The sequence below is a fragment of the Zalophus californianus genome, chromosome 7 (assembly GCF_009762305.2).
Source record: "Zalophus californianus isolate mZalCal1 chromosome 7, mZalCal1.pri.v2, whole genome shotgun sequence".
NCBI lineage: Eukaryota > Metazoa > Chordata > Mammalia > Carnivora > Otariidae > Zalophus > Zalophus californianus.
In genome coordinates, this window is record NC_045601.1 from 22381637 (window position 1) to 22512227 (window position 130591).

Consider the following 130591-nt stretch of genomic DNA (forward strand, 5'->3'; position numbering starts at 1 on the left):
TCACCGCATTCGGCTGCTGCTTTTCTAATGCATTTACCCCGGTTCACGGTATAAATATTTCATCTAATCCCTTTGTATATTTTTAGTGCTTATTATCCCTTTCTCTAAGTTCCCCAGGGCAAACTTATCTATCAGTGCAGTAGGCACAGTGCCCAGGGCCCACAATACTTGTCAAGGCCCATAAAAATGTTTTAATATCTTCCACAATTTGAAAGAGAGAAAAACACCCCCAAAACAAAAAACACAACAAACTTACAATTCAAAGAAAATGCTTACATATACAAATATAAATGAACTATATTTTATTTTAGATATATTTCACATATATGCCTTTTATATATGCTTTATACATGCATTAAACATATTATAAAATATATCAAATATATTTGCCTTTCTACCGACAAAGCGATTATATCCATCCATATATATATATGTTTATGGAGGACGAAGGATCCCATGAAGGCACCAGGCCAGGGAAGTCAGAGCCCAGCCTGCTGCTCTGCCTGAGTCTTCCCGTTTCAGGAAACAGAAAGGAGAACCGAAATACCAGGGCAGTGTGTGTCACAAGCGGCGGGCACCATCTGGATGGCTGATGGCGAGGACAGGCGGCTCATTGCGAAGGGACATCCCAGCAGCAGGTGCCCCCGCTATTCTGGCTCTATCCTCCCAGAAGAAAGGTGCTCCACCAGACCGGGCTGTAGAGAGGGTCTGGCTCCCCTTCCTCACCAGCCCCCACCCCCGGCCGCTGGGTCTTCCGCTCGCCTGCCTGTCCTCCCGCAGATCGGGCGCACCTGCTCTCCCCTCCCCCCTGGAGGTCAGGACCCTCCACCTCCTCCTCCCGGGGACAGCGCGGAGCTCCCTCCTCGCGCTGGGTCTTCAGCGTTTCATTGTCATCCCTCCACCTCTCTCCTCCCCCTGCCATCTCTTCACTCCTTGCTCTTGCAAAGTGTCTGCTTTGCTTGGCATTGTGGTTTCTTTTTGATTCCAAATTTCAGGCCCTCTTTGTTTCTCTTGCTACCTTTCTATTTTCTTTTTATTAGCTCCATGGTCTTGTGTTAAGTTCACTCTCTCTCTTTTTTCATTTCTTTTTGGGTGTATAGTTGACACACGGCGTTATATTAGTTTCAGGTGTACAACGGAGTGATTTGACAGGTTTGTACATCATGCTGTGTTCATGGCCGGTGTACTTACGTCACTATTACAATATTGTTAACTGTATTCCTTATGCTGTGCTTTTTATTCCGGGACTTGCTCATTCCATAACTGGAAGCCTGCAGCTCCCGCAGCTCTTCACCCATTTTGCCCATCCCCCCACCCCTTTCCTCTCTGGCAGCCATCAGTTCCTTCTCTGTATTTCTAGGTCTGATTCTGCTTTTGGTTTATTCTTTTTATTCTTTTTCCACTTATGAGTGGAACCATATGGTATTTGTCTTTCTCAGTCTAACTTATTTCACTTAGCTTAATACCCCCTAGGTCTGCCTATGTTCTCTCAAGTGGCAAAATGGCATAATCTCATTCTTTTTTATGGCTGTGTAATATTCCACTATATAAATAGTCCACTCTTGATGGACACTTAGGTTGCTTCCCTACCTTGGCTGTTATAAATAACACTGCAATAAACATGGGGTGCATATTTCTTTTTGAGTTGGCATTTCTGTTTTCTTTGGGTAAATACCCTAGAGTGGACTTATTGGATCATATATGGTACTTCTATTTTTAATTTTTTGAGGAATCTCCTTATGTCTCCTTTCTCTCTCTTGCCCAGCCCCTTTTCAGTCTTCTCTTAGTTCTTTCTTTTTCTTTTTCCAAGCTTTCTCTCTCTCTCTCTTTTTAATGAGTGCATGAGGCGGGAGGGGGGGGGGCAAGAGGCAGAGGGAGAGGAAGAGAATCTCCAGCATATCATGACCCTGAGATCATGACCTGAGCCAAAATCAAGACTCAGTCACTTAACCAACTGAGCCACCCAGGTGCCCCTTAAACTCTCTTTAAAAAAAAAAAAAAAATGTTGTCACTTTTCTATTTTTTGCTTCCTCTTCCTCTGAGGACCTGGCCTTTCTCCCCCCACTCACCACCCCCCCAACTGCTAACCAGGGCTGTGGAATCTCCACCCTCTGCTCTGACCAGCAGAGCCCTGCGGACCTTAGCTGCCTCAGCCATGGGGACTCCTGGCAAGGAGACTGGATGTGTGACACAGACCTCTTCTCCCAGAATTGGGCCTTCATGCAACAGGAAATTAGATCATTCATTATTCAATGAAGACATTGGGAAGGAGAGGTATCGGAGGCCAATGTGTTGTATACTCTGAGGTTTAGCTCTGCATCAGCATCATAAAATCACTTGGTGCTACCCACTGTTGTGTAGAGAAAATGTAGCTTCTCTGTTTTGTTTATATTTGACCTGCTTGCTTTTGCAGACCAGCATATCTTTCCTCTCTCCCATATACACACCAGTTCTTTGGTGGGCAGAATACATTGTTCAATTTGGACGAAATGTTGGAAAAACCCTATAAAGTAAGCAGCCTCTTTAGCAAATGTTTAGGCTTCCTTTGGGTTAAAGTGCCTGGAGTCTCAGATGCTTCCCTCTCCCCTGCTTCTCCTTTAGGTGGCAAGGGGTTGGGGGCAGGGAGGCTTAGGTGTTATCCTTCAGGTGCTGGTAAAAATCATGGTACCTCTGCTTCTTCTGATCCCAGTGGATCAACACTTGTCCTGTTGGTGTTCCCAGATGAAGCCTGAAGCTGCTATAATTCATGATCTGGTCTCTGTTGGACCCACCTCTGTTTTCACTGGCAAGCTAGAGTCCTCTGAGCTATGGCTTCAAACCCCACATCCTTGGTATAGAGGCCCAGCCATAGGGATCCACTCAAGCCAGACTTCCTGTTAAGTTCTCAGCTACTTCTGGGTCCTGTTTGTATCACTCAAGTATCAAGGTCACCCAGGAAAGTTAAAAAGCAGCCTCTGCCCCTGTTTAACAACATGGCTCCACCTAGTTAAACTTGCCTGTCAGCCTAAGACACCCCCTCTAGAGGCCTAAGTGGGAAGCAGGATAGAAATGCCCACCTGGGTGGCTCAGTAAGTTGAGCATCCATCTCTTGATTTCAACTCAGGTCATGATCTCAGCGTTGTGGGATCGACCTGGGTCGGGCTCTGTGCTGAGCACAGAACCTGCTTGGGATTCTCTCTTTCTCTCTCCCTCTGCCCCTCCCCTTCATTCATGTGCATGTGCTCTATCTCTCGAAAGAAAGAAAGAAAGAAAGAAAGAAAGAAAGAAAGAAAGAAAGAAAGAAAGAAAGAAAGAAAGAAAGAAAGAAAGAAAGAAAGAAAGAAAGAAAGAAAGAAAAAGGCCCCTTCCCTTAGCTTCTCCCTTATTTATCTAACACATATAATAATACTAATCTACAATTAGATGAGGCTTAACACATGTTTTGCATGATTTAATTCTCACAACAACCCTATAAGGAAGATGTATTATTATCAAGTACATCTAAGAGGTGTGAGGCACAGAGAGGTTGAATGACTCACCCAGGATCACATGGCTCTGTGGTAAGGGGTGGAGCCAGTATGGGAGTCCTGCTGGCCTGACTGCAGAATCTGTGCTCTTCACTCTGGCCTGTGCGGCTGTCCTGCCTCTTCTGAACCCCTCGGTCTCCTCCCTTCATTCCTCCTTATTCTACTCCCTGTGCCCAAACCAGAGAAAGGCAAGATTTTATTTCCCCATGTCTTATTCTCTCTATCATAAAGCTGGTTTATTTACCATATAAAGAATGGAGTGGGGGGCGCCTGGGTGGCTCAGTTGGTTAAGCGACTGCCTTTGGCTCAGGTCATGATCCTGGAGTCCTAGGATCGAGTCCCACATCGGGCTCCCTGCTCAGCAGGGAGTCTGCTTCTCCCTCTGACCTTCCCCCCTCTCATGTACTCTCTCTCTCTCATTCTCTCTCTCAAATAAATAAACAAAATCTTTAAAAAAAAAAAAAAGAATGGAGTGGGTTCAGTTTGTTTGGATTACTTTTCTTCTGCATTTCCAGAGAAAGACTATGTTGATGTTAGCTGTGAGGCAAAAGTTTCACTTCTTCCATTTTTCTCTTTGGAAGTGCCCGTTGCAGGGGGTGGGGGGAGGAAGCCAACCTCAAAGTAGGTTAGTAAATGCTTTATTCATTTTCTTACTGAGGATGATAGCTGGGGAGAGACTCTTGCTGATTGCTCTGAAGAACAGCTCTGAAGTCTGCTTGCAGGGGATTATATGCAAAAGGGGAAGGATCTACATGCTTGCAGACAGTTCTCCAGGAGTATAATTGCACATCACAAGATATAATTGGTTGGGTTGTAAACATTTAGGTTACTGATTTCCACACAGACATGTGAATGACTCCTAGATCATCTTAAGGAGTTATGTTTCTATCATATCTGATTGTTCAAAAATATTGCCTTGCGTGCCTCCACTTAGCTGGTTTTCCGGTTCTTGTTTTTGGTTTCTCCTAAAGTCACTTGAGAGGGTCAACAGGAGGCTGAACTCAGCCACCTAGAGCAATTTTAGGGCAAGAGGACTTCTGGGAACTGCTGAGACTGGTTGGTGGCAGTCCCCCAAATCCCACATGGAGATCCAGCCTGTGTCCTGTGAGCCTTACTCAGATGAGAGATCAGCAGAACGACAACCGCCCCCCCCCTCCCCCGCTCCCCGGCAGCAACAAGAAAGTTGGTCAGGGCTGGCGTCGTCCTGCCTTCTCCCGCCTGGGAGATCAGGGGCAGTGAGCACTGGAAGCGCCGTGTGGACCTGCAGTTGCCCACCATGTGGTTGCTGGCTCTGGTCGTGGCTCCATAGTGAGGGACATCTCCTGCTATAGGGACAAAGACTTTGTCCTTCTACTTGGTCTGGCATCCCAAGGTGAACTCAGACAAACAGGATGCGATCAGGGCTCTTTGACAGTGTTCCCCACTGAGACCCAAGGCTCCCCAGAATGCCTTACAAATGAGCCACGTGGACCTGGAGAATCTATCATCTCAGTTATCTGGACACTCAATCAAAACCTTTAAATACATAGTTTAAGGCTGTTAAAGATAAAAAATTGGGGGAGGGGGAAGAAAGAGAGGGGGTAAACTAGGGTTTACCTAAGAGACTCTTAACTGTAGAGAATAAACTGAGGGTTGATGGAGGGAGCTGGGTGGGGGATGGGCTAAATGGGTGATGGGTACTAGGAGGGCACTGGTTGTGATGAGCACTGGGTGCTGTATGTAACTGATGAATCACTAAATTCTACTCCTGAAACCAGTATGACACTACATGTTAACTAGCTAGAATTTAAGTAAAAACTTGAAACAAACAAGCAAAAAGAACAAAAATTCATCTGAGTAAATTTGAAGATCTAAATTGACTTTATTCAATGATTCATGAATTGGGCAGCATCTCATCTAGCCCGAAACTCTGAGGAGTTGTACCAAATGGAAGGTTGCTATGGAAAAGATAGTGGGGCAAGGCAGTTATTAGCAAAAGAAAAGAAAGGATGGTTTCAGGCAAGGTCATCTTCTCTTACAGGTAGTGGCAGGGGATCTCATTACACAGATGACCTCGCTAGCGCTGATCAGAAAATTCCAGACTGATTGTGGTTTAAAATTTCACTCCTGGGAGAGGCAGCAACTGCAGTTAAGTTAGATATTAAGTCTTGGTGGAGCTTAACATAAATGACTCCATTTTGGATCTGTTTCTTTCTAACAAGCCCTGGTGCAGGTAGATTCTACTTAGCAGTAGCTTTCATTGCAAAAGGCTGTAGCTTTGTAAAGCATTATCTTGTAAGAGGTGAAGTGCAATCTCCTCCATGCAGGTCTCTCCTTAAGTGATCATGTTCTAAAATATTTCATGGATTTCACTCTTCAGTTATTTAACAAGTATCGTTTGAGTAGAATCTCTTCTCCCTTGTAGAGATAAATCTATTTCTTATTTATTCCAAATCTTGGATCAGTGGTTCCCTACCTGGTATCCTAGGATTCTTATGTGTCCTTGAGGGCAATAAGAAAGGCCTTTCATCCATTTTCAGTATTTCCAACAGAAATTGTTCTTTCATGATAAGGTTGTACTTGCTAACTAAAAAAATTTATTTGCCTTTAAGTGAAATAATATATGACCCAAGTGACATTTATGCAGACCAGAAGATCTCATTAGCTTTCTTTAACTGAAAAAATGGAAATATCAATAATTTATTACATGGTAGAAGAAATTTGTTTGGAAGATGGAAACTTTCAAAATGCGGGGTTCAATGGGCAGATGATGTCTAATGAGAAAACGAACAGAACCCCACTGCTGCATTGTCACCACAGCTATGTCTACTGTCCCTTTGTTACTGATCAATCGGTCATAGCCACTAACTCAGCATAGGAATGGGGAAGCCCTGGCCCACTGCCTGGGGGGCCTGCTTCTCCACTGAGGAATCCTGAGAGGGCTGGACAAATCGAAAGCATAGCTCTGGGCTGGGATTGTCAACACTGTTGCAGACTCAGATACACTCAACACGAGAGAAGCCGCTAACTCAAGAGATGAGGGTTTGGAAAAGAGAAAGGGAGAAATTTGTTTCGGGTGCTGGCAGCCATAGCAGGCACAAGACTTAACAACTGACCTCTCCACCGACAAGAGGGACACCTAGAGTCTTCTAAGAAGAGGCTGGGGGGTACATGCAAGAGAGCAGGCAGAGAGCTCAGTGATCACGGGTGGGGCTCGGCATCTGTTCAGTCCATGATCACAGGCAGGGGGAATGTGTGGGGTATAGTCTTTGAGACATTCCATTGCTATTAGGGCTTTTCTGGTTTGGTGGTTGGAAAATGTCTTCTTCAATGCCTCATGCAAGTGCAATGAGAAATAAGCACAATGGGTTTCAGTTAGAGAAAGAGTTAAGCTGGGTTAACTGTTGGGGTCTAGAGTTGTGCAAGAGGGCTTGCTGACACCTTCGAGAGTTCAAAACTGTTGGCAAGGAAAAAATTTCCTTTAGCCTTTGGAGCTTCTTCTGGCTGGTTTAAAAGAATTAAACTGACAGGAGATACGTTAATTGGAGAAAATCTAATTTAATTTTGTATGTATACAGGAACCCCACATACGTGAGAGATTCAAGGACAGAAGGGTAAAATGAGGCATATCGCACCCTAAAGCTAAGGAATGGGATGGGGCGCTGGGGATTCAAAGTCCCAGGCCTCTAGAGGTCCCTCCTGTGAAACACGTTAAAATTTGAGCTGGGACGTTGTTTCATCTCACTGAACCAGTCTGTTAGTCCTGACAATAGTTTAGTTTAATCAAACTCATTTCAGGTGTATTCTCAAAGTTAAGCCTATGGTTCAAATAATCAGATATTAAATAAAAGGCATCTCTATGGAAACAAAAGAAACACAAGGGCTAATGACTATGTCAAGTGTTAAACCAGTTTCTGAGTTCTGAGGGTAGCCAGCTGAGGAGACTTTTAAATGTCAGATTCAAGCTTCTTCAGATAGAGTGAAGGCAGGTAATGGCAATCCGACAGACCCTCCTGGTTTATAGTTCAAATGTCTCTGATGTTCTCTGAGTGGCCCGCTGAGCAACAGGAATGAAGATGGTCTATTCGTGAGCTACTGTGGCAATTTCTCTGAAGCTTATATCAAGTTGTTTGTATTTAGTTAGTAGGGCAGTTTTAGTTCTCAAATGATTCCAAGTCAGAAAGGTGGGAGAAAGGGCGCCTGGGTGGCTCAGTTGGTTAAGCGACTGCCTTCGGCTCAGGTCATGATCCTGGAGTCCCGGGATCGAGTCCCACATCCGGCTCCCTGCTCAGCAGGGAGTCTGCTTCTCCCTCTGACCCTCCCCCCTTCATGTGCTCTTTCTCTCTCTCTCTCTCATTCTCTCTCAAATAAATAAATAAAATCTTTAAAAAAAAAAAGAAAGGTGGGAGAAAAATAAAAATGTCAGTTTGGAGAATTGTAGCCAGGTATTGGAGGAGACTAAAAGAAATTGAGATCTAGTCCAGTTTATAATAAATAGTATTAAAATATAATATCTACAAGCATGTGTTATTGAAACATATTTTTTCTTTATAATCACTCTCATTTTTACCAAAAATTAACACGAATTTGTTTGCAAAATAAGTTTAGTTAAAAAAAAAAGCACTTGGCCTGATTATTTACATAAGAGCAGCAAGAATAATGGTTGACCATATAGACTCTTTAAAACCTGCTTTGCTGGAACTTTTCATTAGATCGCTAGATTGAACTGTTAACAGTCTCTTGAGACCAGAAGCCAAGCCAAACACTTGCTATCAGACTTTGTCTGCAATACCTATGAATTTGAGTGAATTCCTTTCTTATTAAGTTCCCCCTAATATCATGAGATTCTTGCACCTGTCAGGAAGTGATCTTCTTTACTCACCTGGCAAGCCTGCTGGGAATTCTGTAAGCAAAGTATCAGGCTGATACTTCCAAGAGGCTTTATTGGCTTCATAAAGTCAATGTTAGTTACCTAAAGCTGTCTGATCACATCTGAGTCTATGCATGTCTCTCTCAAATATGACATTCCAGCCAAAGCCTTGGTAATACAACCAAGGCTTCTAATTGTGTACTGTCATAAGGAGAACAGATTCTTATTGGACTTAAGTAAATAAATATTTTGTCACAAAAATATAAGAATATTCACTAAGATTTTCTGAATTTTGGAGGGTTCGGGTAGGGAGAAAAGATAAATGTTTCAATCTGTCCACAAAAGTATATTTTATCAAATTGCTGTAAGTCAGTTAGTTTAAGAGGAAAAGTTTTCTTAAATCTGTAAAAAAACAAAACACTTTAAAAAATTTCAATAATGTTACAAATAAGAAGTCATAAAAAGTATAGTTATCTTCCTCAATAGATTCAGTCCCCTCCATGTTACTAATTCTTGTTCTGGTTGAATCCAGTTTTTCTTCTAGTTCTGGAAATTTTTACCTGGTTCAGTTTTATGATCTAAGATCAAAGGTTACCAGAACCCTGTTTTTTGTTTGTTTGTTTGTTTTTGTTTTTTCATGAGTCTTATTGAAGATGAAGCACATTTCAGGAAACTTGCATAAAAGCGTTTGAATAAAAGTATAATCATCTGTAAATGATAAACGACTTAAAAATGGCCATGGTTAAAGATCTGGTTAAGAGTTCATTACAATGCAGTTGCCATGGAAATTTGGTTATTTTGTGACATACAACACTTCGAGATAATGACATATGAGGACATCAGATTTCTGTGTGTTTCATATAATTTTTACAAACTTATTTTAATAACGTATCTACACAAATATTATGAAAGAGTTTAATATCACTTATTTGACAATGTTTCCCATGTAATTTAACATACCAAATAAGCTTATTAGCGTAATTTCTCATAAAAAAATTTTTTTAGAATATTCCAGGGACTCACTGGAACGTTTCAGCTTGATTGTGGTCAACAGACTTCGTTTTAGAATTTGATTTTGGGACATATGTAAAAAAAAGATCAAAAGGTTTCAACATTTGATTAAATAGGATTATGGATCATTATGAAACAATAATTATCTATTTAACCAAAGTGACAAGGAAAGGTTTCAAAGGTAAATGCAGAAGGTCTGCATTAGCTATGAACAAAATTTAGTTTCTTTAATATAAGACTCAGTTTTCTTAAGAAATCAAAGAGCTGATAAATATAGGAAATTATTTTGGCAAACATAGAATCATTGTTTTTAGGCAGACAACTTAAAAGGTAAAGAAAAACTTTTGTTTATAATTTCTTATGAAGAGCAGGTCAATGGTTCTACAGAAATTTGTACTTTTAACAAAGAGAAAACAAAAACTTTGCACCAGCGTACTTTTGATATTAAAACTCATTTACTCATTTAAGTTATCCTAGTCTTAGCAAGTACTGAGCACACATAAAATTTCTTTCCAAGGATTTTTTCTCCATAAACTTTCTACAACTTTTTTTTTACACATTTAGATTTTGTCCTAAATTTTCCCTCTTTAAAAAACCAGTCTTACTTTAGTACAAAACTATTTTTTTCCCTTAACAAATATATATTTTTATTCATTATACTTTTTCTTACCAAAAACATGTATCTTACTTTTCTCACATACAGAGTTGTCTCCCTTAGTATTTCTAGGAGTCTTAATTATATTTATTAGAATTCTTAATGCTCAGCAACCTTAATTGCTAGTGAAAACTAAATAATAAATAATTGTGAACCCTGTTACACCAGAATTCTTTAGATTAGCAAATTTATTAATATATTTCATAATTTTTAGAAATGTGTTGTTTTTATAGTACAGTCTTCCTTTCTTCCTTTCTTTTTTTAAGTAGGTTCCACTCCCAGCGTGGAGCCCATTGAGGGACTCGAACTCACCACCCTGAGATCAAGACCTGAGCTGAGATTAAGAGTCAGATGCTCAACTGACTGAGACACTAAGGCATCCCAGTTGTACAGTCTTTCAATAAAGCATAAAACATGTTTGTTTACTAATAGACCCAAAATTGTCTTTAATTTCTTTATAAGACAAGAGTAGATAAACATATATTCATTATTTTATCTTATTTACATCTATTTTAATTAATTTGCTCTTAACAATTATGCTTAGACCACACACAAAACTTCATGAGGCATTAGACAAAGTCAACCATTATTCTGGTTTATTTTTGACAAATTTTGTAACAGATACCATGAACTTATGTGACTTTTAGAAAACACAAGCAGAATAAAAGTTTTACATTCAATGCTGATAACGCTAAAGACACATCTATTTTAATTAAACCAACAACCTTATATTAGGTTTAATACCAAATATTTTTCCAGATCATGTGAACTTGAAAAACATTTGGGTTAGTTTCTATCTTTCTGAGTTTTCGAATGCCCAATCCTTACAAGTGTGTGCCTTCAAACCAACTAAATAAAGCTCTTTTACAAATTAATTTTAGCAATACCATTGAGAAGTAGAGAAAATCTTTCACATTTATAACATACATGGATACACACATACAATATACACAGACAAGATGTAAACAAAATCTTAATTTTGTTTCTATTAATATTTGTGGAGAGGATATTACAGGCCCAATTTTTAAATACCTTTCTCTATTTTTTCCCCTCTTCAGTCTCAGGAGACTGTGGACTGTGTTTACATTTCAAAGATGTGATAAGATTTATAATTTCAAGGGACAGAGAAAGAATGTAAAATTTTTTTCTAGAGTTTCAGGGTGATTGCTATTTAAAGTTTACTTTTCTTTCTTTTTCTTAAATAGAGAACAATTTTGTTCCAATATCCTGATCTTTTACAATACCCACAGACATCTTGAGAGGAATAGGCAAGGTTTGGAGACTGGTAAAGATAGGTGGGCTTTAACTTGTTTCTAGAGTTGTATTCCTGGTTTTGTAGAGGTTTGTAAGAAAAAGACAGTTATTCCTAATTCCCTAAAGACCTGGATTACAGCTCAAATATCAAGGAATTGACTCATCTTTTTAACTAAATTTGCTTCTTTATATCAGGGAGAATTTTAACTAAAATGGGAACCAAAAGATTTATACCTTTATAAAATCTGTATAAAGAATTTTTAACAAAAGCCTTTTTCCTGGGTACACAATTTAACCTCGGCTTCAATTAGCTCCTGAATATTGGCCTTTTGCAGACGATTTCTAGGAGGGCCTAGAGAAATTTTGGTCATCTATTTCCTCAGTCAAGGGAAGATTGTGAATATAGTCAAATAATCTTCCTAATTTCTTTCTAAATTCGGTAGGATCTTTTGAAAATAGAAGTAAAATGGCTGTATTATTTAAAAGATCTGCTGCTGTCCAGGGACATAAAATTTTTTGCAGTGTTGGTGGGGTTGGTGGGGGGTTGTTCTAGGACAAACCTGCAAGGAACATTGTATAGGAATGTCTAACGCAGGCCAAAGGTAGAGGCAAAGCAAGCTTATTGCCAGTCTTGGATGCTTTGGTTAAATTTGTTTTCTGGCTTTCAGCATTTACATGAGTAATCTATATACTTAGAACCTAGAGATTAGGCTGGAGTAATCTCTGTAAATCTTGTAGGAAAGGGAAGTTAAAACAGGCAGATGAGGCTGGATTTTTTTTTTAAAGATATTTATTTATTTATTTATTTATTTATTTATTTATTTATTTATTTATTTGAGAGAGTATAAGTGGGGGGGGCAGAGGGACAAGCAAGACTCCCCACTGTGCAGGAAGCCTGACGTGGGGCTCGATCCCAGGACCCTGAGATCATGGCCTGAGCTGAAGTCAGACGCTTAACCAACTGAGCCATTCAGGTGCCCCAGGCTGGATTTTAAGAAGAGGAATTAACATTGGATGTAGACTCTTATTTTTGATTCCTAAGTTCTATGCTTTTATCTTGTCAAGGAAGTCCCTAAGGCTAGCTGTTATACTAATAAGACAATTGAGGGCTCTTTAGGGGGAAAAAAAAAAAAAAATATATATATATATATATATATGGGCACCTGGATGGCTCAGTTAGTTAGGTGTCTAACTCTTGATTTTGGCTCAGGTCATGATCTCAGGGTGATGAGATCAAGCCTGTGTCAGTCTCCACGTTTGTCATGGAACCTACTTAAGATTCTCTCTCTCCCTCTTCCTCTACCTCCCCACTCTGGCTTCCATGCTCAAAAAAAAAAAAAATATATATATATATATATTTAAATAAAGCCAATTTAAATGATCGACCATCCAGCCATTGGCAAATAGGATCTATTAATAGTGACTCAAACCAGTAAGCCTTCTAATGGCTTAACCAAAGACACAAGAAATATCCAGAAGGGCACAGATGATGTAGCCTTCATGATCCAAAAGTTTACTCCCAAAATTAGTCTTAGAAAGCAAAGGCCTTGGTTGCATAGGGCAGTAAGGATGGTGTAAGTGAAAATGGTGTCTCTCACCTCCCATGAAAATGTGAGATGACCCACTAATCTGTGACAACACACAAATGCTTCTGGAATGAGACTTTCCAGCACTACCAAGCAACACAAGTTGAGACAACACAGGTTCCTAGGGGCTAAAACCTCTCATGACGAACATTCCTGAGAATTGGCATAGCCAGACAGAGACAGAGACAGAGATACTTGGATCCCCAGTCTATTCGACTGGCCACCAAAGTGCACCCGGTAAGTGCATCTCTTCCCAGGTGGTGGAGGCCAAAGAGAAGATTCTTGTCACAAAGCCAAGCTCTCAGGACACAGAACAAGACTAACAGACAACTCTAACAGCTTTATCTAAGCCCTGGGTCTCTTGGAACCAAACTAAAACCTAGGAGAGATACGCCATGTGGTTGGGGAATGGGTGTTGCTTTACAATGTACCTCATTGCATGGAAGTTTTCTTGAAGTTGGCAGTTGACCAAGTGTGACCAACTTATCCTACCATGGGAGTCTTCTTGAGGTGGTGTGTACTCTAACAGCTTTTAAGTGTTCAGCCCGTGCCCATGAATTTTGCGGCTTTAACTTCCAAGATGTCCCTTAGCAGCAGATGACAAGCAACATTAAAGACACAGACAAAGGAAGACAAAGACCTTCTCTGGGAGGAAGTGGACCAGTAACCGAACAATACTCTAACTAAAGTTAACCAAAGAGTCGCCAGACCCAAGCGACTATTTGCACAAATATTTTCTCCTGCTGATCTCAATTTACAAAGAGAAAAGGACTCTCATAGCTCTTTCTCCACTGGATTTGCAGACAGAGATCCTGGGAGGCTGACACGGTGAGCGATCTCACCTTCGGCTGGCTGTGTCAGACATCCCAGGACCTCTCCGCTGCAGCAGTACTGGGGCGAGCTACAGAGCTCTGTCCCGTGAGTTTAAGTGTCCTGCTGACTAGGCCAACTGTCAGGAAGCAGGAGTTCCTGTCCCCTCAAGGTCTGTCTAGCTGGACTCAGAATCAAATGGACATGAGACAGATTAACAGGAGGAAACAGAATTTAATAGTGCACAGATGGAGAATCCACACAGACATGGAAGTTCCAAAGACAGTCAGGCAAAATGAGGAGTATGTGTCATTCTGAACTAAGGAGGAGGGAGCAGGGGTCTGGGACTTTAGAGGAAAGGAATGCTGTTCGCAGGGCAGTCAGAAGAGCAGATGTTTGCCCTGCCATACAGATGGGTCACTCAGATAAAATTTATCTCAGCTAATAACGCTTATTCTGGGAAAGACCTCCAGTTATGTAGTTTAGGGAGGGGCAAAAGTTTCTCTTGAGCCTGTAGGATCTCTATTGCCTTCAGCTCAGAATAATCTTCATGCCAAAGTGGCCCATCTTGGGGAAGCCTGCCCTCTGCCCCAGGAGTAATAAAAATGATCACCCCACTTTATCATGAACTGAGGCTACTGCAATTGGTTGTGCATGCTCAGCAGATTCCCCGAGCCCTCCTGTCCAGGAGACCCTCACCCTGGGAAGACTGGGGCCCTTATGGTGGAGCTGTGATCCTGGGGAGCCATTCACACTGCATCAAGCAGGTAATTGCCATTTTACCTGGGTGCTGCTCCCATGTCTTTGCAGAGATGGGACAGTTAGTGTCATTTCCTTCTTCGTTCTTTCATAAAGCTCAATAATTAGAACCCCAGTTCACTGAAGGACTTGAACAAATATGCTTTAAGTGCTGTTCCATGCCAGGCTCTGCTTTAAATTCAGGATCTACAGAAATGGTTGCCATCCCTGACCTCAGGAAGCTCACAACCTCAGGGGAAATAAGATCTGTGTCCTCCTAACTACAAAACGATCAATGGAATCCTATATTCGTGGTTGGAACAAGATGTTAATTGGAACAGTTAGTGGGGAGTAAAACATTTGGGAGGGAAGGTGGTGACAGAAAGCTGGGAGGAGGGGACATGTGAACTGGCCAATTAATGGCTGAGAGGGGTTTTGCAGGAGCAGAAGGGATTCTGGTTTTACTCTAAAAGACTTTAGGAAGGGGAGAGGGGAGCTTCTGAAGTTGTCCCTTGATCAATTCTTCCAAGTTTCTGGCTACTTTCCCCATGCCTGCAGGTTTCTTAAACATTCATGCCACTGGTCTTCACCTTAGATCACTATGTTTTCTAGAAACATTTTTAGAAAATGCAGTGATTCTCAAAGTTTGGTGACCAGGACCCACAACATCAGCATCATCTAGGACTCCGTTAGAAATGAAAATTCTGGGCCCCCAACCTGAATTGGAAACTGTTGGGATTTCACCTGACACAGACTCCAGGTTGACCGCCGCGGTTCTAACACACCCAGAAACTTGGTGGGCGAGCGGTGGTGGAGGTGGATAGAGGCCGAGAATGATCTGGGTTGTTCTGGTGCGCTGGACCCGCAAGGGACTGGATGACTGGCTCGAGGTTTCTCCCGCCTTGGCCTCTGGGTCCAGGGCTCCACCCAGCCCGGTGGGTCACATTGCACTCCCCCGCAGTTTCTTTCTTTCTTTTTTTTTTTTCTTTTTAAAGATTTTATTTATTTATTTGACACACAAGAGAGAGTTAGCGAGAGCCGGAACACAAGCAGGGGGAGTGGGAGAGGGAGAAGGAGGCTTCCTGCTGAGCAGGGAGCCCGATGCGGGGCTCGATCTCAGGACCCCGGGATCATGACCTGAGCCGAAGGCAGAAGCTTTACGGCTGAGCCACCCAGGCGCCCCTCCCCGGCAGTTTCTAAAGGTCGTGCTGCTCCAGCGAATATGCGCTCCCACAGGTCCCTGAACTTGACTCTTTCTTCCACACGAGGCGGACAGACCGGGAGCTCTACGCTAAGCACCCTCAGCGCGGGCCGGGACCACTACCGGCCTCGCTGGTTTTGCAGCGCTCCGGGGATCCCTGGGCTGGAGCGCCCGGGACAGCAGCGGGGGAGAGCTCCTTTGTCCCGACAGCGCGGTCAGGTGACAGCGTCGAGCTTACTCATCGGGAGACGCGGAAGGACGCGCGCAGGGACCGAGAGCGGCGCGCGGACATGCGGCCCCAGGCGCTCCCGGCGCTCGGGCTGGCGCTCCCGCTGCTGCTCCTGCCGCTGCCGCCGCCCGCACCCTGCACCGCCCCCCCCGCGCCGCGCTTCGACGCCACCTGGGAGTCCCTGGACGCCCGCCCGCTGCCGGCCTGGTTCGACCAGGCCAAGTTCGGCATCTTCATCCACTGGGGGGTGTTCTCCGTGCCCAGTTTCGGAAGCGAATGGTTCTGGTGAGCGCGTCCCCCTCCATGGCACCGACTCCGCTTCCCCCGCCCCGGGCCTGCCGCCACCGCCCAGCCCACGGTCGCGGCGGCTTTGTTGGGCCCCTGGTAGCTTCGCCTCCCGCGGTTTCAGCGGCGTTCAGCGCTTCCGGGTGTTAAGTGCGTAAGTCACGGCGTAGGTGCTTGGATGAGCATTGCATTTCTCTTCCGTGGGACTGCAAGCGTTGGCGGGCGCTTCGGGCAGCCCTGGCTTCTCAGCTCCTCGGTGGTTGCATGTTCAAGCTGGAGTTACCACACTGTAACCACCGAGTGACTTAAGGCGGCAGAGATGAATCCAGTTGTGTGGGGGTCGTCCGAGGAACCGCGAGGCTTGGGCCTAAACCGTTGTCCATCGCTGTTCTGCCCTAAATTATGGTTAAGACATAAGTTAAGAGTATGTGAAACTTACGTTCATTTGGACATGCATTGGCTCTTTAATGTTAAAATGTTAACCATGTGTGGCTCTGGGAATTAAAAAGTTCTAGAGGGGAGCCTGGGTGGCCTCTGACCCTTGATCTCAGCGGGGGCCTTGATCTCAGGTGCTGAGTTCAAGCCCCTGTTGGGCTCTGCGCTGGGCGGGGAGCTTACTTAAAAAAAAAAAGTTCTAGAATGTTACCTTAAGACTCCCTAATTATATGAAAAGTGCTGCACAAAAAATTGCTCTTGAGACTTTATTGAGATCTATATAAAAATGTTCATGTAATCTGTTACAACTTTGAATTGTTTCACCTACCTTTTTGGGATTAAATACTTCAGGTATTAAGTTCTTCAAGATAGAAATGTTACCAAATGTATATATATAATGTGCACACAAATATAATGTATTCCTGTGTAAAATAAAATAAAGGAATATTTAACTCTTTTATACTATATACATAATATGCATCAAATTTAATATCTACAATATATAGTAGATACAATAGAGTATAAACTATATATATTATATTAACATTACATGGTATATATTGTACCACTTTCTACAAATACATTGACTTTCTGTAAACAGTAACCATTTTTATTAAGTTAGGCCAACTGATGTAAAAGAATGTGTAAGCTATGGGGCACTATTCATACACTCTTTTGAAATCAACTTATAAAACAAGGGACTCTTTTTTCCCCATACTGTCTATTACCAGACATATTTACTTCAGGATGTTATAAATCTTCGTTTGCAAGTTTTGTGCTGTAAGGCATTTTGAGTATATTTTTGAAATGTTTCAGATTAGCCAGGTACATAAACTAACGGATTTTCTTCCCCTAATGTTAAGATGTAATAAATTATACATTATCATTTTGTTCAACCAGGAATATTAGGTAAATATACATTTGGTGCTAGAAGAGGATTTGATGTTAATTGAGACTATTGCTATGCCAAAAATACCTAGTTTTGAGTTACATTATTCTTGGCAATGGTTAACTTTTCATTTTCTACAAATAAACAACAGGGTTGTTTGTTTTGACCTAGAAGAATAAAGATACTGATCATATAAAACTAGAATATATTTCTGATGGTCTGGAGGTGCATTAACCCTGTAGAAGATTTTTTTTTAAAAGATTCTATTTATGTATTTATTTGTGCTGAGTGTGGAGCCCTACACAGGGCTGAGATCATGACCCAATCAACCCTGAGAACATGACCCAAGTCAAAATCAAAAGCTGGACACCCAACCGACTGAGCTACCTAGGCATCCCAACCCTGTAGAAGATTCTTTAATTATCTATGGTCTCCCTCTGTGTCTCCTCTGAACCTCTGCTCCCCACCCCAATTTAACTCAGAACAGTCAGCAGTAGACATGAGTATATCTGATTGTCCTTAATAGCAATTCAAACCCAGATATAAATGATGGGTTCTTAATAGTAAGTGCCTCTTTTCATCTCTATTAGTATAGAATTTGAAAAGTAACTCTAGACTATAATAGAGAATGTAGCTTCAAATTAAACTGTGTTGGGAGAAAAAGAAATCCCTCATCCTTGTTCAACCTTCTGACTGTCCCAGTTTTCTTTTGTAGTTCAGTTTGTTTATTTATTCATTTTAAGATTTTATTTATTTATTTGACAGAGGGAGAGCACAAGCAGGGGAAGCAGCAGGCAGAGGGAGAGGGAGAAGCAGGCTCCCCGCCAAGCAAGGAGCCTGATGTGGGGCTCGATCCCCCGCACCCTAGGATCGTGACCTGAGCTGAAGGCAGATGCTTAACAACTGAGCCACCCAGGCGCCCCTGTAGTTCAGTTTAAAAAAGGCAAAAATGCATCATGGATCAGTTAGGATACTTTCACTTCAAGGTACAGAAAACCTAAGTAAATGATGTAATAATAAGGGTTTGTTACTCAACCTAAGAAATGTAGAGACAGTTTTCTCACTGATGAAATCAAAGAACTAGCCTATTTCTGTCATCCTCAGCCTGTTGACGTGTCCCTTCATGGTCACACGATGGCAGCCAGGCATTGCTTCACACAACCTTGTCCAAAGGCAGGAAGGCCTTGCTCAGAATGAATGCACAAGTAATCCTTAAAGGCTGAGTCAATATATGAAAATAACAGTATCATTTTAATTTTACTGTTGCCAACTACCCCATTTGTTCTTTGCTAGTGAGTATAAAAGATGCATGTTGTTTTGGGCATGTGATCTTCCTTTTGAAGACTAAAGATACATACTACATATTGTGATTTAAAAAGGAAGAACTAAGAGCACATAGGTAGCTGGGTTGTCTAGAACGTTCAGAGGGGTAGATGGAGAACGAGGAAAGTTTCCATTAAGCTTTCTCTGAGGCAAAGTCAAACTAATGGGGAAGTGAGAAAGAATTTGGGTAATATTTGAGTAAGGGGGAATCAGTAAGGGGAGCTGGGGCAATTATTTCAAATGTTTATGTATATGCCGTTTATGTGTTGTGTGTCTTCCTCCCTTAGGTGGTATTGGCAAGAGAAAAAGATACCGACGTATGTGGAATTTATGAAAAATAATTACCCTCCTAATTTCAAATATGAAGATTTTGGACCACTATTTACAGCAAAGCTTTTTAATGCGAGCCACTGGACAGATATTTTCCAGGCTTCTGGTGCCAAATACATTGTCTTAACTTCCAAACATCATGAAGGTAAGTGAGTGCAACATTTGCAAACACTGACAATAGTTATGAAATGTAAAGTAGTTCTTTTGGAAGAAGAAACTAAACCACATGAAATTAGTTTTCTCTTAGGAGCACCAGTTAGTGGCTACTGACATTTGCCTGTAATTTAGGGACCACATATTCCATCTAAAAATGAAAAAAAAAATGAAAAATGATCACATTTTGTTATGTGCATATTTAACAATATTTCCAAGATTTCATTTGAAGCTATTTGAAGTGAGATGTGGGTTGCAGCTCCAAGTTTATAATTAGAATTGCCCTCTTTTCTTTTCTTTCCTTTTTTTTTTTTAGGTTTTATTTATTCACCTATTTGAGGGAGAGAGAAAGAGAGAGAGAGCGTGCGCTCACAAGCTTGAGTGGGGGGCGGGGCAGAAACAGAGACTCTGAAGCACACTCTGTGCCCAGCCCTGAGATCATGACCTGAGCTGAAACCAGGGGTCTGATGCTTAACCGACTGAGCCCCCCAGGCGCCTGCCCTCTTTGCTTTCATTGTACTTCTGTACTACATTCTGGGGAAGGCTCCATCACCATGGGGATTATGCTGCTGTAGTCTTGTGTCATTATCCACACACCTTGCTGCACTTTTGGCCAACTCTTAGATAGCCCAGTTTGCTAGTAATGAAAGCGACACAGATCACCTAGAAGGACAAAGATGATGGGACTGTAAGGGGGCCCACAAATGTCAGAGGTGGTGGAAGCGTATCTAAAAGGAAATATGGTGGTTGTATTCGTCAAGGTTCTCCAGAGAAGCAGAACCAAGTGGAAGTATGATATATAAAGAGATTTATTATAAAACACTGGGTCATGCAGTTACGGAGCTGAGAAATCCAGACCCAGGAGAGCTGGCTGTACAGTTCCAGTCTGAGGCCAATGGCCTGAGAACCAGGAGTGTGGATGATGATTTAGGTTCTTGTCCAAGTCTGAGTCCAAAGGCAGCAGGTGTGAGCTCAGACAGGCAGAGTTCTTACTCAGCCTTTTATTCTGTTTAGGTCTTTAACAGATTGACTGAGGCACACCCACACTGGAGAGAGCTATCTGCTTTACTCAGTCTACCTATTTAAATGTTAATCTCTTTCTCCGCGCATCGAATCCCCGTGGGAATGCAAGCTGGTGCAGCCACTCTGGAAAACAGTATGGAGGTTCCTCAAAAAGTTGAAAATAGAGCTACCATACGATCCAGCAATTGCACTGCTGGGTACTTACCACAAAGATACAAATGTAGGCATCCGAAGGGGTACGTGCACCCCAATGTTTATAGCAGCAATGTCCACAATAGCCAAACTGTGGAAAGAGCCAAGATGTCCATCGACAGATGAATGGATAAAGAAGATGTGGTGTATATATATACAATGGAATATTATGCAGCCATCAAAAGGAATGAGATCTTGCCATTTGCAATGACATGGATGGAACTGGAGGGTATTATGCTGAGTGAAATAAGTCAATCAGAGAAAGACATGTATCATATGATCTCACTGATATGAGGAATTCTTAATCTCAGGAAACAAACTGAGGGTTGCTGGAGTAGTGGGTGGGAGGGATGGTGTGGCTGGGTGATGGCCATTGGGGAGCGTATATGCTATGGTGAGCACAGTGAATTGTGTAAGACTGTTGAATCACAGACCTGTACCTCTGAAACAAATAATACATTGTATGTTAAAAAAAAAAAAGAAGAAGATAGGAGGAGGGGAAGAATGAAGGGGGGAAATCGGAGGGGGAGATGAACCATGAGAGACTATGGACTCTGAGAAACAAACTGAGGGTTCTAGAGGGGAGGGGGTGGGGGATGGGTTAGCCTGGTGATGGGTATTAAAGAGGGCACGTTCTGCATGGAGCACTGGGTGTTATATGCAAACAATGAATCATGGAACACTACATCAAAAACTAATGATGTAACGTATGGTGATTAACATAATAATAAAAAAATAAATGTTAATCTCATGCAGAAATACCCCTATGGACACACCCAGAGTAATATTTAATCAAATACCTGAGCACCCTGTGGCCCAGTGAAGTTGACACACAAAATTATCCATCACAGGGGTCCTACATTAATAGGATAGTTTCCACCCATTACTGTTCTAGTATCCAGAAGATCAAGGAAGCATCAACAAATTGTTTACTGTCCCAACCACATGATAATTCATTCGACAGTTTCCTTTGCATGACCATCTTTGCCTGGTATAAGAAATTTTGCCTCAGTGCTTTCTCCAGAGGTGGGGAGGGGAATAGGAGGGAAGAATCAAAACCAAAAATCTGTAATTATCTTAGAATACTTTTCCCTTTGGCTACATTCTAGTGGCTTAATGACTTTCTCCTATAGATGTTTCTCCGACTGAGGTAGATATTTAGAAAGTGTATTTGCTTGAACATGTTGATTTCCTGATGTCTAGGAACTCTTTAAGCTGTATGGCACAAAGTATTACATAGTGAGCTTATTTAAAATCAAAATAACTTTTAATCATACAGTGAGGAGAGATAATGAAGCCCACATTTGTAAACTTTATAGGACTCATGTTTTCATTGCTTTATGGAAAAAAGCCCACTGAGCTTGGTAGGCAGGAAGATCTCTCTGTGAGCTTTTATGGTGGTGATGAAGACCCATGTGGTTTTTGTACTGTCTGGCAATAGAGCCTGTCAACTTGAAACATTTTTAAAAAAATACTTTTCCTTATTTTTAAATAATCTCTACAACGGAATATGGGGCTCAAACCCACAACCTTGAGATCAAGAGTTGCACGCTCTACTGACTAAGCCAGCTAGATACCCCCAACTTGAAACATTTTGAATAGGACTTTAAATATTGACACAGCTTTGAAGCTTACCACAAACGCCTTTGGAACAAGAGTGAGCTGTTTTAAACGCTTCTTGAAAATGAATCTGAAGACCGTGTCCATCTTAGACTTGTCCTAATTCACAAGAGTAAATACAGAGTGCCTTATGTATGTCTATTCTCAAAGATTTGTTTAGATTTCAGTGGGATAGTAACAATGTACTTACATTCCTAGGCACTAACTAAAATTTTTGAGGCTTTTATATTATTTCAGTTTATATAGCATTTCTATTATTTTTACATAGAACAATCTAAATGCAAATCCCTTTTAAAATATGAATTATTTCAAAGTGCTTATTTAATGGCAGACAGATTGATTATTTTTCTTACCCATTTAATTGGTAGATAATTTCAGGTATTTTAAAGAGCAACATCTATGTTTATGACTTTAGAGAAGGATGAGATTACAAATGGTGGGAATATTTTAAAGTACAGAACTACTGGGGAAGAATATCTATTCCCCTTCTGGTGATAAAGGATGAACGATGAAGCTAAAGATGTACTATTAGATACAGATCACCAGTGTTCTAAGACTCACACTACATAAAATCATCCCCAACCGGGGAACATACTTTAATCTTTGGCTTAGGAGACAAGTAAGATTCTTGCAGGAGTGCATTTCAGGATCTTCATTATAAGTAGTAGCAGTGTTTAGTATGGTAGATGTGGAAGATGTCCCCATGTTAGCTGTGATCTGTGTTGATTGTTGATTTTGTGTTAGACCCTCTGCTAACAGTTGGGCTGAGGATACAGCAGGGAATCCTGCAGGCATGATGCTATCTCTCAAGGAGCTTCTATTCTAAGAGGAAAAATACAGGAGATAGATCAGACTACACAGACCTTAAGGGGGTACCCAGAAAGTTACTAAAAAAAACCCCTTGGTTCCACCTTGTTGAAATTCTTGTTTGTTGCTCGTATAAAAGTAGAATACGTGCTATGAAAAAACATGCCATAAAACCATTGTTGTAGAAGTTTTTATATGTCACATGTACTATCTCGTTTGTTTTGGCATTTATAGAGGTGGAGATTTGCTAAAACAAATTCATATTCTTACAAAGACTCAATATAATTGTGCAGGCTTTACCCTGTGGGGCTCAAAGTATTCATGGAACTGGAATGCTGTAGATGAGGGGCCGAAGAGGGACCTCGTCAAGGAACTTGAGGTTGCCATTAGGAACAGGACTGACCTGCGATTTGGACTGTACCATTCCCTTTTTGAATGGTTTCATCCACTCTTCCTTGAGGATAAGTCCAGGTCATTCCAACAGCAACAGTTTCCAGTTTCTAAGACGCTGCCGGAACTCTATGAGTTAGTGAACAAGTATCAGCCGGAGATCCTGTGGTCGGATGGTGACGGACATGCCCCTGATAACTACTGGAACAGCACAGGCTTCTTAGCCTGGCTGTATAACAAAAGGTGTGTATGCTATTAGATTGCTGTCATGACCCTAAATGTTCCTCATACATGTATAATGTTTGCTTTGTGAAATATTCCCTTTTAGACTCATCTGTGGTGTGGGGTAGGAGGAAATCATTGTTAAATAATGCCCATTAGATATATCAGTTTTTACTCAGAGTAATCAATAAGCAAAGAGTTACAAATCAGGAGTCAAATACAACTCAATAGTCTGATTTTGAAATCACTAAAATCATTAAAAATTTGGAATCACTAAAAAAAGATAAAATCACAGAATCAAGAACTTTGAAGACATTAATTTTGTGGGTCCCCCTTTTCATCTCCTATTCTGAGACAATTCCTCACTGTTTGTGATTATGTGCTTTTCAATTCCTCCGGTTCCTTCTTTTTATCTTCTGACCCTTTGATAATCTTTGCTGCTCGGTCACTGTCACCCTTGTCTGCCCCCTCCTTTCCTTCATCAGCATTCTTAACACTTCCTGTTCTTTACATGTAGCTTTCTAGCATGTTCCAGACTGCCCCATTAGAACAGGGAGTTCTGGCTGACTTCCTCTATTAGGCTTAAACCATGTGGACCAAATTTTATTTGTAACTAGAAAATACTCGATATTGTGTTCTGAAGTCAGAGAGTGTTCTACGTGTGTTCCCTGGACACACTTGGGGTGTGCATAAGAATATTCTGGAGAGCTCTTGGCTACTTAAAGCAACAGTTTCTCCAGGTACTTCTTCCAAGACGAAAGACTGGGAAGATCCACTTCAGTTTGTAAAGCAAACCGTCTCTTCTAAGTGGGGAGGTGCAGGAGCTTCACACCTGCTCCGATGATAATGTTGTGGGGTCTGTTTCATGTCACTGTAAATTCCACGATGGCGACAGTCCACTTGTCGAAGATTTTTCAACATCAGGCACAACTGTAAGAGGATGGCTAGAATATATGTATGAGAGTATTCAGTCATAGGTGAGAAGAATGTTTTGAGTGTAAATTCAATTCTGGCTATTATAATATGTGGGAGAAGGAGCTTCAAATAATAGTGTGCTAGTCTTATAAGTGCTCTATGTGCTGGTTCCTGGGCTAGGTATTTTACATAAATTATTTCTGTTCTAATAACAGATGAGGAAATTGATTCTTCAGGAGTTAGGTCACTTACTCTGGGTAGGGAGCTTGGAAAGCGACAGCCAGGATTGCAACCAACCCAGGTCTATTGGACTTCAAAACCATGGGCTTTGCATTATGTTATGCTATGATGATTTTTCAGGAGTGGATTTCAGTTAGACCTCTTTTCCGTGACATTTCCTTTTATGTAAAATATTTTATGTTTTATTTAAAAAATTCTATTTCAGCCCAGTTCGGGACACAGTTGTGACCAATGACCGGTGGGGCTATGGTACCATCTGTAAGCATGGCGGCTATTACACCTGCAGTGATCGGTACAACCCAGGACATCTTTTGCCTCATAAATGGGAGAATTGCATGACAATAGACAAGTTTTCCTGGGGCTACAGGAGAGATGCTGGAATTAATGATTATCTTACAATCGAAGAACTAGTGAAGGTACAGTAAAATGTCTGGTGACTGTTAAGGTAATATTCTTAATTGTGTGGGTGTGTGAGAATTCTTTTTTTGTAGTTTGTATAGCTCAATGGCCTGTATTTTATTATTATTCTATTTTCTGTGTTCTTCTGGATGGTGATTACATGCAGGTGTAAGCACACGGATAACAACATAGTATTAACACATTCACAATGGAATTGTTTCATCTACTTAAGAACTTTATTTATTCTTAACTTTTTAGCAACTTGTAGAAACAGTTTCATGTGGAGGGAATCTTTTGATGAATATTGGGCCCACACATGATGGCACCATTTCTGTAATTTTTGAGGAGCGATTGAGGCAAATGGGGACCTGGCTAAAAGTCAATGGAGAAGCCATTTATGAAACCCACCCTTGGAGGTCCCAGAGTGATGATGTTACCCCAAATGTGTGGTAAGTTCTTCCTGTTACCAAGGACTGTTTGATGGAGGAAGGCATCTAAAATTTCTCAGCAGTTTAAAGAGAAAAGTAGGATAAAAAAGGAAATTGGATGCATGCCTATTTAGACAAAGCACTTTCCAAACCTTAGAAGTCAGCATGTTTTTGAACACTTACTGTTTATCAAATCGAGCTTAAATCATCTGTAGAAACTTCCTAATGGTGGGCAAATTTTAGTGAAAAATAGCTCTACTGGCCATTTAGAAAAATGAAAGATGTTGAGGGGTTAATCTAAAAGGAAGACTTCTGTTTAGTCATTTAATTGTAATTTTTGCAGATGCTCTATCTTAATGAAATTAGCAAGAAAGAGGTGTCAAAGGGCAGAAAAAATATTGGAAATCAGCCCAAATAACGCATTATTTTAACTGAGAAAAAACTTACAATTTGTTCATATTATTCTAATAAATCTAAACCTACAGTTTCTTTAAAATTATTTTAACTTGCTAATTTTTCTTTTAACTAGAATCTTCTTTAAAAGTCTTGCTTCAGGCTTATGTCTGAACTTCCATGTGCCAATGAGTATCTGAACTACACTGCAAATTTGATGGTTTCTGATGTGGGGTCTTAAAATATATAAATAAGAGTAGTATCAGTGAAGCTCTAAAAATTCACCTTTTGTTGTCACCAGGTGAATATAGCCTGATCAAATATAAATCAAAGATTAGACTAAATGTTCTTCTTTGATCCTATTTGACTTATGACTTAAAACTAATTGTCAGCTCACTGAAGAAAATAAAGTAAAACAATATAGACAGAAGCAACTAATTGTAGAATTTTAGAATGTCTGGGAGAAGCCATAGTGAGAACTCAGTACCAATCCTTCATTTTACAGAGACTAGTTTAAATCTGGTTTTGGAATTTGTGTCTGGGCATATATTTGACTACAAGGGGGTCTGATCACGATTTCACAAGTATTAACCATTATTCCATTAAATTTTATTTCAATAAATAAAAATAAAAGCCAAAATATTTAACAAGGCTGAAGCTCCTTGTCTGGCTCCTACCAACTTCATCAATGCCACGTAGCCCTCCCTCCCCGCCCCCCAGTAGAAGCTCTTTCCTATACCATGCATGCTGCCCCACCTTGCTACAGTCATCTGTAGACTCCTTTACAGTCCTTCAAGATTTCAGCCCTGGCTCACTGTCACTGTCCCCAGAACTACTCTTAACATCAGTTCTTACTGATTTGAATGATCTATATTCACATTTCTTTTAATTTGCTGGCCCTTCAGTTTCTGGACTCTCTGTTCTAGGGTTCTTGTCCACTCTACCTTTGCTACCCCCTTTTTGGGTCATGCCTTAGGTCCTGTATTACCAATAATTGCATCTCTTCCATGATCTCAGTTTGAAGCATTCTCCTGTGTCCTACCACCTTTTATATTTCAGCTCACTCCACATAACACCTGGGCTTCTGGAGGGATCTATAATCCACTAAGGATACCCATCTGTGACTCTGTCACTTTTTCTCTCTCCCTCAGCCCTCTTCCTTATCCTGGTCAGATTCTGTGGCTCATCACTCCACATACTCTTTTTCTCTCTGTTGTACTCACTTGACTTTGATTAAAACCTCAACTTTGGTTAAATTTAGCTCTACTTATTCCATGCCTGCCCATGGGTAGCCGCATGTGACTGAAATACACTGACAGAGACACACACATACTCACACATATTTCCTGGTGTCCCGGATCCCAACCAAAATTAGCCACTCAAGGATATTATTCTAGAAGTTCTCTCCTTTTGCTCCTTAGAGCCTTTCCTATCAGCACACAAATGTATTATTGCTTACATCTTAAAAAAAAATACTCTTTAACCCTTAGATTTCCAGGCACCTCTCCATTTCTCTTTTATAGTAAAACATGTTAAATCTTTCTCTCTCCCTCCCTCCGTCTCCCCCTCCTTTTCTTTTTTCTTTCTCTTTTTTTCTTTTTCTTTCTTTTCTTTTCTCCTTCTTTCTTTCTTTCTTTTCCTTTCTCTTTCTCTCTCTCTCTCTCTCTCTTTCTTTCTTTTTCTTTTTCTTCTCTTTCCCCTCCCTCCCTCCCTTTCTTTCTCTCTTCCTTCCTTCCCTCCTTCCCTCCTTCCTTTTCTTTCTTTCTCTTGTTAATTCCAATTTCTTTCTCCAGTTTTCTCTTGCACCCACTCTGGTCAGGTTTCCAACCCCAGACTTCATAAAATCATTGTTACCAAGGCCCTTTAACCTGTCCTTTGCCAAATCCAGGGTCATTTCATGGTCCCTATTTTCTGAGTTTATGGCAGCATCTGAGTCTGTTGATTGCCCTCTCTTTTTTTTTTTTTTTTAAGATTTTATTTATTTAAGAGAGAGAGAGAGTACAAGCAGGGGGAAGAGCAGAGGGAGAGGCTAAGATCATGACCTGAGCAGAAGGCAGACTTAACTGACTGAGCCACCCAGGTGCCCCGATTACCATATCTTCTTGTTGGCTGCTCCTTCTTAGGTGTCTTTTGCTGGTTGCACCTCTAGTTCCCAGGCACTAAACATTGAAGTTCCCTGAGGCTTAGTCCTTGGACTTCCATTCTTCCTATTTATTTTTATTCCCCAGGTGATCACATCCATTTGCACAGACTTAAATGCCATACTAATGACCTCTACAGTGCTGACCTCTTTTCTTGAACTCCAGACTCATATACTCAACTTTCTAGTCAACCACTCCTCATGGAAGTATAAGCACCTTAAACTTGGTATTGTCCAAAACTGAGGTCCTAATTTTTAAATTTTGTTCTAAACTAGCTCCATAGAGTCTTCCCAATCTCAGTTAATGGCAGTTTCATCCTTGTAGGTGGTTGTGAGGCCCCAAATCTTGGAGTCCTTAACTCTCCTTTTACATTTCACAGCCAGTCCATCTGCAAATATCATCATCTTTGTCTTTGAGGTATATCTAGAATCTGGCCACTTCTCATCCTCTCTTGTGGCAACTCTCATCATTTTAGTCTCTGTTCTCTCTCCTCTGGATTATTTCAGTGGCTTCTCAAGTGATCTGTTTCCATCCTTGCCCACTTAATCTTTCTGCTATAAAACCTTTTTAAATAATAAAGGCAGGTTATGTCACTTCTATGCTCAAATTCCTCCAATGGTTTCCAGTCTTAGAGAATGAGCCAGGTCTAATAGAGGATTACAAGGTCCTATAGAAACTGGTTCCTTGAGGTGCCTGGGCGGCTCAGTTGGTTAAACATCTGCCTTTGGCTCACGTCATGATCTCAGGGTCTTGGAATTGAGCCCCATGTTGGGCTCCCTGCTCAATGGGGAGTCTGCTTCTCCCTCTGCCCTTCCCCTGCTCATGCTCTCTCTCTCTCAAATAAAATCTTAAAAACAAAAACAAAAACAAAAACCCAAAACCTGGCTCCTTGCTGTCTCTGATCTTGTCTGCCATCCTGCTATCCCTCATTTCTCATTCTGCCCTCTTTGCTGCCTTGTCAACAGGACAAGCATACTCTTGCATGGGGACTTCTGTGCTTGCTGACTTCTCTTCCTCCAGATACTCACATGGCTCTCCCTCACATTCTTCAGGTCTCCTCAATGCCACCTCCTCAAAGAGGTCTTGCTTGAGTATTAGATTTAAAATAACACCTACACCTCTCATTTCCAACCTAGCATGCTCTGTCCTCATGTGGCGTGTTTTCTCCATAGCACTTAATTACCCCCTGCTCATTCTAATTTTTCCCACTACCATGTGAGTTCCATGAAGACAGGGACTGCGTTCAATACCATGTCTCCAGCTCTAAAACAGTGATTAGCATTTTAAGATTTCAATAAATAGTTGTTGAAAAATTACGTAAAAGAATGAGCGAGTACTGTTTCCTTTGTCTAGAGCTTAACGCTTCTTACCTTTTCTCCTTTTTTCTCATTCATCCTTAAAGTCTTAGATTAAATGTTGTTTTCTTGGAAAGGCTTCTTGCTGATGGTCTAATTTAAAGAGATCCCTCTGTTACCATCTTTCAATTTCCTTTTCTTTCATTGTGCTTGTTAAAACCCACACTTGGACATTATTTGTGTGATTATTGAACGTCTGTCTTCCTCACTCTAGTCTTAAGTTCCATAAGAACAAGAACCAAGTGTGTTTTTGTTTTCTGCTGCATTCCAAACACGAGCGTCAGTACTTGGCCCAGCATTGACACACGCATATCTGCTGAGGAGGGAATATGAAGATTTGAACCAGCAGGTGGAAAGCCATTTACTCTCACATCTTACCTTCTTTGCTCATATTCCCCTGCCCACTTCCAGCTCCATGAGAACTGTCTGATGAAGAGTAATATTAGAAAAGTGTCTGTTCCTTTTAGTAAAGGGAAGTGGGGGGAGGGAGGTACTAGGATATTATGATTTATAACAACATATATATTTGGTCTTGTCTCCATTTCTGGCACAGAGCTCCTAAAGCTCTTGGAGTTTCCTAAGTGATGAGAACTACAAAGATGTCTCTTGTTATGTTACTGAGGTGACTTTTCCACTTCACCAAAGGGTGAGGCTGGGCCGGTTGCCTGGAGATCCAACGTTGTGATTACAGGGTTGGAACTTTCAGTCCTACCCTCCACCTCCAGATTGAGGAGAGAGGCTGGAGGTTGAATCAGTCATCAATGCCAGTGATTTAATCAGTCATACCCCTGTAATGAAGCCTCCATAAAAACCCCAAAGGAAGGGGTTTGGAGAGGTTCAGGATTGTTGGGAGTGTGTGCCTGGAGAGTTCATGGAAGCTCCAAGCCCCTTCTCCATACCTTCTCTCGGCTGTTTCTGAGTTTTATCCTGTGAGTTCTGTGAGCTGCTGTAGAAAATTAATCAAAACCAAGGAGGACGTCGTTGTAACCTCCCTTCTATAGCTTGTGGGTTAGAAGACCAGGTGATAACCGGGACCTGTGATTGGTGTCTGAAGTTGAGAGTGGTGTAGGCAAGCAGTCTTGTAGGACTGAATCCTTGCCTGTGGAAATCTGACACTATCCCCAGGCAGATAGTGTCAGAATTGAGTTGAATTGTAGGAGACCCAGCTGGTGTCTGAGAATTGCTTGGTGGGGTAGGGAACCTCCCCTCCAGCCCCCAACACACACTCTGGAATTGGGAACTCCTTTTGAGTCCTTTTTACTCTACCATGGAGTTCTTTTTCCTTCCCTCTATTCATGAAGACATTGGTAAATATTTACTCCATGGAACTATCTCTTTAAAATAATTCCAAACCTGACCTATAATATTACTATACATTTCCCCCTTTTAACCAGGTACACATCCAAACGTAAACAAAAATTGGTCTATGCTATATTTCTTGAATGGCCCACATCAGGACGTCTGTTTCTTAGCCAACCCATAGCTACTCTGGGAGTAACAAAGGTAAGGGGATTTTATCTTTATTAATTATCTTTATTTATGTTCCTTTTATATCTTATAAGAGTACAGGTTTCCCCCACTATCAGAAAGCAGAGCATTCCTATGAAACCTTTCATAAGCTGAAATGGTGTAAAGCAAAGATGCAATTACCATTAATTTATGTGGAAGTTTTTTTTTTTTTTTTGAATAGTCCCAGACCCCAAAAGTAACCTCTCTTAGGCTCTTCTGATACCTTAGAGCACATCTTGCTAATGGATGCACAAAATGAATTGAGATAAAGCACAGATGCTCACAGACACAGCTCAAAGCTCTGGCAGCTTGATACTGAGATGCTGAGCGTGGGAAGGAACTTGCTGCCACTCTGGCTGCTGCTTGGGGTGTGCACTGCCTCTAATTCACCTCTCTGCAAAGCAAACACTGAATGCTACTTTTACATTTTGCCTTTTTTGGTAAAAGTGAAAATCCTCTTCAGATTTCTTCAGTTACAAAAACAGGTACTAACTCCTGTAGGTCTTTCATAAAAGTGAAGTGGCATAACACAAACTTTCAGAAAGTGAGGGATACCTGTAATTTTAAAAATGAACTTCATCAATGGCAACGTTTGGTCAAAGCTTTGAAAGTTTTCTTTCATTTCCCAGAAAACTAAACTTATAAAACAGCTATGTTATCTCCATGCATATCAATGCAAAATAGATATTCTTTCTCACAGTTATTTTAGGTTGTTCAAGTTCTGCAAGCATCCAAAATGAATTCTGGAATTCATAAATACATACACATAAAGACATACATAAAATGGATTCAGATTCTCCCCCAGACATCCCATCCCAGAACAAATCTGAATAAAAGTAAGATGTGTGGCCCTACCATTTTAAGGTCATTAGAAAAATCTGGAGAAAGTTAATCTAATAGTTGTAACCAACAGATCTGGCATTGAGTTCATTTTGATATATTTTATGGCTTATTTTTAAGAAACTGACAATTTCCTTGGATGTAAATTGTCCATATGCTTCTCCTTGCATCATTTTCCATATTTCATTTCTAACACTGTGGTTGATCAGGCAGAGAGAAAGATGGAGTTCAAATTTGATGTTTAATTACAGCTTAGGGGCCTGGGTATGATGTCATCTTTTTATTTTATCTGTATTCTGTCTGGCTCCCATTAATACTGTTATTTAAAAGTTCATGGGTTTTGTTTTTGTGTTGCTCTACATGGTAGACAAAGTTTTCTTGTTCAAAATAACCACAGTTATGTAGGAAATTACTTATAACTAGATCCACTTAGTATAAGATTAAGGATATAAAACAATTACAGTAATAATTGATCAGACTTAGGTATTGTTAATTAGTTACTGGAAAATCCAGGAGGAAGTGTTGCTAGATAGAGGGGGGCCTTTCTCCAAACATTCTGTGCACAACTACGCAGGCCTTATGTTGGGCAGATTGGTTCCAGAGTACTTTTCTCCAATCCTCTCTTCAGTGTTTTCCCTACTCTGACACTATTCAGCCTTTACAATTCTTTTCCAACTCTTGCACACTTTTATATGAGAGGAATACATGAGCAGGACACATGTACGCACTCATTTGGATCAAGGGTTAAAACAATGTGTGAACCACTAAATAAAACCAAAAGATGAGTCTCCTGTCTATAGTGTTTTAAAGAAATACCAGCCACTCTTTTCCAATGAAGTGGGTGAGTCAAAGAGATACATTTGGAGATATTTGTGTGTGTTTTTAATTTCAGATTAAACTGCTGGGACATGGACAGCCACTAAACTGGACTTCTTTGAAGCCAAATGGCTTACTGGTAGAACTGCCACATCTAACCTTGCATCAGATGCCCTGTAAATGGGGCTGGGCTTTAGAATTAACTAATGTGATCTGATTTGCAGCAGAGAGGTTCATGCTGCAAGTACATTGAAGACTAGAAAATACCACGTTTCTGTAATCGTAGCACATAGAGAAAGCAATTGTAAAACTGGTCAAGGAAGTCAAGTAATTATTTAGGCAATTCAGCCCTTTCCCCACTTACTCCTTAATATTTTTCCTAAATCACCCATGTAACTGTTTTAACTCTCTGGTGTACTTTGCCATCAGAGGCTCTTCATATTGAATTTATTTCCATGTGTGATTACGAGGTGGAAATTTTTGTTTTACAGTAGCTAGGAATTGGTGGTGGTAAGGACTGACTGAACTGTGTCTCAAATTCATATGTTGAAGCCCTAACCCCCGCTGTGCCTGTATTTGAAGACAGAGCCCTTGAAGAGGTAACTAAGGTTAAATAAAGTCATAAAAGTGAGAACCTAATCCAGTATGACTGGTGTCCTTATAAGAAAAGAGACACTGTGGATGCAGCACACAGAGGAAAGGCCATGTGCGGACACAGGGAGGAAGCACCATCTGCAAGCCAAGGAGAGGGGCCTTAAGACAAACCCAAACTGCCAAACATTGGGCTCTCAGCCTTTGAAATTGTGAGAAAATAAATTACTGTGGTTTAAGCCACGCAGTCTCTGGTATTTTGTTATGGCAGCCCTAGCAGACTAATATAGGTGATAGGTATATAATAAATTTGGCCTAATACATATTTCCAATGCACACAGTAATTGTCTTTTTATAAAAAAAATTATTTTTTTCCCTCTTGGTAATAAAACTGATATATGTTTACTGTAGGTATTTTAAAACATACAAAAATGCTCAAAGCATTTTGGAAATGCTAAAGCCACTGTTTAGATCACCACTATTAATATTTTAGTACATATTCTTTCAGGGTTTTTGAGGTGGGGTGGAGGGGGTATGGGATTGGAGGTATAGGCCAATTTTTGTAGGTGAGCTAATTTGAGCTCCAATTTAAATTAATAAATATGTTTCCTGTATTTGCCTTCAAGCAAATTGAATTTGAAAACCTAGTTGAAAATTATGAATTCTACTCAAATCTTCCCTAAGAATGAAGCAAAATAATGAAGTAAACATAATATTGATTTTGATGTAAATTTAAAGAAACACTGATTAGAGAACTTGCTCTCCTCAACAAAAGATGTTTAATTGGCCAGATCTTTATTTGAAGTACTGCAGGTTCCATTTTGTTACATTCATCAAATGCAGACATGTCATTGTTTCCAAAAAATGCTTCAAATAGAGAATGAAATCAAAGTACATATTTATTTCCTAAAATCATGCTAACATTGAAAACTTTTAAAAAAATTACGCATTGTTGAAGTTCCTAAAATCACCAATTTTTGAAACCATGCCAAAGTATTTACATATATAAATATGTTAATAGTTCTAAATCCCAATTAATATTTTATTAGAGATCCAGCTTGGATAGATTTATATGATCCCAAACACTATACTAAGCAAAAACAAAAACTGGAAGTTTAGTTATTTGGTAGCTATGAGGGAGCTAAATGACAAAATACAGTTCAGCATTTAACCCAACTATATAAAAAAAATCTGTGATGTGAGGGCAAGAACTATAGTAAGGGTAATTAGAAATCAGACCTCTCATTACCTAAGCCAATAGTTTTTATCCTCCCATCAAATAATCCTTTTCCCAGAGTGCTTAAATAGGTACAAAATGGCCTGATTTGAATTTCAGTACCTTCTGATTTTCCTTTAATGACTAGAGAAATATTGAAGGCAAAGCCAACTAGATTATTAGACTGAATAATGTAGACATTGGTATTTTAAATATGGATACCACTTTAATAAGATTCTATCTCATTTTCTTATGAGTGTCATATTCAAGCAACACAATTACTCTAAAAGATCAGGCTATTCAACTGAATATGAATCAAGACAACAGAAGATAAGACAGACGTTTTGCCTTCTGTTCATTTCAGTTTTGTAAGTGAAAGACCTGGTTAGATAAAATCTTCCTACCTTCCAAGCAAATAAAATAAATGGTCTTATCAAATTTTTATATATACATAGTAACAAACATTTATACAAGTTTGAAGGAGAAAAAGTAGAAGCAGTTTTAAGTAATCTCCATTCAGCCAATTTACTGGGTTAACTGATGCTCTCCATCTCCTTGGAAAAGCATACAGATGATTGGTTCCTAGGGCAAGCTACATGCTTTCAGTTAATAGACTTCTTTCTGTCTGGCACACCCTTTACTTCGATTTCTACTTGTTGCAACATATGTCTACCAAGCTGAGTTGAGTTTGTGACTATAGTGGGTTGAATAGTATTTCCCAAAAATTCATGTTCACCTGGAAGCCAAGAACGTGATCTTGGAAATGGTGTCTTTGCAAATGTAATTAAAGTAAGTGTTGAGATAGAATCATACTATACGCAAGTGGGTCCTAAATGAGAGTATCCTTATAAGAGAGAAAGAAAACAGACACACAGAGAAGGCCATGTGAAGACTGAGAGACTGGAGTTTGCTGCTATAAGACAAGGGACACTTGGGCCACCAGAAGCTGGGAGAGCCAAAAAAGGATTGAATGGTCTTCCCTAAGGAAGCAAGGTGGGAGTAAGAGGGAGCACGGTCCTGCTGACACCTTGATTTTGGACTTCCGAGTACCAGAATGGTGAGAGGATAAATTTCTGTTGTTTTAGGTCACTCAATTAGTTATAATTCATTACAGTGGCTCTAGGAAATTAAAAGTTATCAAACAAACTGATTATGCCAGTTGCACTTTTTATCATGATTATACAAACTGTCATAACATGAGTTTGAAGAGTTGTAGTGTCTGCAAAAAGCAAGCTGAACTTTGGAAAGACTAGATAAAAGTGTGTTGCTTTTTTTAGGGGAGCTTGGCTGGCTGTCAAAGGAGCATGTGACTCTTGATGTCGGGGTTGTGAGTTTGAGCCCCACATTGGGTAGAGATTACTTAAAAATAAAATCTTAAAAAAAAAGTGTGTGTGTGTTTTTTTTAATTTAAAGGTATTGGTAGATTAATTGTGGGCGAAACAGTTCTAAAAGACTGGAGGAAAATATAGCAAAAATCTACAAAAATTCTGTATCCCTGATTCACAACTATATAATGTAATGCAATCCATATGATTTATACAAGAAAGATAATTAGAGGACGCCTATAAGCAGACCTATACTAAAAAGAAAAGACCTGGGTCCTAAATTAAATAATTGACAAAGAATATTTATATTTTAAGTTAAAATATGTAAGAATAAGGTTTTTTTAAAGATTTTATTTGAGAGAGAGTGAGAGTGAGAGAGAGAGAGAGAACGCACATGCACATGAGCAGGGAGGGGGCAGAGGGAGAAGCAAACTCTCCACTGAACAGGGAGCCTGACATAGGGCTCGATCCCAGGACCCTGGGATCATGACCTGAGCCAAAGGCAGACGCTTAACCAACTGAGCCACCCAGGCGTCCCTAAGAATAAGTTTTTTGTGTGATACCCTGTTTCAAGTGACCTTTTGGATGAACCAAACAACTAAGGGTCCCAGGCAAGAGGGCTCTTACTGTACTAGTTGAAGACAAATCTGTAATGTCAATGAGCTTCAAATACATGTGGTTTTTACCTTGTCATCTCTTCAACTGCCACAACTCCACAGATGTAGAGGACTCCAGGTGAAAATTTTCAGCTGACCAGATTTTGATCCATTTATAAGGCCACACCTGTTCAGTCTCAAATATTCCTTGGATGAAATCCTGGGTTAATACTGCTGGAAGAGATGCATGCCCTATTACATACACATTCACTAATTTTCCAAAATGCAGTTTTTCCGTCACCCTATTAGAAAATAATATCACTATATTCTGTCAAATTTTGAAGAGAAGCATTTGCTCTCCTCACCACTTTTACATCTGATTTTTCTTTTCTTTTTTTAAACACTGTAGACATAGACTCCCTAAGGGTTGACTTTGGGCCTTGCCTCGCCTTAGAAGAGACTTCACAATTCATTTTGTACCTTCTACTACTTAGCTATATGTTATGTTGGAGGAACATAAAGCGATATCACTGAAAATAATCTCTTATTACTGAAAATGTATCTAATATACTGATGATTCATTTATTTCTGCCCTAATTACCCTTATAAATACAGAATATAGATTTAACTAGAGACAATGAATTACTTCTTTTCAGAAGGAAATGCTATTTATTTTTTCTAAACAAAAAAGCTAAAAGAAAGCATCAATTATATTACCAGTTAAAATAAAACTTGAAAACTAGCATATTCTCCCAAAATAACAGCAAAAAATGCTATGGGACAAATAAAATTAACGGCTGTAAGGTATTAACTCAACAAAACCATATTTTACTAAAATATTTTATTGCAATAAGATATTTACTGTCTCAAAATCAATACAAAGTTATTAAAATTATTTACATAAAAATGAATGAAACTATATAGCTAATAATAGCTGTTGAGTAAACTGCATCAGCACAATTTTAGCCTCTGAATCAATACCTAATTTCCAAGGATTGTTAACAATAGTAAAGAAAAAAATTACTGATGATGGTTGTTAAATTCACTGATTTCCATAAAAATAAAAGTCCTTCATCAGATTTATTTAAGATAAATAATTTATACCTTTGAAGAGTAACTGGAGAAAAGTCTGATTTCCTCATCTATTCTGCAGCCCAGTGAACTTTATGATTAGTTAAATAGTACATTTTTTCTAAACTTCACACTTATTTCTCAGATTTTTTCTCAGTATTAATGCATACTATATTTCTATAATATTAAAAAAAGGATCTACACTAGTTTTATAGTCCGCTTGGAACTAGTATCCACGGTGTAACAAATATTTGCACTGTGTACACTCAGATATGCCCACAAAAACTAGTCTGTTGGTGACTTTAAAAAAATAATATTAAGATGCCAAATAAATCTATTTTATTATGAAATGAAGACTTTGATTAAGAATATATTTTTATTAGGCATTTTGGTAACAAATCATTACCCTATATATAGTTGATTTATTCAGCGTATTTTTAAAAGTAAATGAATTCCATTGTAGTTTTTCTTGAAGGAAAAGAAATCACTTCTCCAGTTGTTGAGGAGTACTAAAAGCTTCGTACACATTAGCAGCAAAGTCTTTCACTTGCTCCATCATCAACAGATCCTAGCAAAGATGACAGTAAAACATTACAATTTGTAAGAAGAATAGATAATATGAATCCATATCTGTAATTTGAGCAATGAATTTAGCTCTAAGTTTTATGGCATTAAGGCCAAAAAGAAAATCATTTAATGAAAGGAATATTTTTTCTTATAATAAATTCTAGGAGATATTTACTGTTTCGGTTCTTATGTGAAGGCTGGTGAGTATGGTAAGTATTCAAGTGTGACTTTGAGAAGAAGACCCAAAACAGTCTTCAGATGGACTTTTATATGTGCCAAGGGCTAGATACGTTATCTGTTGAATAAATGATTACAGTACTAAAGATACAAATCTAAAGGTACTTTCGTTAGAAGCTGACGTAACATGGTTGTGAGGTATATTACTTTTTTAGAAGATCTAACATAGAATACATGTAGCATGTCATATATTATTGCACACACATACATAAACTGCACATAGACACTTTAGAACAAGGGTTAAGAGATTTATAAATGTAAAAATAAAAAAAATTTATTTTCATTAACCTTTACCTAAAATCTAGTATTTCTTTCAATTAGGAAATTGCCAACCAACTGTGATAGTACTAGCATGGCCTATGACTTTGTCTTCAATAGAAATCAGACATTTTCATGTATGATAGTTGTGGAAGTTGCATGAACTGCTGTTATAGCTTATTTAATGCGTGAACTAAAAAGCAATGCTGCTTCTTCATAACTTTGATTTTAAAAAGCATTTTGAAAACTGTATGCAATTGGTTTTCTTTAAAACCTATGTATTTTGTAATATGCATTTATAGACATTATTCTGAGAAGGGGTCCACAGGCTTCACCGGATTGTGAAAAGATCCATGACACAGAAGCATTTGAGTGCCCCTGTGAGCATGAGAGAAACAGTAAGTGAAACTGTCCTTTGTGTTCCCTCTTTTAAGTATCAGAAAACCCCAAGTGAGCTATAGACAAGTCTTGATCTCAATAAATTAATGATTAAATTCTCTGAAGGCAATGCGGCATTTTAACTCATAGAAATTATGGTTAAAAGAACTGGTGGGAGTCTTGTCAATCAATAGTGTAGTATATCAGTTTAATCTACATTCAGTCATGCTCAAAAACTTTAACAATATAATTGGTGTTTTTATTAGATTGAAATCTTTCGTTTTTGTTATCAATTATTCAGATTTTAATTAATGTAGTACATGTATATTATGCTTGGTTGTATTTCCCACTTGTTGCCAAGATGAACAGCCTACTGATGAAGCCAGAGACTTTTATGAAAGTGGAGAAAGGTAAAGTTAAGGTTTAAATGCCAGAAGTTACCTTTTTTCTCTCACTGATATACATATGAAAATTAATACTAAATTAAAAATTTAAACCAAGTTTTTAATTAAAAAATTAAGCTTAAATTAAACTTTAAAATGAGATCAGTCTTACTCACTCTTCCTTCTGCAATATGAATGTCTAACTGTCACGGGTGAGAAAGATGACACAGAAGACAAAAGAGAACAGTAAGGGAAAATAAGCATGTAAAGGACACGTAAAGGACAAACTGATGATACTATACACAGAAAGAAGTAGTAGTCTGTAGTCTCAGTGCTTTTCACATTCCCAAGTAGAAAATACAAGGAAGACAATCTAACTTGTGTGAGACACATGGTACTGAGAAGATGCCATCCTGACACTTAGGCTTTAGAGTCTTCTTACTGTCCATTACTGCAGTAGTTTCGAATTGAGGTGTATTGCAAACAAGTTTTTACCTTTTTTTTTTCTTTTAAGTTGTTCCACATCCAGTGTGGAGCCCAACATGGGGCTTGAACTCATGACCCTGAGATCAAGACCTGAACTGAGATCATGAGTTGGAGGCTTAACTGACTGAGCCACCCAGGTACCCCGCAAACAAGTTTTTACTTCTAATACAAGTTTTAGTCTTCTAAACCAAGTTTTCTAATCCAAGTTTGCAAGTGACTCAGAAAAAAAACCTGTGTGGATTCAAAGTTACTATTTCAATAGTATCAGTCTTAATGCATTCCAAAATGCTTTTCTAAGAAAGGATGGAGTTATAGGTAGTACTGTCTTATGCAGCTTTTCAGAAGATTATTGGTGCACTATTAATAGTCATATTTATTAAATCTAAAATGCTTTACTTCTCCACAAAAATTTTTTAGTTTTCCTCAAAATTTGTGGAACTGGATCACTAATCTTACAGCTCAATCTTATTACCAATAGTTTAATGCAAAATATTAACACAGTAAGTTCAACTGACCACCAGAATGTATGTGGACTAAAAATGCAGGCTAATTGGTGTTAGACTGTAACCCAGAGAAAGGTATTCCCAACCTCATAAATTTGCCATGATACACTGCTGCTTTCATGGGGCATTCTACCATACTCTACATGTGATTTTAAATTTCTGGTTTCTTTGAACAAATACCACAGGAGAGAAATGTAATTTTATTTCAGATAAATATAACCACAACCAAAGATACAATGTTTTTAATAATACCCCCAAACTTCCTTCTTACCTGAACAAAATGACTAGGTGTTTCACTGCAAACTGAATGGATCTGTCCATTTACTATTGGAATTATCTTAGCTAATGGCAGGCTGACACTGGAAAGACTGAAAAATCATCATAGTAATAATTATTTTCTGAAATTACCTTATGGGAACTTAACATTTTAATTATAGTACAATACAGTCACTGAAGAACACTCACAGAAACGTACTAAGAAGAAAATAAAAATCACACATAATTCTACCCCCTAGAAATAACAACTGTAACTGACATCATGGTTAATTTTTTCCAGTAATTTTTATACATATCTTGCTATTTTGTGTGTCTTTTAAACACAAGACTATATAACCTCCTCAGCAATACTGTTTTGTATTTTTATTATTATGAACATTTTTGCATCTTATTAAAAGTTCTTCTAAAGTTTTAATCTAGTTTTTAATGATTATAAAGATAATTCATCCTCTAGCTGTGACAATTTAGATCTAGCTCCTTGGAGTTGGGCATTTAGGTTTTTGCCTAATTTTCCTTAAACAGTTCTTTGTATTAACACAGAATTACTGGGTCAAAGGGTATGATTTTTAATTTATTTATTTATTTATTTATTTATTTAAGAGAGAGAGAGAGAGAGAGAGAGAGCACAAATTGGGGGAGGATATAGAGTGAGAAAGAGTCCAAGCAGACTCCCACTGAGGGCAGAGCCTGAGGTGGGGCTTGGTCTCAGGACCCTGAGATCACGGCCTGAGCCCAAATCAGGAGTTGAACATTTAACTGACTGAGCCACCCAGGTGCCCCAAGGTTATGAATATTTTTAAGGTTTATAATGTATATTGACAGATGTCCTCTGCTTCCCCATCAGTGTGTGAGAAAACCTGCTCCATTATGCCTCTTTCCACATCAAGTATCAGCTTTTAAAAAAATCTTGGTATGTCTGATAGCTCAAATGGTTTCTTACAGCTTTAGTCTGTGTTTTTCTCAATTACTAGCAATGTGGAATGTTTCTCCTCCCTACTCCAGTGAACTACACCATCATCTATCTGGCTGTATAAGAGGAGACCTGGGCTTTTTACCTTGGCACTTCTCTATCCTGACTATATCGAATCCCCCCACAATCCTAAATATTTCCTAAGTGTGTCTACCTCTCCCCTTGCCAAAACTAATCCAGACTAAGCAGTTTCTCTTGTCTGGACTATAGCAGTGACCTTTTAACTTGTAAGTGCTCAACAATCATTTTTTGGGGGAATAAATGAATGTTTGTGTGATTATGGATGATATAATGACTGTTCAGTGTGAAACAATTTGTAAACAATGATGAAATAATTTTTGTGTGTGGGTTATAGACTGAGGTTTATTACATTAAATGCAATACTTCATATACCTGAGGCTACACTAGAAATTTCCTTTTAAACACCATGAAAATGCTGAAGCTATTTTGTCTAACCAGTATGCTATGCTGAGATTTGAGGCAATGCATAAAAAGAAAAAGGAGTGGAGAGATTTATGTATTCCTGAGAAAATTATGCATTATTGTCCTTTATGGTGGCATTTTTCAAAATCTGTCAAGTTTTTTTTATTGGATGTCTCTCTTTGTACATTAATTTTTCTTCAATAGAAACTGAAGACACCGCTATCATACAATGTCTGTGAGGTTAGATACACCATGTCTATTTAACTCACTGTATTATCCCAGTACTTAGCAAAGGGCCTGGTGCACAGTATGTGCTCAATATATACTTGCGGAGTCAATCAATACAGGTCTTCGTTCATCCACTGCTATATCCCACCCCCATTCTCCTTTTTCAATTCCTTTTCCACAGAGCAATCCAAGTGATCCTACAGAGTAAATCCCATCATGTAACTCTCCTGCCACTTCTCTCTAGTGGTTCTCCAGCACTCAAGCTGACAACCATAATCTGTACATGCTCAGTTCTCCAACTTGATCTCACACTCCCCCTCTTCCTAGTTCCAGCTGTTCAGCTGTTACACCAGCTTCTTCCAGGTCCTCAAGTGTACCATGGTCCTCTTTTCAAAGTCTTTGCCCTGTGGCTTCTGCCCTAAATGTCAACTGCCCCACTCCAGTCCAAGGCCGTATTTAATAGATGCTCATCTTTTAGTTCTCAGTTCAAATTACTTCCTCAAGGAGGCTGCTTGACTTTCCATGTTTGTCAAATACTTTTATCATATGTTCAATGTTCTTTTCCTTTTAACACTTATCACAGTTTGTACAATTATGTTTATTGTCTATTTCTCTTCTATTGTAAGATCCATGAGGACAGAGACTTAGTACAGTGCCTGATACATAGTAGGTGTACAACAAATAGATGCTAGATGAATGGAAAAATTGGCACTTCTACTTCTCTTTTCTGAGTTATCTGTTTGTGTCTATGACCATTTCTTTCTTTGGGTGTTTCCTTCCTTAACTGATATGTCCATAATGCTATTAACCTCTTTGTATAATATATACAATTTGCAAACATTTCCCCCAACATATCATTGCATTTAATACCAATTATAAAGCTAATAAAGCTTGTTTGATCTGTAAGTTTTACATTTTACAGCCAAACCTATCACTGTCTTTTGTAAAGTTCTCTACTTTCTCCATCTTGAATTCTGACAAATATTCAGCTGTTCATTTGTTTTTATTGTTTAAACCTCCTTAATGTTTTTGGCTATGTGTGTGGTACATAAGTGTCTAACTTTATTATTTTACATTAGTCTTTGTAAAATGACTACTCTGTCTTATAATTTACTAAATAATACATCTCTTCCTCACCCCTAATGTACTAATTCCCTGTATATTTTAGAGCCTGTTTCTGGATTTTACATCCTATTCCATTGGTTTATCTATTATGAGTAACATATTATTCTAATAATTTCACCTTATATGTTTTATAAGGAGTTTATTTATTGCTTACTTTTTCAATAATTTCTTGAATATATTATGTGTATATGTTATATATATAGTATATACAGGAATATACACATATATAACACACACACACACACACACACATATATATAATTTGAGCTTGTATTAGTTAGCATCACTTTTCAGTTGATTCTCTTGAGGGTTCTAGATCATTTTGTCTCTTTGCCAAAACTGAAAATCTTTTTTCTTGACTTACTGTGATGGCTAGAACTTTCACTACATTTTAAATAAAAGGAATAACACAAGGCATAATGGAAATATTTCTAGTATTGAATCATGGAGTATGAAGTTGATTACCGATACAGAAGAGAAAAAACTTAAGACAGGAAATACCGACTGAATACCTAGTGTATGTAATGAAATATGAAAGGGCATTAGATAGTCTCTGGCCTTGAGAGGAGGCTTAAAATGTAACTGAAGAATATGATTCCAGTTCTAGGTGAAAAACGTAGGTTGTATGGGAAAGTAAAGTATGGAGTACTGTAGGAGTTCAAAAAGGAAGACCATCAATGGCTGATGTGGTTACAACACAACTTTTGTAATTCTTTAGGGTATAAGGTCAAGTATTTGTGTTAAAACAACTATTACAATTCTTTATCACTACTCAGGAAATAACTAACACCTTACTAGGTAGAAATTATAGTCAACTTTTATTAATTGGAGCACCTTGATTTAGGGAGTATATAGGGGCTGAAATTTATTTTTGTATAACTTAAAGAAATCCTAAAAAAATTTTAGGGGGATATTTAAATTGTTTAAGAAAATAAATGTTATTGCTCTAAGTATTCCATATCCTCAATTTTAATTGGAAATTATTCTTTTTTATACAATAAAGAAGGGTTCCAGAGAATTGAGTAATTTCTTGCCGTATGTATTTAAGAATTAAATTGGATACTGCACATATATACTGCATATCACTTACTGTTTCTCTTCATTTTAATGGACTAGTTTATAGCCAGTAAACATTGGTTTAGTACTTATTATTATCTGAGTTTAATAAAAAACTACAAAACAGGTTCTTAAAAGAGTATAAATTCTACTAGGAGACCCAAAATATTCATGTTGAGCTAAGGATATAATAAAACCGTATGATATATTTTAGCAGTATTAATTTATGACTTAGAAATAATTGTGATTAAAATTACTAACAATTGCACTAACTAAATACTCCCAATCCTGCAATAAGAGCTAAAAATGAATAGTTGTGAAGTAAGAGATAATTCATCAAATGGGAATTTATAACAAGAATGCCTGGTTATTTTAATGACCAAACTACTGAATTATGTGGGTCAATTATGGCTTATAGTAATTAAATACATTTTCAGTTTTATATTCTAAAGAATTAAAAAAACCCCAAGAACTGGAATTTGGCTTACAGAAAGGTAGTTTCACAACTTATTTCCATATAGTGGCAAAATTTGGGGAAGAAATGAAAGTTTTAATATTGAATCCAGAAGGAGCTTTTATGGAGTCATTGCCTTAAGGGAGTTGAATTTGTTGACAGATGATCAATCAAATTTATCCTCTAAGATTTTTTTTTATTACCTGGAACAAAATATAAACACATCCAAAGCACTCTTTTATTAGAGTATTCATTAGACACATAACATTTTTTGTCTTCTTACCTACTCATGGAGTTGCTATGTTGGTCCTGTTCAGTAGGTCGAAAGAACTCAGCCATATTGTCTAGCAGTCTGCTAAACCCTCGGTTTAAACATGTATTCAAAACTGTACTAAAATCTGGACTATACAAAATAAGAAGGATAAATTGCTTTTTAGATTTTCAATGGAAAAGGAAATAAATTCAGTTACTATGTTATCTTTGACAGCCACCAACATTTCTAGTCACAACCTATTTTTTATAGCCTAAAACACTGTAAGAATATATCAAGGAGTTAATCTTTAACAATTAAGCATAAAAAAGAGCTTATTATTTCGCACAACGCAATGAGAATTTTCATCCATTTTGTGAGATTTTCTTATATCATCCAGCACTTTGTACAATGTGTTTTCAAAAATATCAATAACAGTATTACTTCTCTTCAGGAAACTTTTTTTTTAAAGATTTATTTATTTGACAAAGAGAGAGAGAGCACACGAGCAGGGGGAGGGGCAGGCAGAGGGAGAGGGAGAGGCAGGCTCCCCGCTGAGCAGAGAGCCCAAGGCGGGGCTTGATCCCAGGACCCCGAGATCAGGACCCAACCTGAGCCAAAGGCAGATGCTTAGCTGACTGAGCCACCCAGGTGCCCCTCTTTAGGAAACTCTTGAAGAGGTATCATCTTATAGTCACAGATATTGGTTTGCTTTACATACTCTGTCGTGACATCCCAGTGAGATAGAAACTTTTATAAATCTTTTTTTTTTAAAGATTTTATTTATTTATTCATGAGAGACAGACAGAGAGAGAGAGAGAGAGAGGCAGAGGGAGAAGCGGGCTCCCAAGGAGCAGGGAGCCCGATGCGGGACTCGATCCCAGGACCCTGGGATCATGACCTGAGCCGAAGGCAGACGCTTAGCCATCTGAGCCACCCAGGCGCCCTAGAAACTTTTATTATCATGTGCAGATGAGAAACTGGATACTTAGAAATGAAGAAATTTGTCCAAAGGTATGTAATTAGTAAATGGGAGAGCTAGAATTTGAACCCAGGCCTTTTTGATCTTAAAGTCCAAGCTCTTTTTGTTACACCATGTAAGTACCTCACAAAACCTTTTTTTTTTTTTTTAAAGTAGGTTCCATGCCCAGTGTGGAGCCCAACATGGGGCCTGAACTTAAAACCCTAAGATCCTCTATCCAAAAAGGATAGCGAAGAGTTGAGATCAATAGTTGGATGCTTAACTTACTGAGCCACCCAGAGCCCCAAAACCTCTTTGATATAAAGAATAATATATATGTACTATAAAGATAGAAAATACCTAGTTGAAGAGATTAGTTTGATCTTTGACATCTAGAAATCTCAAGTTCATGGGAGTGTTGGCCTAGGGGCTATAAATTTGGGAATTATTAGGATACAGACAGTGGTTGAATGGGGGAATATGAAATTGTTCGGGACAGCTGAGGATGAAATAAGAACAAATACCTTAGAAAACTGATGTTTATAGAAAGATGGACATAGAGGAAGCTAAGAAGAAATAATCTGACAATGTGGAGAGAAATTAGATTACACTGTCATGGAAGCCACTTGAGAAAAGAATTTTAAGAAAGACTTGATCAACAGTGTTAATTATCAGAGAAAGGCCAAGTAAGATGAACATTACAGGTTGAATGGATTTGGCAAGAGATCACTGATGACCTTTTCTAGCATTTTGTGGAGTGATTTGGTGGAAATCCGAGTAAGAAAAAATGTGCAGATGGCTATTGCAGAAAGTCAAGAGACTAGAACTTGATGAATTCAGACAGTAGATTCAATAGCTGAGTTAACCTTCAAATTTGCTGATTTTTGTCACAATCATGAAAATATCTTACAAGCAGAGGATATAATTTCCTCAGAAAATACAACTAGAGAAAATGGTCCTAAATTATCTTTAGAATAAAAGAAATTTTGGTATTTTAACCACATAAGATAAAGTGTTGTAAGACTGGTATTACTACTCAGATGCTACAATGATAAAACTACCTCAAAGAATTTAAGTGGCTCAACCAATGCTGAACAGCTAATAAACAGGAAAGCCCAACTTGAATCTAGGTCTTCCCGTCTTCTAATGCATAGTCTGGTGCTTTCTCTATTTTTAACACCCTGGTTGTCTTCTGGGTGACTTAAAACAGTAATACTTAATTTAGGGAAGATGTGAAATTTTTATCACTCAAAGTTTTAGGGACATTATAGTCTATCCTGAGAGAACTGGGGGGGGGGGGTAGATCTCAAAACTGAGTATGTGTGTGTTGGGGGGTAGTGTACACACATCACATATGTGTGCACGTGGTATACATGAGGATTAGCTGGAGCTGGCTACCTCTGGCTTGAAAGTGCATTTCTCCCCATCTCAAGTCAGTATCAAGTGATTTCAAGTTGGTAGTCAGAACTGCTGCAGCTACAATTTCAGTTTCTGGTTTGTTTGTTTTACAGAGCTAGTTGTTAAATATTTACTAATACACTGGGTATACCAGAATCAACCGAGAGCTTTTCTCAAAATATAAATGCTAACTATCTTTTAGTCCCTCAACTAGCATTTCAGAATCTCTAGGCTAAGGAGGTAGGTTGAGGAAAGCATGGGCATCTTGAAAAAAATCTGTTTCTCTCATCACCTTAATAAAAGAAACACTAGTTTTGGGGCACCTGGGTGGCTCAGTTGGTTAAGCAACTGCCTTCAGCTCAGGTCATGATCCTGGAGTCCCAGGATTGAGCCCCACAACGGGCTCCCTGCTCAGCAGGGAGTCTGCTTCTCCTTCTGACCCTCCCCCTCTCATGTTCTCTCTCTCATTCTCTTTCTCTCTCAAATAAGTAAATAAAATCTTAAAAAAAAAAGAAACACTAGTTTAGGTAGGAAATCCTACCTAAAGACAGGGAACAGATTCAAAATGTTATTTTAACAAGATACTAGGTTGCATATGTTGTTTAAGAAAAGCTAAAAAAGAGTCATAAGTACATTCAAAATAGAAACACGTTTTCTGTTACATGCAGTATACATACCTTTCCAACATGTCTCTAGTTTCATTGAGTAGTTTAATAGTTGTAACATCTCTAGGAGAAAGCCCGCAGGCCTGTGAAATTAAAATGCTATACTTTAGGGTTTCAAATATTAGTACAAAGTTATGATGAAACTAATCACATTAAAAAACCCCAAGAGTTGGGGAAATCTACAAGTCTATGTTTTATCAACAATCAAGAAATGAGTTTTTTAAACTCAAGAAAACTGTAAAAGTTCATATGTACAGATAAGTACTATTTAAAACATGAGTCAGAATCTTAGTTATTGTAAATAATGTTGCAATAAACATAGGAGTGCATGTATAAGATTAGTGTTTTTGTTTTCCTTGAGTAAATACCCAACAGTAGAATTATTGGCTCATACAATATTTCTATATAGACACACAATGGAATATTACACAGCCATAAAAAGGACGAGATTGTACCATTTAAGACAATATAGATGGACATAGAGAGTTTTATGCTAAGTGAAATAAGAAAAAAATACCATACGACTTCACTCATATGTGGAACACAAAGAAATGAATAAAACAAAAGCAGAATGAGACCTATAAATATAGAGAACAAACTGATGGTTGCAGAGGGAGGGTGGGGAGGGGTTGGGTAAAACAGGTGAAGGGGAGTGGGAGATAAAGGCTTCCAGTTATGGAATAAGTAAGTCATGAGAATAAAAAAACACAGCAAAAGGAATATAGTCAATGATATTATAATAGGGATGTATGGGGACATATGGTAGTTATACTTGTGGTGAACACAGCATAATGTATAAGTCTGTGGAATCACTATTTTGTATATATGAAACTAATGTAACATTGTGTGTCAACTATACTAAAAAAATGAGTCAAAGTAAAATTATACTTTGTAAGAGCCTTGTTTATTTGGCCCCTCTTGAACACATTTCTGGAATATATTTACAGAGAAAAAGATAGTCCTTTGAGGTTCCAGAGGTCTGGGATTTTTTTTTTTTCTTTAATTGGTAGGACATTTTATCAAAATTTATATGTCTTTTTTCATCAAGTCTAGTCTAGACTGGGGCTCTGTGTGTCCTTTCAATCTAAAGTTTCAGGGTTTAATTCAGTTCAGGTAAGATTGGGTCTGTCATTCCTTTCCTCACTTGTTCTTTGAATAATTTTCTTTTTTAGTTCCACTGTTGAATTTTAAAATTTGGAAACTGTTTTATCATTCCAGAAAGTTTTTTTAATACTCTTATTGCATCTCCTTGAGATTAGAATTTGTAAGTAAGTTTTCTCCTGTTTCTTTCATTAATTCCATTCCATCTATTCTGCTTGTTCAGTTTAGCCTCCATCCTGCAGGTCATGGGGTTCCCTTAAATGGCTGCAACCTTTTTTTGGCCTACTCATGAAGGCAGGGTCTCTGGACACCCAAACAGGTCTATCTTTGGGGACAGAAATACAGCAGGCAATGAAAACCATGGTAGTCTTTGTTCTAATGGGGCCTCTAGGATAAGGTATGGCTTAGGAGCCTCTGGTTTAAGGCTACCCCAGCTGTCAAGTGAGATATTCTTTTCTTAACTGTAAAGAATGGGTATAACCTGCTTATATATGAAAAAAACCAATATTTTAAAATGAGGTATATAACCTATAATCTTTGACATTTTTCTTTTTTTTTTTTTGAAGTTTATTTAAGTTATTTCTACACCTAACGTGGGGCTCAAACTCATGCCCTGAGATCAAGAGCTGCATGTTCCACTGAGTAAGCCAGCCAGGTGCTCCATTTTTCTTATTCTTAATCAATGAATAATTTAAATCACAACTGCCCAGGACACACCAATAAGGAGCAACACCATGGTTGATAACTGTTAGATTAGGCCTTCTTTGTTTCTCAACTGGATGACTAAAATTTCCTTTAGTCCACTTTGATACTGCCCTCATTGATTTATTTTAAAAAGCAGAATGTGTAATTGTGGTACTGGCCTGGTTAAATTTATCTTTTTCTATACACTGAAGTTCAGCTCCTTATCTTGGCATATAAAACTCTTCACGATCTTGCCCCAGCTATCAGCTCTATCTTCTGCTACTTGGTCTCATATAAATACGGTTTAGTCACATAAACTGAATTTGTCTCCTCACTTCCCCCAAATATAATGAATATGTCTTACTCATTTTTTGTATGAATCATACATCACAATGTCTTTCACATAACTAATACTCAATAAAAATTAGCTCAATATCTAAAATTATGTTTCTAATTAGAAATCAGTCCTAATTGCTGTTTGTTTTCTAAATGAATGAAGTTTTATTTAAGTTATTGGAATACAGGCCTTTTAATCACTTACCTTTCAAGAGCCTCAGAAATCTAAATTTCAAGAGATAGTAAAAGAATTTTAAAAATATAGAGTAACTGGTTTGGTTAAATGGTTATGAATTAATCACCTGAACTGCTAATGGAGTTTCTTCATCTGGCATCATATAATGGCATAATAAAGACTTGGATCCATCTTTATTAATCCAAGAAGAAGATTTATGCTGCTCAACTAGATTTCTGATTTCTTTTAGTTTTTGCTCCAAGTCCAAAAGGGACAAAGAATGTTTAAGAGAAATGCTAGAAACAGAGAAAAGGGAATCAGGATAAATTGAAACTATACAATACATCCTAATCACACTCTTAACAGATTACTCTCTGAGAGCTAGTCAAACCTGAAACTGCTGACTGAACTCACTAGTGTGGATTCAGAAATCAGCCATCAGTTAAGTGTCATTTTTACAGAGTCACATCAAGTCTTGCTGCAGATTTCACAAGAAAATTCACACTGTAATTATAGATACTACGAGTATAAATGGAAGATAAAAGGCTCAGAGGCAGATTTTAAAGTAGGTGTTTTATGTTATGACCCAAATATTTCTGGTTTGTTTGGAAGTCAATCAATAAACAATGAAACATTAAATCTTTTCCCTTAGTATCAAAAGGTTGGCACTAATGTAGAAAATGGATTCACGATGCAGTATCTCAGGACTGTGTCTGTATAAGGTTACAAAGAATTTCACAAACCACCATTTGTCAGATCACCAGCTTCACGAGAACAATTCTAATTTTTCTTTTATTCACCAGGATCAGGAAGTCAGAGAAGCCAATGCAAAACGCCTTACCTTCCTAAAATCTTCTGCACAGCTTGTTTAATGACTGTGATCAATTCTGTCAGGCCTATTAAAGGAAAAACAAACATAAAAGCCTTGTTCACTTTTTGAACTCCTCAATAATAAAAAATGAACAAATTAAAATTAGTTTCCAGGTCAGAAATAAGAATCTTACCATCTCCAAGGAGGTGCTGAATACTTGATAAATATTGCTGTTGGACATCTGGAGGAGCAAGAACTGTCTGTACAAGATAGAAATAAGGTTAAATTATCTAATATTATTAGTATATAAATAATATTTTCAGTATAACTTGAGCTGAGATTTTTCAGGACCTGAAATGATAGGAAAAAACTGTATTCTTTAACATAACAAAAAGTCTACTTTCAAAATATAAAAAATAATGCTAGAAGTTTACAATCACATGAAATACAAAGATATTTATTTTACAGAAATTATCAGGATAAGTAATATTCAGTTAAATTCAGTTAAATCTTGAAAAAAACGGCAATATCTATGTAAGTCTATGAAACTTACCGTGCCATTTTTGCCAACTGCTGCATTATCCAGGTAAATATATCCACCAATTATGTTTAACTGGACTCGCAAAAGAACCACCAGCATACAAGTACTGTATACTGCTACAATACTTCTTGTGAAACCTTCAGAGAGAAAAGAAAACCATTTGGTACTATTATTAAAACAAATATGTAAAATCACAAACTATCCCTATGGTTACTTTTTTTTTACAAGATGACTTTAAAAAATACATTTTTAACTGTTTCAAGTACAAAAATATATCAATTCAAAATACTCATAGTCTCTCTCCTTACAACTTGTTTAATGTAAATTAGGTATGATCTCTTAATTGAAACAATAACCAATAAAAGCAATAACTAATATATTGAGTAAAGGGTTATATATTATTAGCTTAGAAAGGAGAACACAAAAGGACTGGGAAACACTGAGATTTACAGCCTCAGAACTCTCAGCTGTCCAGGGAGCTAGCTGAGAGTTAAGAGTGGAGGGCTGAGCATGGAAGAACTCCAGCTTATAATGGCAGGTAAAGGAGGCTGAGCCCATTTAAGGGCTGGAGAAAGTACAGATGGGGGATACCCAGAGACTAGGCTTCACAGCAGCCTGGGACAGAATGTTCAAAACAGAGGAGAAAGCAAAGGTGTTTAATGTTGCCAAGAGGTCTAGAAGGAGGAAAATGTCTGGTGGATTTAGTAACACAAAAGTTACTGCTGGTGCTTGTGAGATATGTTTGGGTGGAGACACAGAAGTAGAAGCCAGGCTATAGGGTGTCAAGGAATGAGCTGGAGAGAAGAAAAGGGAATGTAGAAGTCTTTGGTATTATATAAGGGGTGGCTGAAATACATGGTACTATAAAGGTTTAATTTATTTTTAAATAGGCAAAGCTTAAGCATGATTTATTTGATAAGGATCACATGAATGGATGGGAAAATGTAGGAATATTTGGTAGTGTAAAGTTCTGAGACCATTGTGTATCCTCTGTATACACTGTATACTCTGCCCCTCCCTGTCTCCTCATGCACTCTTTCTCTCTCTCTCCAAAAAAAGCATAATATTGCAGGTATCAGTACCTAATGTAGGCATATGTGGTCTAGGACAGGTTTACATATTGTAACAATAACAAGAGTAATACTACCATCACCACTAATATTTCCTGAATACTTTCTAGGACCAGATATTGATCAACTTCCTTTATGAGAATTATTTAATGTGGACAACAACTTTATGAGGTAAAAAAGAGTCATCCATACAATGGAGTATAAAAATTTCCCTTTATAAATATATATATATTTTTAAAGATTTTACTATTTATTTAACAGTGAGACACACAGCAAGAGAGGGAACACAAGCAGGGGGAGTGGGAGAGGGAGAAGCAGGCTTCCCATTGAGCAAGGAGCCCGATGCAGAGCTCGATCCCAGGACCCTGGGATCATGACCTGAGCCAAAGGCAGACACCTAATGACTGAGCCACCCAGGCGCCCCTACCCCTTATAAATATTTTAAAGATACGCTGTCATACAAAGTAGGGACTTACTTATTATCTTCAGATCCTCCCATATTTCCAACTTGTTTGAAGGCCTAAAGAAGAAAACATGAGAATAGTAATCAGGTAATCTAACAGAAAACTTAGAACTTTATATCTTTATAATTAATTATATTACAGGATAACTATAGGAACCATAGGAAACAAAGCCCACAAAATATAGTAAATATAGTAAAAAACCCTGTAATCTCAGTAACCAATGATAACAACCATTTTCACGGGGCGCCTGAGTGGCTCAAAGCGTCTGCCTTCAGCCCAGGTCATGATCTCAGGGCCCTAGGATTGAGCCCAGCATTGGGCTCCTGCTCAGCGGGGAGCCTGCTTCTCCCTCTCCCTCTGCCTCTTCCCCCTGCTCATGCGCTCTCTCTGCCTCTCTCTCTCAAATAAATAAAATATTAAAAAAAAAACACAATCATTTTCACTGGTGTATTGGTATATATCCTTCTGATTTTTATCCTCTTTCGGAGCATATGCATATATATTTATATTATAAAATCATACAGGAAAATCAAGACAAATGTTTATTTCTTTCCCTCATTTACCATTTCACAAATAATGAAGCATGTCAGTAATCCTTCAAAGAAAGGTAAATAATAAGGTATTTTTTGTTTTAAAGTATTGTTACAAACATAAGAATTTAAATATATATAAATATATATTTGATGTTTGACGTTTCAGCTCACTGTAGTTATTCTTATTGGTGTTCAAATTTGCCCATCTTTGACCATTGGGGGTACTATTCAGATTGGCTCCTGAATCCTTTTGACATTACCCTGTCAGTCTTTGATAGCTTCTTTGCTTACTGACAAGAAAAGTTGTTCTGGGTTCATCTCTTTTTTTTTTTTTTTTGGTTAAGATTTGCTTATTTATTTTAGAGAAAGAGAGAGTGCACAAGGGGGGAGGGGAAAGGGACAGGAGGAGAGGGAGAGGAAGGGTCCCAAGCAGACACCTCACGGAGCATGGAGCCCTTTGCGGAGCTAGATCTCAGGACCCCGGGATCATAACCTGAGTCCAAATCAAGAGCTGGACAATTAACCAACTGAGCCACCCAGCACCCCGTGGGTTCATCTTGTTCAATTCTTGCTACAGACTTAAAATCACCCTTTCTCCATGAGTCCTGCTTCCAGGGCGCCTGGGTGGCTCATTGGTTAGGCATCTGCCTTCGGCCCAGGTCATGATCCCAGGGTCCTGGGATGGAGTCCTGCATCGGGCTCCTTACTCAGTGGGGAGCCTGCTTCTCCTTTGGCCTGCCTCTCCCCTTGCTTGTGCTCCTGCTGACAAATAAATAAATAAAATCTTTAAAAAAAAAAAAAGAGTCCTGCTTCCATGTAGCAGAAAATGGTAGTCTGTAACTATAATCTCCGATTAAGGATATTAATTGCTACTAGATAGGTCACTGTTTCTAAGCCCTTTTGGTAGACTAAGCTAGTAACTGTGTGTGTTAAAACTACAGGGTTTTTAACTTCATCTCCTTGATCTTACATCTATCTATATTTCTTTTTGCCCACAGTAGCAATCAGTGAAACCAATGTAATTACTAATTTGCTTCATCCTTCCCTCTATGAACAAGAGTCTCAGAACAGCAATAGCAATACTGAAGAATTTTAAGGACTTTGCACCTGGCATAGTTTCTACTTTATGGTTATAACAGCAACTACACATTTAGGTTAATCTGATTTATTTTACCATCTCTTTTTAGACGTCGCTTTGTAAACACTATATATAGTTTTATAAATACGTAAAATATTTACATGGTTCCAAAGTCAAATTTACACAGCACAGTATATTCAAAGAAGTCTGTTCATAGTCCCCTTTATTCTCTCCCTTCTTCATGGGTGACTATTAAAAATTTTTACTTTAACTTACCACTGTTTTGCCTTATATAAGCAAATATGTATATATATTCATATCTGCCCTCTTAGATAAATGATAGCATACTATACACATTTTTCTTTAGCTTTAAAGTATATATATAACAATATATCCTGGAGATCATTCTACAGAAACATAATCATCTTTTTTTCACCATGGCATAGTGCTCAGCTGTGTGGATATATCACATAGATGGAGTTCAGTGCTTTTCAAACCATTTACATGGAAGGACCAATTTTATTTCTTATTTCCAATATGTCACAGACTGATACTTTAGTAAAATACAATAAAAATGAATTAGAAGGAAAATGAAATAAAAAGCCACAAAGATATACAAACTACAAACCCATATTCTTTATTATTATATTTAGACATAAATTTACATTTCAATAAAAAGCTGAATTACCATTACAGTTGTGGGATATTACTAACTTCTTATCTTTCTTTGCCACTGAACTGACTCTAGAGTTTCAGTTACCCCCTTCCAAGTTCAAGACGTATGGTGTAAATCCTGCAAGGTACTTAAATCCTGAAGGCCTTATTTAAACATGCTTTGTAAAGGCTCAAGCCCCTCTTTATGCAAATATTTTTCAAATGGACATTTTTACCCCAAACTTACAAACAATAATTTTATATCAAAAGAAAGGCAAGAAAAAAAATAACATTCAGATACTTAAAAAAGGAAACAGTGAATAAGGAATAATAAACTCATGAATTTAAGAAATTTTGTGTACTAAGAAAAGAGGAATGACACCTCTTCTTGAAAGCTGTCCAGGGTTATCCATCAAAATAATAAATCCCTTTCTTCTTTAGCCTCCCACATTTTGCTTTCACTTTTTACCATGGACTAAACACAATATGTCTTGAATTATGATAATTTATGTCATATACTCCCTTCTTTGGGTGACAAAGTCTTAAAGGGAAAGAGATCTTACCTTAATTATCTCAAATCCTCCAAAACATAGGCAACACAGGGCCTTGCAGGAAACAGTCACCAAGAAGGAAGAATGCTACTATATTTATTGCGTGTTATTATGCTGCTTTTATAAAAGTGCTATTCATTTATTTCATTTGTCTTACCTCCCTAGTAAGACAAATCTTAAGGCAATTAAAACCTATTTCTGTTCTTTATCTACTTCTCCTGTACATATTTCTTTTTTTTTTTTTTTTAAGATTTATTTGAGACAGAGTGAGTGGGGGTAGGGGCAGAGAGAGAGGGGGAGAAGCTAACTCCCTGCTGAGCACAGAGCCCCATGCAGGGCTCCATCTCACCACCTGGAGATCCTGACCTGAGCCAAAATCAAGAGTCAGAGGACAGTCAGCCGACTGAGGCACCCAGGTGCCCCATGTACATATTTCTTTACCCTCTACTTATGTACCTATAGGTGGTAATTAAGCATTTATTTGACCAAGAGAAATATGCTTATATGTTTCTTATGTATGTAATTATATGAACTAATTTATAAACTAAACTTTATAACTATTAAGTGGTGAAAATGCATCACCCTCTACAAATGATAAAATTTGTATTACTAGCATTATACTTTAATCAGATTAAAAAATCCCAAGTAAACAAATCCATTGTTATTTTGGGAGGTATTCTCTGAATATAGAAAATGCTTTAAATTTTCTAGCTTGTTATTTTACCTGAGTAGTAAATTCCTCTCTGCAAAATACAGATGGTAATATCTGCCTCACAAGGATATTGTGAAAATGAGGTATCTAGTACTGGGCTCAGCACAGAGAGACCCTCCAGAAATAATACTTCCTTTTCCCTGGCTATTGGAAGGTAATTACAAGGAAAGTGAATATTTCAATAAGGTCACAATGATTAAAATTTATTTAGTGAAACCATTTCCCTTCATCTTGTTCATTAAAATAAGAAACCATTTCCTTCTGGAAGTCTCCTCAATAAACACAGCATCATACTAAATTACAAAACCCCAACACATGCTGTGCTCCACATATGAAGTCCTATGTGTAAAAATGCTTTGTGCTCAGTGAACTGTCATGGTAAGGTAAATTATCATTATTGTATGCTCATGTTATATGTGCACTTCATGGGGCGCCTTGGTGGCTCAGTTGTTAAGCGTCTGCCTTCGGCTCAGGTCATGGTCCCAGGGTCCTGGGATGGAGCCCCGCATTGGGCTCCCTGCTCCATGGGAAGCCTGCTTCTCCCTCTCCCACTCTCCCTGCTTGTGTTCCCTCTCTCGCTGTGTCTCTGTCAAAAAAAAAATTGCACTTCATTTTGTTAATAATATAAAATGTAAATTCATATGCCTTACTCAAAATATTCACATGTTTTACCTATTATACCTTAAACTCTTTAAGAAGCACAATGTTGAATATAACTTAGCTTCACAACATCTGGTTCAGGAACACATTCCATAAGCACTCAATAATTAAATATCTGAATAAGGTCAAAGTGATTTAAGATCTATTTATATGAAAACCAGAATACACATAAATATTGTTGACCAAATACTTTGTGCACCAGGTAGAGCAAAAATACATAGACAAAATAGAATGAATTCAGTGACAGAGTCACTATTTTTTCTAAATGAGTCTCTATATTACAAGCATCAATTAGAAAGAAAAATAAGGAAACAAAGATGTTCGAAAAATATTTCAGTCCATTCTATAAATGTAAGTGCCCTGTATAAACAAAGAATGATGTTAACTTGCATTTACCTGTTTTTTAGCAGAGCGGTTAGGCTCTCAGAATTGAGTTGTTGCATTAAGGCCTCTCTCAGGGTCGGAAGCATGGACAGCACTGTAATGCAAACAGAAAATAAAAAAGGTCGCAAATGATATGACTGCCTTCACTGAGAAACGCACATCATTTAGGCTACAGGACTGGACTAGTAACTAGCAAGGGTTCGGAGGGAATGTCAGGGCTGGAGTTTTCAAATTGTTATTATTAAGAATAACAAAAACTGAGTTTATGCTAGTAAATCATTTATTTGCTTATGTTAATTGAATAGAATTATATATATATATATATATACACACACACTACGATCACAGCAATGTAAACAAATACACATACAAGAAAGACCGGGAAGAATTATTCTGAAATGTTAATAGTGCTGGTCTCTGGACAATGGAATACTAATAATCATCTTTTTTTCTCTTCGGTACTCTCCAAATTTTTTTTACAATGAATTTATTTCTGATAAAATGATCAAAAACAACATTTTTATCTTTAACTATACTTTTTGTTTCATATTTTATTTCTATTTTTAAAAAAGTTTATTGAATATTACAAAGCAATAAGCACTTATTGAAACCTAGACAAAAGTGCATCAGGCTGGGAATTAAGAACTGCTGAGTTGCAGTTTTGGTTTTGCCAATGGTTATTGCCTGTAACTCCCAAGATTAACATAGATAAAATAAGACATAGTGCCCTATGGAAAAAAAGATTGCATGTAATTTATAGATGTTACTTTATTTATAATAGGCTCCTGCATAGTATAAGAAATGCTGGAGAAATGCACATATAACAACTTAAAATGAGTTTCTAACACTAAATAAGTAATGATAACAAAATGAAAAAATATCAAGAGATCACAAATACCATATTCTAAAAGGGAAAAACTTCAGTGTATGATTTTTATTTCTTGACTAGGTAAGACATATTAATTATAAAATCCATATTATTTTTTCTATAGAACATTTAGTTTTAGCCTACTCTAGACATCATTTCAGTGCGGCACTATGTAGCTTCAGTGTATTTCCTCAAGCTGTATGATTAAATCACTTAAGTCATTTAGATTACTAACTAAACTCACAGCTCAGAGCCAATGTAAAAGGTAGCTTATCTTAGTGTATCTGGTACATATACCTAGCCCAAATGTGGTATGTTAGCCCACCAAGAAAAATTAGGCTAGAGGCCTACATACAGAAAATGGAGGCGGTAAGAAACGAATTTAAAGATTATGTGGTAAAACAACATGATTTGAGAGGAGTCTCTTCAACAATTCTGAGAGAAGAATTTTACTTTCCCCGTCAGCCTATTCAACCAAAGACAAGTCAATTCTTCTCTTCCAGGCATTTTTTTTTTTATATTTTATGTTTCTGTATTTATATTTATATTTCTGTATCTAGCTGAATATAGCATTCATGTTTTCCTTTAGCCATCCAATCTCCATGATAAATACCCCCCAGTCCAACCACAAATCACACGACAACCCTTCATCAGCTATGAAATCTGTGTGACCCTGAGCAAGTTATTTAACCTCTCAGTGCCTCCGTTTTCTTGGTAAACTGAGGATAACATTGGATCTACCTTATAGAATTGTTGCAAGGATTAACTGAGACATATAAAGCATTTAGAACATTTGCACATGAGAACGCTCAGTAAGTGTCAGCCCTTATTATATCCTTATTTGGCCTCTTCTGACACATTCCAGTTTGTATCTTCTTTTTTTTTTTTAAGATTTATTTATTTGAGAGACAGAGAGAAAGCATGAGTGGGAGGGGCAGAGGGAGAGATAGAATCTCAAGCAGACTCTGCACTGAGCGTGGAGCCCTACCGGGGGCTGGATCTCATGACCCTGAAGTTATGACCTGAGCTGAAACCAAGTGTTGGGCGTTTAACCAACTGTGCCACTCAGGCACCCCTCCTGTACTTGACTACTCCAGAGCATGATGCAACTACCTTTGATCTGAATCAAAGATTTTATTATTGTAGTCTAAGATTAAATTAGTACTTCTAGAAGTCATATCAAAGTGTTTATAACCAGCTTATGCTCAACTAGAACTCCCAACCCATACTCATATATCCTGCTTGCAAGCAAGCTTAGATAATTGTGTATCTGTACAACTGACTTTTAATGCAGAACAATTAATTTATCCAGCCTAGCACTCTGTCATGTATAAATTTAATAAGCATCTCTCCTGAATCTTTAGTAAAATCATGAAGAAGATAAAGTCACTGGGCAGAACACAGAAGCATTTTATTAGATGATATCTTTCAAGTTGGGGCAAACTTTTTGGATAAAAAAAAAACTAGCTCTATTTACCTAAAACTACTAAATTTTTCTAGTATATCCATGCATCTTATTCAAAAGGATAGAAATTTATCATATGACTTATAACCCCATTATCAATGCATACCAGAAAGCTAATTTGGAAAGTTTTCCAGGGAACTTATATTTGGCTCCTACCATATTTTATTTTTAATTACCTATCTGCAGCCATTTATTCATCTGAGGGTTGTGATGGTCATGGAAATGTGCCACCATATCTGCTAGGAGCATGGCTGACTGGCGATCCAATACCATGTCTGTACTGCTCCCAGCCAATGAGAGTGGTCTGTGGCGATACTAACACAGGTCTATTCCTGGGGGTCTTGTCTGCCAGGGAACTTTGACTTAAGGATGCCCCACTGGCCTGCCAAAACTTTCTTGGAACTGTGCTGTAGGCTGAGACTCTTCTTATCTAATCTCTCCTTCTCCCTTTCCGTTCACGTGTAAAGACCTGCACTATGATCTAAAGGCTTTCCTTGCCTCCTTCTGCTCCCTCCCCTTTGTTCTTTGCAGGTGTTCCCAATATATGTCTTGCACATCTAATCCCATCTTAGCATCTGTTTCCCAGGGAACAAAAACTGACACAAGGGTCCATGTCAAATTGAGATGTATTTGCAGACTCTAGACTACCTTTTTCTATTTTCTGAAAATAGGAGTAATAACTGGAAATGGACTGTCCTTATTTTCTAAAAATTCATTGAAATGTCCTTGGTAGCATCACTTCATTGATGCTGAATATCAATTTAAAGAATTATGTAACTTTTTTTTTTTTTTAAGTAGGCTCCACATCCAGCATGGAGCCCAACGCAGGGCTTGAACTCATGACCCTGAGATCAAGACCTGAGCTAAGATCAAAAGTCAGATGCTTAACTGACTGAGCCACTCAGGTGCCCCAAGAATTACGTAATTTTTAAAAAGTTATCATTTACTGAGTATTTATTATGCACCAAGCACTTTATATGCATTATCTCCTCACATTCTACAAAAATTTATGAAGTGGGTTTTATGATGATCATTTTATAGAAAAGAGACCTGAGATTTAGATTTGCCCAAAGATACAGGGATATTACAAGGAAAACCTGGGAACCGAACTGTTTTTTAAAAAAAAATTATTTTATTTAAATTCAATTAACATATAGTACATTATTAGTTTCAGAGGTAGAGTTCAGTGATTCATCAGTTGCAAATAATACCCACTGCTCATTATATCACATGCCCTCCTTAATGCGTTTTATCTGAGTTGTCATTACATGCAGTATTTATGATTACTATTTGCTTTATAGAATGAAGTATTATTATACTAAAAATAAAGTCCTTTAAACTCAGAAAAAAAAGAGAACCTACCTTTACAATTCTTTCTAAATTAACTGTTCTTAAAAGAAGCGAAAGAGAAAAGACTAAGCTTTAAACAATAACAAAGAAAAACAGGTTTGACATGGATTTGAAAACTAATTCTTTAAGGGGTTATGCCAGTTATTAACACCTGTTCCCTTCAAATGTGGGCAGTTGATTTTGTTATGGCATTCTCCTAGCTCTAGAAGTTAAATTATTACCATTAATTCATGTTGATTAGCGTATACTACTGTGCTACACTCATGGGTCTGTAGTTGCCTACGGTGAATTTAACACACTTAGGAATTTTTACTACAGCTATAAGGCCTAATGAAATCAGGCCTATCCTTGTAGCCTTACTTCCTACTACTCTTCCATTGCTCATTCCGCTCTAGCTACATAGCCCTTTTGCTATTTCTTGAAAGTATCAAGTCTGTTCCCACCGAAGGCATTTTGCATGGCTCCCTCCATTGAATCATTTGGTTCTCTTCAAATGTCACCTCCTCAAAGAGGCCTGACTCTCCTGATTGCCATTTCTTAAAGAATATCCCCACCTCTCTCGCAGCTTTATTCTCCTTATGGCAGCCATCACTGCCTGAAGTTATTTATATGTTGTTTATCATTTGTTACTTTCATTAGCATATAAATTCTAAAGGTCAGGGATTTTTTTTTTTTTTTTAAACTTTCACCTTCTGTTTCCCCAGCACTGGGTACCCCAAGTATTTGCTGAGTGAATAAATAAAATGAGTGAACAAGCATTTACTGTATATTGTATATTGATTTATACTGATTTTAAAAATCAACATTTAATGATGTATTTCAGTTAAATCATATAAATCCTTGCTAGATTTATCATTCTTCTTTTACCTTTTCCTCTTAACTTTGGTCCTGAAGGTATGCAAATTAATATAAATCATCAAGTAACTTTTTTTTTTAAGATTTTATTTATTTATTTGACAGAGAGAGACATAGCGAGAGAGGGAACACAAGCAGGAGGGAGTGAGAGAGGGAGAAGCAGGCTTCCCGCTGAGCAGGGAGCCTGACGTGGGGCTCGATCCCAGGACTCTGGGATCATGACCTGAGCTGAAGGCAGATGCCTAACGACTGAGCCACCCAGGTGCCCCAATCATCAAGTAACTTTATACATGTATAAATATTTCTCTTTGCCTTACCTGTCATATTGCAAGTCCTCTGGTTACTTTCAAAATGATACTGTCGTCGTGCTTGAGCAATATACTCTGCAGCTTCTCTTTCTTGTATTTCTCTGATTTTCTTCTGTCCATATTTTCCCAGGATATATACTCCTAAAATTATTTTTTTAAAACAAGCAAGAATGTTAATCTAGTTAATTTGAGTATTAAAAATTCCAAACAGTATTTTTAACCTGCTTCATCCAAATATAAGGTTTATATCAATGAAAAGTTAAAAATCACAACTTTTAAAAATCTAAATTAAAGACTTATGTAGGAATTGTGACCTAAATAGAAGGAAAAGGAGACTGGCATTTTAACAGACAATGATGGGAACATAAAGCTAAGTCTGAAGAAACCAGAAAGGAATTAAGTGTACAAGTCTGGCGATGCCCTTACTAGTGAATTGGAGATATTCTAAGTGTCCAGCAATAAGGGATTGTTTAAATAAATTATGGTCTATCCATACAATAATCTTTTGAAATCTTATGTGGCTGTTAAAAACTACATTGCTAAATTAGCTAATGACTCAAGGAAATATCCATATATATTGTTAGGTTATAAAATAAGATCTGGATGTTTCCCTTTTTAACATAAGTAGATACACAGAAAAAAACAGGTGGGTTTTAACATAAAGTAAACAATAATCATTGTTGCATAGTGGGATAGCAGCTGATCTTTATCTTCTATTTGCTTCTTTGCATCTTCCATATTTTCTTCAGTCAACATGTCATACTTTTTTAAAATGTAAGATAAAAGTTTTATTTATTTATTTAAAGATAAAATTTTTAAAAGAAAGAATACAAGAAAGGTAGGTAGTCAGGCAGACATCAAGAACTAGTACTTTCAGTGGAAAAGGAAGAGGGAAGACGTATAGCAATTCCTAAATTATAACACCACAGCATAAAAATATAGGTGGGGTCATGAGGCCTATAATTTTGTTGAACACATTTCAGCATAGACAGATGATATATAAATGTGCACATTCTGGTCTATGCCCCAGGGGCAGTTAATTGTCCTAATTGGGAATGCGAATACTTCAGAGTGGTTGGTTAGCATTTGACCAAAAGCCACACTCCGAGGTTTAAGTACTTCAACTAACTTTTATCTAACATAATGAATATCAGAAATGGATTTTCATAGATTAAATTAGTGGTGTTTAAGATACTGGATTAGCCAAAACATTTTAGTAATACTCATTTGAGCAAGAATATATGAATCTAGCAAGTCCTTTGTCCTTAGGAATGACTTAGCCTTGAATCCTCAGCTGCTAATTAGGAGGATTCTTAGTCAAAGGAGTTAACCAAATGGCCAACAGAATCCTACAAATGGAAAACTGTTGCATTTGCTTCAGGCAAATCTTTTTCTTTTTTGGAGAGAGAGAGGGAGAGATAGAAAGGGGGGGGTAGAGGGAGAAAGCAATTCCCAAGGGCTTGACCTCAGGACCCTGAGATGATCTGAGCCAAAATCAAGAGTCTGACACATAACCGAATGAGCCACCCAAATGCCCCATCTTCAGGCAAATCTTTCATGCAAGGTTCTGTTGCTGGGCTGAAAGAGGACAATGGGACTTCAATAAGCTTATAAAACAGGTTATGATACTGTTTTATTTATACTGACTAACAGGATGTTTTTATGTGTGCCAGCATGTGTTTCATTACAACCTGGCAACATATTTGTAAGGGAGTAACTGATGCTCACTTATCTCCAACTGCTTGTGACCCTCAATATCTAACAGAAAGAACCTAAGAACTGTGCAGGACCTAAATAATTGGATTTAGTCTGTTTGTCACAAGTGGGGAGGAGACGGCCCTGTAGGAACTGCAAAGCAAACACACATCCTGAAATATTTTCACTAATATGAGCATTATAAAGATTTTATTTATTCATTTGAGACACAGAGATACAGAGAGAGAGAGAGAGAGCATGAGCAGGGGGAAGAGGCAGAGGGAGAGGGAGAAGCAGGCTTCCCGCTGAGCCAGGAGCCCTATGCGGGGCTCATGGCTCGGATCCCAGGACACGGGGATCATGACGTGAGCCAAAGGCAGACGCTTAACCATCTGAGCCACCCAGGCACCCCTAATATAAGCATTATAGATGAACTGATAACACATTATATATTCTTAAAAATAATAGTTCAGTAAAAGGTATGTCCTGCAAATAATTAGACAGAAATAAACTATGACTGTTGCTATGTTTGTATGCAAATACATGTATTATAATCATGCTTAAAGAGCAAATGAAAATTATATAAGTGGCTTCATAGCTGCCTTTTTTGTAATGCATCCTCAATAAACTGATGACAGTGCCATAACACCAAAGAGTGAAGAAACTGACTTATATTTCACAAATAACTCTTTGGTAGGCAATTCTTAGGTAACAACTACTTCTCAATGAATTGTTTGTATTTTATTTGCACAATAGATTGCTTAAAGTTATGTGTAAAATGATTATCATTTCTCAAATAATAATAATGTAAGGTGAAACACTGCAGTGATGACCATTGTGTATCTAAGAATTTTCTGGAATTACAATAAATAACTGGTATATGTGTTTTCTGGGAGAAAAGGTATACTGCTTTCATTAGATTCTCAACAGTGTCTGATAAAATTTTTTTCAGGAACTACTGTATTTGTTTGATAGGTGTTATATATTCTAACTAAAGCTAAAAGAAAATGAATTATTATGGGTTGAACTGTGTCACACACACTCCTCCCCCATTCATATGTTGAAGTCTCCCTATTTCAGAATGTTACCTCATTTGGAGATAGGATCTTTATAGAGGTAATCCAGTTAAAAAGGAGGTCATTAGGGTGAGCTCTAATCCAACATGACTGGTATTCTGGTAAGAGGAAATTTGGACACAGACATGTGTAGAAGGAAGATGATGTAAAGACACAGAGGCAATAACCATCTACAAACTGAGGAGAGGGGCCTGTAGAAGATGCTACTCTTACAGCCCTCAGAAGGAACAAATCCTGCCAACACAATGGTCTTGGATTTCTGAACTCCAGAACAACGAGATAATACATTTCTGTTGCTTAAGCCACTCAGTTGGTGGTACTTCGTTATAGAAACACTAGCAAACTAATACATGAAATTAGGCTAAAATCCCACAACCCATTATTTTTTTTTGAGTTAGCACTGAAGTAAGTTACTATATAAAAAGTAAGAAGTTACTATATAAAAGTCAAATTTAGCCAAGCTCTCATTCCTAAAATTAATAAATTCTGATTTTTTTTCTTCCCTAGGAAAGTAAGTATGAAGGCAGAGAATTCATTAACTAAAATATGGTATTCAGGATCATCTATATATTCAACTGGCTGCCTGAATCATCTGAAGACAACAGATATTGATGGCTGTGGCACCATCTAGGAAGGTAACTGAGCAACCTCTTCCTCTCTCTCAATTTTTTCATCCATAAAATGAAAGGCTGGGATTATAAGGTGCTTTACAAGTTTCTTCTGTAGTTATAACTTTATTTATGAATAATGGAAACAATCACTAAATACCTGAAAAAATGGGGGTGCCTGGGTGGCTCAGTCTGTTAAATGTCCAACTCTTGGTTTCGGCTCAGGTCATGACCTCAGGGTTGTAAGCTCAAGCCCTGCGTTGGTCTCTGCACTCAGCTTGGACTCTGCTTGAGATTCTTTCTCCCTCCCCCTCCAGCTCTCTGCCTCCACCCTCCAGCTATCTAAAAAACAAAAATGAAAACAATCCCTCCCCCCAAACCAATGAAAATGTTTTGAGGTTTCCTTTCAGAACATTGCTGGTAAAGCAAAATCTCTTCTACTCTTTCCACGTTATAAATTCAGTTTTTTCAAACTATCTTTTAGTTGTCTTCCTTTCCTGGAAGAAAATCCCTGCAATACAACGATTTTACCAGATTACTACTAGGTTAATAATTTCAGTAAGTTTGAAAATAATCTATTATCATCGTTTAAAATCTAACAAAACACGAAATCCTGCTAGTCTGATTTTATTCTGGAAATATTTTCTAAATTTTGCCACTTTACTCCAACTTCTTTACCATTGTCTTCATTCAGATTCTGAATAATGCTCTTAAGAACTGGTTTCCAGCTTCCTCCTCTCCGCTTTTGTTCTTGTCTCACACCTTTCCAATCCATCTTTTATACGCCAAGTGATTTTCTAAAATTTAAATCTGACTACGTATTCCTGGGTTTAGAATTCTTTAACACCCTGCCATCTTTTCTTAACGTGGATTCCCTGTTCCACTTACATCAGAATTACTTGAAGTACCTGTTAAAAATGTAGCCTTTAAGAGAGTTCCCTGAAATCATCCCCAAATGTCTTGTCTTGTACAATACTGCATCCCCAATATATAATATAGGTACACAAAGGGAGCTCAATAAATACTTGCTGGATAACTGATGAATAAATGGACTGGTCTGGACCGAAAGAATCAGAATCTGGGAAAGAAAATCCCAGGGTCCTGGGATCAAGTCCTGCATCGGGCTCCTTGCTCAGCGGGGAGCCTGTTTCTCCCTCTGCCTGCCGCTCCCCCTGCTTGTGTGTGCTCTTTCTCTGACAAATAAAATCTTAAAAAAAAAAAACAACAAAAGAAAACTCTGTTTTTATTAAGCCTCTTAAGTGATTTTTATCATAGGAAAGTCAAGAAGCACTGGTGCCCGAGATAATGTCCAGATTCAGTAGAATAGCACAATATAGAAGGCCCTTCACAACCTGCACTCAGGCTAGTTTTCCAAATTCATCTTTTGTCACTCCCCATTTATTCCCTGTTCTTAGCCATAGTGAAATACACTGGCTCATCACAAGCAATATATCTGAATCTGTTGAACAACCCTTTTTCCTGCTGTGTCCCGTTCTCTTTTGCTAGCTGTACAACTTGACTCAAGTGAATTCTTGAGTGAAGCCTGCCAGACAACTTCACATTTATTTCTCTCTCCTCTAAGTACCCACAGCACCAGCTCTATTATGGTACTGTAATATCATCATTGTACTACTTTTGTTTATTTCCGCTTCTGCTTTCCAGACAGCACCACGAGTTCCTCAAAGTCAAGAACGGTCTTACTCCTTTGTATTCCCAGAGCCTGATATAGTGGGAGGTGGCCCTCACTTTCATTCAAATGTTTGTTGAATGAAAGAAAGAATGAATAAATGGAAAAGTAAAGAGACCAAAAATTACAGGGATTAAGATTTAAATTATAAGTCAATGCTCTGAGATTTTTAGAAATCAGCAAGTCAATAAATATAATCTGCTTATTCTCTGTTCTGCAACATTTTCTTTGCATAGTAGTTCTCGAAGTGTGGCTTGGGTACTCTTGGAGGTGTTCAATACCTTTTCATGGAACCTGTGAGTCAAAACTATTTTTGTAGTTTTTGTCTTTTGCATTCTCATTTTCTCATACAGCAGAGTATTACAGAGGCTACATGACATGTAGTAACACAACCGACTGGATACAGAGAGAGAGAGAGATGGGAATCCAGCTTTCGTCAATTAAGCCAGACAGTAAAGAGATTTGCAAAAATGTAAAATGATGCCACTCTTTTCACTATTTTTTAAAAAATAATATTTGTGTTAATATGTAATGGGTTTACTATTGTTAATATTTAAAAAATTTCTTGGTTTTAATTTCTAATATGGCAACTACTAATAGATACAATTTTTTAAAGGCTATTTAGAGTCTTTAATTTTTACAAGTGTAAAGGAGACCTCAGGCCAAAAAGGTTACATTTTATAAACTGGTCAAATTGTACAAATTGGTCGAAAGCAGTTACTTAACCAAAATGCAGGAAATTCCAACGTAAGGCCTGCAACTCAAAGCATGAGGTTTTTTTCCACCACTGAATGGCCAAACTTCTTTGAGCAAACAGGCTGATATCTTACCTAGTTTTCAAGCCTGACAAAATATGCCACTTCTTCCATGAAGACCTTTTCTATTTCTTTCCAACTGCACATACTATCTGCTGGTTTGATCTGTATGCCATTTCCCAACCCCCCAGCTGTCTTATTGTTTTGTATTTTAATTATTTGTATACTTGTCATAATCAGAATGTGTCCCCCCCCCAATTCACATGTTGAAATCCTAATGCCTGATGTGATGATATTAGGAGGTGAGGTCTTTGGGAGGTGCTTAGGTCATGAGAGTGGAGCCTTCATGAATGGGATTAGTGTTCTTATAAAAGGGACTTCACAGAGACCCCTACCCTTTTTGCCACGTGATGATACAAAAAGTCCGCAACCCAGAAGCAGGCCCTCACCCAACCTTCTTGGCACCCTGATCCAGCCTCGAGAACTGAGAGAAATAAATTTCGGTTGTTTACAGTCACCCAGTCTGTGGTATTTTGCTGTAGCAGCCCTAGTGGACTAAGACACTTGTTTTTCATTCCTGTCAGACCACAAAGTCCATGAAGGCAGAGTGGTAGTGTGCAAAGAGAAAGTGTTTCAGAATCTAACACACCTGGTTTGAATTCTAGTTTCCTTTTTATTAACTCTGAGATCCTGGGCAAGTTTCTTCAGTTCTTAGGATTCTAGTTCCAACATTTTTGAAAGGAGAGAGTAATAACTACTCTTGTTGTCCTGCCCATTGAATAGAAGAGCTTAGTACATTTATTTCTGGGCACCCAATAAATGGTAGCTATTACTATTAAAAAATCTGTAACTCTTGTATTTCCAATCATATTACCTTAAACACTACAGGCACTGGATAAATATGTCTTAGATTAACTGAAATGTAAGACGTTAGTAGGAAGATATAAAACACTAGGATCATTTTCTCTTTCTGTCCCTCTGAACTTTTTTCCCCTTTCTCATTTCTCTTAGTCTGTAATTATAAAGCTCTCAAAAAATTTTTGAAAAAGTCTATAACTATGTCTTAAGTATGCTCTTTTGCTTCCCTTACGATTATGTCTAATCTACCATTAAGTTGTTCCATAGATCTGAAGGGGTATGCTATTCTGAGACTGCTAAAGAGAAATTATTTTCCTTCCTTCAGTAGTGGCAAAAAAAATTTTGTTTATACTTCTTCCATAATATGTGTATCTTTAACTTTACAAATAAAAGGGACTTAGTATTCTTAGAATAACTGAAATACACAGATAGTCCCTGAATTATACAAATTTTGACTTATGATGCAAAAGTATTACACATTCAGTAGAATCCATACTTTAAATTTTGATCTTTTGCTGGGCTAGCAAATATGTGGTATAATACTTTCGTGGCGCTGGGCAGTGGCAGTGAGCCCCAGCTCCCAGTCAGCCACGCGATCATTGAGAGTAAACAACTCTTACAATCATCCTGTAATCATTCAACCATTGTTTGTCACTTTCAGTACAGTATTCAAAAAATTACAGGAGATATTAACACTATTACAAAATAGGATTTGTGTTAGATGATTTTGCCCAACTGTAGGCTTAAGGAAGTGTTCCCAGCACATTTTAGGTAGGCTAGGCTAAGCTATGATGTTTGGTAGGTTAGCTAATATTAAGTGTACTTTTGACTTACGATATTTTCAACTTACTGTATTTTTATTGGGTCATAATCCCATCGCAAGTTGAGGGAGATCTGTACATTAGATGTCAGTGGCTGAAGATACTGGAAAACTTATTTGTAAAGGATTGCTCAAAGAATGCTGTAAAAATTCACATAAAAATGTACTGATTTGTGAAAGACCTCAGAGATGATGAAGACTCTCCTTACCTCATCAGTAAGCTGATTTCAAACTTTCCAGAATCAAAAGATCTGAGTTCCTGATGCCAAAAGCATTGTTAATTTCAAACTGTTTGGAGGCAATAGAACATAATCTAACAGTAAGAGAAAAGCAACCAAATTCTTTAGAAAACTTCTGTTCTTGTTTTTTAAGTACTTCTGTAACCAAAGCATGTAGTTCGTGCTACTATTTCTCAAAAAATCAAATGCTAAAAATGCCCTCTTAACATTCCTCCATTTCCTTCTATCTCACAAAGCTTCTTATTCTCCCCTTCAACTCCCTGCATATTATGACATGATCACCATATGAGGCAAAGGCTCTCACGATTATCCTGTTTCTAAATGTCTCCTCAGCCTCAGCTGACTCAGTTATGTCAGCCAGACAGATGGGCATTGATCCTAACCTTGAAGATCCTGAGGAAGATTGCACAACATCTTCCAAACATCTTCTTAACTGCATAATTTGTATTCTCAAGAAGCAGAAACAGAACTAAAATACTGATTTGTGTTTCTTTGTCTAGTACGTATCGTGCAGTCCTTTAGTCTACCTGCGTTCCTTTAGTCTACCTGCGTGCTGTTTTTTTTTTTTTTTTAATCAAATTAACTTTAAACAACACTGGAAGTGCAGGCTTTAGGTTCTCCTAGAGTATTACGAAACTTCTGAGAAGGATGAAAACCAAACGAACTACAGAGAGTGCCAACACAAACGAAGACTCTCACAGGAAAAGAACAACTTAAAAATACGTGTCTGTAAGAGAATGGTATCTTGAAACAGAAACTTAATTGTGTAGGCTTCTCCCAAGGTCCGTGAGAAAAAAGGATAGGAGAGAAACAGAGTAAGCGGCAGTGTCAGGACAAAAGACACAAATTCCACAACCGCAGAGGTGTGAAGAACCTTAGAGGTTTGTCACCCGCGCCCCGTCCGACGGGTGAACTAATCTCCTCTACATATCCGGGACTATGGTCGCCCGCCCTCTATTTCAGAAGACAGTCACCTCTCTTCCGCCCCTTGCTCCCAAAGTCCCTTTCCGAGAACGCTGTCACCCACCTCCGAGGACTGTGCCCAGGAAGATGCATTTCTTTTTATGACGTTTTAGAAAATTCCACATAGATCTCAGCATCTTCAGGCCTAAAGGTACGGGCTGCCTAGGGGCGCGGGGTGGGGTGGGCAGTTCGCCAGGAAACCGTTTCCTCGTCGCTTGGCCCGAACGACCAGGCAGGACCGCCGTCGTCCCGCTGGGTGCTCTTCAGAAATCACAAACGCGACTTTCCGCAGAGACTGTCACTGGGGCGGGAAGGGGGCGTGGACTACAGCTGAGCAGCGGCGCTTGCTGTCGCTGCCGCCGTGCCGCGGCCCCCGCTCACTGGTCCGGGGGACCCAGGTCCGTTCAGAATTCGCTCCCGAGTGCATCGCCGTTCGACTTCCCTGGAAACGGTGGCCCGCAGTCGCCGCGTTCCGTTACCAGCGCTTCTCTGCAGCCCCAGCCTCTGGCGCCGAGCGTCGCGGCCCGGGTGCGGTATGGAGGCCAAGGCGGCGTCCACGCCGGCTCCTGGCGGCGGCGCGTGCTCGGTGACGGCCGAGGAGACCGAAAAGTGGATGGAGGAAGCGATGCAAATGGTGAGGGGCCCAGGAGGTGGATGCCGTGGATGGGAACTTTCTTTAGCCCTCTTCTCGGCTCGAGAAGAGCAGACGTTGAGCAGACGTCCTGGGTGTGCTTTCTCGCCACCATAATCTCGATGGCGGTCACGTTTTCTGGGTAGACAGCTGGCTTTACTGTCCTGAAATTTTCTTTAGCCCATTCTCACAGTGCTGTAGGGAAGGAAGAGAGGAAATACTGGCACGTCTGAGCCAAACATCCCCATTCAGCTGCTGCTGGCACGTAACGTGCTGCGTCCCCTTCTTCTCCCGGGGACACACTCGCAAATCCGGAGAGGCACATTCTTCTGTATTTATGACCTCTTGAACCTGTCTAGTAGGAGAAAGGACGCTGAGGATGTGTCTGATAGATCAGGATAAAAACAAAACCCTGTACAGCCAGATCCCACCATTCATTCATCTTTCCTACTGCCCTCAAGCCTTTTAACTTCCTTCCTTCGCTCCCTTCAGGATTGCTGATTGAGAAGGGCTCTAATCAGATTTGTGTATAATCCAAGCTTTTACCCATACTTCTGTGTGCCAGGGAGCTCTTTAATAGGGATAAGAGTGTGTTTTCACATATATATGTATATGTATACAAATATATGCCCCCGCACACATATACATATGTAAAATGCCCTTCGGTTTTACAGTTCTCTAAAGCTGCTGTAAAATAAATCTTTTTTTTTTCATACATGGTTTTGATTATATTCTTCCTATCCTTAGGGGCCTCTGGTCTCCAATAGTTAATTAATTCCATAATTATGTATTCATTCACTCCACAGATGTTTATTGAATACACTGTGCTTGGCATTGGGAATTCAGCACTGAAACTGATTTAGGTATATTCCTCTCCGTTCTCTTTTCATACTATTTCCCCTGCATTCATTCACTATTACAGCCACATATTTTTCTCTAAGCCATGATGCATTACAGTGTCTATCCATTTGTTTCTGCTACTTACATAATGTCCTTTAAACTTGTTTCTCATACTTTTTTGAAAGTGACTCGCAGTAAAAAAAAGTCTGTTTTATGTTACAACCCAGTAAATACACACATAGCTATAACCGAAACAAAAGTTTCACAGAACAAGTACTTCACGTTCCTTTGTACAGTTTTCCTGGTATTTCTCTTTTCTTGAATTGGGGGTTGGGTGTTGTGTATTTGTGACAAATATGCCACCTCCGTGATCCTCTCCAGTCAGAAGTTCTTTGAAACGATGCTGTTGGCCTTGGCCAGTGGGAGGATGGGGTCCTCTGACTCACCCATCCTGTGAATGGCCCCACAGATAGCTTAGCGCAAACTGGCCATTGAACCTGCCTGTCACCTCGTCAGCCTCGGCCACCTTCGTCTGGGTGGACGCGTGGATGTGGTGTGGATGATGTGGTTGCTGGCAGAGCATTTCCGCGGCAGGTCCATCCAGGTCCAGGAACTCGCCGGCATTGCTCTGCAGGTCCAGGGCGCGCCCGCCGTCACCGCCACGAGCGTGAACACAGAAAGCTCCTTCTCGATTTTTGGAAAAAATGCTGGTCCTGACCCACTAACTTGATTTTATGACCCATTCTTTGAGCTCACTTCATAATTTATTTCCTCTAATAAACTTACAAGGTAGGTAGTGTTCCAATACTTTAATTACTGTTCACATACACATTTAAAAATTAATTTGTAACTTGTCATATGGATTGTTTGTCCTGAACCTCTTTTATGTTACCAGATCCTCTAAGTTGGAGACAAGGAGTTTTAACATGATATCAAAATCTCACTCTCCCTTCCCCAAATCATTTCAATAATGTCATATGCTGGAAAGCTTCTTACTAAATAGTGAGTTTGATGATATATACACATGAAGGATCAAATATGTTAGAGTAAGCTGCATTCGATTCCTTCTATGGGTGAGAGTTCCAGAGGGCAGATGATGCCTGAATGCTGGGAAGTCAGAATTATGGGCTCTTTTGTTTATTTTCATTTGCTTCAGGAGCTCTTCTCAAAGTATTTATGTATGGAGTCTGCTTAGATGAAATTTTCGGAGATGCTACCATGGAGGACTTAATAGTGTTTTTGAAAACAGCTAACTAATCAGTCATTGGGCTTTCCCACTCGTGTAGCAGAGCTGTGATTTTTTTTTTTTTCCATCCTTTCATGTTTTGGGTCTTTATTTTCCTTTAAGCGTCTTTCGGTCATAATATATTGGAATATTTCCTCCACCTATCTCTGCACTGTTCTCTAGACTTCTGGATTAAACACTTAAGTCATTTTACTACCTTTTGCCCTGACTTTGGGCAAGCCAACCCCCCCCACCCTTTCCCCTCCTACCCTATAAAATAAGATGGTTGAACTCCACATAGTTTCTCAGATCTCCCTAGCCTTGACATTTTTGTCTCTTAATTGGATTATATATTTTTAAATATCTATTTATTTATTTATTTAGAGAGTACAGGCAGGGTGAGTCGGAGAGGGAGAAGAGACTCCCCACTGAGCCAGAGAGCCCCACATGGGGCTCCATCCCAGGATCCTGGGATCACAACCTGAGCCCAAGTCAGACTCTTAATTGACTGAGCCGCCCAGGCGCCCATCTTAATTGGATTATAAACACCTAGGGGATGTGATTATCTAGTTTACCTATTGCTACATAGGGTCAAGGAGGACCTTAACTTAGTACTTGTATTTTAGTTTTGGCCTATACATGTTCTTCCAGGTCTTAAAGAAAGGGGAAAAAGTGCTTGTCATCCCTGCCCACTACAGAAACTTCAAATCTTGAACTCCTTTGAAGATTGTTGAAGTAATTCAAGGTGTACTATGTACTTCTGAGAAGAGTTTAAGATTAGACAAGAAGCATGGCTAGTGCCAAATCTATTCATCTCTGAGGAATTTGAAAGTGAAATATGCAGTGTACATGTAGTAGGGAGGATACCAGAGGATGCTCTGACTGGACCAGCCAAGCCACATGATTTCTGGGTCTTACGCTGTTTAAAATAAGGGGTTGTGCTAGAAAATTTCTATCCTAGTCTATGATTTTAATCTACAGACATAAGCCTGAATTATAAAAGAAAGGAAAACAGTTTTTGAGAAAGCTTAAAACCTATTTCTTTTTAAAAAATGTCATCTAAACTAAGTGAGTCTGTGCAAAAAGCGATACAGCCCTAACAGTCCAATAGGTATAACATTTTTGGAAGGCAACCTGGCATGATGTAATTAACAGCCTCAAAAAAAATATTCGTATCATTTGACATAGTAATATAATTCTGTGGCATTTATCTTAAGGAAATAGTTTAGAAAGATAAAAGCAATCATCGTCATTTCAGTGTTACATGTAACAGGGACAACTAGGAAGCATTTCAAACTCAAGATGAAAGGAAATGGTTAAATTATAGTATATTACTGTGTTGAATAATATGCTGTTATCAAAACAGTTATGGATATTAGGTACAAACATGACATTAACTATTACAGCTATACAGTAATATTCAACATTAAGCAAGCAGAATACAAATTATTTTTTATACTGTACATGTACATTTAGAGGTTAGACAGGCATATGTTCAAACCCTAGAATGGCTACTGAAAGCCAGCTAACCTTGACAGATTCTTAAACTTTCAGCCACAGAGGCCTCTTCTGTAAAATGGGTATATAGTATCTATGTCACAGGGTTGTATAGATTAAAAGAGATAATCTTTGTAAAGTTCCTGACACATAACACTCAATAAATAAAAGCTGTTGTTTTTTTTTTTAAACTTTTTTTTTTTTATCAGATAAACAAAGACTAGAGGAGAACACACAAAAATAATTAGTTAACATGGTAAAGATATGGGTCTTTTTTTTTGAGATATGGGTCATTTTAAAGAAATTTTTCACTGTGCTTTTGTAGTAAAATCTAATCAAAGAGATAGCATAAGAAGAATAAAACCAGAAAGGAGCCAGTGGTAGATAAATGCTAGTGGAATGGAGATGGGCTCTTTATACCATCAAAGTCAGAAAACAGAGGAGGAAAATATATGGGTTTTAATTACATAAATATTAAAAACTTCTGCATGTTAAAAGGACAAGGTACAAAGTAAGAAAGCAAATTTGTAAAGAAATTATCAGACTTGGCCGAAAGTTGGTGGGAGAGTTGGAAAGTTTGAGATGGGATGGATTGAAAATTATGTTAATTATTTGGTTAGTTTAACTCTATTTTGAACTTGACAGCAAAACAAATATATATTTTATTGAACAGCATTTCACCTAAACCCATTTCTGTGGGGTTTTGGGGTTGTTCACACCACCTCCTCCCTAACCCGCCATTCCCAACTGCTGAGCTACTTGCCCTCAGCATGGTGGGCTGGGCTATTCTTCACCAATAACCCGATTTGCCCTTTTAAATACTCCCACCACTCATGTTTTCTCTCTCATTTGGATAGAAGCTGAAGGCTTTTCACAAAAATCAGTTATGCTGAGTGAAATAAGTCAATCAGAGAAAGACATGTATCATATGACCTCACTGATATGAGGAATTCTTAATCTCAGGAACAAACTGAGGGTTGCTGGAGTGGTCGGGGGTGGGAGGGATGGGGTGGCTGGGTGATGGACATTGGGGAGGGTATGTGCTACGGTGAGCGCTGTGAATTGTGTAAGACTGTTGAATCACAGATCTGTACTTCTGAAACAAATAACGCAACATATTTTAAGAAAAAAGAAAAAGAAGAAGATAGCAGGAGAGGAAGAATGAAGGGGAGTAAGTCAGAGGGGGAGACGAACCATGAGAGATGATGGACTCTGAAAAACAATCTGAGGTTTCTAGAGGGGAGGAGGGTAGGGGGATGGGTTGGCCTGGTGATGGGTATTAAAGAGGGCACATTCTGCATGGAGCACTGGGTGTTATGAACAAACAATGAATCATGGAACACTACACCAAAACAAATGATGTAATATATGGTGATTAACATAACAATAAAAATTAAAAAAAATTCAGTTACTCTAAGTAAATAGGAAGATAATCTTGAGAGGTGGGATGCGGAATAAAGGAGGTACGTATGCTGGAAGGAAAAAGAGAAAATCCGAAGGAAAGAATGAAAGGCACACTCCCAGTCGCCTGGGGGCTGGGTGGAGCGAGAGACTGCCAGGCTTTCTTGCAAGTGACCTAAGTCAGGACTAGGAACCCCACTGGGCTACCCAGGTTCTTCCTGTCCTCTGCCATTCCTTCTTCCCCACCGGGTCTTGAATTCTTTTCTACGTGCTTGAGATAGCTACATAGCCACATGTAGAATTCTTCAGGAGATAGTTTTACAGAAAACCTTTGTCACGTGGCCCCCTCATTTGTTTCTTCTCTTACAGTTTTTTAGCCTTAAACTTTCTAGGTCTCACTCTTTTAAGTTTTCCCTCTCCTTTTGTCGCTTGAACTAGGCCTATTTTGAACCCAAAAGGTGACAAAGTAGCTGATCAGTGGTGATTAGAGTAGAAATTTGAGGCGGAGTGGCCAGGACCTGACATCTCATATATGTTCCATAAATATTTGTTGAAGAAATGAATGCCTGGAGCAGATTGCCTGGATTCTGGCCCCAGCCGCTTACCAGAGCAAATCCCCAACTTCCCCATGTCTCCATTTACTCATCTGTAAACTGGGGAAGCTCACTGAATCCATCTCATAGGGTTGTAAATGAAATGCATCAATACTGATAAAGTGCTTAAAATAGTCCTGGGTCAAAGTAAGTTTTTCCATAAGTTGTAAGCTCTTATGATTTGCAAGCTCAGAATCAGAACAATTGTTAGGTAGACATAACAGTCTGTGATAATAGGTAGAAGCTAGAAATTTCTTTACAAATTTGCTTTGTTACTTTGTACCTTATCCTTTTAACGTGACTTAGATAGGTCACTCTTCAAGCCACTGGTTTTCATTTCCAATTCCACCAAAATTGCATCTGTGTCACTGACCCTTTTTTCTTGGCCTGTTTTTTTTTTTTTCCTGGAATCCTCCCTAACAGCAGACACTCCTGACGCCTGCCTTTCTTTCTTTCTTTCTTTCTTTCTTTCTTTCTTTCTTTCTTTCTTTCTTTCTTTCTTTCTTTCTTTCTTTCTTTCTTTCTTTCTTTCTTTCATCTATCTTCCTTCCTTCCTTCCTCTCTCTCTCTTTCTTTCTTTAAAGATTTTATTTATTTATTTATTTATTTTAGAGCAAGCGCATGCACAAGCAGGGGGAGGGGCAGCGGGAGAGGGAGAAGCAGACTCCCCACTGAGCAGGGACCCCCCCCCCAAGGACATGGGGCTCAATCCCAGGACCCTAAGATCATGACCTGAGCCAAAGGCAGGCGCTTAACTGACTGAGCCACCCAGGGCACCCTGACACTCCTGATTTTCCTCCTACCCACCTAGGCATTTCCTCTTAATCTCCATTGCAAGATATTTCTTGTTTACTCCTTTATTTATTATTATTATTATTATTTAAACTTTTCCTTTTGAAATAATTATAGAGTCATAGAAGTTGCAAAAAAAAAGTATATAGGGAAGGCTCATGTACCCTTCACCCAGCTTTCCTCCATGGTAACATCTTATGCAACTGTCATGCAATAATCAAAACCAGAAGAATGACATTGATGCAGTCTGTAGAGCTTATTGAGATTTAATCAGCTTGCTATGCACACATGTGTGTAGTTCTGTGCAATTTTATCACATGTTTTGTTTTGCAGAACCACCACCAGATCTGCTCAGTCACCACAAGGCTCCTTCATGCTACCTTTTATAGCCACCATTCACTCTCAAGCCCTTAAGCCCTCTCAGGCACTAATCCATTCTTTGTAGCTGTAATTTTGCATTCAGGAATGTTATATACGTGAATATGGAACCTTTTGGGAGTTGGTTTTTTTCATGATTTCCTTGAGGTCCATCCAAATGTCGAGTGAATCAGTAGTCTATTCCTTTTGTTGCTGTGTAGTATTCTATGGGATGGACGTACCACAGTTCAACTATTCATCCTTTGAAGGACATTTGGATCATTTCCAGTTTTTGCCTATTACGAATAAAACGCCTGTGAACATTTATGTCTGTATATGAATTTATGTGCTGTATGACCATAAGCTTTCGGTTCCTTGGGAGAATGCCAGAGAGCGCAATTGCTGGGTCATATGTTAACTGCATGTCTTGCTTTTTAAGAAACTGCCGAACTAGTTTCCAGAATGGCTGTACCATTTTACAGTCCTACCAGCAGTGTATAAGTGATCTTGTTTTTCTTCCGCCTCACCAGCATTTGGTGTTTTAACTTTTTATTTTAGCCATTCTGATGGTGTTTAGTGATAACTCATTGTGGTTATAGTTTGCATTTCCCTAATGGCTAATGATATGAACATCTTTACATGTACTTATTTGCCATCTATATGCCCTCTTTGGTGAAGTGTCTGTTAATATCTTTTGCCCATTTTCTAGTGGGATTGTTTTTGGTTTTTTTGCTGTTGAACTTTGAGAGTTCTTTATATAGTCTTGATAGTAGACCATTGTTGGATATGCAGTTTGCAAATATTTTCTTCCAGTTTTAGCTTGTCTTTTCTTCTTCTTAACAGTGTATTAGTTTCCTATGGCATCTGTAACAAATTACTACAAACTCGGTGGCTTAAAACAACACAAGTTTATTCTCTTACAGCTCTGGATGCCGGGTGATTGAAATTCATTTCATCAGGCAAAAGCCAATGTGTCAGCAGGCCCTGGGTACACTCTGAAGGTTCTGGAGGAGAATATGTTTCCTCACCATTTCCAGCTTCTGGAGCATTCTTTGCTTGACTCATGGCTCCTTCCTCCGTCTTCAAAGCCAACAGTGTAACGTCTTCAGATCTCTTACTCTGCCTCTCTTATTAGGACACCTGTGATTGCATTTAGGGCCACCTGAATAATCCAGGATAATTTCCCTATCTCAAGATCTTCAACAAATATCTGTTGGATGAGTAAATGATTTCTCTCTTGTGTGTACTCGGGGTTCTGTGTACTCCCAATCTTATTTTAAATAACATTTTTCATGTGCTGATTGCCTTAACTGCGTGGGTACTCCCATCGCCATCCTCCCTGGCTGTCAGTCCTCCTGGCTTTCCTTGCTTTAGTAGCCAATGGCGCATTTGTATATTTATTTGTATATATTCACCAAACCTTGGAACTCTTCAGACTTTCAGACTTTGCATAACCTGACATGCTTTAACCATTGTTACAGTACTGGACAGAACTAGCCTGTGGGTGGTTCATGCCCCGGGGGGAAGAATGCAGTCTTACTGCTTCAGCTACCCTCTCCCTACATCTGTGCAGGCCCTAGCTCTGTCCTACCACCCTGGAGGAAGAAGAAGAGATACAGCTTGTTACCACTATGCTATGTGCCTCTCCTTTCACCTTTATTGGCCCAAGGACAATCTAAGTGTCAGTTGAGCATGGTTGAAGTGGCTAAGCAACCCATGTTAGCATGATGATAGGAAGTTATTGCTACTCTAAATAAAGTATAGCCAGGAATAGGGGCTAGTGCAAGAGGTAGAACATGCGGTCTTAAGCAATGTCTTCAACTTTACACTGTATATGCCTTATGCTGTGTGTGAATACCTACACTTAATTGGTAATCTAGTCTTCCAAAGTGTCTTCAGGCCTGCCAAAATAAGAAATGCTATGCCTAAAAAAAAAAAAAAAAAAGAGAAAAAAAAAAAGAAATGCTATGCCTTTCTAAAAACAGCCATACTTGGGTTTTCTTGACTGCAGTGAGATGGAATTGTTTATACACTAGTTCAAGGGTTGTGTTCTTTGTTTGTTCTCTCTCAGCAACAGGATCAGGGAGTATGCAGATATAACCTGCTTGCTTTTGCTCTCTGCCCAAAGAAGTATTCTTTAACTGTCTTGGGCCGGGACTTATCTGGTTCAGTCAGTGACAGAGCTAGAATAAAAATGGACAGCCTCTGATGGGGGGAACTTTGCAAATATAACCAGTGGTTTGCCCTTTTCCAGGATGGTGGTGGTAGAAATATTCTTAAGCTTGTTTTTCTAATTTATATTTTTCCATGGAGGTGTACTTGACGTACAATGAAATGCACAGGTCTTATGTATGTTGTCCATTCAGTTTCTACTGACGCAAACATCTGTGTAACCCACACCCTTTTCAAGAGTTTTGACCACCCTGGAAAAGTTCCTTTGTCCCTTCCCAATCAGCTTACACATGCCCTTCCAGGAAGAAATTGCTATCATTGTATTTAGTTTTGTCTGTTCTAGTATTAAACCTGAAGGGAGTCATACAGTGTGCATGCTTTTGTGTTTGACTTCTTTTACTCATCATGTCTGAGATTCACCCATATTGTTGTGTGTATCTCTAGCTTGTTCCTTTTCATTGCTGAGTCATATTCCATGGTGTGACTGTGCCACAGTTTGCTTATCCATTCTTTTGTTGGTGGATACCTGTGCTGTTTCCAGATTTGGGCTATTGTGAATCAAGCTATTATGAACATTCTTTTACAGTTTTTTTTTTTTTTTTTTGTGGACATATATTCCCTTCTCTTAAATAAATACTTAGGATTAAAATTTGTTCATAGGCTATGTGTATGTTTACTTTTTAAGGAAATTTCCAAAGTGTTCTCCAAAGTGGTTGTGCCATTTAAACATAGAGTGCTCCAAAGCTTTTCTTGTGTCAAAGAAGAAATAGCACAGAGAGACATCCAGTCTGGTTACCTTTATGCTGTTGGACCTCTAGAGGGTATCTTCTATAATATTTAGTGAAACAAAAAAACTAAGCAAGTAGAATTTCAACAAGGAAAAGACTTCAATAAAGTATTTATAAATGTTATTTATTCTTTTCCTTTGCAAATATGTATGTGATCTCTGAAAAGTTGCACAGACCCTGCCACCATAAGAACAAAAGTCAGTAACAGCCTTTTGCTCACTTCTGCTTCCAATGAGAAGAAAAAATCAGGGGCTCAGAACCTGTGCAGGGGGTTGTTCCTGAGTCTCTCCCTTAATATGGATATAACAGAGAACAAAAGCACTAAATACTGAACTATATTTGAGGGAAGGGAAAGCTCAGCTGTATTTCTTTGTTCTGGGGTTTATATATGTGTGCTTATGCTGGTTTATTTCTTTCCTGTAATCTTTTCAAGTATTGAACATTACATCTTAAATTTTCTACTTTGTCTTTTAGGCCAAGGAAGCCCTAGAAAGTACTGAAGTTCCTGTTGGCTGCCTTATGGTCTACAACAATGAAGTTGTGGGGAAGGGACGAAATGAAGTTAATCAAACCAAAAACGTATGTTGATTGAATAGTTTAATTGCAAACATACAGCAGTAAAGGTAGGAGTGAACTGAATTTTATCACAGTTGGCAAGAAGATGGGTCTGTGTCAAGACCTGGAGGTATAATGGAAGGGTAGTTTCCCTTAACATTTCTTTTTATGAGTGCCTTCCTCTCTGATTATAAAAGTGATCCATGTTGGTTTTTTAAAATTTGGAAAATTCAGAAAAATTTAATGAAGCAATACAATCTTTGGGGCTAATTTTCTATTTCATGGAGTTTTATTTTAGCATTTGAGTGAAACTCAAGAAGGGATTTTATTACATTGGAGTGTCAGTACTGAAGATAGGAATCTAATCTCCATCTTAAGCAAATCTAATATAGGAAAATTCCACTTTACAAAACACATCAATTTAATTCATATCACATTCTTTAGTACCTTTAAATAATGTTTTCCTCCTGGTAAAGTAAAAAATCACCTTCAGTTTATATCTTTGTAGGTATTAAAGGATTGTATAAAGGAAGCTGTTCATGTATTAGATAATTCAATGGAATAAAGTCTCTACCACCTACTGTCTCTGTACCTACATGTGGTATTACACTTTATTATTTTTAATTTTTTTAAATTTTTATTTATTTTTTTAGAGAGGGAAAGAGAGCACGCGTGCATGAGTGTAGCGGGGAGAGGGAGAGAGAGAATCTTAAGCAGGCTGCACACCCAATGCTCAATCTTATGAACCCGAGAGCATGACCTGAGCTGAAATCAAGAGCTGGATGCTTAACCAACTAAGCCACCCAGGAGCCCTGGTATTACACATTAATAGTTTGTGTGCCTTTATATTATTGTGGTTAGGTTGAAAAGTTCATGAATTAAGGCAACACTTCTTGGTATCACAACAGTGTGTCATGGTAAGTATAAATGAAATATCCAATTTTATGATTATCAGAAGTACTAGGTGGACTCAGACCTTAGAACCACAACACCACTCACACAGACTGATCTTATCGTTTGATCGTGGGAACCAGAGAACAAGCTGGTGCTGGTATCAGTGCTATGGGGCATTTAATGTTTATCCATCACATCTATCAAAGAGAACACACATGGAAAGTAGGAACCCAGATTCACAAAGCAATTATTATTTGGATATCAAAACATTTGTGAGCTAAGTAATAAAGATAATGTAACAATTTGTGAATATATAGATACTTGTCAGGGAGTAGAATTCTGTATTTTAAATAATTGCTCTATCTCCCTATTTTGTGTATTCTGTGGTTTGGTATGATATCTTTAATATCAGAACTTTAAATGCCCTGATGTCATCCATCTAACCCCCCAATGACCTGGGTTTCTTCTGTATCTTGAAATTAACCTGCCTTTTTATTTTGGTTTGTGTATCCTATAGAAGATTACCCTATCAAACACTATAGAAAGACTCTTGACCCCAAATGAGGAAACCTGAGTCCTACTTTTGGTTCTCAACTACCACCACCCTCATCACTACCATCACCTCTCCCACTGTGTATTTTTAACATGTCCTAAATTGGCTTGTGGTTCTTCAGCACTAAAAGAGAGGTTGAAGGGCGCCAGGGTGGCTCAGTCAGTTAAGCAGCCAACTCTTGAGGGCCAGGTCATGATTCCAGGGTCCTGGGATCGAGCCCACATCTGGCTCCATGCTCAGCAGGGAGTCTGCTCTCTCTCCATCTGCCCCACACCCCCCGCTCTCCCTCTCTCCTCTCAAATAAATAAATAAATAAGTCTTTAAAAAAACCTCCAAAAACCAAAAAGCGCTTTCTTTGCTTGTTTCCAGGACACCACACCACTCTGGATTTTCTAAAAAAGAGAGGTTGATTGCAGGGATTCAGTTCAACAGTTACTTACTTACTGAGAATTCTGGGGAGATCCAATTCAGTAACTCTGAATCTGATTGTTAAAAAAACCCTGAATTGGGGAAACTTTTTTTTAAGCTTCCCAGTTAGTTCTGGTATGCAGGCAGGTTTGGGAACCTGTTCTCTAAAGTACCTTACAGCTCTGAGATCATAATTCTGGACCAGCATTGCTTCCACCTGCCTCTAGCTTCCATGGCACCTCGGGCCACTGCACCAGCATCTCTCACACCCTGCTCTATGTCACAGGTTAATGAGTGCCTTTCTGTTTGCCACAACCAGATTTTATACTTGCTGAGGACAGACTTTGTAATCTCACATAGGATTTAGCACAGTGGCTTGTACATAGCAATCAGCATAAGCTTATTGGTAAATGTGATTATCGTGAATACCATTAATAATTGCATAGCAGAGCACATAGATAGCACACAGCATACGCTTCTTGTAATTCAGTGTTTTATGAGGTGTAGATGCCAGTGAACCCTGTTTTACATATGGGGGAGCCAAGGCTTAGAGAAGTTATGTAACTTGCCTAAGGCCACAGAATTAGTGATTTCACAGTCAGGATTCAGACTTAAGAATGGTTATTTGCAAATGCTGTGTGATTTCTCCTATATTCTACACCACCCATGAGGTATCTGAGACTGATACCAAATGTCTGCTTTTCTCTAGAGTCTGCCAGAATATAAAATCTCATCCCAAAGAAAATGTAAGTGATGACATTCCACTAACTAAATACAGACTTGCTTAGAGTGAAGTGAGGGACAGCCTTGAAAACATCTGAAAATGGAGCACATGCTTATGAAGACTTCAGGCTTCCCCTCGAAATTCACAAACCCTAGACTCTTTTTTTTTATTTAAACCCCCGAGACTTATATTCTCTATGGCATTTTAATTGAAAGAGCATCCCTTGAGGTTCTGAGGTGCTTAACTAAAAATATAGCATAATTCTCGCGGCATCTCCTATTAGGTGTCTTTTGTTGGTCAGGTTATGGGACCTGAACTGGGAAATACATTGCCAAGTGCTTAGAGCATTCCAAAACCTTTATGCATTAAAATGTTGGCAGAAACATTAGGCCCATTTTTTTGGTATTTATTTTCGAGTGTTTGCACAATACAATTACATGTTGATGCAAGCACCTCTCTCCTTTCAGGCTACTCGACATGCAGAAATGGTGGCCATCGATCAGGCCCTAGATTGGTGTCATCGAAGTGGCAAGAGTCCTTCTGAAGTATTTGAACACACTGTGCTGTATGTCACAGTGGAGCCCTGTATTATGTGTGCAGCTGCTCTCCGCCTGATGAGTATCCTTTGACTTCGTGAGTTAATGTTGTGTGCCCTTCCTATAACCTTGAAAATGGCCAGACACATAACCTGCTTTCTAATATGTGAAAACAGATTTATGAAACAAGTTATAAAATATTGTACCCCTTGGCCAAAAAATTTTTAGGAAGGATTTTTAATCATATGATTTCTTCATTTTATATCAATAGATGTAAAACTATTAACCAAATAAAACTAGAGAAAGAAAAACTACGAGCTAACAAACTTATGTAAGGATAAGTCACAAATTAAAGTAGATTATAAAACTGTACAGAGAAAAGGTCTGGAGAATATGCACCTTTGAATAATAGATTATAGGTGATTTAAAATTTTTCTTTCTCTTTACGTTTTTGTTTATTTTTGCCATGAATACCTATTACAATGTATGAAAAATTTTAAGTCCAAAGTAAATATAAGGTAAAAAACAAGTCACTGATGATGTTATAATTGTAAATAAATGGGAAATTGAGAAAGTTACAGCTCTTTGAATTGTGTCTTTCATAGAGTAAGCGACACAAATACAGAGTGTTAGCAAGTTTGTCTCTAAGATCTTTAAAAAATTACTCGCTTGTTCAAAAACTCAATTTCATACTTGCACATTTTTTATGTACTTATTTTGCTATGTGTGAAAAATTTTATCACTTTAAAAATAACAGAGGGTTTTGAGTATAACATGTATAGTCTCTACTTTGTAAAGGGGGGAGTTCTGGTTAACTTAGAACTCTATCCCCTTCCTGCCTTAGAGGGTGGCTCAGCTTTAGTTTGTTTTATATTGGGGCATGGGTTATATTTTATTTGGCAAAAGATTAGGGGACAATCCTGTTTTTAAAAGGTGAAAATCCCTGGATTAAATTCCTACTTCCTTTCTAGCTCCAATTCTCTAAGGACTCAAAGAAAGTGAGTTAGGAAAGACAAGAGAGAGCACCAAACTATAAACATTTAGCAACTGTGTATTCGGTTTTCATTATTTGCAATTGTGAGATATTCATCTCTAAATCCTTTAAACCTCTTCTTTTGTGTGACTGGATTGTGTGATTTTTAAGACTAAGCCTAAGCTTAACTGTTTTTAAAAGTAGCCTGAGCTTGTCTGTCCAGGATGGCCTGGTTTTGTCACTGTACGCACTTGAGCTGCACACTCTCTTCAGGACCTTAATTCTTTCTCATAAATCCCACTGGTTGTGTATGGCTGTCAGAATGAACGGTTTGGCGGCTGTGGCTCCGTTCTAAATATCGCTTCTGCTGATTTACCGAATACTGGGAGACCATTTCAGGTAATGTGACCCGTTTGTGCTTTTTCTTGCTAATTACTTTGCTCTCTTCGTGGGCTTGGGAATAGTTCACGTGTGGTCAGTATACCAAAAAGCCATGCTGGGACCAGGCCAACTCTGGGACCTCCTGTCAAGTTCATTTATGCCTCAGTAGAAGACAGGTATCATTTCCAGGCGAGTGCTTGGCTCTCTTAATGAGCAGAATCTCTCCAGAAGGAGAGTCCCTGGCCTTCCCAGGGATCTCCCGACAGTCTTCACTGATGCACTCAGGTATGTTGGAGACGCTGTCACTGTTGTCATTCTCACTCAGTGAGTGTCCCCAGCTCCCTGCTGCACTGTAGATGCTGTTTATGGTGCATACACAATATTTTCGCACAAAGCCAATTGTTTTGCTTTATTGCTATGTACTATTTTTTTTTTTACTTTTTTTTAAGATTTTATTTTTATTTATGAGAGAGACAGAGAGCATGGGGGGAGGAGCAGAGGGAGAGGGACAGGCAGACTCCACACTGAGCGTAGAGCTCGATGTGGGGCTTGATCTCAGGACGCTGAGATCATGACCTGAGCCGAAACCAAGAGCCAGATGCTTAACTGACTGAGCCACCTAGGCATCCCTGTTCTATGTACTATTTTTGGTGTCTAGCAATTAATACCTGTATTTTCATTATTTTTCCCCCTGCCTTTTCAATATTGAAATTTCCCCCAGACTCAAGAATCCACATTACTTTCATCTTCTCTTAAAAATCCTACTTTCCCGGGACGCCTGGGTGGCTCAGTCATTAAGCGTCTGCCTTCAGCTGAGGTCATGATCCCAGAGTCCTGGGATCAAGCCCCACGTCTGGCTCCTTGCTCAGCGGGAAGCCTGCTTCTCCTTCTCCCACTCCCCCTGCTTGTGTTCCCTCTCTCACTCTCTCTCTCTCTCTGTCAAAAAAATAAAATAAAATCTTTAAAAAAAAAATCCTACCACCTGTCCCCAAGTTTTTATGTTTAAGGTTATGAGCATTAGGAATTGATATTTCAGAGTTTGGCCTGTAGACACATAGCATTTTTCACAAACTGGTTTGATTGTTTTTTCTAAGGTTAATCCTGAAATATTATGCTTTAAAAAGAAAAGTATTTAATAAATGCTGGACATGGTGGGCAGTTAACTTCAAAGACCTCAGATATTCTTAGGAGAATACTGAGTACCTATGAAGGGCTAAATTTGGCTGAATTCCACTGAGAACAAGTTTTGGAAAACATTCTATTTTGAGTTTTCTCAGCCGAACATTAGCTTTCCTAACAACTTCTGTACATTTGAGAATAGATGACTTTTAACATCACATCAGAAAATAAATTGTAATAAAATGATGGAGAGTAAACAGTACAGTCAGCTTGACCATTAAAAAAAAATGTGCAAAGTGATTTGATTTTTCCAGTCACTTACATCGGTTGCTCAAATTTTGCTTACATATCTCTTTGCAAGCAAATTGCTGACTCTGTACTTTGTTTATGAGAAAGAGCTAAAGAATTTCTAAAGAATTTCTCAAAGCTTCTGGGCAGAACAAAGATGTGCCCTTGGATGTCAGACATGGGTAGAAAATTTCTCTTCAACATGAGTGACATTGGGTGCATACACAGTCCCCTCCTACATATTTCTGCACAGGGTGAACTGAAGAATAAGCTTGTTTGTAGTGTGTGTACCTGGCCAAATTGGCTCCAGGGAAATGAATGACCATTGTTTGAAGCCATATCTCCAGGTTGGATGCCAAATTATGTTTTTTTTTGTTTTTGTTTTGTTTTTTTAAAGTGTTTGAGATTCTAAAGAAAACATTGATACCTTAGGTCTCTGGACCCTGTGTTTTCTTCCTTTATTGGGTTGGGTTGGGTGGGAGAGTCTGTGGGAGGTGGGATGCTGTTTTTATATTGCAGAAGCATAGAATTATTTAATGCTGTATTATAAGCAGCATTAAGCTCATAGAGGATACCTACAGAATTATTCTTTTCAAAGAAGATGGTGATTACCTTATAATACATACCTGGTCCGTTTTTAAAAGTTTAATAAGAATGTGTGCTTTTTATTAAAGCCACAGATTTGTAGCTATAATGGATAATTGAAAGTATTGGTATCATAGAGTGATGCAGTTTCTTTCCCCATCTATAACTCAGTGGGTCTCATCCCGGACTGCATATTACAGAGCTCTTACATGTGGCTATGGGAGGTCCCCACTCCAGACCAAGTGGATAAGAAGGTGAAAGGGTAGAGGAGAATATTAGTATTTGTTTTTTCTTTTTTAGTTTTGTTTTTCACAAACCCTTGTGTCCTGGGCTGACTTTCAATAGATCTCAGGGAGGGAGCTGCTTTGCTACATGAGAAACCCTTTACCCAGAAGCAGGTTTTCCATGAACGTTCACTGGTGATGGGCGAGGGGACAGGCCCCTTTTATGGCTTTGCCCTGTTTCCCAGGAGGAGGGGCTCACCACGCTAGACCCTGTATGAACGGGACTGTGGGGGTGGGGGGGGTCGTGTAGGCAGCCTTGGGCTGGGACGGCAGGGGGACCGGCTATCGGAGGGCAACCGAGGATCCATGTCACTATCTTATCTTCCACCTGGGTGGGATTCTGACTTAGAGGCCTTCAGTCATAATCCCACAGAGTTCCCAGGTGATTCCACTGAGCAGCCAAGGTGGGGGACCTCTGGTCTAACTTCATAGGAGAGGAGAGTGTCTTGTGCTAGTTAGTGTTCATGAGAGCATGAGGAGAGGCGGGTGCTCTGAGGAACATGAACACTTAATGTGGCGTGAGGAGAAGGGGACTGACCCACCATGGTTAGAGTGATCTGAGAAGGTTGTAAGAACTGAGAAGCCAAGGGAGGAGAGAGGGCTAAGAAGAATCGAGAATGGTCAGTGGTCTCCACAACTGCAGAGAATTGAGGAGGCTGGAAAGGGAACCAGTGTTTTGGTCAGTAGGGGCCCTTGGGATATCTGAAGCACAAGCCAGTGAGGATGAGGTTGAGGAGGAAATGAGAGTCACACAAGCAACAGCCAGGAGTCTGGAATGTTCTCAGGGACCAGCAGAGTAGCATCTTGCCTGAGGGGCAGGGTGGAAGGAAGGTTATTGGGATTTTTTTAACCCCCCAGCTTTACTGAGATATAATTGACATATAAAATTGTGTAAGTTTAAGGTATACAATGTGATGATTTGATAGATGTTTAGATTATGAACTGTTTACCACAATAAAGTTAGTTGACACACCATTCACCTCACATAATTACCATTTTGTTGTTATGGTGAGAACATTTAAACTCTACTCTCTTAACAGTTTTCAAGTACACAATATAGTATTGTTAACTACAGTCACCTTGCTGTACCTTAGATCCTCAGAACTGACCTTATAACTGAAAGTTTGTACCCTTGGATCAGCGGTCTATTCATTCCTCCCAACCCCCCACCCCTCCACCCCTGCCAACTACCATTCTACTCTCTGCTTCTAACAAACTGAGGGTTCTAGAGGGGAGGGGGGTGGGGGGATGGGTTAGCCCGGTGATGGGTATTAAGGAGGGCACATATTGAATGGAGCACTGGGTGTTATATGTAAACAATAAATCATGGAACACTACATCAAAAACTAATGATGTAATGTGTGGTGATTAACATAATAAAATAAAATTTAAAAGAAGAAAAGAAAATGTTATATATATATATTTCATTATATATATGCAATAGAATATTCAGCCATAAAAAGAAGGAAATTCTGCCATTTGGGACAATGTAGATGGACCTTGAGGGCACTATGCCAAGTGAAATAAGTCATAGATAGACAAATACTGCATCATCTCACGTACATGTGCCATCTAAAAACATCGAACTCCGAAAGGTTATTTCTTTTAATGGGGAAGATTTATGCAGGCTTTATAGGCCCAGGTAAGAGCTGACTGAAGGCACAAGAGAAAGGGAGGTTCTTTCTGAGTAGTAGACCACACTGACCAGGCCCTTGTGCTGGTGCTCATTACCTGCTTCCCCTCCTGTGGCTGCTTCCAGATGTTCCTCCTTGGAATCACTGTCCATTTTATCATTTCATGCACCTTAGAAGGATGCTGTGTATCAAGTCCAAATTCCTATGACACGCCTTCAAAGCCCTGTATATTTTGACCTCATTTTATCTAATTCTTTCTCTATAGGCCCCCCAACCCCCCATTAGTTGGTTTCCTCACATAGCCCAAGCTTATTCTTACTCTTTCCCTGAAATGCTTTGCTCAGTGTCTTTAAATATTTGCTTTTTTCTTAATTTTTAATTTTAATTTATTTATTCTAGAGAGCGCATGTGTGCTTGCATGCGAGTTGGGGGTGGAGCAGAGGGTTAGAGAGAGAGAGAGAGAGACTCTTAAGCAGACTCAATGTCCAGTGGGAGCCTGTCTCAGGGCTCGATCTCATGACCCTGAGATCATGACCTGTACCTAAATCAAGAATTGGACACTTAACCGACTGAGCCACTAGACACCTCAAATATTTGCTATCTTCAAGGCAAGTTCAAATTTCATCTTCATTTGATATTTTATGTAATTCCATTCCTTACCCTTATCATAGTTTCTTATTCTTTCACGTATTGATCTCTTCTCTCTAGTTAGATACCAAAGATAGATCAAACTGAACACTTTTTTTTTAAGATTTATTTATTTACTTGAGAGAGAGAGAGAGAGAGCCCAAGTGGGAGGGGCGGAGGGAGAGAGAATCTCAAGCCGACTCCTCGCTAAGCACGGAGCCCCACATGGGGCCCAACCTCATGACCCCAAGATGGGCCCCTAGTAAATAACAGTAGATAAAAATAGCTCATGCTTAAACAAACACTTACGATGTGCCGGGTATGTAATAGGTGTTATTTTTGCAATCTTATTTAATCTTCATGAAATCCTTCTGAGGTAAGTGCTATAATTATACCTACCTTTTACACATGAGGAAGCTGAGGCAGAGAGTTTATCGTACTGAAGATCACATAGCTAGTAACTTCAATAGTACTTGAGAAATAATAGTTGATTGGAGTGATGGTGAGTCCATACGTCTATTCTTTTGGTAATGTATTTCCTTACCCGCATTACTGCTATCCCCAAAGTGTATTAACATTATCTGAAATAAGTTTATGTAATTATGTATACATTGCTGTGTTTATGGGATATAGGCCACATTTTCATAGGCTGATATTCATTCTCAGTTTTCTCATTTCATCAGTGCATTCCTGGATATCGGGCCGAGGAAGCAGTGGAAATGTTAAAGACCTTCTACAAACAGGAAAATCCAAATGGTCAGTTTTCCCCTGCTGTACATAATGTAACCTCACTTAAGACAAATCAGCGTGAAGAGACTCGACAAGGGCCTACCTCTTTCATTTTCTCTTTTCTATTCTTTTCACAGCACCCAAATCAAAAGTTCGAAAAAAGGAATATCAGAAACCTTGAACTTGTTCTGATGGAAGGCTGATGCCCCTCGATGACATTTTTGGACTGAAAGCTGTTGACATAATTGAATCATGTTTACATATGTCCTTAACTCCTGGGGAAATCATCTCTTACTATTTGCTCTGTTGAGGGAACAAATTAGCACTTTTTAAAAGTCTCCCAATTATAAACAATGATTAGCTTTTCCATAAGCTTAACCGTAAGAAGTTCCATAAGAAGAGGGGGAAAAAAAGAAGATTGAGGTTTTAGAAATTAGTAAGCAGCACATAACCTTCTTGCCAAAATCATTGTGCCTAGGCCAGGAAAGTGCTGTTTCAGCGAATGTGCATCCAGACCCAGTTAGCTGGCGTGTGGCCAGACTGGAGTGCGCCACACCGTGGACACCTGCTTTAGGCCTGGCTTTTCAGAATCGGATCCTTTATTCTTTGTAGCCACTCTATTCTCCCAGGGGTCGAGGGCCTGTGACTTCCTTGGAATTGGTATAGGAGTTATGAACACCTAGACTATGAATGCGTGCTCCTCAGAACAGGTTTTTGTTTGTTTGTTTTTTTTTTTTTTGCTTTTATAAAGCAGTTAGAGAAAATGCATACTTTTAAAACAAGTACTTGAGCATTGTTTTTAAATCATAGCATATCGCTATAATAAAACCATACTTATGCCTTCTTTGAGGATGAAGATGAATATTTTCTTAAAGATAAAAGAAGCATAAATGAGACAATTCCTTATTGAGCAGCTATACTATGCCAGGCTCCATTTGTTCATCGAATCCGTGAACAAAACATGGTGCTGCTATTCTAGCAGGGGAAGACAGATAATACGCCTTATAGATTATATAGTATTTTAGAAGATGTTAAGAATTATGGCAAAAAGAAAAAGAACAGGGTAAAGGCGATGGATGTGGCATTTGGGGTTGGGACTGCCAGTGTTGCACAATTAAATACAATGGTTCATTTAATCTGAAATCAAGTTGTCATTTATTTTTATAAAAGTCCAGATTTAGAATTAAAATCTAAAATTTAAAAATGTGCACGCAACCTTGGAAAGGGTCTCTGCGGCAGGAAGTCCCAGATACTCAGCTTTCTGACTGCAGCAGTACGTGAGAGAACAGCCTTGCAGAGCCACACTGGGGTTCGCTGCATCTGCCCAGAAGGGGGCCTCGCCGTTCCACCAGAAGCCCAGCTCCGGGCCCCTGTTGCATTTCTTCAGTGGATTCATTTCCTTGATGCAAAGCATCTGTATTTGTTGTTTCTGCCATTTGAGCGATGTCTGACTTGTTTGTTTTGAATTACATTACAGGCTGGAATGTAATTGTGGTGAAAGTATTTTTATATTGCTGAGAGTAGCAGCTAATCACAGTTACATGCTTCAGAGGACTTAACGATTGCTTGGTTTTGTACGTGTGTGTTCTTAACTGCATTTGAGAAATTTTATGGAGAAGAATATGCATACTTTTAAATCTGTAATAATGTTACATGTAACTTCTTTTCAGTTTTACCTACTTTAAAAAATTACCTCTTCATTAGATTTTGGCGTTTTGACTAGTTTATTCCTTTTTGCAGTTGGTCATAACTCCTTTCTGGCTCCTTACGCTTCTCTGCAAGTTGACCTCAGTGCACTCACTGTCTTCCTATCATCGTTTTCTCCGGCATTATTTGTAGACGGAAGACCTGGATTCTTTCCTCCGCTGCCAGGAAGGACCAGTGAGTCTGGCTAATGCATCTAGGTCAAGTAGGTTCTTGGTAAACATTTGTTAAATAAGATTACTGATTGAAGTTTGGAGAAAAACGAGTAAAAAGGGGGAATAGCTAGGGTAAAATCAAAGCAAACAGTATTTTAGGGTATTTTAGCTTATAGGTTGTCAATACGAAAAGTGTCAAGAAAGCAATCAAACGAAACCAGGAAGGAGAGAAAAGACTTGCCGATACACATATGTTCTATCTCTTTTGTGTTTTGGAGAATGGGTACTTCCTAATTCCTAAGCATGGCTGAAAACTTTAATTTTGGTTACGACCTTTTTGATTCTGTCTCCAGTGACTGACTTATAGAAAAGTCTCTCCTGTATTTTTGGTCTTAGGCAGAGTTTCCTCTTCTGCTTTTGGGGAAAAAAATCAGGTCAGACGGCATATGGCAGATTGGAGGTCAGCTCCTCTAGTGCCGATATAGGAGCATCGTGAGGGCATAGGCACGGAGGCTACAGGATTCTGATGGCAGTCTCAAAGCGGTGGGGAGCCGTGGAGGTATGATGAGCTAATCCTGCCTCCTGAGTCCACGTTCTCTAGCTACCCAGACATGGCTTAAAATACTAGGATGCTCCAGTTCAGATTGAATCCAGTTGATTGACACTGATAGTGCCTGCCAAAGAGACAGCTGAGAGACTTGTTTCGTGCATGGGATGATTCTGGAAGTTGTGGGATGTGAAAAGGTTTTAGAATCACGGCCCCGTTTGGGGGAACTAGTAGGAAATGATTGCATGTAAGTTGCTAGAGTATCCATTGTTTGCTGGTCTTTGCCGAGGACTCGGCTGAGAATGGGTGGTGTGTAATGCTTTGGCAGGCTTCAATCACTGATAAAAGATTGTGTTAAAATATCTTTTCACTTTCTTGTTACTTGGCACAAGCATCTCTTCCTGTGTTGCATTTGGAATATTATGGAGGGAAAATAGATAGCCAAGAACGCCAATGTAGGAAAGAACTGTTAATTTTTCTTTTCTTTTAAAGATTTTATTTATTTATTTGAGAGAGAGAGAGAGAGAGAGAGAGAGAGAGAGAGAGAGAGCACGCACAAGCAGAGGGAGGGGCAGAGGGGGAAGCAGACTTTTCCCTGAGCCTAGAGCCCAACGCAGGGCTCGATCCCGGGACCCTGGGATCATGACCTGAACCAAAGGCAGACGCTTAACAACTGAGCCACTCAGGCGCCCTGGCAAGAACTGTTAATTTTTCTGTAAACTTTCTATTTGCAAATAATTTCAAACTTACAAGTTTAATTTGTTAACAATTTACACCTTTAGCTTTATCATTTGCTCTGTTTATTCTCTCTCTCCCTATCTATCTGTATGTATGTATGAATTTATATAATGGTTTTTCTGAACCATTTGGTAGAAAGTTACGCACCTCACACATCATGGCCCTTTGCCCTGAAATGTTTCTGTATTTCCTAAGCATGGGATATTCTCTTATATAATCACAATACAGTTATTGGCTTCAATATATGTAACATTAGTACAATACTTCTATCTTTTTTAAAATACTTTTATCTAATATACTGTTTGTATTCTAATATTGTCACCCATAATGTCCTTTAGAGAATTTTCCCCACCCACTCTACAATATTGGAATATTCTAAGGACAGATATCTTATTTAGTTGTCATGCATCTTTAGCTTATTTTATTTTCTTTTTTGAAAGATTTTATTTATTTGAGAGAGAGAGCAAAGCAGGGGGAGAGCCAGAGGGAAAGGGAGCCCCACCCAGGGCTCAATCCCAGGACTCCATCCCAGGACTCTGGGATCATGACCTGAGCCAAAGGCAGAGACTTAACCAGCTGAGCCACCCAGATGCCCCTCTTTAGCTTACTTTAATCTAGAACATTTCCAGAGCTTCTCTTTGCCTTTTATGACGTTGACATTTTTTGAATCATTCTGACCCCACTCAACTTTTCTCTTTTTTAAAAAATTTTTAAAAGATTGATTTATTTGAGAGAGAGAGAGTGCACGTGAATATGTGCACACAAGCATGGGGAGGGGCAGAGAGAGAGGGGAAGGGAATCCTCAACAGACTCCCGACTGAGCACAGAGCTGGACATGGGGCTCGATCCCAGGACCCTGATATCATGACCTGAGCTGAAATCAAGAGTCCCATGCTTAACTGTCCGAGACCCCCAGGTGCCCAACTTTTCACTTTTTTTAATAATGGTGTTAATAATGATCGGATTCAGATTATGCATTTTAGGTGATGTTATATTCTCAGAATATCAAATCTGAAGGCACCCAAAGGCCATCAATTCCTCACTGGTGATGTTAATTTTGGTCACCCATTTAATTTGGATCACCTGACTATATAATTCTTGGTTTTCTTTTTTTTCTCCTTTGCAATAAATAAGCAATTTGGGGAGAGAAACTTAAATTTTTAAAGGAAAATGTATTTGACATTAGTGGAAAGGAGGAGGAAAAAATCAGTGATAATAAATTTTAGCGCAACTGTTAGGTTATTTGATTGTATTCTTCCTCTTTTATTATGTCTGCCAAAATTTACAAAATTCTTTTTTGTAATAAGAATATTTTAAACAGGGATGTCTTAATAAAAATGAAAAGGAAGCCTCAAATAAGTTCTTTCTCTCCTGATCTCCTCAGCAAAACTAATACTTACATCAATTTAATTATATCTGATAAGAGAGAGTTTTGGAAAAATAGGTCTGAGATGTTTCTGGTATCACAGATGGCCCATAGTGATCCAATAGGACGTATAATCTAGGTAGGTAGTCATTGGCCATAAAAGCGGAGTTCTTTTGGGTTTCCATAGAGACATCTAGACCTAAAATGTTTTAAGCACTGCTGCTTTTAAAATGAGTCTCAGTAAAAATAGCAAAAACCAAATCTCTTAAAAAAAAAATCATTAAAAATTTTTTTAAAGTAGTAAAGTTCCTGGTTAAAAATCCACGTTGAAGCCAAAGCTTGTCCTTCACAGTCTTTCTGCATCAACTGGCCTTGAGTAGCCTTGGGGAGAAGAGGCATCAAGAACTGGTTTCTCTGCCTTTTGGCAAAGGAATGAGACTACACTGACTTCATCTATGAAGACAACTGCCAACTATTTTCTTACTTCGTAAATTGTTAATTGTGTGTGGTGAAGAAAAGGGTGATGGGTGACGTTATTTTTATGGGTAAGCCTGGCATAAGTTCTGGTGAAAGTTTGACATCTTTAGGATCTTCTGTTTTTTTCAAGTTGAGCTAATAAAAAAGAGGCTCATGGGATTATTTCACACCTGATTTTTAAGTGAATATTGAGCTAAACACCACGTGTCCATGACTGTTAGGGAGAGTTTGTCGTCTGGCTGAAGAAGCATGAACTTATGAGTCTAGAACAGGAGTCAGCAAAATCTGGCCCGCGGGCCAAACCCAGCCTGCTGCCTCTTTTAATACCACTAACTAGTTAAAAATGGTTTTATGTTTTGAAGTGGTTGAAAAAAAATCAAAAGACTTTAGTGACCTGTGAACATTGTATGAAATTCAAATTTCAGTGTCCACAAATTGCTTTATTGAAGCGTAGCATGCCCATTTTCGTGTGGTCTGGAGCTGCCCCTGTGCTTCTATAGTGGGTCAAGTGGTGGTGACAGAGACCAGTGGCTCCCAAAGCCCAAAATATTTCATGTCTGGCTCTTCAGGACAATGTTTGTTCCTGCTTGGTCTAGAGAATATGAAATGTTGAGGTTCGATCTCTAAGGTGCTTGTTGAAGTTCTAGGAAGTTGGAACTGAAGAGTGTGGCTCATTGGGCAGCGGTGGTAAATTGCTTTAGTACCATGATTTTTTTTTTTTTTTGAAGTCAGTTTATAAATACAAAAGAGAAATCCAAGCTCCTAAAATATTTATTCTGGCTTAGAATATTTTGTTTCCTTACATACACTTTAAGAGGCAAGGAGAAAAGATCATTTATCAATTTATTTCAGTAAGAATAAAAATATTTATGATTTTCACATAAAATATATTATCAACTATTTATCATCTGTGAGAAGTTACTCTAATGGCAGAAATCTGTTGGACCCTTTTAAAAACCAGGACTCAAACAGAAACTGTCTCCATCCCATCCCCATCACTGTGCCTCCGCCGGTTCTCCCTGTAACAGGTTTGATAATCCTTTGGTGCTAGAATTACATACACTGAGTTTGAAGAAAGACAAAAAAATAAACACTCATTAGGAATTTTGTTTTTTTTTACCCAACATTGAGTTCAGGACAAAGCCTTACATTTATGTCTAAATTTTAAGTTGCAAAAACAAAGCAAAAAACAAAAAAACAAGTAAGTTCTAAGTTGCATAGTAAAGCAGGATTCGAAGGAGACTTATGAAGGAAGACACCTGCTGTGCCCGGACGGGCTGGTGGGGTTTGGAAGGTAGGTGGGAGGGTGAGGGACAGCGTAGCAATAGGTGCTAGAGAGGAAGGTGACCATCATGTGAAGACACAGGGAAGGGATGCTTGGGCCGACTTATAATAAGATCCACTTCTTTTCCAAGAAGGGGTAATTTTTCATTTCTTTCTGATGTGCGATTTCCCACTCGTTCCTGGAGTATGTGTGTTTTGGGGTGGGGTGGGGACTTGCCAGGGACAAATGTTCTGACATAACAGTCACTGTGGTAAGAAGACTAGAATTACACATCACTCGGCAAGATTTGAGCTGTGGGGGGATGGAGCTTGTCAATATTAGAAGCTAATATTCACGTCGGAATTGCCAGGTTCTATTCATATGTTACCTTGTTAATCCTCGTACTGTTACCATCTCCCCTTTACATCAGGGAAACTGAGGCCCAGAGAGATGAAGTCGCAGGGTCGCAGCGTACTAAGTGACGGTGTCAGCCGAATCAGCTGGGCTATGCCAAGGTAATAGCCCTCAAGTTTTCGTGCCTTAGAACAAAGTTTTAATTCCTTCATGCTTCACTTCTTGTCCATCTCAGGTCAGGCCAGGGGTTTAGGTTAAACTCCACCATCTGGAACGCCATCAGGCACTGTGGCAGGGACGAGAGAAGATGGTGAATAAGGCTCAGTGTCTTAGATCAGGGCTTCACCTGCTTGAATGTGCAGATGAATTGCTCAAGGGGCTCATTAAATGCACATTGTGATTTCAGAGGTCTGGGATGGGCCTGCCCTTGGGCATTTCTAGAAAGCCTCCAGGGGAGTCCTATACGGGGAGCTGGGACCCCTCTTGAGTAAGGAGTGCTTACTGGATTTTGCCCAGAAGTGACAGGTCATTTCTGCTCACGTAAGTCACGTAGCCGTGCCTAACATCAAGGTGGCAGGAGATGTAATCTACCATCTACCTCAGGAGGAGGAGAACTGAAGTATTTGTGAACCATCCAGGGAAGAGGAGAAAATGTGAAGTCAGGATTCGAATTCAGACAGGCTGTCGCCAGAGTGGGAGCTCTCTTATCAGTCCACACAGTCATAGGTGTCGGTCCTTTCTCTGTCGAGAGAGAGGGCAGCGTGACGGCAGCTGGCCTACTTGGTGGCCACCAGTCAGGGTAGCCCTCCCTGGGGACCGACCAGTTGCACCTGACTCGTGTGACACTGATGCTGGGTATCCCAGGCAGCTTGGTGTCAAAGGCAGCCGTTGTCAACATGATGTCGCAACTCTGTGAAAATGTTTCATTTTGTTCTTAATAATAGGCTGACATCTATTAATTAATTAATTTTTATTCAGAGCATACCTTAGAGCAGATTCGAGCCTTCCCCTAGGACTCTCTCTCGTCCAATATTCTGCCATGCTTTCCTGTTTCGGACAAGGGGTGCCGTTAGAGCCAGCATCCAGGGGATTGTGCAGGATCCTGGGAACGCCCACGGGTGTGTGTCCACACAGGCACACCACTCATCATGTATGTGTGCTGGAAAGCGCTGGAGTTGCTGCTCTGGAAGCGTCCTAGGCTTGGGGTCAGCGAAACAAACACAATTCCCGGATGGTGGTGGCTGAGAAGCAGCTTCTCTGAGCCTGCAGCCTATCTGCAGAACTGTGACCTTCTGACGGGATCATGCACAACTGAGGACTAGGGGAGTGAGTGGTGGAGTCCAGGCTTCCGCCAGGGTCTGTATGTGGCGCACAGTGGACTGGGTTCCTCACAGCCCAGGGAACATGGCACTGCCTTTCCCTGGCCTTCCAGTGCCCTCAGAAAGCCCTGCACTCCTTTCTACCACAGCCCACTCTGCTGTGGGTTCCTTAGGCTGAAGTGTGGACAAACAATTCAGAAACATAGGTTTCAGCAAGACCTCTGTCCTTTTTGAAAACCTGATCTGCAAATGATACATGGAATGAGAGAAGATTGTTCTTCCTCCATTAGAGAAAAAAACAACTTCCCAAAAAGGAGAAACCGAAATAAAGGTACATCTCCGTTTTACATAATAATTACAGTTGAGCTTTCACAATTACCCCACTACGCTAGTGGACCCAGTCAGCAATTTAGCTAAACATGAGGGCAAAAATGGGGCCTTGGCAGTTTTTCCTTTAGAAAGTCAGGTTTGCCATGTTGAAAAATGCTTGCACCCCCGCCCACCTGTTCTGTTGTTGATGGCGGGGAGAGCTGGGTAAACCGGATCATTCCTCCAGAGACGCGTTGGTCCTGTAATGCTCAGAGTTCAATTAAAATATGCAGGTGCATGCCAAGTTAATAATTAAGGGAAAATAATAAAACAAAGTATTACCATTTTTATTAACTACTCAGACTGAAACCTACAGTAGGCCTTTTCTAAATTAACGGGACAGAATTCTACTGCTTGCCTGTTGTAATCCTAATCCTGGGAGGTATTACCAGTGATCTTTCTCGGCTGTTCATGCCCTTTGGAAGAAGCCCTGTCACTCCACCAGCGATCCTGACTTCACATGAAAGTGCTTCCAGCTTTTAATCCCGCCTGCACTGGCACGGATTAGAAAGTCATTTCTTTCAGTGACATTTCTCTATTGGAGGGCTAAAGAAGTTAAGGATGTCAACTTGATTTTTATAAGGGCAATGTCACCGTCTGGATTCAAATGCTAAACACTTTCAGGAAAGATTACATTTCTTCTCGACCTGGGAGAAATGCCGTCTTGTCAGTGAGACGCTATACTGGCAGGACGCCAAGGGGAGCGCAGCAGGCCGCCTGCTCCTGTGCGTCTCCTCCTCAGGTAAGCCCGCGACAGCACACGGTGGTCTTTTATCCTAAGCACATTTTCTCAACCTCATAAGCCTCTAGCATGATTTTATTCTTCCCTTCAAAGTCCTGCGTTCTCCAGGAAATCTTTTCCAATGACTCCAGCCCACAATGATCGTTTTCTTCAAAACTCCTACCTAGTGTCACATGGTTTAATCGCAATTGGTCTCTAATTATAGTAATTAGATTGCAAGCTCTTCCAAAGCAAGGATTTAGCCCAATGCTAGGCCCAGAGGCGGTTTCAGTAAATGCTTGCCGAGTGATGGATTTGCAGTTCTGGATGGTTTCCAGTAAGCAGGATGAACGGGTGACTTCTCACTCCCGAGAGAACACCATCCAGCCTTCCTGGACCGAACAGACCCCCGGTCTACAGGCACTTTTGCTAAGGCCTCATTGCTAGACAGTGGGGCAGCCAACGGAGCATGACGTAGATGATCCCCAGTGTCTTCCTCCAGCTCATCTCTTCTCATTTGGAAACCTGCATTTTGGACTCAGGCTTGCGATTTCCCATTATCAGGTTTGAGAAATCAGGAAGTGGTTGAGGGTCAGGGAGGTAAAAATATTTATATCTGCTTTGCTAGAACCTAACTTTTCTTGCGGAGGGATAACAAATAAAAGGGAGCACCCGTTACCTCTTTCAGAGCAACTAAAATGCTGTGTGGAGATTGATTTATATAACTTTCTTGCTAGATTATTCCAGAAACTGGATTAATATTTTAATCATATCCCCTGGAGAGGAAAAGGCAGCTGGTGAAATTGTTGGAGGTGACATGCCAATCTACATAGAAACCAAGTGTGGTTTGGAGACCACCATGGAAATAGTAACTTCAGTCATCAAGTAGAGAATGAAAGGAAGAAAGAAACCAGATAAGTTTTCCAGGATCAAGAAGTTATTTTTATTATAAACTAACCTTAGGGAGACCATAAGATTTATTATTATTTTAACATTTAAATTCAAATACTGATGGCTTTATCTTTTCACTGCTGATTACTCTTGGCAACAGCAGAGTGCGAGGAGTGCAGTAGAACATCCTTCATCTTTTTAAGTTGCCATTTGTGTATATACGATCAGTTGTGCAGGCAAAACATGGCAATGAGCACACAGTGGCACAATTTATGTCTCGCTACAGGATTTCTCTTTCCCTGTGAACTTGACTTCCCAAGACCTGAATTCTAACCTTTGGTATGAATTCACTGGCATCCTGAAATCAAAAGGAAGACGGAGGTCTTTTTCTGCTTTTGTTCCTTTGCAGACCTGGATAACACCAAATCTTTACAATGGTCTGTAGTTGGCACTAGCAACAAGCATCTGGAGTGTAACATGTTGGGCTCTGGGAAATGCAATCCTCTGCTTGGGAACTGCCCTCAGATGGAAACTGATGTTTAGATTCTTACTGGGAATTTGTTTGTGCTTCTGAATTCTGTGGGATTAAGGCTGGTGCTGTGATATTCTCATGTGTTCCGTTGACCCTTAGGTATTTTAGAAAAGAAGGAAATGAGAGTCTGAGGGTTGAAATAATCAAACTTTGGAGGTGCTAAGGCTCTACTCCGATTATATTGGCAGACGGCCCAGGGCGCAGCTGCTGACGAAGAATCCCAGATTCCACCCGAAGGCCCAAATACCACCTCTTCTGTCTGTAACTGAGTCAGTAAAAGGAAATAGGGTAGGGCAGCATTTTGGACTGAAATTTCTCTGCGGGAGCAACAGATTGAATTGATAATGGGAGAAAGTTTGTACTGTTAACCTTTATAAGGTGGCCTAGTAAATTTCATGAGTTTTATAGGGCTGGCATACTATTTGGGCCATATTTTCATCTGGTGCTCATTGTTCACCTTGCCTGGTTGGATAGCATAGCTGAGCGGGATCCAAGATGAGAAAGAGAAGTGGGGCTGACTGTGGCATTGGGGCTAATGTAATGAACGTCCTGACCTGTTTTGGCTGCTTCTTGAGGCCACAACAGAGAGGCATTCATAAAAGCCCTGAGGGGATGAAATGGCCATCTCTTTGACACCAAGAACATATGGAGAAAGAGAGGGTAAGAGAAGGTATGGAGGAAGTGGCTCCATGAAGGAGAGTGTTCTCTCCCGTCCTCCCTTCCTGAGGAGGACAGCATCGCTTGGCGTAGACTGTGGCTCTGATTAATTTCACTGGCTTAATAAGAGAAATAGACAAAAAGAGAAGAATGTTGGTGTCTAAGGGAAAGTAAGTCACTTCTCTATTCGTGCTCTTGGTTAGTTAGGGGAAGAGCATTGATTTGTCTCCGTGCTAATGGACAAAACTACACTGTGAAGTTAGAAGGCACTTTGGACTCTCGTAAGAGGCTGGGAAAGATGGCTTGGAAGCAGCTGAGAAACATCGCTCTTGGCATTTGTCCAAACCCTGTGTCTTCTCTCTCGTGAGTGGCTTTTCCTTGCACTGGAACGTAACCTCTGAGATTCAGTTTTTGATTTACACTTAGGGTGGCTATGGGTAGTTCCACACCAAAGGGATGTTTTGAATCAAGGCCTATGAGCTAACCTTACTTAGTGTTCTCTGCAATGTAGCCTAGCTAGAAATGAAGCTGATGGAACACATGCTCCTTTGTTAGAATAACTAGTAGTAGCTAATATTCATTGCCTCCCTATTGCGTGCCAGGCACAGCTGTAGAGGCTTTGCACCTATTACATGATCCTTGAAGCAAACTTAGGAGGTTACTATTCTTTTCCCACTTAAGGAGTGAGTTAATAGAGGTTTATAGGGTTTAATTTGCTCAAGATCACAGAGTTAGGCAGATGCAGAACCAGAATTTAAACTCTGGAAGCTCACATTTCTTAACTATCGTACTAAACTGTTTGAAGGAGATTACCCAAATAGGAAAGAACAAAAAGGATGCTGATTCTTGTTTCCTGCCCAGCCCTCCACTGAAACAAAACACTCCTAACTTGGATTTATTCATGAGGCTGGCCTTTGGCTTCTTGCAGTAGGTACTGAATTTGAATGTCTATTTTTTAATTATTATTATGTTATGTTAATCACCATACATTACCTCATTAGTTTTTGATGTAGTGTTCCATGATTCATTGTTTGCATATAACACCCAGTCCTCCATGCAGAGCGTGCCCTCTTTAATACCCATCACCGGGCTAACCCATCCTCCACCCCCTCCCCTCTAGAACCCTCAGTTTGTTTCTCAGAGTCCATAGTCTCCCATGGTTCCTCTCCCCCTCTGATTTCCCCCCTTCATTCTTCCCTTCCTGCTTTCTTTTTCTTTTTGTTTTTAACATATAATGTATTATTTGTTTCAGAAGTACAGATCTGTGATTCAACAATCTTACACAATTCACAGCGCTCACCATAGCACATACCCTCCCCAGTGTCTATCACCCAGCCACCCCATCCCTCCCACCCCCCACCACTCCAGCAACCCTCAGTTTGTTTCCTGAGATTAAGAATTCCTCATATCAGTGAGATCATATGATACATGTCTTTCTCTGATTGACTTATTTCGCTAAGCATAATACCCTCCAGTTCCATCCACGTCGTTGCAAATGGCAAGATTTCTTTTTTTATGGCTGCATAATATTCCATTGTATATTTATTCCACATCTTCTTTATCCATTCATCTGTCGATGGACATCTTGGCTCTTTCCACAGTTTGGCTATTGTGGACATTGCTGCTATAAACATCGGGGTGCATGTACCCCTTCAGATCCCTACGTTTGTGTCTTTTGTGTAAATACCCAGTAGTGCAATTGCTGGATTGTATGGTAGCTCTATTTTCAACTTTTTGAGGAACCTCCATACTGTTTTCCAGAGTGGCTGCACCAGCTTGCATTCCCACCAACAGTGTAGGAGGGTTCCCCTTTCTCCGCAGCCCCGCTAACATCTGTCATTTCCTGACTTGTTAATTTTAGCCATTCTGACTGGTGTGAGGTGGTATCTCATTGAGGTTTTGATTTGGATTTCCCTGATGCCGAGTGATGTTGAGCACTTTTTCCTGTGTCTGTTAGCCATTTGGATGTCTTTGGAAAAATGTCTGTTCATGTCTTCTGCCCATTTCTTGATTGGATCATTTGTTCTTTGGGTGTTGTGTTGAGTTTGATAAGTCCTTTATAGATCTTGGATACTAGCCCTTTATCTGATATGTCATTTGCAAATATCTTCTCCCATTCTGTCAGTTGTCTTTTGGTTTTGTTGACTGTTTCCTTTGCTGTGCAAAAGCTTTTTATCTTGATGAAGTCCAAATAGTTCGTTTTTGCCCTTGCTTCCCTTGCCTTTGGAGATGTTTCTAGGAAGAAGTTGCTGCGGCGGAGGTCGAAGAGGTTGCTGCCTGTGTTCTCCTTTAGGATTTGGATGGACTCCTGTCTCACATTTAGGTCTTTCATCCATTTTGAGTCTATTTTTGTGTGTGGTGTAAGGGAATGGTCCAGTTTCATTCTTCTGCATGTGGCTGTCCAATTTTCCCAACACCATTTGTTGAAGAGACTCTCTTTTTTCCACTGGACATTCTTTCCTGCTTTGTCGAAGATGAGTTGACCATAGAGTTGAGGGTCCATTTCTGGGCTCTCTATTCTGTTCCATTGATCTATGTGTCTGTTTTTGTGCCAGTACCATACTGTCTTGATGATGACAGTTTTGTAATAGAGCTTGAAGTCTGGATTTGTGATGCCACCGGATTTGCTTTTCTTTTTCAACATTCCTCTGGCTATTTGTGGTCTTTTCTGGTTCCATACCAATTTTAGGATTGTTTGTTCCATTTCTTTGAAAAAAGTGGATGGTATTTTGATGGGGATTGCATTGAATGTGTAGATTGCTCTAGGTAGCATTGACATCTTCATAATCTTTGTTCTTCCAATCCGTGAGCATGAAATGTTTTTCCATTTCTTTGTGTCTTCCTCAATTTCTTTCATGAGTATTTTATAGTTTTCTGAGTACAGATTCTTTGCCTCTTTGGTTAGATTTATTCCTAGGTTTCTCACGGTTTTGGGTGCAATTGTAAATGGGATCGACTCCTTAATTTCTCTTTCTTCTGTCTTGTTGTTGGTGTATAGAAATGCCACTGATTTCTGTGCATTGATTTTATATCCTGCCACTTTACTGAATTCCTGTATGAGTTCTAGCAGTTTTGGGATGGAGTCTTTTGGGTTTTCCACATAAACTATCATATCATTGGCAAAGAGTGAGAGTTTGATTTCTTCTTTGCCGATTTGGATGCCTTTTATTTCTTTTTGTTGTCTGATTGCTGAGGCTAGGACTTCTAGTACTATGTTGAATAGCAGTGGTGATAGCGGACATCCCTGCCGTGTTCCTGACCTTAGGGGGAAAGCTCTCAGTTTTTCCCCATTGAGAATGATATTCGCTGTGTGTTTTTCATAGATGGCTTTTATGATATTGAGGTATGCACCCTCTATCCCTATAGTTTGAAGATTTTTGATCAAGAAAGGATGCTGTACTTTGTCAAATGCTTTTTCTGCATCTATTGAGAGGATCATCTTGAATGTCTTTTTCTACTGTGTGTGTGTGTCTTGTATTTAAAAAAAAATTAACAAAGCAAATCTTCTAGAAGGAAAAGAACTGTTTTACTTGTGAGAACAGATCCCAGGGTACTTACAAAATTAAAAAATATAATTGGATCATCAGCTTGGTTCTTTGCAAATGGTGGAAATAAAATTGCATGATTCCGTAAAAAAAACTCCAGTGAGACAGGTCCTGTTAAGGATGCATGGATGAACTGCCAATACCTTTGCATATTCTGTAATTGTTTCTTCAAAACAACAGCACACATTTTCACTCTTATTATTATATTACCATTAGGTATTGTGCTAAGTGATTTACATGTATTTTCTCACATTAATACGGATGTGATAGGTTTTACCATCATGTATCACTTACCTACTATCACAGCAATGCTGCATAACAAGAACCCACAAAACCTCAGTGGCATACAAAAATAACTAGTTATTGTTTTTACATCTAGAGTGATTGGCTAAAAGGATCTGCCAATCTTGGCTGGACTGGCTTATGGCATGTAGGGTTTGGCTCACTGAGGACTGATGTAGCCTGGCCCTGGTTCAGGTGAATGGGCAATGCATCTTCTCCATTTATTTTTCTCCTGTCCTCCAACAGGCTGGGCTGGGCATGTTCTGTTGGTGATTAAAGAGCTGCAAGCTCTGATTGCAAACTGAATAAATCTGATTGCATACGTCCATTTCAACCTTCTGCTTGCTGTGTGTCTCACTGGTCAAAGCACATAGTCTCAAAAGCTAAGTGTAAGGATGGGGAATTATGCACTCCATCCCTTGGGAGAGCATTGTGAAACAGCATGGCAAAAGGCATGAGTATAGCAATGCTGAACAAATGGGCCCATTTTTGCACTCAATCACATACTCTTTTTTTTTTTTTTTTTTTCAGGTGGAGAACTTGAGACATGGAAGTTTGCCTAGGGTCACATAGATATTAAATGGTAGAGCTTGAGTTTGAACCTGGGTTTATCTTTTCTCAAAGCTGGAACTCTTAATAATCTACTATAAATGCAAGATTTAGAAACTAGTTCTGCTTCCCCTTCCTTTCCACATATGAATAATCTTTTCCCTCCCTTTTTATGCATCTTCACCAATGAGGACAAAATGCAGCTGTTGATATTATAGAATGAGCATGCTGTGAGGAGTAGTTAATGTTGGCAAATTCTCTGAATGAGTGCTAGGTATTATGATCAAAGAAATACACAGACTTTTAAATCAGTGCTTGACCTCATTTTACATTTTGTAGTCTTTCAGATCTCTCTCACCTGCCAGAGTTTAGAAATATACTGAGTATAAAATCTCTTAATGGTCTTACTCCTCTCCTCTGCAGACCATCCTAGCATTACCCCAATCTGCCTATATTAGCAGTAACTATAAATGAAGATGATACTCTTATACAGATTCCTTTTTCAAAAAAGCCAGTTGACAGTAGCATCTTTAAGACTGGCCAGAAAGTTGTACATTTTAGCAATTGACAAATGTGGACTCTAATCTGATAGAAAATCTAGTCTTTGTATCAACTGCCCTTTCAACAAATGTGTTGTAGCCTAGTTTTGCCTTGTAACTTGCTGCTACTATTGTTATTCCTTTTACTAAGCCAATTTCATGGCACTGGGTTTTGAAGAAAGTTGAAAAGTTTTTTCTACTTCTGTTGACCCTGGAAGCAAAACATCAGAAGGGCACATTCATACATGGTGCTTGCCAGAAATGCATTCCTAAAGAAGAAATTCAACGGTGTACCCTTTGGCTCTTGACCCCCTGGTCCTGGAGTGCTGACAATATAACAGACACAACTTTCTGCTTTCAAAAAATTGAAAGGAAATTTTTTATGGGCCTCTGAGGACTGCTGAGGGTCCATCAGGGTTTTTGTGAACGCCCCATGGGTCAGAAAGGTGTTGGGCATCTCCTTAGAAATTCAGAATTTTGGGCGCCTGGGTGGCTCAGTTGGTTAAGCGACTGCCTTCGGCTCAGGTCATGATCCTGGAGTCCCTGAATCGAGTCCCGCATCGGGCTCCCTGCTCAGCGGGGAGTCTGCTTCTCCCTCTGACCCTCCCCCCTCTCATGTGCTCTCTCTCTCAAATAAATAAATAAATAAGTAAATCTTAAAAAAAAAAAGAAATTCAGAATTTGGAAGGGGCACCATAATGAAGAAAGGGGGTGAATTTAGAGAGAGGTGATACTGTGAAGATGAAGGGACATTTGCTCTGAAATGAGGGAAAAACCAAGGCTGATCAGTTTTAATCAAGATACAAATGTTTGAGAGAGACAAAAATTCAATTCGGATTCTTTGTGAACATAAAAATTTTGGGAACTTGAATTTGTGCTGTATCTGCTCATCCTAGCACCCACTACACATGTGGCACTTACCTGTTCTCCCACAACACCATAAACTTAATGAGGGCAGGGACTGTGTGTGTCTTGACTGGTGTTATTATTATTATTTTTTATTTGAGAGAGCACAAGTGGGGTGGGGAGGGGCAGATGGAGAGGGAGAAGCAGACTCCCCGCTGAGCAGGGAGCCCAACATGGGGCCTGGAGTCATGACCGAGCCGAAGGCAGATACTTAACTGACTGAGCCACCAGGCACCCCTTGACTGGCATTATTAACATAGAGTAGCTCAATGCATTGCACTAGTGTCCACTACATAACTATTTGCTAATCAAATGTCCCAGAACCAGCTAGTCCTTCTGTTGTTTTCGTCTAGCAAACACTCAGAAACTGCCTTTATCTTGCACAACAAAAGAATAACCTATGAGTTGGACTTAATGTGGGAATTAAATAAAATATAATACCAGTATTTAATTGTGTCCTGAAGGAAATGTTTCTCATTGTGGTAGAGAGGGAAGGAACATCACTGTAAGTCAAGGGACCTGTCTTCTCACTGTAGCTCTGGTTTTGATCTTGGTCACATGACCTAAGAGCAGCTCTCCCATGTATCCAATTGGAATAACAAGTAATGTGTTATATTTGAAAATGCTCCAGAAGTAAAAGTACAAATTAATACTAGGTACCATCATTGTATAAAATACAAGTTAAACTGGAAAGTGGAACTCCAGATACAGGAGCCAGGGAAGGTGCCCTGCATTTCGTTTTTTCCAACTTGCATACAACTTCTGTGCCTAACTTAGTGCATGATCAACAGTTGGTATTCAGAATGTGTTTATGGAATGAATGAATGATCCTCAACTGCAACATAGAATCATAAAGATGATCTTAGATGGCTATTCTTGTCTCTTTGTTTATAGATGAGGATTTTCATATGTTATTGTCATGCAGTTGAATTGTTAAAAATTTACGTAAGGAATATAGAGTCATAAGACAGAGTTTCTGCCCTTAAGAAACTTCCTATCTCATTGGTTCACAAGATTTAATTAGCTCCTGTCTCCTCAAATTAAACAGTAATAAAAGGCAATAGGAGAGTCCTAGTTAAGTTTATTTGGATGTAGGGAGGAATATTTACTCTGGCCAACTTAAGGGGGAAAAATGTATGGCTCACAGAAATGAAGGACATGTGCAGAGCCAAGTCCAGCCAAATCCTGTCCCTCCCAGGATCTGGGGGTTAGACTAGGACACAGGCTCATCAGATCTCTGCAGCCTGGCTGGTTTAGCTCCCTCCATTTTCTCCTCCCGTCCCTCCATACAGGACTTACATTCCTGTGAGACAAGAGTCTAGTTGGCATGACGAAGCATACATGCTCACAGTTTGGCCAAGAAAGAGCAGCTAGGCAAGACTTCATGTCGTACAGACCGCGTAGTTGCCCGAGCACAATTCAGGTGCACCTCTGAGATGCAGTGGGTCCTATCAACAGTATTATAAGAGTTCAGAGAAGGGAGATTCTGGAGAGACTTCACAGATGCAAAGGGGCTCAAGCTGGACCTTTAAGGATGGGTAGGAGTGAGATAAATGAAGAAGAGGAAAGATTTCAGCCAGGGCACAAGAGAAGCAAAGGTTTAGGGTTAGGATTGAGCCTGATGTGTTCACCAAAGGCAGAAGTGGTGGAGACGGAGAAGACAGATGTTAATAAAAGGTCCTTGGATTTATTTCTGTAGAGAGTGAGAATAGATAGCAGGTTTAAACAATAAACCAATGGTTCAGGCAGAGAAACAGTAAATGTAGAGCTAATTGCACAGAAAACATTCAGGGAAAGCATCGGGGGAAGCCTATATATTTTTGAAAGAAAACCAGAAAAGTAAATGGTACATTGGAAGAAGCTTCTGGGTATGAGATTGAGAACCCAGGTGAAGGAGAGAGTCTTGAAGAAGGAGAGTCGCTGCTTGTCCAAAGACTGGAGGACAAGATGGGGACTAGATGGGGATGGAGATACCAGCATAATGGTTTAGATGACACTTGTTCTAAATACACTAAGTCTTAGCAACATGTGGTAGAAATCACTGCTGAGTGAAGGGGAGCAATGGTGGATGAGCCTCAGAGTGAAGATGCTTTAGAATATCCAATGTGCTCAGGCCACAGTGCTTAGGAATCAACAAGGGGTCAGTGAACAATTACAAAACAACACCTCTGCTTGGTTAAAGTTAGCATGAATTTGAGCAAACTTTCCAGATGACTGGGTGTTTCCAGATGGAAACTCTTTTTGGTTAATATTCAAAAGGTAGGGTTTCCAAACCTTTGGAGCAGATTTTAAAGATAAGAGAATTTATTCAGGAATTTAACTTTTGTTCCTAGACTTAAAGGATTATTGGAAATATTTGGAAGACAACAGATTGGCATATTTTGTGATGATTTACACCCTTTATTTACATACGGAGCAGTTGCCACAGAAGTCTCTTGATCTTATATCATTTCAGAAAATAAATGTATTACTAGAAACACCAGACGTTTTAGTGTTTGACTTAGCACTGAAATAGCACTGAATAGAATATCTTTAGCCATTTTCAACCTTCTTCTGTGCTTCTCCAGTATTTATGCTGGAGTTATCTCAAAAATGGACTCAGGGAGAAAGCATGAACCTACAAGCAATCCTTAACCTCAAATATTTGATCTATGTCATCACATCTATGTTCAGAATCTGCTTAGAAAAGACAAACCAGGGAGTTTGGCTTCTCTTTACCCCTTTGAAAGAGTCAACCTTTAAGGCTTATTAGTGAGCCAGATTCTCCCCACCCCTAAGCCATCCAGCAGTGACCCTTTCTCAGTCTGCTTAAGGCAATGCACAAATAATTGCTTTATGTCATAGACCTGTTTCTGCAAAAATTCAAATAAGCCAAATGCTATTGCTCCTCCCAAAAGCCCACGAATGTTTTAATAAAAAATAATCACTTATTATGTATCTGTTTAAAATGTCATGTATTGGATTTACTTACACTGAGATACATCAACACTTTAGAAACATAATCTATGGGGTACCTCTCTGGTCTTGAAGGGACTCATTAGTGCACAGTGTATAATTGTTCACAAGGAATAGCCTAGTTGCTGATAGGGCTAATCATAATAGTCTCAATAACTACCATGGAGAATTCTATTAAGTTGAGTTTGTACTGAGTTCTCTACAAATATTGTTTATTGAATATAGATCATCACAAGAGGGATACAAATGTAAATAATTCATATTCAATCATATAAAGTAGATAGTATTACGACAACCTACTTTACATATGAGTAAACTGAGGCTTAGGAAGATTAGGGCATCACACAATAAGTAATAAGGTCAGAATTGAGGCCACGTGTGGATAGTTCCAAAGCCCATGCTCTCACTGTGCATTATCATTTCCTGACTTACCAAGTGCTCCCATATGTGACATTATGCTAGGCTCTTCACCAGCAGCCTGTTCCCTTACTTGTTGTTTGTCTTTACTATTTTTTAATTAAAAGCTTTTAAACTTTTTATTTTAAATTAATTTAAAAATTAATGATGTTGTACAAAACAGTACCAAAAAAAAAAAAATTCCTGTATATCCAGAGTCCTCAAATGTTAATCTTACATAACCACAGCACAATGACCAAAATCAGGAAATTAACACTGATGCAATTCTGTTACATCATCTACAGACCTTAGTCGAATTTCCCCAGTTTCCCCATTCATGTCCAGGATCTAAATCAAGATGACATGTTGTCATGTCATTTAGTTGTCATGTCTCCTTGGTCTCCTTAGGGGCCAACCCTATACTTGCATGACCTCAGGGCTGAGCACCTCCTCCCATTTTGCCTCCTAGCCACTTTGCTTGATTCATCCCTTTAAACTAGAACAGTTCCTAGTCTTTCTTTGTCTTTCATAACCTTAACACTTTAAAAAAGTACTACCCAGTTATTCTTGCAGAATGTTCCTCATTTGGGTTTGTCTGATGTTTCCTCATGAATAAATTTGGGTTGCACATTTTTGGTAAAAATACTATGGAAGTTGTGTCCTTCTCAGTGTGTCATACCAAGAGACACATGATTTGTCACGTCACTGGTGATCTTAACTGTGATCATTTGGTTAAGGTAGTATCTGCTAGATTTCCCCACTGTGAAGTAGATATCTTTCCTCTTTTATTAGTATTTTCTAGGGGAGCTACTTTGCAACTATATAAATAGCCATTTTCTCATAATACCTTTGCCACTAATTTTATCATTCATTGATAATTCTTGCCTAAAACAATGATAACTATAGTATTTTAAAATGGTGGCATTCTCTTCCCATCATTATTCATACATATATTAGTTAGAATTCCATTGTAAGGAATAGCTTTGTCTTCTTCCCTTCTTATTCAATTATTTATTTATATCAGCATGGACTCATGGATTCCTACTGTATTCTGTGGGGTATATTAATATCACTGGCTATTTTGTTTGTCCAAACTGTCCCCTATTTGGCCAAAAGACCCCTTCAAGTTTGGCTGTTATCCTTTTGACATGTTTCCCATCATTTTGTTTTATTACTTTTATTTTCTTAAGTGAATGGTCTTTTTATTGGGAAAAAAAAAAAGACTTGCATTTGCAACTTGAAATGGGTGTAAATTGTAATTTCTTCAACAGCAATGTTGATGCTTGTGCTGAAGTCCAGAGCCACAGCTTCCTCTGCTGGCTCCAAGTCATGGTTCAGAAGGTTTTAAAACAGAGAGTCTAATCTTCCCTTGGTAAAGGTTTCTTTTTTAAAAATTAGTGTGAATGGTGACAGCCTGACATCCATTTCGCTCTAGTACAACACAGACAATGCTGAACCAGCACACACAGCATGCCACCAGGATGAGTGTCATCATTACCCTGGGTGGGGGCACACGGAAGTACGAGAGGGCTGTCCTGCTAGGTGGGGCTACGTCTAGACAATTTATCCTTCACCCATGTTTCTGCACAGCATCCTGCGATAAACCAATTTTAAATGTTTGTTTCCAGTAAACCAGCAATGGCAGTTTATACTAACAAATTGAATTAGAACCCATTTGAATAAGTTTTTTTAATTTATAAATCAGTTTGTTTACAGATTTTATTTTTTCTTAAAGTACATTTCAGTTAACAAATCTATTTACACAGGTATACACGGGAACTCAGCCCAGTTATTTTACAGATCATACTTACCACACCCCAAGTCTTCTGTGCAAAGCTGCAATGGATGTGAATTTGAATAAGTTTTAAATTTTTTTTCAGTTTTTATTTTTAATACAAATGCCTGACTGTGCTCAGTTGTCAAGCTGCATGCATGAAAACCTGGCCAGCCCAAACAGTGTATTAATCATGAGCAAATGGAACTGCAAGGAGTCTGCTAAGTGCTTCCTTATCATTAAGGTAGTACAAGTGTTTATATCGTAAAACTGAGGCATAGCTTGATCTTTAGGGCACAGAACCACGAACTAATACGTGCAGATTTTGTGTGTGTGGACCGAAGGCACTTTTGACATTCAGTTTTGCTATACAGAAACAGAATGAGTAAATGAACTTTTTTTTTTTTTTTAGAGGTAAGTACAAGATTCAGTTTGATTCTTCTAGAGGGGGAAAAGGAGTTGAAAGTAGGTCTTCATTTGGCAATTATCATCTGTATGAATTCGTCATAGCTGACTTGTCCATCTCCATCAATACCTGGTTCTCTGATCGTTTCATCTTCTTCATCTGTTAGTTTTTCTCCTAACTCGGTCATGACATGACGTAGCTCCGCCACACTGATGTAACCGTTGCCATCCTTGTCAAAGACTCGGAATGCCTGGCGAATTTCTTCTTCACTGTCTGTATCTTTCATTTTTATAGCCGTCATAGTAAAAAATTCTGGGAAGTCTATGGTGCCATGACCATCAGCATCCCCCTCGTTGATCATATCCTGCAATTCGGCTTCTGCTGGGCTCTGACCCAGTGACCTCGTGACAGTTCCAGGTTCGTTTGTTGTGATTTGTGATGGTCATCGCTGTCTTTGTCAAATAGGGAGAAAGCCTCCTTGAACTCAGCAGTCTGTCCTTCGGTCAGCTGATCATCCATGGTGCAAGGAAGGGAGGAAGAACAGAGGGAGGGAGGGTGGGTGGCTGTGCCAGCACAGAGGTTGTCCCGGGAGATGTGGGGCAGGCAGTGCCCGGCGGCTGTGAGGACCGGGCAGCACCCGCCAGGATCCCAGCACCACTGTCGTCCCATCATTTTGTTTTAAAACACTCACTTTTTTGGCATGACAAGGTGTTCCAGACTCATCTTGTACTTTCTCTGCCTAGCCATGGCATGACCATTTCTCCGAAAAGCCCTGGTTCCTTTTGTTGGAGAACGGTATTCGGAAACCCAGATCTGGGCACTCATTGCTTTGGGTTTCTCCTCTCCTTTCTGTGCAGTTCTGTTCTCAATTTGTTATTATGTAGTGAGGTGGATTTGTTTGTCTTCTCTGCCTGTTTTACTAATGTTTTGCCCCTCACCCAGATTCACCCTTTGTGACCTACTCTGCAATAATGGGGCTGGAAATTAAGCGTTTCTCCTCCACAGAGAGCACGACGTGATTTACCAGTGAAGGGCACGGGGGCGGGGGGCGGCGGGCGTTATAGGGGACAGGCACTTCTCTTCCCGGTTCTAGTGTGCTACTGTTTTGTTGGCCCCTCACCCCTACCACATGGCTGCCAGCAGTGTGTGGGAAAATCCAGTGCTGCTCCGCCCCAGTGGCTTGTCCAGACCACATAGTTGCTTGGTGAGCTCACAGCCTTGGCCCCCGTCCAGTGACCACCTCACTGTGGCGCTCCCACCGTGGACATCACACACTCGTGCTGCTCTTCTGGTGAGCGGGTTTCCAGTACCCCAAGCCCTTTTGTGTGCCTCTCTGTTGTCTTGGCCACATCTACCCCAGGGGAGTGCTTTTTGGCTTGCCAGCCCCAGCTGTGTTTCCTTCCTGCCAGCTTCTGCCGGCCTGCACCCCGGAAGGGTAGTTCCTGCTTGCTCGGTGGCTGTGGAGCCACTCTGGCCCAGGCAACCCCCTAATTTTTAGCATTCACTGAGTGTCTCCATCTTACCACACCCTCTCCGGTGAGATCGGAATCTCATCCTCGGGGAGAGGCTCCTTCCAAGTTTGTTCATTCCTTAGGCTCTCCATCTCCGCCTTAGAGCGTTCTTTAGAGTTCTCTATACACCTTTACAATTACTCCCCTGGGAGAGTTTATATTAAATTTCCCTGTTCAAACGACTGCCTGATTTCTACTTCCTGATGTGACCCTGACTCATACATACCCCCTATTGCATTCCCTTTCCCATCCTTGTTGATTTTATTTATCTACCTATCCTCAGTAAGTGAATCACTATCATGGTTGCTAAAAGTCCGAACTATATACAAACACTTACCAGGAAAAGTCACTCCCCTCTCCCTACCCTCCATTCTGTCCTGTTCTCATTTCCCCAGCCTTTCCAACTCATTCTACCTACTCCTTGGTTCTATCTCATTAGTTTCTATTTTTTTTTTTTTTTTAATCCTAGCAGGCTTTTTTTTTTTTAAGATTTTATTTATTTTATTTGACAGAGAAATACACAGCGAGAGAGGGAACACAAGCAAGGGGAGTGGGAGAGGGAGAAGCAGGCTCCTCGTTAAGCAGGGAGCCTGATGCAGGGCTCGATCCCAGGACCCTGGGATCAGGACCTGAGCCGAAGGCAGATGCTTAGCGACTGAGCCACCCAGATGCCTCTCATTAGTTTCTAGTTTATCCTTTATTTCCTTTCGCACTGTTGAAAAAATACATGCATGATTCCTGATTTCCTTTTCTGCAAAAGGTAGCATCCTATTGACATTCTTCTACATTTTGCCTTTTTTTTTCCCATTTCACAATATATCCTAGTAAGCGTACCACGCCAGCTCACAGGAATCTTTGTCATTCTTTTCACAGCTGTGTAGTACTCCACTGCCTGAGTGTACTAGACTTTATCCAGCCACTCTCTCAAGGATGGATATTTAAGCGGTTTCTGCACAAGGCTGCAGTGAATAATCTGTGCATACATATTTTTGTATTTTTGGAGATGTATCTTCAGGGCAGATTCCTAGAAGTGGGATTGCTGAGTTGGAAAGTCTGTCCACGACTTGTTTTGTTAGTCATCGCCAAGTTCCCCTTTCAAAGGGCTGTGCCAATTTGTATTCCCACCAGCCATGCATGAGTGTGCCTGTTTTCCCCAGCCTCACCAACAGGATGTGTTGTCATACTTTAAAATTGTTGCTTATCTGATAGGTTGAGAAATGGTGTAGTCCTAACTTGCATGTCTTTATTTATGAGCTATTTGAATATCTGTTCACAGGTTTAAATGCCATGTCTATGTTTGTAAGTGAATTTTCTGTTCCTGTCTTTTTCCCATTCTTCTGTTGATTCTGGTCCTTTCTCCCTTTTTAAGAATTCTTTAAATATTGAGGGTATTAGCCCCTTGTCTGTGGTATAAGTTACAGGCATTTTTCCCCAGTTGTCTTTTGACTTTGTATATGGTGCTCTGGCTGTGCAAATGTTTTTATATTTTTGTGTAGCCATGTTTATTGATCATTTCTTTTGTCTGGATTGTGAGTTGTGGTTAGAAAGACTTTCCCTGTACCAAGAGCAAAGAGGAATTTACCCATGTTTTCCCTAGTATTTCTATAATTTAGATGTTTACATTTGATTCCTGATCCATTTCAAGTTTATTCTTATGTATGGTGCGAGATCCAGATTTTATCTCTTTCCAGTCAAGACCCAGTTTTCTCTGTCTTTGCCCCAGCAATTTGAAATGCCTCCTTTATCACACACTAAATTTCCATATGTACTTGGGTCTCTTTTGGGACTTTTTATTCTATCCCTCTGGTCTGTTTGCCTGATCATGAGCCAGTTGCAGACTGTTTTAGATAGAGAGGCTCTAGAGCAGACTTTAGTGTCTGGTACAACTAGTTTCCCCTACAGTTGTGCTTTTTAATTCATTTCCCAGCTATTCGTGCACGTTATTTTTCCATACTAAGTTGTCCTTGATAGTTATTATGATTCAATTATGTGATGTTAACTAAATTGAGGAAGCAATTCAGGGACTCAGAGGTACGTTTGCTTTAACAGTTAATAATTCAGCCAATGGGGTCCATGGCAGAGACCTGGGCCCTGGAAGAAGATTGAAGACCAGGTATTAGTACCCCAGATGGGGTGAGGAAAGTCATAGAGGTAGGAGGCAAACCCAGGGTAAGAGTGTATCCTGGAAGTCACAGTTGGCTAGAGTGTCAGATCAAGTTCAGAAGCAGTGATCAGGCCCGGGAGAGGCTGGGAATCATGACTTTATACAACGGTGGCAAAGAGCCCTTAGGTTCCATGTGGGAGCCCACTGGTTCCAAGTCTGCAGATGACCTGAGTTTATATCATCTGTTTCGTAGGAAAATTCTCAACTATCTAATTCCAATAGTCAACAACGTGGCTTTAAAGGGTTTTGGTTAGGTGTATTTATGCCTGACATATTTCTGAAGTAAACTTTGTTTTATTTTGTTCCCGGTAAATCTAAGTCCTTTCTTCCAGAGTTCAATAATTTGAAACTAAAAGTTTTACATGCATTTTAAACAGCCACCTTCCCTCCCCTACCCACACATTTACGAAAATAAGCAGGGCCACCCCACCAGCCGCTATCTGATTTGCATAACAGCAAGAGCTGATGCAAATTCTCACATTTGGGGCTATTTCAGAGTTGGTAGAGATAGCAAAGGGTTCCTTTCCTTAAATAGTCTTGAGAATGGTAACTTGGATGCGTGCTTTCTAAAGCACTGTTCCTGTAAAGTGAAAATATTGGACAAACTAAAATGCTAATGGTAAATAAAACATTTTTGATGGTGTCAGGTTTGGTTTTTGCAGTAAGAAAACGTCGCAGCCCTAAGTGGAGAGTCAGTCTGTGGCCCCGTTGTCAGCTGTGGCCCTGCCCTGGGTCCCACCCTGCTTCCTGCCCCGTGGGGCCCCGCCAGCCCTGCCCTCCACACACACATTTCACTTCCCTTCCTGCCAAAAAAAGTCAGACATGGAAACTCTTGGTACTCCCTCCCCCAGAGTATCGCACACACACGTCTGGCATTCGGCACATATGTTCATAAACAGGAGTAAGATACACCCTGGGTCATCACACTCGGTAAGACTGGGAAATAAGCACAGTCTGCCATGGCTTTTCTCCCATGGCACCACTCACTGCTGCTTCACCGGCTGGAGGAGCCCGGGGTCCCCAGTTCTGGGTTCCAGTTCAGAGATTGATAATGGCAGGTTAACTGGTAAAGGGAATTGGAGGAAAGGGGTAGGGGATTAATAGCTACAGAGCAGCTCCTTCGTCCAAAGCAAAGGCTGTTTAAATACCTTTCATCCAATTATTCTAGCTTTCTATGAACTGGGCATTTATTTTTATTATTATTATTTTTTTTTAAAAGCTAGCAAAGAAAGGGAAGAGATCATTTATTCTGCCCTCTTTGTACGAACTACTCCAACCAACCAAGTCATTGCTGAAGAGATGTTTCCTTTTCGTTCTTTAAAAAAAATTTTTTTTGAACTAGGCATTTTTATCCTCATTTTTCACTGTGTCATTAGTTGAGCCAGGATTTTCTCTCACCTCTGCTTGACCCAGAGCCCACGCTGAATTATGGTGCTTTTTGATTTACTCAATGCCTAGCACAGTGTCCAGTGCATAGGAGGTACTTAAGAATCTTGGGGTTGATCATGGACTTCTATTTTTGTTTTTTAGATTTTATTTATTTATTTGAGAGAGAGAATGAGAGATAGAGAGCACGAGAGGGAAGAGGGTCAGAGGGAGAAGCAGACTCCCTGCTGAGCAGGGAGCCTGATATGGGACTCGATCCCAGGACTCCAGGATCATGACCTGAGCCGAAGGCAGTCGCTTAACCAACTGAGCCACCCAGGCGCCCTGATCATGGACTTTTAAAGATTCAAAGCCTGACCCCTAAATCATAGCTTTCAAAGTTTTGGGCACTAGCAAGGAGACTTGGGTAGATGAAGGCTTTTTTCGGTTTTACCCCTTTACCCCAGTCACTCGGCTTAGCAGACCGCCTAGCCTGACCCTGAGTAAGATTCCTCCGACTCCTTTGATTCTGTTCTCTTTTCTGTGCCTTTGGCTGACCTCAAATTTAGAAAACCTCATAACATAATTTGGCCCTCTAGATTTTCTCAAAAGTAAGTCTGTCCCTAATGACTTAGCTGACTCTACAGCTAAAGTTCCAACAAAGTCTGACCTCAAAAGCACTGAGTCGGTTTTTTCCTAATTGAGAATGTCATTCACATTTCTTTGAGGATTCCTCCCAGCACAGGAGGCTACTTCTAGGGGCAGCCAAATACAAATGACGAGTAAATATATGTAAACATGTTAGACTTCACAAATCATCAGAGAAACGCTAATTAAAATTGAGAAGCCATTTTTTTTTTTTTTATTCAACAGATTACCCTGGTTTAAAAGATGAAAACATCCAAGTGGGAAAACCTGTATTTTGCTGAGAGATGGAACTCTGTAGATGCCCAGTTAAGAGTGTTGATCAAAATTTGAAATATGCATATTTGCTAGTTTACTTTTGGTTGTCTTCTCATCATCTTTTGAGTTTTTGTATCTTTTCTTTCTTTCTATACTAGTCAGGCTTCTCCAGAGAAACAGACCAACGGGAGATTATATCTATGTGTATATATCTAGATCTGCATCTATATCTATATGAGATATAGAGATTTATTATAGGAACTGACTGACACAATATTATGGAGGCCAAGAAGTCCCACTATCTGCCATCTGCATTCTGGAGAATGAGCAAAGTCAGTGGGGTGATTCAGTCTGAGACCAAAGGCCCGATAACTAGGGGGCCAGAGACATAAGTCTTGGTCAGAGTCCGAAGGCCTGAGAATGAGGAGCACTGCTGTCTGAGGGCAGAGGAAGATGAATGACTCAGCTCAAGCAAAAACTGCCAGTTTTTCCTTTCTCCACCTCTTTGTTCTATTCAGCCCCCAACAGATTGGGTGATGCCCACCCACATTGGTAAGGGTGGATCTTCTTTACCCAGTCTACCTATTCAAATGCTAATCTTTTCCAGAAACACTCTCACAGACACACCCAGAAACAATGTCTTACCAGCTCTCTGGGCATCTCTTAGTCCACTCACATGGGCACATACAATTAACCATCACACTTTCTTCCTTTTTTGATTTTATCTTTAGAAATCTTGCTGGTTGAAATTTGCTTCCTTAGGAGCGTCTTCTTGTGATGTAAGCTCTTCACCTGCTTTCCCTGTGTTCTTTTTATGCTTGCTTGCCTAGAGAGGGAGAAGCACTTACAAGCAGGTTATTTTTTATTTCAGGGACTTTGCTGAGAGCCACCCTCACTCTTGGAGGCTACAAATAAATATGTTTTCCAAGGATAGGAATGAGCGGATACAGAGAGATGCTCCCCGCCCCCCCTCCAGGGTCTGATGCCATGTAATTCTAGGAGGTGGAACCAAGTTCCACTCAGACCTTCTCCCCTTCATCCATGGCCTGTCTGACTCCTGGATCTTCAGTCTCTAACTGAAGACCCAGGGCTGTCATGAGCCCACAAGGGGCCCTGCGTGAATTGAAAGAAGCCATCGCTTTGGGTGAGAACAACCCTGCTGGCCCGTGCTTGGTGACCAGATGTTGTCTTTGTGTGATCTGGGAAAAGGATTTATCTCTGTTTGTGGAACAGAGTGTGAGCTTGATTCCAACTCCCTCTACTCGTCCCCTGGGCCGGGCATCCTTTTGCAGGGCACTGCCAGCACAACCTTACCTGAAGCCCCACAAAGGATGCTGGGTTTGTCTTTCAGATCTGACACCTGGGAAACTGGCATTTTGCCTGAGCCCTAGGGTATGGTCCTCAGCCTCCTTCCCCACCTCAGTTGGGGCTTTAGAGTTCATTCTGTAGTTTTGTTTGGGGCCTGCTCATTTTTTTGTTTGTTTGTTTGTTTCAGTGAGTTTTAAGAGAGGGGAGTAAAACAAAATCCTTCCTTTCTCTACCATGTTTAACTGGAAGTTTAATTTTAGAAACATAACATCTTACCTTATTTGAATTGTTTTTCATTTTTCACTTCTTTGCAGTGCTTACTCACTCACTCATAATTGGCTCGTGTTGGTCATCACACTCTCCACCGAGAGAACCTGTCCTTAGATTGCTACAGTGCCACTGTATTGTTCAAAAACACTCTTCCCTTGACTTTTGTGCCTGCGCCATGTTTCCCAGTCCCCTTCAGGTCATGTACGCTCTTCTTGTTGTTGTTGGCGTTTTTTTTGTTTTGTTTTTTTCAGTTTTCTCAAGAATGCAGCTACTAGAAAAGCATTCTAGAGGGATCAACACTTAGATCATGGAATAATCCACCCATTTCCAGTAAACAGCACTAAGCCATGCATTATTTGTTCAGAGCTCCAGTTGACTATGATGAGCATTCTAGCTAAATCTTCCACCACGGCCAGATTGGTGGAATGGTTTCAGTTAGGCTGTGGCTGTTTGTGTGCCCATCTTGGAGAGAGGCAGGGGGAAAGAAACAACTCCTCCATAAAGAAAGGTCAATTCTGTTGAAAACTTTTTTCTTTTGCTTCTTTTAAATTTTCATTTTACTAGATCGTTCACTCCAATGGGAAAAAAAGACCAGTTTACATTTAGCCAGAGAAGTAAAGAGATGAGTGTGGAAATCCAAATTAATTAGTGCCATATATTTTCTAATTTTTTCTGATATCTTACAGATTGCCACCTTGGGCAACTGGTTTTGTTTGTAGGCAGCCACGGTGAGGAGAGCTCTTGAACATCCTTCTTCCCTGGAGGCTGTCTTTGACTGAGAACGCAATTGCTGATGCGTTCTTGATGCAGGCCAGACTCCTCCTGGGCACTTAGACTTTGTGACCCAGACTCCAGGGTTTGAACAACAGCCCAGTATCCCCAGCGTTATATTGAGCCATTTCTTCCTGTTTGCAGCTTTGGTCGGTGGAGAGCAACTATTTCCTCAGGAGAAAATGTTTTCTTTTAAATATATTTTTTAAAGATTTATTTATTTATTTGCTAGAGAGAGAGAGAGAGAGAATGTGAGAGCAGGGAGAGGAGAGAGGCACAGGGGAAGAGCGAGAGAGAGAGAATCTCAAACAGACTCTGCACTGAGTGTGGAGCCCGACATGGGGCTTGATCCCATGACCCCTGAGATCATGACCTGAGCTGAAATCAAGAGTCAGACATTTAACTGACTGAGATGTTTTCTTTTAAAGAGTCTTTATTTTAAAATAATATTCTTTGGTGTCCAAGTTACTTTTTATGAGGAGAAACCATAAAAACATATTCATTTGTAAGCAGGAGTGGGTAAAGAGAGCATAAAAGCAAGGCATACTTTAACAAAACAGCGGTGACAATGCTTTAGCCTAACCAACATGGTCCAGGACATTGGCGGGGAAAAAAAATCTCAGTAGCCAACAAACCTCCTTCAAGGCAAGGACGTCGAGAGTGGTGTGTAATAGTTTTTCTAAAACTATTGACATTCCTTCTTGTAAAAATCAGGGAGTCAGCCCACGATCTTCTGGGCCTGCTTGGGCGGGATGTTCAGGGGAGAGGCTAAGGAGAAGAGCACAGATCGTCAGGAACACCCAAGCCGTGTGAACTCCCTGGGGACGCATACACAGCTGAGGACCTTTGTGTGTTCACGTGTGTGTTTACACCCTTTACACAATACAACCTTAACAGTTATTGCCACATTAAGTAATAGCCTTGCCGGTCTTGCGAAGATGGGTCACACTTCGCTGTTTCTTCGAAGCATGATGAACACAATAAAACCTTTCTTGATGTTTAAGTCAGGGATAACTTTAAAAGCATTAATTGCTGCACTGAGCTGCTGGTGGAATTGGTTCCAGGGCCTGAGGAGGTTTGGGAGAGAGCCCAGAGATCATCCTTTTTCAATTGTGTGTGCTTTTTTTGTGCTTTGTTGGTGTTGTTTCCAGCTTTGTTCTCTGGGGCACCTTAACACTCCTCAGGGCCTGGCCTGTGGCTCTCAGCCTGTCGAAGCTTCTCTTCTTTTTATTTCCTTGCTATTCCCAGTCTTCTGGGAGCTTGAAAAACCTTCAAACAAGCTTGTTAGGGTTATTAAACTGGAGTCCAATTCACCAACGAAGGCCTGAAAGGACTCACCATGATCTGTAAGCGTGCACCACAAAGGGACTATTTTTGCCCAAGGTGGCAATCTGTAAGATATCAGAAAAAATTAGAAAAAATATGGCACCAATTAATTTGGATTTCCACACTCATCTCTTTACTTCTCTGGCCAAATGTAAACTGGTCTTTTTTTCTCATTGGAGTGAACAAGATACCTTTTAGCTTACTGCCTGATCCCTGGTGGGGTTTTGTGAAGATGAGGGTTTTGTATAATTTAATTTGAGACAGAATAGGAATTGTCATAATTTGAAGGAATGAGATGAATAAAAGTATGGTAAAAGCAATTTTGTATTTGGAGTTTGTTTTCTACTCTGACCACTTAAGGGAGAATCCCCATCCTGCTTTACTGCCAAGTGGCTGAGCAATAGGAAAGCTATTGCCAAGTCCGGACAGTTGGGGGACTGTATAATGGAGCCACTTTGGGTGGCCTGGGTTGAATTTGGTGGAAGAAAATGTGACTTCCTATTCTGGTTCTGTTGCTAGCTTGAAAAATTAACCATTCACCCTGGATCTATTTCCTTAACAGCAAGTTGAAAGATTTAAAACAGAAAATAAGATTCTTCTAGCTTAACATTTTTAGTGTGTGTGTGTGTGTGTGTGTGTGTGTGTGTCCTTAAAATCCTTTAAAATACAGAACTCATGGGTCACCTGGGTGGCTCAGTTGGTTGAGCATCCTCTTGATTTCGGCTCAGGTCATGATCTCAGGGTTGTGAGATCGAGCCCTGTGTAGGGCTCACAAGCTGGGTATGGAGCCTGCTTAAGATTCTCTCTCTCCCTCTGCCTCTCCCCCTTCCCTCCCCACCCCCTTTGAGAGAGCCCGTTCTCTCTCTTAAAAAAAAATTACAGCACTCTTGGCAGATGGCCAAATAGCATACCAGATCTAGTGCTGTCCTGAGATCAGATATCAGGACAAGGTGACAGAGCAAATTACCTCGGCCTCTCTCATCAACCCCGACTTGATGGAACAAAGCAGATAAGATTAGAGACCGGACCACTTTTCTGCACAGAAACCTTTTAACCAGCATCCATTAGTCAACAGAGCATGAGGTGGTGTCTGCTGGGGCCCAGGACCCATTAAAATTGATGAATAAGAACAATTATGACACAATCCTGGGCAGTTGGGCTCTGGTTGGTGTTTGATGTGCTGTCTGAATTTTATAATCCTCTCATTCTAAAAATGCTAAATCTCATCCTCTATGTTCCCTGATGATCTATGTTTAGTATTTTTTTCTGCCCCTTTATTTATTTATTTATTTATTTATTTATTTATTTATTTATTTATTTATTTATTTGACAGAGAGAGACACAGCGAGAGAAGGAACACAAGCAGGGGGAGTGGGAGAGGGAGAAGCAGGCTTCCCGCCGAGCAGGGAGCCCGATGCGGGGCTCAATCCCAGGACCGACCCTGGGACCATGACCTGAGCCGAAGGCAGATGCTTAACGACTTGAGCCACCCAGGCGCCCCTCTGCCCCCTTTAGATGTTGCCATCTGCATGCTGATGTGTGAAGGAATATCTCCTTCTGAAAATCTTAGGCAACTTTTGTTTTTAAGCAAACTGCAAAATTCATAAATTTTAAAAGGAAGCAGGAGGGTAGGGAGGCACGTTTTACTTTCAACATGTTGTCAGAAATGAGTGAGGTACAGTCTGGAGACAAAATCTTGGCCCTGAAATGACGACTTGAGACCAGTGACTCTGATCTGTCACAGTGATGAGAACAGACAGATTGGATCTTCCTGAGGGTCCTGGGGGCCTCCTCAGGGTGGAGGCTGGTTTGCAGTGCACCCTGAGATTTCCCTCTCTCCCTCTCAGACTGTGTCCGCGGCATGCTCGCCAGCCAGAGTCTTAGCAGAGCCGCCAAGAACACGATATGCAATGTGTAGAATTCATTGTATTTTCAAGTTGGATATCATTCACGACCACACACGTGTGTAGGAAATGGGGTATGCATATGTTATTTGAATACTCATGGTACAATGTGTATACTTGTGAAAATACATCTATGTAAGGACTAGAGTCTCCTACAAGGTCCAAAAAATCCTGTGTGGATCTGTTCAGCTTGTAGATCCCAGGTACACATGTGATCCCTCGTCAGGCATCCGTTCACACGTCTCAGGTACACGGAAAGCTTCTGGGATTGCCTGCTAAGGTCTAATTCATACATTGTGTTTACATGGTTAATTATAAGCCTATCCTACTTAAATCTCCCCCTTGCTTTCCCATGCCGTACAACGGCAAGGTCACCTTCCTTGCATGAGTTACCTCGATCTGGCCCCTGCAGCATCTCCCACCTCCTCTCCTCTCCTTCTTCCCTATCACCCTCCTCAGCTGACCACCCGGAACTTCTTTCCATTCCTAGCACACACGAATCTCCTGTCCTCACGGCCTTTGCGCTTTCTGTTCCCTCTGCCTGGAATGCACGTCTCACTCTGCAAGACTGGCTGCTTCTTGTCATTTAGGTCTCTGCACAAATGTCACAACTGCAGAGGGGTCTTTCCTAATTCCCCTTTCAAATGCTACCTCCATCCGTCACTTCATCCCGTGAATGTTTTATTTTTCTCGGGACACATTATCACTCTGAGACTGCCCCCTGTTTATTGACTTGGTATTTGCCCATCTCCCACATAGGAGTGCGAGCTCCATGGCAGCAGGGACAATGCTGGTGTTGTGCCCGGCCCTGGGCCAGCTCCTGGAAGGGGGCCTGGCACAGAGGAGTGGCTGGACACCCACTGTGGACTCCATGAGCACATGCATGCACTGCCTGCAAAGTGGGCTTCTTTTTGAGAGTCAGAACAGCAAACTCACCTAAAAAAAAAAAAATTCTTCTAAATAATCATCCCTACCATGTCGTAAATCTCTTTCCTGGATTCACATCACTTGCTTTTGAAGAGATTAAAAAAAAAAAGTAAAATTCTATTATCCCGTAGACTTTCCCACTTCTGTGGCTCACTTCCATCCCTGTCCCTTTCGAGCTCCCTCTGCCTGCCAGGCTCCCTGGCTCCTCCGAAGCCGGCTTAAAGCTCCCCGCAAGGATGCCCTTCTCAGCAGCCTGGCCCTCCTGCCTCCCCGCACATTTCTACATGACATCTGTTGTGTCCATTTGTATTTACCTACATCCTTTTCTAGAAGGGTTACTTTATTCTTTGGGGTGTGCAGTGGTGGGGAGCGGACAGGCAAGAGAACATGGTAATCATATTCTCAGGTATTTGAAAAGAAATTTGTCATCTTTTTCTTTTCCTTTTCCAAACATTTTCTTATTCTATTACCTGATATAAGAAGTCATCTGGATGTTCTATTAAATGGGTCTGCTGTCTTCTTCAGAAAGGTAGTTCGTTGCCTGAGAGAAACAACAAAGTCATGTTTGTCTACTGCCTAAAATTTAAAATGCCCCATGAGTGTATTCATTAATGGACTCATCCTTTCCAATAATAAAAATGTGCAACTCCATGATCCTTGACAGTGGAACATCATGAAGAGTACTCACTCCTGTGAATCACAGGGTTGAAGGATGTTGGAGGTCTTCTCTGCCAGCCTCCCACCCGGGAGAGTCCCTGTGAAGCCACTCAGTGATGGAGCACAGTCAAAAGATCATAGGGTTAGTCATCTTGTCCTGTCTCCTGTCTCGGGCAGTAGCACAGCTAACCCACTCTAGTCAAACAGAGAGCTGTTACAAATCTGGCATTTCCCAAGGCAACACCGTGGTGTGGTGGTGTGAAGTGACAACACAGGAAGTCAGTCATGGGACCAGGCCGACCGGGGATGCTCGGTTCTCTCTCCCAGGCTCAGAGCCCAGCCCACATTCCTGCTGTTTCCATGGAATCGAAATGTTCTTGTGGGTTTAGTAATCTCCAGGAGAAGCTGGTCATGAAGTGATGTCCTCCTTCACATGAGGATGAGTCTGGTGACTTTCTCTAGCAGGCGTTTCCCTCGCACCCTCCACCTGAATTTCTGAAACTTAAGGTTTCATAACTCAACCAGACTCAGAGTGAGGTGTTATCTAATTAAATGGTAAAATGAGGGTCCATATTTTAAGGTGTTCACACCTGTGGGGTTTTGAGCTACAAGAGGGAGGAGAAGAGAAAGAACAGAGGCTGGTGAAACCCTATAAATCATTTTCATTTCTCACTACCCCTGTTTCTGATACCCAAGCATCTCATTCTGCTACCATTTTCTCCTCACTGAGTCCTCACAGCTCAGGTAGAAAACAGACAAGGAAAAGAACCAACGGGCATGATCCAGGGAAAACATTTCGTGGGAGATAGGGGGCTAGATGGGTTCACACCTCCTGTGTTTGTTCCACTGAAGCCTCATTACTTGGGTCTGGCGGGAGGGAATACAGTGCGTGCGGGCCAGCAACTCACACCCAGGCTGAGTGAGCCCCTCAGCCATGACTGATGGATCTGTACACACACACGTGTGTGTGTGTGTGTGTGTGTGTGTGTGTGTGTGTGTGTGTGTGTGTCTATGCAGGGTGGAAGCCCTATGGGATGGGGAGGATAGGAAAAAGCCTCAAAATTCAACCTGTAAAGAGGATGTTTTAATTCAAGAGAGTCCCCACCACGGAAGTCTAGTACAACACTAGAGAAAAACGCATGCTTTTTAAAAAAGGTGTTGCCAAGAAACATGTCGAGTGCTTGTGCTTTTCATTCAAACTTAGAGTTAAGTCACATTTAACGCGCTCATCAAGATGGCTAAATAAGGATTCCAGCCAGACCAGAATTATCTAGAGCTCCGCAAGAAGTCTGCCATGTGCTGTCTGTCACTGGTTCGGCTGATGTCGCCGTGTCCTGAGCTTCCCTTTGAACTTGTTATAGCCAATGTTTACACTGCCTCTCTGCCCCCCACCCTCAATCAATCATTTTATTTGAATGATCTCTCATGCGTCTCTTTCAAACAAGAAAGAGGAGGTGTCACTAGTGCCCTCTGATGGAGTGTCACGGAATGTGATGGCTGTGACATCTCAATAGCAGCACTCCATGAGCGAGCCAAAGTTGTCCCTGCTTTGCTAAATGACAGATTAGGAGGGATGCAGAAAGGACTTTTTCTCAACTTCCGGCTGTTTTGTACTTTAATGCATTTTCAGTCAAGTTACCCAGAATTATTATTATTATTTTTAAAGAAATATTTTATTTATTTATTTGAGAGAGAGAGAGATAGTGAGAGAGAGCACAAGCAGGGGCGGGGAGAGAGAAGCAGGCTCCCCGCTGAGCAGGGAGCCCAATGTGGGGCTCGATCCCAGAACCCCAGGATCATGACCTGAACCGAAGGTAGACGCTTAACCAACTGAGCCACCCAGGTGCCCCAGGTTACCCAGAATTATTAACATTTTATAGCACATTAGAAAAGTGATTTCCAGGTCATTTTTTAAAGCCTGATTTTATCACTAGCTCACCTGTTGCCCTGGTAGCATAGAACCCTTTCAGTTTTCCCATTTAAGAAGAGGGGTAAAATGAGGGGTGCGTGGGTGGCTCAGTCACTTAAGGTTCAGGGAGCCTGACCTTCTGTCTCTCTCTGCCCCTCCCCCTGCTTGTACTCTCTCTTTCTCCCTCTCTCTCTGCCAAATAAATAAAATCTTAAAAAAAAAAAAAAGAAAGAAGGGTAAATGAAATTGGCCTTCAATGCGTTTTCAAGAGGACCTGATTTTTAGAGTCATTTTGAACAATTCAGAAATGAACACAATTTCATTTTCTGTCCCTTGGCTGGTTAGTAGAGAATAGGGTTTCTTGAGCTAAGATAGGGATTTCTAGAAGAATCATGAGCTCTATAGCTCTGGATGTCTCCCAGCTGATTTTAATAGGCAACTCAGGGTTGGGGTGGAATGGATGGCTAAGCGCCAGCTTAAATCAAATGTGGTGGTGGTGGGTGGGCTGGGAATTCAGGAAGTGGTTAGGAGTACAGCCCTGAAACAGGACAGGTGGAGTTCCAATTCCAGCTCAACCATTTATGTGTGAACTTGCTCAAGTAATTGAACATCATTCTGGATTAGAATGATAAATAACACCATTATGTTATATTGTGTTTGCCCTATTTAAAACGAACTTGGTCCATTTTTTTAAAAAAAGATTAATTAATTAATTTTTTATTTATTTCAGAGAGAGAGAGCAAGAGAGCACGTGGTTAGGGAGAGGGGCAGAGGGAGAGAATCTTTAAGCAGACTCCCTGCTGAGGGAGGAGCCTGAGGCCGGGTTTGACAGGACCCTCGAGATCATGACTTTGAGATGAAACCAAGAATCAGGCGCTCAACTGACTGAGCCACCCATGTGCCATGAACTTGGTCCATTTCTGAGTTCTTGGATTACCCTTAGCTTTTTTCAAAAGCTTGGGTGAAGTTCTTACTGAAAATGCCCTGATAAATTCTAGAATTACAAAAATTTCTTCTCAAAGCACATCCAAAGAAACAATTCTACAAACTGTTAGATATAAGAGGTCTGTGATCTAATATATAACATGGTGACTATATGTCACTGTATTATACCATTGAAGTTTGCTAAGAGTAGAACCTAAATGTTTTCACCAAAAAAAAAAAAAAAAAAAATGGTTATGAATGTGTTAATCCATTCATTGGGGGAGAGTCTTTCACAATGTATAGGTATGTCAGATCATCATGCTGTGCACTCTAAATATCTTACAGTTTCATTTGTCAA

At 39.7% G+C, this 130591-nt stretch overlaps 3 protein-coding genes and 2 pseudogenes across 4 annotated transcripts; 2 read left to right on the top strand and 3 right to left on the bottom strand.

Annotated features, from left to right (window-relative positions):
- Nucleotides 1–15826: 15826 nt before the first annotated feature.
- Nucleotides 15827–33183, top strand: FUCA2 (alpha-L-fucosidase 2). 2 transcript variants are annotated; one of them, XM_027600982.1, is made up of 7 exons: nt 15827–16124; nt 19059–19246; nt 23190–23529; nt 24869–25079; nt 25321–25511; nt 30774–30882; nt 32621–33183. In XM_027600982.1, exons 1-7 carry the CDS (start codon nt 15901–15903, stop codon nt 32759–32761), a joined length of 1404 nt encoding a protein of 467 aa, XP_027456783.1. In that variant the 5' UTR covers nt 15827–15900; the 3' UTR covers nt 32762–33183. The 2 variants fall into 2 exon arrangements, with proteins under 2 accessions (XP_027456783.1, XP_027456784.1); XM_027600983.1 differs by lacking the exon at nt 15827–16124 and adding an exon at nt 18597–18740.
- Nucleotides 33184–37812: 4629 nt separating this feature from the next.
- On the bottom strand, nt 37813–71678 carry PEX3 (peroxisomal biogenesis factor 3). The gene is made up of 12 exons (XM_027600984.1): nt 71327–71678; nt 62571–62702; nt 57728–57809; nt 53156–53199; nt 51622–51746; nt 51262–51328; nt 51099–51153; nt 50385–50553; nt 47974–48044; nt 44971–45090; nt 40427–40523; nt 37813–37911 (listed from the first exon to the last, which is right to left on the bottom strand). Exons 1-12 carry the CDS (start codon nt 71397–71399, stop codon nt 37828–37830), a joined length of 1119 nt encoding a protein of 372 aa, XP_027456785.1. The 5' UTR covers nt 71400–71678; the 3' UTR covers nt 37813–37827.
- Nucleotides 71671–94758, top strand: ADAT2 (adenosine deaminase tRNA specific 2). The gene is made up of 6 exons (XM_027600985.1): nt 71671–71896; nt 82033–82137; nt 85160–85310; nt 86494–86600; nt 91803–91875; nt 91986–94758. The coding sequence occupies exons 1-6, from the start codon at nt 71798–71800 to the stop codon at nt 92027–92029; spliced, it is 579 nt and encodes a 192-aa protein (XP_027456786.1). The 5' UTR covers nt 71671–71797; the 3' UTR covers nt 92030–94758.
- LOC113926753 lies at nt 73115–77486 on the bottom strand (annotated as a pseudogene).
- Nucleotides 94759–114361: 19603 nt separating the features above from the next.
- LOC113927153 lies at nt 114362–114813 on the bottom strand (annotated as a pseudogene).
- Between the last annotated feature and the right edge of the window lie 15778 nt (nt 114814–130591).

What these genes read in the sequence shown, in the direction of transcription:
- ADAT2 (XM_027600985.1), top strand. Translation starts at nt 71,798, where the DNA reads ATGGAGGCCAAGGCGGCGTCCACGCCGGCTCCTGGCGGCGGCGCGTGC. An exon ending in AAGTTAATCAAACCAAAAAC is followed by an intron (nt 82,138 to 85,159) that starts GTATGTTGATTG and finishes CTCTCCTTTCAG; the next exon opens with GCTACTCGACATGCAGAAAT. An exon ending in CAAACAGGAAAATCCAAATG is followed by an intron (nt 91,876 to 91,985) that starts GTCAGTTTTCCC and finishes TTCTTTTCACAG; the next exon opens with CACCCAAATCAAAAGTTCGA.
- PEX3 (XM_027600984.1), bottom strand. Translation starts at nt 71,399, where the DNA reads ATGCTGAGATCTATGTGGAATTTTCTAAAACGTCATAAAAAGAAATGC. An exon ending in GTGCAGAAGATTTTAGGAAG is followed by an intron (nt 50,554 to 51,098) that starts GTAAGGCGTTTT and finishes CTCTGTTTCTAG; the next exon opens with CATTTCTCTTAAACATTCTT. An exon ending in ACTAGAGACATGTTGGAAAG is followed by an intron (nt 45,091 to 47,973) that starts GTATGTATACTG and finishes TATTTTGTATAG; the next exon opens with TCCAGATTTTAGTACAGTTT.
- FUCA2 (XM_027600982.1), top strand. Translation starts at nt 15,901, where the DNA reads ATGCGGCCCCAGGCGCTCCCGGCGCTCGGGCTGGCGCTCCCGCTGCTG. An exon ending in AACTTCCAAACATCATGAAG is followed by an intron (nt 19,247 to 23,189) that starts GTAAGTGAGTGC and finishes ATAATTGTGCAG; the next exon opens with GCTTTACCCTGTGGGGCTCA. An exon ending in CTACTCTGGGAGTAACAAAG is followed by an intron (nt 30,883 to 32,620) that starts GTAAGGGGATTT and finishes TTTTAATTTCAG; the next exon opens with ATTAAACTGCTGGGACATGG.